At 42.0% G+C, this 144,179-nt stretch overlaps 4 protein-coding genes across 8 annotated transcripts; 2 read left to right on the plus strand and 2 right to left on the minus strand.

The window, feature by feature from the left end:
* Positions 1-7,885: 7,885 nt before the first annotated feature.
* UFL1 (UFM1 specific ligase 1) lies at positions 7,886-35,589 on the plus strand. The gene is made up of 19 exons (XM_083497660.1): positions 7,886-8,132; positions 10,383-10,528; positions 12,281-12,309; positions 13,310-13,407; positions 14,378-14,492; positions 16,592-16,722; positions 17,496-17,554; positions 18,206-18,352; positions 19,290-19,465; positions 21,338-21,517; positions 22,380-22,500; positions 24,173-24,295; positions 25,196-25,316; positions 26,275-26,441; positions 27,332-27,462; positions 28,496-28,576; positions 30,115-30,200; positions 32,158-32,338; positions 33,091-35,589. Exons 1-19 carry the CDS (start codon positions 7,915-7,917, stop codon positions 33,304-33,306), a joined length of 2,526 nt encoding a protein of 841 aa, XP_083353786.1. The 5' UTR covers positions 7,886-7,914; the 3' UTR covers positions 33,307-35,589.
* A 2,544-nt stretch (positions 35,590-38,133) lies between these two features.
* On the plus strand, positions 38,134-68,465 carry FHL5 (four and a half LIM domains 5). 2 transcript variants are annotated; one of them, XM_083493863.1, is made up of 7 exons: positions 38,155-38,405; positions 42,726-42,929; positions 50,935-51,114; positions 54,990-55,164; positions 58,890-59,059; positions 60,643-60,829; positions 64,284-64,668. In XM_083493863.1, the coding sequence occupies exons 2-7, from the start codon at positions 42,909-42,911 to the stop codon at positions 64,433-64,435; spliced, it is 885 nt and encodes a 294-aa protein (XP_083349989.1). In that variant the 5' UTR covers positions 38,155-38,405; positions 42,726-42,908; the 3' UTR covers positions 64,436-64,668. The 2 variants fall into 2 exon arrangements, with proteins under 2 accessions (XP_083349990.1, XP_083349989.1); XM_083493864.1 differs by lacking the exon at positions 42,726-42,929 and having other exon boundaries at positions 38,134-38,405; positions 64,284-68,465.
* On the minus strand, positions 67,627-117,737 carry GPR63 (G protein-coupled receptor 63). Of its 3 annotated transcripts, XM_083493862.1 has the most exons (7): positions 117,291-117,737; positions 99,815-100,214; positions 87,162-87,213; positions 84,107-84,245; positions 81,425-81,487; positions 80,410-80,495; positions 67,627-67,812 (listed from the first exon to the last, which is right to left on the minus strand). In XM_083493862.1, exons 2-6 carry the CDS (start codon positions 100,055-100,057, stop codon positions 80,441-80,443), a joined length of 552 nt encoding a protein of 183 aa, XP_083349988.1. In that variant the 5' UTR covers positions 100,058-100,214; positions 117,291-117,737; the 3' UTR covers positions 67,627-67,812; positions 80,410-80,440. The 3 variants fall into 3 exon arrangements, with proteins under 3 accessions (XP_083349988.1, XP_083349986.1, XP_083349987.1); XM_083493860.1 differs by lacking the exons at positions 67,627-67,812; positions 80,410-80,495; positions 81,425-81,487; positions 84,107-84,245; positions 87,162-87,213 and having other exon boundaries at positions 96,012-100,214; XM_083493861.1 differs by lacking the exons at positions 67,627-67,812; positions 80,410-80,495; positions 81,425-81,487; ... (1 more) ...; positions 87,162-87,213; positions 117,291-117,737 and adding an exon at positions 104,776-104,827 and having other exon boundaries at positions 96,012-100,214.
* Positions 117,738-133,604: 15,867 nt separating this feature from the next.
* Positions 133,605-138,784, minus strand: NDUFAF4 (NADH:ubiquinone oxidoreductase complex assembly factor 4). Of its 2 annotated transcripts, none has more exons than XM_083495999.1 (3): positions 138,629-138,784; positions 137,257-137,354; positions 133,605-134,659 (listed from the first exon to the last, which is right to left on the minus strand). In XM_083495999.1, exons 1-3 carry the CDS (start codon positions 138,744-138,746, stop codon positions 134,366-134,368), a joined length of 510 nt encoding a protein of 169 aa, XP_083352125.1. In that variant the 5' UTR covers positions 138,747-138,784; the 3' UTR covers positions 133,605-134,365. The 2 variants fall into 2 exon arrangements, with proteins under 2 accessions (XP_083352125.1, XP_083352124.1); XM_083495998.1 differs by having other exon boundaries at positions 137,257-137,363.
* Between the last annotated feature and the right edge of the window lie 5,395 nt (positions 138,785-144,179).

Below are 144,179 nucleotides of genomic sequence, written 5' to 3' on the forward strand. Positions count from 1 at the left end.
TGCTTCACCCTGAGCACAAGGCATAGAGGGTGCAGCTTCGATCAGAAAGGGGTAGGGGTTGCCATATGTCTGGAATTTCCCAGACATAGCCGGGATTCATTTGTCAGGAAAATCCGGACGTATGACAGCCCATGTCAGAAGTGTAGATTTTGGTGAGTTAAATTAAAAATAGCTCAGAAACTCCTAGAAAGGGGAGACCAAGACTGGAAAATGTGCTCTTCTTTTGTAGAGCAAATATTGAAGAAGCAGGGGAGGGCAGATTTCTAAACTCAATCTTCCAAACTGGAGCTTCAGTTTTTTCCTGGATGGCGGCTTAAGCCAGAATCAAATACAAAAGATAAGTAACTCTTCAACACTGAACCCATGGATTACAGTGATCCTGAATGCTGACCCATGCATTATGCTTATATGTTCATGATTATTACAATTTATTACGCATCCTTTACCCCAAGGTCCTGCATGGGGGTGTTACAACAATTAAACCCCAGCATTAAATATTACTTAGCATTGTTGCTTAATTTGCAATATAGTTATGATAATTTGGTCTGTGTTACTGGGTTGTATGAGCAGGACTGCGTTCAAAAAGCACAGTGTTATGGTGGTGATGTGGTGTTGTTGTTTTAAAAAGAATTTTCATTGGATTTTCAGTTGCATAGATAACAAACATAAAATATAATGTCAATCCCCCCTCCCTGCATTAACAAAACAGGAGAGCAAGAGCATTAGCACCATATACAGTGGCGTAGCGTGGGGGTGCGGGGGGGGGGCGGCCGCACCGGGCGCAACATCTGGGGTGGCGCTCGCACCTGCAGCTCTCTGCCCCTGCTAAAATCCATGGGTTAGGGGGCGCAAATTACTTGCCTTGCCCCGGATGCTGACAACCCACGCTACGCCACTGACCGTATATAAAGATGGTGATTATCCTTCCTGAAAGAAGAGAAACTCATGACGGTTATGTGACTCTCTAAACCCTCATCTTTCTGCAGAAGAGGGTGGATTCCAAAAATGAAAGTACCACAGTCCTTAATTCAGAGCAGGTCACCGTCATATTTATCTAAAGAAGGGATTGCCAAGCATTGAGCAATGTACTACTAGTGGACTACATGGATCCAATACTGGAAAAGGATCTTCTTTGGAGGTTTTCAAGCAGAGGTTGAGTGGCCATCTGTCATGGATGCTTTAGTCGAGATTCCTGCATTGCAGGCGGTTGGCCTAGATGACATTTGGGATCCCTTCCAACTCTACAGTTCTATGATTCTATTAATCATATTAGCCAGGCTGGACTTGCTCTACACCTCAACATTAGATATTTAAGGAAAGGAAGAAGGAGAGAAAGAAGAAGTGGCGATATTACCATCTGGTGCCTGCTTTGCCCGAGGTCTTATGAGACATTGTGTCCCATATGTCAGTGTTCACACTGCCAGCCTGATGAAGATCCAAAATGGCAAGAGCAATAACGGCTCTTTAGCTGTTCCTCGTGGCACTTTTTTTTTTTAAGTGTATGCAAAGAGAGATGTAAATACACACGGTAAAGCAGTTGTCAATAAATATATGTCTAATAGGAAAATACTATTTCTGTGACCATGCTGGCTGGGACAGGTGGAAGTTGAAAGTTCAGCAGTCTCTGGAGGGCTCTAGGCTCCTGAACGTATGTATGTATGTATGTATGTATGTAAATAATAAAGAAATAAATAGGAAAGAACAGAAATATTATCTATCCCAGCACATTACTGACCAACTTCCTCCCTCAGAGATCTGAGTAATTATGAAAGCCTACAGTAGAAAACTGGCTCCCTAACAGGTCTGGAAGCCACTAATCTATCAGGTTCCAAATGCTTAATTAGAATTTTACTGGGCTTTGGCCTCAGAAGACCTGGAACCCAGAGTTAATTTCAAGCTCCCACTTCTGGAGGTGTATCTGAAGAAGTGTGCATGCACACGAAAGCTCATACCAAGAACTAACTTAGTTGGTCTTTAAGGTGCTACTGGAAGGAATTTTTTTAATAAAAAGATAACAGAGTGTCTCTGGGCACATGCAGAGCACACTTTCTGTTTCTATTCCTGTTCCACATTAAGAGCTTCCATGTCATGAGCTGAAAGTTTCAGGTAGTTGTGCTCTTCCACCATTAATCTCCACACTTAACAGGGCTGGCCCTACCATTAGACGGCGTGAGGTGGTTGCTTCAGGCATTTGATGTAGGGCACTATAAAAGTGCACCAAACTGTTAGTTGCAAAATGTATTATTATTGAATTGGAAGTGCCAGAAAAGGGAGAGGGTGGTTACAAGGCGCCTCCTTCCACCCGTTTTGTGTCACCTCAAAGTACTGTGTGTCTCTGCTTGCCTTTTTCTATTTTTAAACTAGTATGTAAGGCAATACCCGTATTTCCAGAGTAAAATTACAAATGTGAAAAACATGTTCAATTTAATAAGGAATTAAAATGACTATAAATCCCAAAAACTGACACCCCAAATCCCCTAACTCACAGCATGATTCGTTCTAGAAAGGAGGAGGCTGGAAACATAAATTCTCAAGTTAATTCTTATTTTGTTTCCCTAATCCTCATATCAAACTCCAGCAGCAGCTTCTCCCCAGCTTTTAAATTAGTCCAATACAGCATTAAAAAGAAAAGTTAATAATCTTAACACCAGTCTCACCATGAAACATGCAACACTGCATAATGAAAGCCAAGAATAAAAGGAAGATCAAATTGTCTACAGTTCAGATTACATGATTTTCAGTGGGAAACGTTATTGTTTCTTCTCCTTCCACAAGATCTTATTGGGGGCAGATTTCCTCTGGTCCGGAAAACAGCATGCACAGTGGTGAGTTGTGTGCCCACTGCAGCAGTCACGGCTAATGAGGATGCTGACTAGGAACCAGAATGGGGCAATAATTAATAATAATAATAATAATAATAATAATAATAATAATAATAATAATAATAATAACTTATTTGTACCCCGCCCTCCCCTGCCAGAGCCAGGCTCAGAGCGGCTAACATCATATACGTAAATAAGAGGTAGCATCATTACCATCAGAAAGTATGCTTTGAAGGTGCAACAATGCCAACACTTTGCTGAATTAAGCAGGTCTGGGTCTGAGATCTCTTGGGAATCACATCCATGTTACTCACTTACACACTACTGGCCAATCTTCAAGATCACAGCAGGGCATAAATGAGGAGCCTGAATCCACTAAGCCAATTTGACCCTTTTTGCAGTGTGGGTCTGGCCCAAGACAGCTTGCTACCTGCCTGAAGCAGAGCCCAAATGGGTGCCCCCGTCCATCAGAAGTAGAGTAATCTGAGATTGATATCAGTGCTGCTCAGACAGAATCCTTATTACCAGAGGTCCTATTTGATGTTTAGCATTTATAAATCTCCCTCTCAAAGTGACTTTTGAACACACAATTGATGCACAAACTGAGAGTATTCAGAGGCCGATTTAAAAGCGATGCTTATTTTAATTTGGTATGATTTTGCGACTTCCATTCATATCCAGGAGCATGGCAAATATTCCACCAATTTAATTATTCCACCATTTAAACAGATGTGGTTGATATATTCTATCTGGTTAATATTTTACGGCCTTTTAAACGTGTTTATGGGAGAAGAGTTATTATTTTGTTTTTTGTTTTAACTATTTATTTTGTGGACGACCCTGAGATCTTCGGATAATGAGCGGTATATAAATTTAATAAATAAGAACAAGAAAAAGAATAATAGTTATTTTTACACTTTTTGTCCCTTTTCTGTGTCTTCTTTATTCTGAACCTCTGTACTCTGTAAAGGATACTGTATATGTTGTATTGCTTGCTACTGAATTTAAAAAGAATGCAAATTAGACAGTTTTGCCTTTAAATGTGAACTGGGACAATTTCTTCCTCCATTCCTAGATATGCAGGAGGCAGCAGGACCAGCCAGACAGCAGGACTGCTGGCCTTGGTTACAAATGCCAGGTGTAAGTATAAATTAGTATCTTTCCCCCTCAGGTCCAATAACAAATGTTTGAAAGCTCATTTAGTCTTCTTCAGCAGTGTGAGTTTTATGCAGTGTCTCACGGTCAAGGGTTTCTTTCCTGAGAGCAATGGGTGAGATATCCTAACTCTTACAGAGGAGCACCTGTGACCTACTTCGTGTCTGGACTTTGTTCCCTTCACTTTTGGTTTCAAGCACTGAACCAACTGTAGTATTAACACGGCTCCCTGTTCTTATCAACTGGCCACTGATCCTTTTGCTAACTCGCCCTGTTCTCTGTTGTAGCTGAAATAAACTTCTGAGGTCCATTTGTTAGTCATCATCCTACTAGGAAGAAGCCATTGGGGGTACATGCAGCTCTATAAAACCCTTCCTTGGAAGTTAACTTTGAGGCACAATTCAATGCTGGCAAAAGTAGTTAGGTAACCCAAGGCTAATAGCAAAACTGTGGCAGATTTAACTTTTCTAACAAATAATGAGGTCTCAGGGAAGAAAAAATTTCCCGGAGACACTTGGCCGACTTACTGAAAATCTGAAGTATCAAATCACTGCTTTTAGGATTTTCTTTTTTAATCTTCTTGCTATTTAAATAAGCAGTATGCATACACAAACACACACACACACACACACACACACTCCTCAGCTGGCAAAGGTGCCGTACAGTGGTCTTGGTTCCTGCTTGGGCATAGGTGGATATACTGAGGGTGTTAAAGGAAGACACAGCCACAAGTACAGACTGCTCCAGTTCTTGTAATTGTGTGGAGGTAAGGTACTAGAAGTGGGGCAAGTTCTAACATTGGTTAGAACTTACACATAATGCTGTTCCTCCCCACCTTCTGATGAAGATGCATTAGTTGCCCCACACATTCCCACTTCCAGTATGGTGTAGTGGTTAAGAGCGGTAGTCACGTAATCTGGGAAACCGGGTTCGCGTCGCCGCTCCTCCACATGCAGCTGCTGGGTGACCTTGGGCCAGTCACACTTCTCTGAAGTCTCTCAGCCCCACTCACCTCACAGAGTGTTTGTTGTGGGGGAGGAAGGGAAAGGAGAATGTTAGCCGCTTTGAGACTCCTGAAGGGGAGTGAAAGGCGGGATATCAAATCCAAACTCCTCCTCCTCTTCTTCTTCTTCTTCTTCTTCTTCTTCTTCTTCTTCTTCTTCTTCCCCTTCCTGTGTTCAAACTGGGTGCCTAGAGAAAGCTGGTCCCATCTCACTCTGAGTCCTGCGGGGCCTAGTCCCTGTTCTCTGTCTGGCCCATTTTCATCTAGGCTGAGAGGGCAAAGCCATCACCAAGGCCAGCTATAAAGGCTGCTTCTGCCGCTCAAGGAGCCTGAAAACCATCATGGTGGGGGATTGTTTAGTGGTTGTTGGTGAAGATCAAAATTTGTTTTTGGAGATGCATTGTTTTTGCTATTATGTGGATTGTTTTAACATTTTATTATCAGATGTTATTTATTATAAGTTATCAGTGAATCATTTGATATTTTTTTTCATCAATATGAGATATTTCCATTACTCCATCATTTATATGATTATTTACCTTTTGTTGAACCTTGGAATAGTTAGTGACTTATCTTGTGTAAACTCTTCAATGTGAACCACTTTGAGCATGGCTTACCATGGAAAAGGGGCATACAAAAATTATGATGCTATGCTAACTGCGGTGTTGTTTCTGCTTGCATAAAAATGTGGTCCTCTGTATAGCTGCATCCTTCCACAATGGCCAGTTGTTCCACAAATGGCAGCTTCTCAAGCTTCTTCATTCAAGTCTTTAGCTGCACGATGACAAGCAGGTGGCTAATCCAGCTTTAATATTTTTCAACCTATCCTACTAATACGACAATAAATTTGATTTCAAGCTGTGCAAAAGCCTGAGAGCATTAAAACTGTATCTGTCCTCCACTGAAAAGATGTTGCCTGGTATTCAACAGACGAGGTAAAATAAATAGTCTCAATAAACCCCTGTGTTTCATTTCAACACTTTCCTGAAACAAGATCAAAGGCAATTTGGCACAACGTTAGAGTGTGGAAATGTATTCGGTGAAATGGTTTAGTACAGTTGGCTTTCGTTCCCACCCGAATAAAGAAATCAGAATTTGCAGGGCAAACCTGTACACATCTACTCAGAAGTAAGTCGCATTGAGATCAATGAGGCATACTGCCAGGTGTAGTTGGTGAAATGTTTTGGTTCACATGTGGGTGCAGGAAGTGCCCATTAGGTGGGTTTGCATTCAAATGGAAAGTACATTTATTTCTCACCATTCCTATCAGGGAGTGGAGTTTGTCCTTCCATGCTACTGGCCATGCCACCTTCAAAGGTGTCTTGAGTCTGACACAGTAGGGCACCACCTTTCTTTTTAGTGCCCTGTCCATGCAAAAGAAACCAAATAAAAATGTGGGCAAAACAAAAGTCTAAACTATTCTCAAAACTATCAAATATTTATGTGTTGCTGTATACCGTCCTCAGTCTCAAGAATCTCAGAGAAGCCCTTAGTAACTCTGAACAGAAGTTATAGGACTGGCATAATATTCCATTAACTCACACGTGGTTAATCAATGTGGTTTGTTCCTATGTGAATGATCAGTGATGGCAAACACCTATGGGTATATTAATATTTTGTAACATAGTTTGTCACACTTACAGCATTGATTCATTTTGACAACATTAATACCTTGGCATTTTCCTTTATTGTTTCTAATTAGGGTAGGCAAATGGCTTTCCCCAGAGTGAATCAATATGATACAGTTGGTGAAATGTAAAATGTATGTTAAACCTGAATTCATTGTAATTTTTTTGCAAATGGCCATCAATCAGTGTTAAAATATTGGCACAGCAATTAAAAAAAAATCAATCCAGTGTCTGCCATTGTTCACCCTCAAATGAATCTGTACAAAGAGACAAAATTGTTTTTGTGATCTTTTCTTGCCAGCAAAGCTGAAAAAGTCACTTGAAAATGTAAGAGGAACACGATAAACAATTGGTTTGCATTGCTTGTTGTAGTCTGTCATATTTGAAGGGCCTCCTCCACCATGTCTCCTCTACCTATTGAGTTGTTCTCAGAAAAAGTGTGTGAAAGAAGATGCTGCCCATTGGCACCAGCCCAGTTTTAATTCCAAGACTCCGGGTATCCCAAGTGTGCAGACTGCGGCTGCAGGCCCTTCTCCCCTCTGGTGGCTTGACCCCCGTGGTGCCAGGCCACCTGCCCCGCATGTCTGCAGCTTCAATGTGCCTTAAGTGTGCAGTGGCAACCGCAGGGAATTGCAAGAGTCCCGCATGCCAGGAAGGCATTAGAAAACGCAAGTTTTTAGGCTGCCCCATCTATTTGTTGGGTGGTGTGTGGGAACTACTGGAATGGGCGGATCCTGACAGCGCACATATTAAATATCCCAACTTGGTAAGGTGATATTTTCCTGTGGAACGAACCTACGGAGAAGGCTGCGCCTCCCTCGGAAGATCGGGTACCATGTTCTGCGCAGGATAGAAGAACCTGATCCACGTGTGCCTCGCGGGCTCCTTCCGACGTGACCGGCGCTCACAAACCCACAGCAATTAATTACCTCATTATGCTTTGTTTTCTATAATGTTTCAAGCACATTTAGATCATTTTAGATCACGCATTTGTCCTGCTAGTTCACAACGGTTGCGGTCCTATTGATTTATTTTAGGAAGCGTTGGGGAAGAGACACTAGAGGCGGAATTTGATGTTTCCGGAAACGCCAAGAGCCAGGAAGGGGGGGGGCATCAGTGCACGTTGCAATTTAATGATTTCCTAAAATGTATTTTGACTGCACGCGGATCCCCCTGCAGACGGTGAGAGGGAGGAGGGTGTGGGTATGTGTTCCTCATTCCCCTGCGCACCGTCAGTGGCAGCTGTCTTCCTGCAGGTGGCGCTGCCGCGGCAGCCAGATCGCGTTCTGCCCGGAACGGCAGAGGAATGTCCGCCGCCGCGCTCCGTCCGCGGAACGTTCTTGAGCTGACGTGTGAGTGCCAGAGGCCTCGCCGTTCCCACTCCGCCGCCACCGCCTTCTCCTCCTCCCCCCCCTTTCCCCGCCCCCTCCTCGGACGCGGGGCAACCATGGCGGCTACCTGGGAAGAGATCCTGAAGTTGTCCCAGCAGTTCCAATCCGCCCAGTTCGCCCAGGCGACTCAGAGGTGAGGGGGGGGAGGGGAGAAGGGGAGGAGCCACCCGCGAGCCCCCCTCGCGCGGACGAATCTCGCTCCTTCCACGGTATCTCGCGCGACGAGCCCGAGGCTCCTTCATTCCCTGCTCAGCAGCAGTCGCTTCAACGGCGTCCCTCTGGGCCACGACCCGTAATGCTCCTAGAAGCGGCGCAGCCCTTCAGCAGGGAAGGGGTCTCTGCTCACCTTAGTGCCGTAATGCTCTTAAGTAGGGTTGTCTGTTGTTGTTTTCATCCCCGCACCACGTGCTCTGCTTTTGACAACCTTGGCATCCAGAAATGCAGTACAGCGGGGCTAGAGCTTTTCCTGGCCTAGAGAAAAATGTCACCCGGATAATGCTCATTTGCTAAAGGTGCTGCTGCCAAAGGCATAGGAGCCAGTGAAGCAGCAGCAGCGATCCTGTCCGCCCTGGGAATCCGTGCTTTGCTGCTGCTGCCGCCCTTTCCCACGCATCCTGCAAACGTGTCAACAGTTCCCCCGTGCATTTAACATTTGAACAAGCGCCCGAGGCCAGTACGTTTCCGAGCACAATTCAAAGTGTTGGTGCTGACATTTAAAGCCCTAAACGGCCTCGGTCCAGTATACCTGAAGGAGCGTCTCCACCTCCATCGTTCTGCCCGGACACTGAGGTCCAGCGCCGAGGGCCTTTTGGCGGTTCCCTCACTGCCAGAAGCCAGGTTACAGGGAACCAGGCAGGGGGCCTTCGTGGTAGCGGCACCCGCCCTGTGGAACGCCCTCCCATCAGATGTCAAAGAGAAAAATAACTACCAAACTTTTAGAAGACATCTAAAGGCAGCCCTCTTTAGGGAAGCTTTTACTGTTTAATAGGTTATTGTATTTTAGTGTTTTGTTGGAAGCCACCCAGAGTGGCTGGCGGGACCCAGCCAGATGGACGGGGTATAAATAATAAATTATTATAATTATTATTATTTCCTGGTATATCGATCTCCTGTGTCTGCCTGCTTTGCAGCAGAAGCACTTAAAAGGGTCTTGTAGCTCCTGACGTATCTGTTTGGGGAATAAGCTTTCGGCTTGCTCCTCATGAAGTGGACTCTTTAGTCCATGGAAGTTGCATCCCAGTACTATAATACGTTTGTGGGTCTTTTAAGATGCATGTACTGTAAAGCTAAAGGGCTGCACCAGCTCACTAAAATGCAACTTGCAATGTTGCTGTGAAAGCACAAAAAGGGTAACTCTTGGGCCACCTGAAAATCATTTCTGGCAGTTTCGTCAAAGTGCTTATTTTAGCAGGCTTTGCCGTTGAAAGAATTGTACTGGACCTTTGATTACTGTGATGACGGTTGAATATGACTGTGTGTGTGTGTGTGTGTGCGCAGTATATGAGAACAGAACTAAGAAAGTATGACTTGACATACATGTTTGGACATTTTCAGAATATGTATTACTGCATACTGTTTTGTATTGTTTTTTAATATAATAATATAAAACTGAAAAGCCCATGGCAGTCCACAAGGTCTAATATTTAGCAGACAGTGTTTTTGTGAGCTTGTGATAAGGGCTGGCAATTGCTTTCGTTTGTGGAATGGCCATATAATACAATACAAACTTCTGTTCCATTTATCTGCAAAAAAAGATCCATTGATATCCATTACTCATAATTAGTGTCAGTGCATTTAGAATGGTAACCAATATTATCCAAAAACACAATGCGATGTTACATTTCAAGTTCTGATATAATCTGCTGAAGATAAAAAATCTGCAGTAATTCTGTGAAAACGGCATTGGGCATCCATTGTCGAATGTACCTACAAGTTGCTATCCTGGTATTTGGGAAATGCCTTGGAATCTAAGGTGTGGGAAGAAAGCTGTTGGAAATCAGTATATATGAAGCTCCACAAAGTTTGATCAGCCCCAATAAACAACTTTCTTGCCCGTTTTGCACCAGTTAATCTGGAGTACAGACCCCTAGTAACGTTCCCAGTTTTATTAATATTGATAAGAATCCCTGCTTAACCTGTAAGCATGGTGTGGTGGTAGTGAAACTCACCTTTCTGCTTTCTGTTTGCAGTAAGACAGAGCGTTAAGGGATAATTTGATTGTATTGTCAATCTATCAGAAACACTTGTCTTAACTGAAAATTTCTGTGGCATAAATAGATTGCTAAAGCTTCTCCAGATTGTCTTAGAAATGAAGTAGCACTTGTTTAAAATCAAGTTGTCAGGATCTCATGCAAGATGTTTTGCTGTTCTTTTATGTATGCAGACTGTCGGAACGTAATTGCATAGAGATTGTTTCTAAGTTGATTGCTGAAAAACAGCTGGAAGTGGTGCATACTCTTGATGGAAAAGAGTATATTACTCCTGCGCAGATTAGCAGAGAGATCCGTGATGAACTTCATGTTCATGGTGGTAAGTGTGTAAAAAATATTATTTCTAAATATGTTTACAAGTTCAACTATAGAGAAAGAAACTTTAAAGGTAATTTGCTTTGGGAAAATAAAAATACATAGAAACATGTATCTTTGCCATCGAGACATTTAAGGGTCATGATTCTAACACTATTTCATAGTGTGAATGGACTCGCCAAAGTAAAATAACCATTAGAAAGATACTCCTGTTGACATATCTTCAAGATCAGCTAGGGGTGGGGTGAAAAACAAAAGCAGCAATTCCGATGGTCCAAACTGCTAGTGGCAGAATCCTAGCTTGGAAGGAACCCAGGGCTCATCTAATAATGGTAATGTTAGGTAACTTTACATTGCAGTCCCATACATGTCTACTCAACACTATGTTCCATTGAGTTCAATAGGCTTCACTCCCAGGTACGTGGGTATAGGACTGCAGCCTCTATGGCATTCCACTTACCTCTCAAGCTGCTGCTGAATTTGGAATACTTGGTGTTCATTTATCATTTAAAAGGAAGTGCCAAGAAGTATGTAGGATATTTTTATGTGGAATTGCAAGCACAGTTTAGCACTATTCTGGTGTTACATACATTGTCTGCACTGAATGGGAAAGTTGTAAAAAACAGTGTAAAAAGTTAAGTGAAACTGGAGACAGGATTGTAACAGAGAATTCAGTTGTATTTACAAAGCTGTCTAGTCTTATCTGAAAGGTGAGTAAGAGCCAAACTGTCATTAGCTATTCCATCCCTTGCATTTTTCATAAAAAGCACCCATGAGAGGCATGGGTTTGAATCAGAAGAAGGGTTTCTTACCCCCCACCCCACCCTGGCACAATTTTCTTTTTTAAAAAATGAACTCTTTCCCCATTTTGGAAGTTGCTAGTTGCCTCACTCAAGATTGGATTTGAACAGTAGCTGTGCCACTGCTGGTAACAATTAAACTCCTAGGGTATGAGGAAAAGAATAATTGAGGGAGCTTTCTTCCTGGCAAGTATCAGTTGATATCTGAAGTTGTAGCATCCCTTTCATGCTGAGTACAGGAATAAAGGCAAAGGCCTTTTGGGTTTTCATGCCATTGTTTGTTTAGTTTAAGAACAAAGCATTAGCTAGCAGCAGGCTTCATCAACAAAAATCTTATTCTTTATGCAGATTAACAGACTTATTTCAGTGGAGTTTACCATAGTGCAAATGATACAAACTCTTGTGCACTTTAATGAGCACACAACTCTTTTCACAAGCTCTTCCAATTTCATTTCAAAGTGGGGGCACTTTCATGTATAGATCTTTTTTGAAAGCTTTCCCTCCACTGATGTAAGTTGCGGTACTAGCGTGCATGGAAGATCTGGAGCGTGCCTGCAAAATACTCTTTGCTATTCCAGATGTTGCTGCTGCCACCACCTTTATAGTTAACACCATGCTGGTCCAGGTATGTGTAAAGATTTCTACACAAGTGGCATGACTTTCTTCCATGTGTAGATGCCTTTACATGTAATTGGACAAATATGCAAGAAACTTAGAGGCAGTTGCAACTATGCTGGAAAAATTATGTATAAAGGAAGTCCTATTCACACTTCATGGTAGTAAATTCCATTTAGCAAGCAGGGTTAATTCCCAGACAACATGCATTAAACCATGTTTGAAGTTTCAAATCAAAATATAAAGAGTAATAAAACAGTTCATTATAATGTACTTCATCTATGACTTTCTGTATTATGCATTAAAATCTATTTGTTAATATATTCTTTCTTTTGTTACAGGTCGTGTAAACATTGTTGATTTGCAACAGGTAACTTGCTTTAAGCATAAATACTTTTTATTTCTTTTTATCTGTGCTTAATTGGGCCAATTTGAAATACACATTTGTTTTGAATGGTTTTGTACCCAGAAATAAGTCTCATTGTGTTCAGTGAGGCTTACTCCTAGGTAAGTGGGTAGCGTATGGAAACCTAAATACTTACTGAATAGTGTATGGGAGGGTGTCCCCCCCCTTCCCTTTTAAGTCCCCAGTCTTGTAATCTTGCAATTAGCTGACGGGGGGGAGATTAAATCCTACCTCTAGGTTACACAGTCCTGTTACCTGTTGGGAACAGGATCGCACAGTCATTGCAGCATTAAACCCTGTCCACCCACCCACCAGTAATGTCAGCTGGGTGGGCATGGTTTTGGGGGAAAGACCTAGCAGGCCAAATTGTCCGGTGTCCTGGAGATTCCCCACCTCTGGAGTAAAGTATAAACACTTAGCTGCTAACCTATATTTCATTTTTACAAACTGTGGTGTCTCTGTAGGTTCCATTATGTTGCTCACATTCTCTGTAATTTTATATATTATTATAAAATCACAGAGAATGGGAGCAACATAATCGCACTGTTCATCAACATAAGCACCCCATCACACTTGTTTTAATTTTTGAAGCCTGTTTTAGCCTATCAAGGAAGTTGGGCTTTTTAAATGTCACAGTATGCACAAATAACAATGACTGATTGCTGAGACAGGGAATTAATATTTCATTTCTGCTAACCTTTTTCCATCTGAAAAGCTTCAGCTAAATTGAAGCTTTTCATAATAATTAGAGATTTTATTACCTTGTGTGTTAACTTGTCTTGATTGCTATTTTCTTTTCCAATATCACATTTTCTTTTTCAGTTAAGATACACCTGTATCTGAATTATTGAAAAGTAGCTAGAGTGTAATGGTTTGTGAATGTGAAAGTGTACCATTTTAACAGTAGATGATGGCTTTGAATTCTAGATGCTAACCTGTTTCTCCCCCCCCCCCCCCTTTGCAGGTAGTAAATGTAGATCTGCTCCATATTGAAAACCGAGCTAATGACCTTGTCAAATCAGACCGAACAGTTCAACTAGTATTGGGGCAGCTTATAGATGAGTGAGTTCTTTCAAGAGTGATTAAATACAGTGTAAATGTGTAATGGGCTTTTAGATGTGATTAATCCAGAATGAGGAAATGGAAGCCAATAATTATGCATTGTGACTGAGAATGTACTCCACTGCTTTTGTACAAGCTGAGCAGTTGAAGTCATACAAACATTTGAGAACCACTTTATTGTTTTATGCTCGCTAATGCAAAGGAAGGCATTTAAACTTTCCTCATTACTGTTGAGACAAAGACAGAAAAAGCTCTGGAAATTAAAAGGTGGGGGGGGGGGCTTTGTGTCCCTTTTATGGCCAGTGTGTGTAGAGGAGATGGATGAGACTCCTTAGCATCAGTAGCAAGTAGTTTGCCCTCTTGGGTCGTTTGAAAGAGAGACACAGTGTGCAAGGAACTCTTACTACTTAGTGTAATGTGTATCACCTTTAAGAATCGGGTGCTGGAAAGAACAAATGGAGAGTACACAGGTCCTGCTTGCAGGCTTCCCATATGAATCTGGTTGCCAGCTGTGAGAATTAGGATGCTGGATTAAATGGGCCTTGGGCAAATTACCTATATATAATGACAGCCTGATTAAATCGCAGTTTATATCTAGTATATATGCAGCGTTCTATTGCTGACATGGACCATATGTTTGCTGTGATATTAGATATGGGTGCCGCTCAGTTTAAACTCCAATATCAGCCTACAATCTTTAAGTTTTAGAAATGAGCTTCATAGGAGATATATCAAGCAACAGAACACTATGAAGAATTACATTTGCTTTATCAGTTTTGTAAAACATGAAAGCTAATGGTAACTTCTGTTTGAGGGAGAATGATCACATCTTTTACAAAGTTTGTAGTAAACGCAACACACACTTAATGTTTTCATATAGTACTACCGGTATATAGGATTACTAAAAGCAAATAATGTTACAGCTCACAAGGCAAATTTGGAATTTTATACTCCTTTTTTTCTATATTAGGAATTACCTAGATCAGATAGCAGAAGAAACAAATGACAAGTTACAGGAATCTGGGCAAGTGAAAATATCTGATTTGTGCAAGGCATATGACCTTCCTGGAGATTTCTTGAAGCAGGTAATTAATATGAAAATGGCCAACTTTTCACTAAAGCATGTGATATTTCACCTCTCGTAACTATTATGATAATAAGTTCCAGTATCAAATGCACTAGCTAGTGATTTAAGTTTGACAACGCCTTTTCTTATGGTACTTAAAAGTCTATCATGGTTTTAATTTGCGTATTGTTTCTAAATACTGTGACTGCAGTATTGAATCTAATTTCCTGGCAGCCACTATGTCTAATAATAGGGAAGTGAAGCAGTCCTGATCTACTACTTCAGTAAGATTCTCTGAAAAGGCAAAAAAAATTCTTAAGATCCGTAGTCATTGGTTAGCACAGACCATTGGGCTGTAGAAACTGGAAGCGTTTGTTGATTCCCCAGTGTGTTGGTTTGCAGCCAGATGAGCAAAAATGCATTTCCCTAAATTAACATACGAGGAAAATAAGGATGGTATCCATAGTACCAGGAGCAAAACTAGGCTTTATTTCACCTAGGTTAAAAACTTAGTTGGGCACACCAACCCATGCATTGGCGCAAACAAACACACACACACAGAGGCTGGGAGCCTCAATGGTGCCCCTCTGGAGGCTTCACCTGGGGCAAAAAACCAACTACGCCCCCCCCCCCATAGCTACAACACGGCATAGCACTTGCAATTCTTCCCTCCCCCTGTGTTCATCCCATTTTTTTTCTGGGGTCCCCCAACTCCAGAGTTTATTTTGAGGGCATGCAGAGGGCTACAGGCAAAAGAGGAATGAGGAAAGTTCTGTTCTGCAAACCCAAGTCTCTTGCACTAGCAGAATGGGAACACTGGATAGGGCCTCAACTTAGGAAGTAAAATGGGCTACATTATGTCTTATTTACACATGAGAACCTGTTTACGTCAGGTTATGCAAAGTACCAAGTAATGTAATTGCGTGTGATCTAATACTGGTACAACGTCAGGTATTCTGTCACTGAAGTTCATATTGTTTTGCACAAGAGTTCTTAGGATCTTGATGCAAGAACCTTAATTATACTTCAAAATTGGTCAGAGATCCGCCACATGACATGTTTTTTCTCAGTACTAACATGGATTTCTATGTAAGAATGATAGGTGTCGATTCCTGCCTTCTGGACATCATGTTGTTGTTGTTGTTGTTTGCTTTGAAAAACAAGAACAACACAGCAGGATTCTACTTCACAGCTTCATCGATAAGGCAGCAGCAGTTCAAGGTTTTCTCCCTGTTTGGCCCCCAATCTTCCATTCATTCAACATTCCCTCCTGCAAGACTCTGATATGAGGAGGTGGCTCTGAAATAACATTAGAGCGTTTGGCTTGGGGGTACCATTCATTCATTCATTCATAACATTTGTTTTAAAACATGCTACCTTTTATGTTAGATTTCAAGGTTGCATACAAGGCTTATTAAGATTTTTAACTGAGTCATCTTGGCTGTCTCCAATAATCTCTGAAATGTATCTGATTGGGGCCCTGGAACTATGCCCAAGTTTGGAAAGCCCGCCTTTCTACCTCTTAAATGGCGTTTTGCCAGAAAGACCTTCATTTTTAAGCACAGAAATATTTTAGAATAAATAAGATGAAATCCAAATAAAAGAATGCAGACCAAAGGTTTTAGAAATCTGCTGCCATTGACAGATGGGAAACAGAGCACAGCCAAAGTTTCAGGCAGAAGGATAATTCCAAGTTGCACAAATTTTTGAAACACTTATCGCTCTTGAATCCATTGAGTATTGTTCAGAATGTACCAGTAGGACTACAGATGGTGGAGGCATCCATCAACTGCAAAAACTTAACCTTAGTGCTATAATGTGTTCCATATTTCAGAGCTTCCTTACTATCAAGTCCCATGATAGTAAGCAGGAATGTAAGGCTCTCTACGTTGGCTTAATTGTCTTCTTGAGCATTCAAGTTCTGAAGAGGGATCTCTTATCTGTACCTAGAAGCAGTGGTGGATTAATGGTTGGTTGTAGTCTAACATCAAATCCTGTCTCAAGGCTGAATCCACATGCATGTATTAAAAGCCTGCTAAAAGCAGCATAAAGTCAAAATGTAAAAACAGTGCAACGTCAAATAGCTTCTCCAGTTAATTGCTGTGTTTATGTTCTCAGGCATTTTCCATCCGCCTGGGCAAAATTATCCATGGGAAAATTGATCAGGACAACCGAGGAGTGATTTTCACAGATGCATTTGTCACACGGCATCGGGCCCGGATCCGTGGTCTGTTCACTGCCATTACCAGGTAAATTGAAAGACACGTTTCTGTTTTGGGATAAACAGCTCTGATTATCTGCTCCTTGTGTGAGATATGCAGACACGTCCTGCATAAAAGCAAGATTAAATTTTCCAGAGCAAACGTAACTGTTTTTAATTACAATAGCAATGGCAACTGCATCACTTTGGCTCTGGCTTTTCATCAAAGAATCTGCTCCCATAAATAGACAAAAGTTGGACATTCTCCAACTTTTCCAATAAAAAATTCCAAATCTTTACGCAGCTACTGAAGTCCCAACCTTAAACGTTTCCTCCCTGCAAAATCTCCAAAAATTTCTTGCCTTTAGCAGTGAAAAAAACTAGAAACAAAAGGCATTAGTGGTTGCATAACATATTCTAACAGTATTCTGTTTATGAAGTAGAAAATAGGAATTTATTTTATTCCAGTATTCACAAACTTGGTGCTCGATGTGGAATAAATAAAGATAAATTTAAGGAGAGATTCACTGTTGTGCTAAGGCGATGGTTCCATGAGGACAAACATTTTGGCTTGCCATGTGGAAGGACCCCCATGTGCTTTTATGGGGGCTCTCCCAGCCCCCCAAAACCGATTTTGGTTGTGCATAGGGAAAGGGGGGGGGGAGTCCCATTGCACACATGGAAGTCCTTCCACAGGGCTTTTGTTGATGGGCAAATTGATCGGGACAACCGAGGGGTGATTTTCACAGGTGCTGAATCCTGCCCAAAGTGTTTATGTATGAGCGTCCTGGTTTCTTATATATATATCACTTTTCTCTTTAGACCTACGCCAATAATTAACCTAATAACTCGGCATGGATTTCAGGAGCATCTGCTTTACTGTGAGTTTTATTCAGACTTATTTAATGCTGATGTTTTTTGTAATTAATATCAGAAAGTGTTAAGTAAGAGGCAATTAAGGTTTGAAGCTTGCGTACCTTTTTCTTCTTTCGAAAGCAAAGTGAAACTGACCCATTAAAATGCATCTTTCATGTTTGTTTGTTTGTTTGTTTGTTTTGTTTTGGGGGACCAGCACAGGAGGTGTGGTCTGTGCTGAGCTAGTTTCAGTTAAACAGTTCTGGCATTGCATGACATGCCTTATAGGGATAAGCCTGCCTCATTGCCAAAAGACTTCTGCAGTCCTTAGCATGCACTACCTAAACTATTCCAGCTCCTGCTTACTACACATCATTATTGTTTGCCCCTCCTGTTCACTATCATTTAATGTAGTTTGCATTTATTTTGGCCTGTGACACTTCCCCACCTAATATATAATGTACTGTATTACAGGAAGCAGGTGAGAGGAGAACAGTTTAATATCTATCTATCTATCTATCTATCTAGGTGTGTCTGTGTGTTCAAATTAATTAACTTGCCCAGAAAAAAATATAGGCCTGCATACATCCCTCTGAGTTGTGGTTGTAATCCCTGTATTTTTAATCACATATTCATAAATATTTCTAATGCTGTGGCTGCTTTGTTTCTTTTCCCAGCTATGCTAGAAGAACTTGTTAGTACTGGACGTTTGAAAGGCACAGTGGTTGGTGGAAGGCAAGATAAGGCTGTGTTTATCCCTGACATTTACTCCAGAACACAGAGCAACTGGGTAGATTCATTTTTCAAGCAAAATGGTTATTTAGGTAACTTACCCCTTTTGAATGAACTTTTCTTTCTGATAATTACTGGTCAAGAGAAGCATATTTCTTAGAGATCTCCCCCTCCCTCCGACCCTCATGTATCCCATTTTTCCTCATCAGTAATGGTTGGTGCCCATTGAGACTGGTAGGGCAGGAAGGTTAGCAGTAGGCAGAGCCACTAACAGACAGAGCCAATTCTGATTTTGTTCCCATCCTCCTCCCTCCTGAGTTCTACAAGGGCATCACTAAAACTAAGGAGGAGAAAGCTGACGGACAGTGCCAGCCTCTGTGCTGGCTGGGAGTAAGAAGACAACTAGCTGGGGTCTGACTAAGTTTTGTGGGGCAGCACCCTCCTCCCCTTAATAACCAGCCTCCACCTCTCATCACCTGTGCAGGAGATAATGCAATGCAGAACATCGCCTTCCCCTGCTCACTAGTATAGTTCCTGGGTTGGAAGAAGGACAAATTCCTGAGCTCCTCCTTGGTCCTGGATGAAGCTGTAAGCTTTGGTAATAGAGGGCAGGTTTGGAAGAGCAGACCTAGTCCCACTCTTGAATCCACACATGGCAATCCACACATGATGGGACAGCAAGGAATGGACAAGGCCATCCCAACTCTTTATTATTCCATTCAGTGAAGCTATTGCTGTTGTATTGGGGAAAATGGAGGCTAGATAGCTTCTCCTATTGGGGAGTGATATAGTGAGCAGACTTGTGGAAGGCACCCTCCCTTGCCCACCTGACAAGTTTTACCAAGTTAACATACAAACACCAGTTCCTGGGTTCCCTACTGCTTCAGAGTGAGCAAGAAACAAAAGCCACAGAGAGGCTGCGAAGAGGGTAGTTAGTGTCCACCGAGAGATGTCTAGCCCATTGTCCCCAGTTTTGTTTTGTTTCGGTTTAGTTTTCTTCAAAGTCAAGGACTTTCTGTAATTTTGTAGAATTTGATGCATTGTCCAGACTTGGCATCCCAGACCCTGTGAACTACATAAAGAAAAGGTACAAGTCCTTGCAGCTCTTGTTTCTGAAATCATCTTGTGTTGGTCAGGAAATTGTGGATCAAGTGGAGGCCTCCGTGGATGAAGCCATCAGCTCTGGAACGTGGGTGGATATAGCGGTATGCTCTTTGCTTTTCATTTTTTTCTGCTGGCTTTATTTTTCAAAAGGGGTCACAGCACAGGTCATGACTGAACTTCTTGCACCAGCGCAAGTAGATTTCCCCCCTCGTGCACACTATGTGTCATCCCCAAATCTCCTGAGAGTTGAGCAAACTTCAAGGTTGTTTGGAGTAAGAGACTTCAGAATGTTCCGTCAATCAAGGGAAATCCTTGCACTGCCAAACATTCACCACAGTGCTACATTACAACCGTTTGCCTCCAGAAGGACCCAGGTCCAATCCTTGGCATTTCCTGGTGGGGTCATGGGGGATAGATACCCTGTTTGAGGTCCTGTAGAACCACTGCCAGTCACTGCCAGCAGCACAGAACCAAATGGACCAATTATCTGTCTATATGCAGTTACACAGAGGAAAATTATACACCACAGATTTAAGGCAGTGATTACTGTAATTTGCAAGGACATGGCAGTTGAAAGGTCATCACTTGCTAGTCTCGCTTGTTCCAGCTTGAGAAGCATTAAGCCCTAATTTCAAAGCATAATTTCTGCCAAATCAATATTGAGCAAGAGCTTAGGGTTGATGTGGCAGAATCTAATACTCCTTGAGATGCTATTTTTGTAGATGGGACTTCAGTTCTTAAACAAAAAAAGATTTGCTATCAAGCTTTATGTCTCAATAGACAGTACGTATTCCTGTATTCCATTTATCCAAAAGCGGCTTTTAGCTTGGTGATAGAAACTGTTCCTTATCGGGTGTGGCGGGGGGAGCTATAGAGCTTTGAAGACTGAAAGCATACTTACTCCTCCGAATAGGTGCCACATGCATTTTTTAATTTACCAAAGGTAGTGTGAAAAATTGGAAGTGGAAATAAATTATGGCCCAGGCAGCACTGATAGAGAGTGATAAAGCCACTAACTGAATTCACAGGTTAACTCTAATACACTTGTGTGTTTTACAACATTCTGTAATTCCAGCTTAAAATTCTTCACACCACTTGCCTGTAGGTTTGTGGACATATTTAGCTCACAGTTGCTTCACTGCAATAGATAGAAACCAGTTTTGTACAAAGTGGCAGTAATAATTTTCCCAACAAGCTCCCTAGAAACAGGGAATTACATGTTTATCTGTCATCATCCAGGCAGAGGGCACAGACTCCTGTTATCAAATACTGCAGGTTATAAAATGCCTTTTGAATTGGCTTTATATTCTACCTGGCTTTATATTCTACCTGGAGTTTTTAATTTGTACATTATTTTAATGCAAACATGGCAAGTAGCTTGAAACGGCTTTGACACTTTACAAAAAGCTGTAAAGATTTATTTTGTCAAAAAGCTTTTGATTTCCCAACCTCCCGTCTCTCAATGTCATCTTTACATTTTCAGTTTTTCTGGTTTAAAAAAATCCTCTTTATTAAAGTACATTCATCCACCTATTCACCTATTCATCTCTCTAACACAAGACAAAGATTAAATGAGTAGACAGGCAGGATTTTGCATCAAGGTAACCTAAATTCTGCACCTTATTAAAGCTGATTTCTGCAGTGAGTATCAACTCTGCAGATTGAGTCAATGCAGAGAGATGTGCATAATTTATTTTCTGCTGCAGAAAGTTATTCAGGGTAGTCAATACCCACCTCACCTCATACTTTTGAGATTTCACCTGGCATCGTTCAGACACATTTCAAACCTTTTCTTGCAGCTGTAAAAACTAGCAGTATTAAAAAAATAATCTCAGGACTGCTAAATTCTGTGCCAGGATATGAATATCATGCATGGTAGTTATACAAACAACTCTGTATATATTGTAGCCAGTTGGTTGAACAATAAATAACAATGCGGTGGTTTTTGTTTGGCTTTGCTTCTTTGCTCCTAGCCTCTTCTTCCAAGTTCATTCTCTGTAGAAGATGCCAGCATGTTGCTCCAGCAAGTGATGAGATCCTTCAGTAAACAACCTTCAACTCTGGTCTTTGGTGACACTAATGTAGTCAGTGAGAAATTTATCAACAGCTGTGCTGATTTGTTTAGTGATCTGATGCACCAGAAAGCTGAAAAGGTTTGTTTCTGGGCACATTGTTTTAGAAAAGGGCTGCATGAGTTACAGCCGACCAAACTCAGTTCCGCTCACCAGTAATGCAGTGTGGCCTATCAGGTGCTCTCTCCTTCCCCAGCTGTCTTTGCAGTTAATAGAACAATCTCTGGCTGGCGGGCTGCATTCAGCTTGATAAGTCACATGTTGTGCAAGCCTGGCTTTAGCACATAGTAATGATGTTTTTATGTCTTTGAGCTGAACTACCTACCCATGGAATCAGCATTGTCCATCATTGTGTTTTACATTTAATTTTGCTTATAGTTAAAAATGACACCTTTGTTTTGTAAGTGTTGTGCAACACATTTTGGGAGAATATTGGGATGCCATCACATTTGGCTCATATTCCTTGAATTTGTACATCCATATTCCATATCTCAAGCCAGTCACTGTCAGATTCTTGGCTTTCCTACTGTGATAATCAAGAACAAAACAGCAGGTGGCAAGGAAAGGTTGTCTAGTGATTATTTCTAGGTGAGAGTACAACAAAGAAAACTGAGATATGTTGCTGCATTTCAGAGTAAAATAGGAAAAAATGGGATTATTCTGTTTCTATTTCTTGCATATCTTCTTCCTATCAAAACCAGCACAGCTCAGTGGATGGTGTCTAAGTTTAAGGTAATAGTGTTCTGCTAGGACCTGACAAATGGGATACCTCATGCAGATATTAGCTGAGTATGTGTCTTTCATGTGTTGCACTCTCTTATGAGTGTCTGGGACATTACATCCATGCTAAACAGGAGGGGAGATAGTATCAGAAACCTTAAGGATTTGCAGTATGTTCCAGTGCATCTCACATGAACAGGTGCATGTATGATCTTCATTTTAGGAGATGAAAAATAACCCTGTGCACCTAATCACAGAAGAGGACCTGAAGCAGTCTGCATTTGTAGAAAATGCTTCTTCAAGTAAAAAAGACAAGAAAGATGAAAGAAGAAAGAAAGCAGCAGGTAAGAAAATGGAGGCATAAGTTACTTGGTTACTGATTCCATAGTTTCTTCTTGTTAGTTTGGCAGCTGTCCTGTTGGCATGACAAGGACTTCTCCCTCATTACAGCATTGACAATAGTGACGCAGGTTTTGGGAAGAAAGAGTACTGCTTCTCTTCTTTGCTGACTATTGTCAAGTTTTCACAGCTCAAGGAAATGCAAAGAAAAAGATTGTTGGAGGGAGCAGGGTAACTCTGCCATTATACTCTGTAGCTGGACATGTGAAGCAGAACAGCTCCTCTCATCATCACCATCACCACTCGCAACTTATTTATGTAGTCTTGGCCACCGTAAGACACTTGACTCAATGAGAAACATTGGTTAGTTGTTTGTGAGGAAGAATATTAACATGTACAGTAAGAACTCAGTATTGAGTTTGCAAGAAATCCATATTGATGGGGAAAGCTCCCAAGAGAACAGAGTTTTCTAGGGCATGGTGGCTATAGAAGCTCTCTAGACAGCACTATATAAGGCAGACTCTAAAGCTGTAATTAGATGGAAGGAATTTATACCAGTGTTGTCTTTATAGCCATTTCTCTTATTTATTAGCATTCCCCACCCCAAACGTGTAATTAATGCAAATGTCAAGTCACACGTTTATATACATAATGTTACCATTGCTTAGTCTGTTTATCAAACCATAAGGCTTTGGTCAGGATGTTAATGATTGTGTTCTGATAGCACGATATGATGCATGTTTACTCAGAAGTAAGCTCGTCTCTATTCAATGGGGCTCAGGGGAAGCTGTGCATAGGATTGTAGTCTAAAGTAAGGAATATTCATTTAATTGAGTAATTTCATTTTACAAATGAGAGGATGAAAAGCATTTGCTAGAGTTTAGAAACTATATACACTGAATTTTTCAAATAGCTTGAATGTGATCAACCAGAGTTGTGATTGTATAGTGGCATTTATGCTGAGTGGCTCTTAACAAACTTTATCAAAGTTTGATATAATGCTTTTCTTCCAAAACAGAGTACCCATTGTATGCCAAAATAAAAACTACACTTGAATTTTACATTATTGTTTTAACATGTGGCATTGGGACACTCACAAATTGCAATTATAGAATTGTCTTCTACTCAGAAATGAGACCCATTGATTTCATTGGGGCTTACTCCCAGCAAAGTGAGCATAGGGTTGTAGCCCAAGTGTTACAATTAGTTGGTTTAGGGTCATTTGAAATAAAATGTGCAGATGATAGTTCTGTTCAAAAGGCAAACAGTAATCATGAATATTTTCTGTTCAGCATTGCTTGAACTGTGTTAATTTCATTGTCAGTCAGCTTAAATGCATTTCCTTTCATCTTGATTTGGAACTTGCTGTGGACATTGCTTTCTTTCATTTTACCGTTATCTTTTATTTGACTTAAGTCTGAGTCACATTTTCATAAGGATCAGTTTACTTTATTGATGAAGTAGAAATTAGAACAAATATTGAAATACTATACTCTTAGCTCTGTCTTTCTTTGATTATGCATCCAGGTATAGTAACTCCTGTTTCCTTTCATAGTATAGTCAGGGTTAGTATTTTCTCTGTTTTTATAAGGATTTTGGTTTCATTTCATTATATTTGCCAAAGCATCACTTGACTTAGTAATACTTGTAATGCTAATCAAGTAGTTTTTCCACCAGAGGGCACTGGAAGTGTGAAAAGTAGCGGTGGAGGAAACGCCAGAGAATTTAAGATCAAGAAAGCCAAGAAGAAGGGCAGAAAAGATGCTGACAGTGATGAGGAATCACAAACAAGCAGCTCAAGTTTGTAGTTTATTCTACTATAGTAACCTAATCCTTGTAGTTTTGTGAATGCAGTACTGAGTTTGTAATGAAATATTCTCCTATAAGGTATCCAGATATATTAGTATGATTATCTTTTTCGCTAAGATAATTATTTGAATTGTGACATGAATCCTTTTAATGATAACACAGAAATTCTACTTCAAGCAAAAATCAAGGTCAAGCACAGAACTAAAAAAAAAATATGATGAAGAGAATTTAGTGAGCTGTTTTAATATGGGGCTGCAAGTGTGAGGAGGAACGTGCTAGCACTCTGGTAGTGCAAAGTTCCATTACCTGGTTTCAGGTGATTTACATGTACTGTAGCCCAGCACGTCATAGCTGCAACGTTTGGCAGGTCCCCCCAGCCCTCTGGAGAAGTTCTTCAGGGATGTACAGGGAGCTACAGGAAGGGAAAGGAAGATCAGTTGCATTATCTGTCTTACACTTGCACCGTGTTGGATGCAGCCCAGGATAAACCTTTTTTTTTTTTACCTGAATGCTTTAAATCGTATAACCTTTTCACATTAGAGCATCATTTCTGATATGTGTCTGGTAACATTACTTACTGCAAATGGCAACAGTGTATCCATATAATTTTAACAGCAATTTTTGGGGGGAAAGCCCATTTTACCATGATATTTCCAAATGACTCCTGAATTAATCCAATCACAAAAGCAAATAAGGGGAGGGAAAAAATCTAGGGCTCTGTCATAAACATACAGTAGCAATTTTGAATAATGTGAATATCAGTAGTCGGCACATGCTTATTTTTTGTGACCTGTGGGAGTCCTGGTACTAAGAGGAATGTATTTTGTGTTCTTACACGGTAGATTTCAAGTAAATTGAAGATACTAATTATGTTTCTCATGATCATTGCAGATAAGAGCAAGCACCTCGAGATCCCTTTTCTGTCACCAGAAGAGATTGAGGATGTTTTAAGAAAACATGTAAGGGACTGTCCTGAAGAGCTTATAACAGAACTTGCTGACCATCTAATAAGGTAATTTCAATTATTTATCTCAGTTTTGACTTAAACAGTGCCTAACACATCCTATAGCGGAATGAAAAATCAAAATTCCGGTGTTCCATCTTGCAAGGCCTTCATTCATTCATTCACAGCATTTATATCCCACTCTTCAGCCAGAAGGGCTCCCCAAGTCACTTACGTGTCAATAAAAAAAATGCAGTAACTATCAACGACTACAATCTAAAAAATTTACAACCCGTAAAAAATGGAAGGGAAGATGAAATCAAGCAAACTTATGTTACCAGGTTCCCATATTAACCAAGTGTGATGAAAGCAGACAGCTCAAAGCCAGTGTGGTGTAGTGGTTAAGAGCGATAGACTTGTAATCTGGGGAACTGGGTTCGCGTCTCCACTCTGCCGCATGCAGCTGTTGGGTGAACTTGGGCCAGTCACACTTCTCTGAAGTCTCTCAGCTCCACTCACCTCACAGAGTGTTTGTTGTGGGGGAGAAAGGGAAAGGAGAATGTTAGCTGCTTTGAGACTCTTTTGAGTAGTGATAAAGCGGGATATCAAATCCAAACTCTTCTTCTCTTCTCAAAGTTCAAAAGACAGGCCTTGTTGGGCCCTTGAGAAATAGCCTGCTGACCCTCCGTTCTCTGATGTGTCTGCAGCAGAAAGTTGTTGATCTCACAAAAAGCAGCTCCAAGCCAGCAAAAGAAATCATTTTTAAAGCAGTCACACAGGCCTCCTTTGTTGCCAACTGCCATTGTTAACTACTGCAGCTGCAGGCTATGTGAGTGGCCTGTGTAGTGCTATTCTAGCCATTGTGTTGTGTACAAAAAAAGTTGCATCTGATGTTTTTAAAATGCCTTTGGCTTTAAATGTTCAACTTCTGATAGGAAAGCATGTTATTTTGTTGTGTTGAGGTTCTGTAGTATTTGGAGAAATACTAGTCTCTTGCTAATGTATCCCCCCCGCCCCGGTTCTTTAGGCCCTTGACCAAGAGTTACCAGGAAGTTGTGCGTTCTGTATTTATGTCCTCCACTTCCACTTACTCTGGAGCTAGCAGGAAAAAGACCATCAAGGACTTGCAGGAAGAGGTGTCCACCCTGTATAATAATATCCGATTATTTGAAAAAGGAGCAAAGCATTTTACAGGTACAGCTTGGATTGTATCTAAGGTAGTGCTAGGTAAATAGTTCCAGTAGCACTAGATTTCTGCTTGAGCAACAGAACTTCCTCCCCTCTCTCCATGCATACCTTAAATTTGTTCTGAGGGTTTCCTCAACCCACTAGAGCAAATATCTTTAAGCTTTTTAAACCCAACCTTCCCATTCAAACATGCATTTGGGGATCTGCTTCTCAATCTTTTACCATATATTTCCATGGTGGTAGTGCTCCTCTTACAGTCCCCCTTAGAGAAGGCTGTGACCCACCAGTGTGTCCCGGCCCACCCATTAAAGCACCAGTGCTCTGGAGCAGATTTGGGGAGCGCACAGGGCGCATGTGGAGGGAGGAAAGGGAAGTTCCATTGCTCAGTACTGTATCCTTGCAGTAATGGATGCCACACACTTATCTTCAGAATGTATTTCTGGTTTAACACACTGTTGCTGGGCAGTTTCTGATTTCAAAAAGAACTCTAAAACTAGACTAGAGTCTGTGATGATACTGCCCATCCATTTACTTAAACTTGTTCTTTTTTTACATCTTGTGTTTCTATTCTTCTCCCCCTGTCTACCACAGATATTTTTGTGTGGATGTTCATTGAATTCTACCATTTGTGATCTGCACAGAATTGCCCGTAGGAGTCAGTTTAATATTTGCTTTCTCTGCTTGAAGCAAAAGATGGCCTAGTTTGAAACATCTTGTCTGACCTTTCCAATAACATTTGCAGGTCTTTCATGCATTGTGATGCCACAGACATTTTAACACCTGTAAAAGCAGCAGGAAGCAGAGCGTAAGATGCTTTGTGGCTGGAAAAAAGGCTGAGGCCTCTCTAGATTGGCTAATGTAATATGCAAATATTTACAAATTGTCTTGTTTTGCAGATGAGACGCAAAGTAACATTGCCAAGCACATGCTGAAGACGTTTTGCACTGACATCACTAACCTCATCTTCAACTGCCTAGCTGCTGATCAAATGATGGCAGCAGAAGACTACACTGCCATTACCACCGAGGTACTTTGATACTATTTCCTATTATCTTCACAGATTCTTAAAGCAATTAGTTCATTCCCCCCCCCCTCATTGTAGAGCTGGACGGGGAGAGGGGGGACCTGTGCTTCTTCAGGTGTTATTGATGAACTCCAATTCCTATCAGCCCCGGCCAGCATGGCCAGTGGTCAGGGATGATGGGAGTTGTAGTCCAACAACATTTGGCTGTCTATTGGTTCCTAGACCCTGTTGTAGGACATGGGTTCCTGTGCTTATAAGATAGCTTAGATCTCCACAACCCCTACAGACCTTTTTCCTATGGCTGCTCCCTGTCTGTAGGTCTCCGGCACAGTGCCTGCAGAGACCTTCTCTGCTGACCATAGGGTCCTGCCTCCACGTGCCTCCCCCTGCTGAAATTAGGCTTAGAAGAAAACTTCAATTGTAGCTGATTTATTTCAAAGCAAATTGCATTTTGGGGGGCATGCTGGTACAATAAACTCAGCCCACGGTTGTGACCCTCCATACTGACCTCACCGTACACACACAATTAAATTTCACAGAGCCCTTCTATTTGCAACAATACAAGGCTTCTTTAAAGTCTAATTGATGTGAAGAAGGGGTGATTCTGAGTTAGTGGGGGGTTGCAGCTGGGGCTTTTCCTTTCTCTTATGCGTCCCCCTCAAAATTGCTCCCTGCCTAACTGCAACAGAAGGCTTTTCTCGAGCCTAATTGTTATGGGGGTGATCTTCAAGGACACTATAGGTGTGGGGAGAAAATTGGCTCTTGTCAGGAAGGTGACAAACACCCCATTGTCTGGGGGCAGTGCAACAAAATCACTTTTTTCAAGCCTAAATGTGGTTTGTGCAGTGTGCAAGGTGCCCATGACCATTCCTCTGGTTTGCAAATATGTCACAAGGCCCAATAAGGTTGACCCCTGCCATAGAAGATTAGTGTTTCTAAGACTACTTTCTTATTTTCATTTAAGTTTATTGACCAAAACATGTTGTTCATTGGAATCTAAAATTACCTTCATTGATTTGCACACTTCTTCAAATAGATGAGGAAAAAGATTTTGAGTACTTTATCTGAAGAGACAAGAGGTCCTTTAACAAAACTCCACATTTCTCTGAATGGCAAGGTAAGTTTCAGGCATCCAGTCTGCACCCACTCTCCTAAAGAAGTGTAGCTTTATTTGGTTTGTCATTCTTAATTTAGTAACGGATTTTGTTCTTCACTTTTCCCTTAATAGTCAATTTCAGAGTAGGCAAACTGTAAGCAAAATAAACTGAGAGTGAGCATTTTATTCATAGGTGTGAAAAAAGCAAGAGGGATGGGGGAAACAGTGGAGGTCACAATATAGGCAAAATATCAGATACCTCTGTGTGTAGAAGGAAGTCATGAAACTCCACATTAGGTGAGCTTCTCTCAACCTGTGGAAAACCTCACACTGAATTTAAAGGAGATAATAATAATGGTTCCTCTTCATCCTGGAAAAGAGTGACTAGTGGGGTGCCACAGGGTTCTGTCTTGGGCCCGGTCTTATTCAACATCTTTATCAACGACTTGGATGATGAACTCAAGGGCATCCTGATCAAATTTGCAGATGACACCAAACTGGGAGGGGTGGGGTGGCTAACACCCCAGAGGACAGGATCACACTTCAAAACGACCTTGACAGATTAGAGAACTGGGCAAAAACAAACAAGATGAATTTTAACAGGGAGAAATGTAAAGTATTGCACCTGGGCAAAAAAAATGAGAGGCACAAATACAAGATGGGGGACACCTGGCTTGAGAGCAGTACATGTGAAAAGGATCTAGGAGTCTTGGTTGACCACAAACTTGACATGAGCCAACAGTGTGACGCGGCAGCTAAAAAAGCCAATGCAATTCTGGGCTGCATCTAGATCAAGGGAAGTAATAGTGCCACTGTATTCTGCTCTGGTCAGACCTCACCTGGAGTACTGTGTCCAGTTCTGGGCACCACAGTTCAAGAAGGACACTGACAAACTGGAACGTGTCCAGAGGAGGGCAACCAAAATGGTCAAAGGCCTGGAAACGATGCCTTATGAGGAACGGCTAAGGGAGCTGGGCATGTTTAGCCTGGAGAAGAGGAGGTTAAGGGGTGATATGATAGCCATGTTCAAATATCATAGAATCATAGAGTTGGAAGAGACCACAAGGGCCATCGAGTCCAACCCCCTGCCAAGCAGGAAACACCATCAGAGCACTCCTGACATATGGTTGTCAAGCCTCTGCTTAAAGACCTCCAAAGAAGGAGACTCCACCACACTCCTTGGCAGCAAATTCCACTGTCGAAATATATAAAAGGATGTCATATAGAGGAGGGAGAAAGGTTGTTTTCTGCTGCTCCAGAGAAGCGGACACGGAGCAATGGAGCCAAACTACAAGAAAGAAGATTCCACCTAAACATTAGGAAGAACTTCCTGACAGTAAGAGCTGTTCGACAGTGGAATTTGCTGCCAAGGAGTGTGGTGGAGTCTCCTTCTTTGGAGGTCTTTAAGCAGAGGCTTGACAACCATATGTCAGGAGTGCTCTGATGGTGTTTCCTGCTTGGCAGGGGGTTGGACTCGATGGCCCTTGTGGTCTATTCCAACTCTATGATTCTATGATTCTAATAGCTTTGCTATTCTTTTTGTTCTGCTTCTTTTGAAGAGTTTGGAAGAATTTGTTTCCTGTCTTGATGCTGCTGCAGAAGCTTGTGATATTATGGTGAAAAAGGGTGATAAGAAGAAAGAAAGGTAATATTTTTGCAATACATAGTTTCCCTCCGTAGGCTTCTACAGGTGATCACTTTTTCAGAATGATAGGTGCAAACGTCGTTGCTTTGTCACTGGCAAACTAGTCTTTCTACTCGAAGGAATAGGGTGATAAATATGCTTTAATGTAAGTTGATTTTCCAGAAATGATACTTTCCAGCTTTTTGCTTATGACCTAAGCTTTCTTGGTGGTATCTAGCCATGCCTTCCCCACCCCCACCCCATGCTCATTTAAGATCCTTCACAGTTAGGAAGGAGAAAACTTAAATTCAAGTCTCTTGACGAGTTACACATCTTCATTCTGTGGCTGTTTAAAATCCTTTTATATTAAGAATACATATACCTACTGACAGTGCTTTTTTCTGGGGGCGGATGTAGGAGTACGGATACCCCTAAACATCTTGTGAATCTAAGTTTGGCCTCATTGAGGGGCAGTATTTCAATATGAGTAAGAAAATGAGAGTACCCCTAAACATTTTTTAAGGAAAAAAACCACTGCCTACTTACCTTGTAATCCATCTCATTGAACGCAATGGGTTCTATTTCTTAATAGACTTGTATATATATTGACCACATAAAAACTTGCAGCTTATGAGTCCTAAATTTGACATTAAATGCTTTCAACTTTATTAAACTGGAATTGGAAACAGCATCCTTTAAAAAATACAGAAAGATACTTCAACAGTGTGTTTACACATATTTGTCCTCATTAAAGGTAGTTGGTTTTACTACCACGTGGCTACCAATGGGGAGGTGCTTTAACATTAAGGCCACTTAAGAGAAAAGACACATTGACCAGTTGGTGGAATCATAGCTAACTAGCTAGAAATAGCAGTATTCATAATTTATTATCATCATAGAAGCCCTTTATCATTCTGCAAGCAGTAGCAATTAATGTTCTTGTACTGTAGTCTTGGTTTCCTAAATCTGTCCAGTAGAGTCGCTTAACCTCATGGCACTTCCAACAGCGTTTGGAGAAATATATGGGATGGTAATAATGCATGACCTGAAGTTCACAGGACTCTTGCAGAATCTAAGCCAAGTCTGGTCAGAACCTGGGTAGGAGACTGCCTGGTACCAGAAGAGTATAATGAGTGGATTTGGTGGCATCTATACCTCTTGGTGGGACGCGGGTAACGCTGTGGGTAAAACCTCAGCGCCTAGGACTTGCCGATCGCATGGTCGGCGGTTCGAATCCCCGTGGCGGGGTGCGCTCCCGTTGCTCGGTCCCAGTGCCTGCCAACCTAGCAGTTTGAAAGCACCCCCGGGTGCAAGTAGATAAATAGGGACCGCTTACCAGCGGGAAGGTAAACGGTGTTTCCGTGTGCGGCTCTGGCTTGCCAGAGTAGCTTCGTCACGCTGGCCATGTGACCCGGAAGTGTCTGCGGACAGCACTGTCTCCCAGCCTCTACAGTGAGATGAGCGCACAACCCTAGAGTCTGTCAAGACTGGCCCGTACAGGCAGGGGTACCTTTGCCCTTACCCATACCTCTTGGTAATATTATGCACCAGTAAATTCCTTTTTTTCATTCCTGTTAATGGGTAGAATAGTATTCAGCTTTTTAAAGTATTTGTGAAGTTGCCGTCATTTTCCTTGTACTAGTAGTATTATTACTAAGTTTATTTGTTTCCTTTTTGCCACAGGCAACCAAAACAATAGTAGTACATCTATTAAAAGTGGGAATGGGGAGAGAGAAAACATTAAAAACATGCCACCCACTCTAAAAGGCCTTAGATCATACAAATGGGAAGGTGGAGTTTATGGTTATGGCCTCCCAGAAGAGGACAGTGGAACTATAGTTTTGAACTGTGGTCCAAGTCCAAAATTTTTGTTTTCAAGGAACATTGTCTTACAGATTAATTCACCATTATCCAAAATCTGCAAGTAATTAAATAGGTAAAAGCCTTTTTTCATCATACATCCTGTTTCTTGTCTCAGGCAAATCCTGTTCCAACACAGACAAGCTCTGATTGAGCAGCTGAAAGTCACAGAAGATCCAGCTCTCGTTCTTCACCTGACATCAGTCTTGCTGTTCCAGTTCTCAACACACTGCATGCTTCATGCACCCGGAAGATGTGTGCCACAGATCATTACTTTCTTAAGTACAAAGATCCCAGAGGTACTTACAGTGGAAAAACCAAGAAGTGTTGTAATTTCCTCTTTTCAAAAGTTGAGAAAATGCTGGCATTCACAGAAACCACTTTATTTATTTATTTTTATTGACTTAGGCTGAAATCCTGTACACACTTTCTAGGAGTAAATTGTATGGAAATCAGTAAAAGTAAATATGTATAGGATTATATACATGTATGCAGAGGGATGAAAGTGGACATTTCTGCGACTGGTTCAGTAATTAATTTCCACAACATAGAATTCTCATTAAGCACATACAGTGAACTATGTGTGTGAACTATATATAACAAGGGAGAAAATTAGGTATGTGCTCTACTGAATTTAAGGGAAGCAGCTACTGTGCAATATTACAGTGCAGTGGTCTTCCAGGGAAAGCTGTAAATACGGGATGCAATATTTAAAATAGATTTTTTTATGATCTGCCCATTAATATTAGACAAAAATAAGATCACTCATTTGTATTTTGAAGAAATGTTAAGGTTATCTTTTTTGAAGGTGATTTTAATCTTGGTATATATTTTATGTGAACAGATTAGAGGTTTTGATGACTAAGCGGTGTGTAAATCATGTTAAAACAGATCTCATTTGGTTTGATTCTTTGAGATGTGATCATAATTATGCTTGAAGGAAGTTGCTTTTCTCACTGCGGGTTCTTCTTTAAGAACTAACGCAACCACCATTTGATTTTAAGTTGCTCATATTGCCTTCTTAGTAGCCACATTTTGTTTCATTTTTCAGGATCAGCATTCTCTTCTTGTCAAATACCAGGGGTTAGTAGTGAAACAGCTGATAAGTCAAAATAAGAAGATTGGGCAAGGGGACGACGACTCAGTGGATAACAACCTGAATGCAGAAGAAAGCATAGAGGCAATCCGGAAAGAACTCCAGGAGCTGGCTGGCTCTGTCAAAGACCTTGTTCTCAGGCCCAGAAAATCTTCTGTAACAGAGGAATGATAATCTTAATAAAACTCATTCAGGATGTTCAAAGAGTTGGGATGTTTTCTTTGAGGAAAACTGTGATAATGCTTGAAATAGCCTTGGCTTTTAGGAGCTGTGTTTGTAATAATTATACTACAGTCCTAAACACAACAACCATGTGGTTGGCAAAAAGAACTGATCTGCTTGTTGAAAATGCAAGGCAGCATAACCAAAGGGATAATTTGTCTTTAAAAATATTTTTGTAATATCTGGCAACTGAACAAAGCATTTATTTAGCTTTCATAGAGTTAAGAATTCTCAGTTTTGTAGGCCACAGAAACAGTGTTGGTCTCAAAGGATGGAAGACGTTGAGCATATTTTTTTTAAACTGTTGAATTGGAACTTGGTGTAGGACTATGCAAGTTTTTGTGTTTCATAGAATTCTGTCTGATGAGTTCTTTAAAATCTCAAAGCCTACATATTCACCAAATATGTTCTCGCACAATGCTTGTGTTTTCCTTACATAAAGAGATGCCATTTATTCAAAAGGTTGTTGCTTATATGCAAATGGAAGGTGTCCTTACATTTCTGTTAACTGGACATTCTCACAGATAGAAGGGGAGAAAACAACCCCCTCCCCCGAGCAGCCCTTGCATTTCTCCGTCCTTTGCTACAGAGACCCTGCCAACTCTCCAGCGTTGATTTCTATGAGGTATAGGGCACTTCAGAGAGAAGAAAGAATTGGCTAAATTTTCACCTGTAAGAGTTCTACTACTCAGGACTCAGAAGTCAACCATATATCTCTGGATTCTGTATTTTTCCTTTACAAATTACTAACCACTTAAAAATGAAATGTCACTAGAGCCTTTTTGCAGACAAATTAATTGTGTGTTTGTGTATCAGGAATACACAGTGCTCTGTGTCATTTTAACATTATGGAGAGAAATTGTTGTGGTTAAAAAAGTTAGCATCCCCAAATTATTTTAGTCCTAATATTAGCATATATAACCAGTTTGTTGGGGGGGGGGAGGGTGTCAGAGACACAATTTAAGATCATTGCTAGAGGACAAATGTTGACAAATGCCCATTAAAGTGATCTCTTAAACACACTCTGTGGTGTCCCATTGCTAGATACATGTGACGTTTAATAGTATTTCACTCTGGTGTTTATAACTTTGTAATACCTTTATTATGAGACACAATATTTAATCCATTTAAAGAAGAAAAGGCTAGGAAAAGGTTATCATTAGTTCCTATGTCAGGTCTTTGTACATGTCTTGGTTTTATTGAGCAAATCATTCTCCCGAACTGCCATTCATTAAGATTTTTGTTATTGTTTGTGCCAGTCGTAACTCTTTTCATTGCTGTTCCTGCTGTTTGCTGTAATTTAGATGCATTTATACCTCTTAGGGGTATAAGTGAAATCATACTTTCTTTTTTGTATGGAACATTTGGTTTAACAACAACAAAAAAGCATTGCTGTTTCCCATTGTATTAAGTTACTTTGCAGCAACTTTGGGTTTCTTTTGCGGATACTTGACTGCGAACAAGTTTTGATGCCAAGTTCTGCCTGCCCTTAAGCCAGCTTTCTCTGCATTCGTGATGTAACTCGTGCAGATTGGCTCCAAGCCAGACAAAAGAAAGGGAGCTATGGCAAGGCAGCTGTGTCTGAAGTGGAAGCAAACTTGGATTCCTTTAAAATGTGATTGGTTTGAAATCATGGCAGGAATATCTGCCCCACTAGAAGAAGTTTTAGTCTTTCCCTCGTTCCCTTTGTCATTTGCATCCCCACAGAATTTTCCATGCTGGTTCCCATTCTTAATATTTATTCGTTGTTCACCTTGTATTACTCCCATCTCTTCCTGTTCATTTTTTTTCTTTCCTTCAAGTTCTCTTACATAAGCTCTCCTTGCTCAGTGCTTCTGCTTTTTTCCATGAAGCCCTTCTACCTTTCGTGCTTCTCCTGTTACTACTGTTATTGTAAAATGGAAAATGATTTTGAACGTTTGCAATGGAAATATGGGGGCAGTAAGATTGAAGATTATGTTACTCCTCTCAAAAGAATCACATTGTTTTTCTCTCCTCACGTGAATTTTTGATGCACACAAAAATTCAAACACCTTCATCAGGGTGCCCAGTTCAATTGGAATGATAAAAAAATATCTCTACAATGATGTCTACGACCAAAGGGGACCATACTTCAACCAAATGTGTACAGGAACGTGTAGTCCATCTGAAATAAGTTGTGTGGTGTGGTTTTTTTTATTTAAAAAATGTAGCTGTTGTTACATGAACTCATTAAATGACTATATTAACCTACAGGACCTCCTTTTACTTTACACCGTGTAATTGTACAAATCACGATCCATTCTGAAGCAGACTTCCTACATCAGAAACTGGAGAGCAATAGATGACTGAGAATCACAAATCAGTTGTTTTAGAACCACATGGAAGCTGCAAGCAAGCTAAGAAGCAGGCGTCTGAAGTCTCCAGTATGCCCTGTGTCACCACCATGACCTACAATATTCAGCCTATATGGAATTCTAAACTGGGAGTGGCAGCAGGTTAACCAGTGACCCACAATGGCTTTCCAAATCTACTACATCCTGAGTTGCCAATGTATGCTAAGGATACGCCTCTATCCTGGCATTTGGCACCTGGGATTGGTGTTTTCAGGACACATACCTGTTTTTAATATTGAATTTTAAATTGTTGTAGCCTGCCCTGGGACCTGCCGGTCAACGGCAGATAATAAATTTAATAGTAATGATAATAGTGAGAATGATAGTGGCTAGAGTTGGGAGTCCAACAACAGATTTCCCACTGCTGTCCCTCACTGAGCCTCCAATTGCAGCTTTGGTTCAGCAGATAAAGCAAATGATGAAAGCAGGTTTTTGTTAACTTTTGGACTATGGCCACAGCCTTAAAAAGTTGCATGCCTGCCAGAGTGGGTAGGGAGAACAGGGAGTACTTGGCAGAGAGAAGCAGATATACTTGGTCCGGAGGTTCAAGTTTAGAAGTGAATCCATTGTAGATTGATAAGGCAAGGCAAGAGATCAGAGACAGAATGTCAGCATAATCCTGTGTGTTTACCTCTGCATTAGAGCATATTGCAAATTTACCCAGGTATGAGCCTAGTGAGGCTTCCACCAGTTGGCGAGCCAACATGATACACCAGGGATGGGCAACTTCAGTCCCTGAGGCCAAATGTGGCTCTCGGGGACTCTACCCGGGTTTCAAAATCTCAGGTCAGGAGCCCTAGAAGAAGAGAACAAGAAGAAGAGTTTGGATTTGATATCCCGCCTTTCACTCCCTTTAAGGAGTCTCAAAGTGGCTAACATTCTCCTTTCCCTTCCTCCCCCACAACAAACACTCTGTGAGGTGAGTGAGGCTGAGAGATTTCAGAGAAGTGTGACTGGCCCAAGGTCACCCAGCAGCTGCATGTGGAGGAACCGGGAAGCAAACCCGGTTCACCAGGTTACAAGTCTACCACTCTTAACCACTACACCACACTGGCTCTCTCTACACTGCAACCTCCTTGAGGGTTACTTTGCCTAGCTTGAATTTATCCTTAACTCTCATTGCTCTTTTTGCTTGCCTGAATGGAGGATCAAGAGAGCATGTAGAAAGAAGCCTGTTGTGCAAAGGTATCTTTAGCATCCTTTCACTTTAGCCCCCCCCCCAACTTGGCTGGTGTGTGGCCTGCAGGAACTGAAAAGGGGCCTATTCCCCCCCCCCCCATATGTGGACCTGCACTTCAGGTGCAACAGAAGCAAATATTACCTATACTTTCCCACTACTATCCCAATATACCAAGCTATAATCTAATCCCAAGGCTGTGGAACCTATCGTATATCTGCTTAGAATGCTTCCTCTTGATGGTTGCTGCTTCAGAGACGAGTCCCAAGGACGCTCTATGGAGTGTGGGACATTATTGCAGTCAAATGAACAATCCAGATAGGCACGTGAAGGGCCTGAGGCTCACAGAGCTGTAAAAATTTACTACAGAGAACTCTGTGAGATCACATCCTTTGTATTAGCAGGAAGCTGGCCCTAACACTACATACTTTCTGCCTAGGCATTTCTCTCTTCTTCATGCTTCCAAGCTGACTTCACCAGGCATGTCAGCTCTGCAGCTCAGAAACCATTTTTGAATGTACATTTTGTACTTTCGTAACTTAGTAGTTAGGGACACAGGTGATGCTGTGGTCTAAACCACAGAGCCTAGGGCATGCCGATCAGAAGGTCGGCAATTCAAATCCCCGCAACGGGATGAGCTCCCGTTGTTTGGTCCCTGCTCCTGCCAACCTAGCAGTTCGAAAGCACATCAAAGTACAAGTAGATAAATAGGTACCACTCTGGCGGGAAAGTAAACGGTGTTTCCATGCACTGCTCTGGTTCGCCAGAAGCAGCTTAGTCATGCTGGCCACATGACCCGAAAGCTGTCTGCCGACAAACGCCGGCTCCCTCGGCCTATAGAGCGAGATGAGTGCGCAACCCCAGAGTTGTCTGCAACTGGACCTAACGGTCAGAGGTACCTTTACCTTAGTAGTTATTAATCTGCCTTCATTTTGCTACCATAATTGCTGCTTCAAGACCTAGATTATGTAAGTAAAGGCTACTTTTAGTTCTTCACAAAACAATGTTTTATCGTTTTTAAGCCAGCATTAAAGCATCCTGGATTATTGCTTCTAGAAGATTAAAGAAGCCTTGTCAGCTTCCAAGTTTAAGCTACAAAGGATGGTACTCTGCTGATGTGCAGCTGTCATAACATGGCAAGCGCAGTTAGGGGCGGGGCTGTTCTTGTCTGCCATTTGTGACTGTTAATATTTTCAGATTTTGAAACATCTCCTCCTCCTTTCTGAAATATAAGAGCCCTTCATGGTCCTCCTACATGCTGTGTGTTTAACTCCCAACACAGACAGTATATGACAAAACAGCAAGAGACCCAGCTGTTTGAGGTCTAAAGGAAACAGAGTAATCTTCTTGGCTGCCTACTGCAGAACCAAGGAATCCCATAGGAGACAAAACAGATCTGGCAGGCTATGCTTGTTTCTCTTGGATCCCTTTCTCTGAAAATCTACAATCTTTTCTCATCCTGTCCAAGCATCAGAAGAGGCAACTGGTAGAAAAATGTGAGTATCTGAGTAACTTACATTTCTAGCTCTCTAATATATGAAACTTGATTATTTAAAAAGTTGTTCACAGCAATATCAAAGATATTCTCACTCACAGCTGCCATAATGAGAGAACATAATGGAGAATTTCAGGTTCCTCTCCTCCCTACAGTTCTGTATGTACCGTATGAAAGTTAAGATTTCGCTATACGGCCAAAGAAAGGAACTCACATGGGGAATAAAGAATGGATGAACATTTTAAACTTGGGAGAACTAACCGGTATTAAGATTTGCTGAGAGATTATGTGGGTGGTAGTAGTTCTAACAGAAGTTGCAGTTTGCCTACTTGCTATCAGGTCATATGTTGTCAATGTTGTGAAATTTGGGTTACCTAAAAATTATGAATCATTCCTATTATTAAATGTTCTATGTTGCCTGTGTGTGTGTGTGTGTGTGTGTGTGATTTTTCAAAAAAGTCTCCATATACTATTTTGTGCTGCCAATATGACGGCAAAATTAACGAAGCAAATTCAAGCAAACTCAGTTACTTGTACCAAAAAAGAAAAAAACTGAAACAGTTGTTTGGAGGGGTGGTGTGTCTGCTAAATGGTATAATTCTTAGAAACAATTTGTGGTTAAAGTAATTATATTTACAGTTCACCTGCCATTTTCTCCCGCCTACCCTTCCATTCAACATATCTGCTATGCAAAGAAATATTATGACGTTTTTCTCAGATTCAAGTCCTCCATGCATGCGCTCTATGGGGCTTAGTGTCACATAAATGTGCATAATAATGCGGCCTCCTAGGCTATTGTCAGTGAAAACACATAATAAAGCTACAGTCCTAAATACACTATCTGGAAGAAACTTCCATTCAAATGGAATGGTACAAATCAATGTGTATAATCAGATTTATAAGGCATGTTTCATTCCTTGTAGAATTGTGCAGTTTGTTTGTTACTCAGCTCTTTTCTGTTGCACTTTCCACCCTTACTTTTTCTGGCCGCATGAGCCTTTAAATCAGTGCTGGCCATCCATAGTATTTTGATCTTTTTTGATCAGTTTGTGCTCATGACTGTGGATGTGCTAGTGGAGAGAGAGAGGTCTGACACAGGAGCCTCGCCTCCATCCCATACAGTGGCAAGCTCAGCCACCATCACTATTCCTAATACCCTTATTTCCCCAACATTACCCCATCCCGAATCAGCAAATCCCCTCACATTAGAATCAATGGGGAAGGGGGAAATGGTTCATTCCAACCTGGTTGCAATGAGTCAGCAGGGCATTCAATGTGGAAATTTCTTCACCATGTATGTGTTCTCATTCTCATTGCCCCTCTCATGTATGTGTGTGTGTGTGTGTGTGTGTGTGTGATATGTATATATACAGTGGTACCTCGGGTTACATACGCTTCAGGTTACAGACTCCGCTAACCTAGAAATACTGCTTCAGGTTAAGAACTTTGCTTCAGGATGAGAACAGAACTTGTGCTTCGGCGGCGCGGCAGCAGCAGGAGGCCCCATTAGCTAAAGTGGTGCTTCAGGTTAAGAACAGTTTCAGGTTAAGTACAGACCTCCAGAATGAATTAAGTACTTAACCCGAGGTACCACTATATATATATATATGTGTGTGTGTGTGTGTGTGTGTGTGTATACATACACACACACACACACACACACACACACACAAACACAATTGCTATGCCCATCTTGTATCAGTAAACATATAAAGGAAACTTTCCTATAACTGAAGGTCATTTTATACAGTACTATTTAATATCCCATACTCATTTTGCATTAGGAATCTGTTTAAAACTATCGATTAGGATGGTGAGGCATTTGAACTGATGCCCTGTAATATTTTTTTTCAGTCTTCCTTGTTTTAACAACATACCCCCCCCCCAGCTGTTCACATGCTTTCACTGAGAAGACCATTTTCTCACATCTGGTCTGTTCCTATCTGATGTTTGTTCTCGTATTTTTTTTCATATCATACAATTGCTTGACATTTCTTAACATATCCCTCCCCCTGAGCTGGCTGGAACAAATCTATCCATAAATCTGTTACCACATTGCTAAGAATTTCATTTTGCTGCCATCCAGGTCACTAGGATTGAGGCTGCGTAATCTGTAGAAATCTAAAGAAAATGTTTGCTTTGTGACATTGACCTTAGGAAAAAGCAAGCTTGTTTGAAGATGGCTCTGATCATCAGTGACCTATGCAATACTCAGTCTCCCAATTTTAGGGTCCCAACTGCTCTCTGTGTTTTGTGTGTGTGCACAGAACTCTTGAGCACCCAAGCATTCCCATTCACTTAACTGGGAAGGGACAGTTCTATGAATGCATCATTTTGCCAGCAAGAGACTCTGCCTCTCACACTGAAGTGACTGGGGAAATCCTGGTTGCTCTATAGGCTTCAGAGCCTCTATGCTTGTATACAATATTCCTGTGATATGCAGACTTTTATTGTATGATTCTTCAAGGTTCTTCTATCAAGACTAAACTCATGGGGGTAGACAACAACATGAAAAAGCAAAGATGCCAGCGTAGTTAGCAGTCAGCTATCAGCTATTAGAGGCAAGAAGCCTGCCAGATGAGAAGAACAGCATCTAGCTGAGAGTTCTCAGAGAACTCAAATGTGAAATTGCTGGTCTTCTAGCAAAAATATGTAATGCTACTCAGGTCACTCTCCATCTCTGATGACTGAAAAGTAACCAATGTAACACCAATTTTTAAAAAAGTATCCAAGGGGGTTCCTGGAAGTTACAGGCTGGTGGAATATAATATTAAAAATAAAATATGCAAGCGTATAAGTATTTATTTATTTAGATGCCACCTATCTGACTGAATTACCCCAGCTACTCTGGATGGCTTCCAACCATTATAAAACCACAGTAAAACATATATAAAATATATAGAAGAACAAGCCTTGCTGAAGCAAAGCCAGGATGGTTTCTTCAAGGGTAATTCTTTCTCATGAACCTATTAGAGGTCTTTGAGAGTGTCAACAAGCATATAGATATTGGTGATCTGGTTGACGTGTAACTGGACTTTCAAAAATCTAGGGTTCTGTTTTTCTTTGCAAAACTAGGTCAAGTATTAATAGAGTGGGAAAGAAGACCACCAAGCAACCTTTTAAGGGCTTTACACTATTTGGTATATTATGCTCTATTTTTGTAAGGTTTTATTAGGTCACCCAAAATGATTGGTTCATCTCAAAAATAATTTTTAAAAGCAGCAGTCTATTTTTAACAATTTGTAAGGTAAAGGTAAAGGGCCCCCTGACCATTAGGTCCAGTTGTGACCGACTCTGGGGTTGCGGCGCTCATCTCGCTTTATTGGCCGAGGGAGCAGGCGTATAGCTTCCGGGTCATGTGGCCAGCATGACTAAGCCGCTTCTGGCAAACCAGAGCAGCGGACGGAAACGCCGTTTACCTTCCCGCTGGAGTGGTACCTATTTATCTACTTACACTTTGACATGCTTTCAAACTGCTAGGTTGGCACGACCAGGGACCGAGCAACGGGAGCTCACCCCGTCGCGGGGATTCGAACTGCCGACCTTCTGATACGCAAGCCCTAGGCTCTGTGCTTTAGACCACAGCACCACCCACATCCCTTTTAACAATTTGTAAGTTTTGTTAAAATGGGGTTATTAGGCTTTAAAGATCAAAGGCATGAAAGAGAACAGACACTTGGAAATGGATTAGAATTGTCACAGAGCAGGAAGGATCAAGGATGCTCGACACAGGCACCTTAATGCTGCAGCATCCTTTGGATTTGGAACATCTAGATCATGGCAGCAGATGCTAGGAGGGGGCTGCATTCTAGTAGGTTGCTTTGTTAACATGGCAATTCTAGATTTGATATAAAATGTTAGAAAGCCTGAGAACAATTGATCAGATGGGCTACTGACCCAGAATAATATTTATAGCCACTGGTTCTACACATGTGTAAGCAACAATTCAGTGACTCACTGTATGTTCGCTGTGTTTGGAAATAAGGCAGACAATGAAAGAACCAGACAACCTTTGTAGTCCAGTAATGTGCGTAGCGCCAGGTCTTTGGAGTCTTTCTTTATCTGATTTACTCAAACACAAAATATAGCTTCCAGCAAAATTAAAGTTAACATGTTTCTCTAGAGATTAAGATCAAAGCAGTGGAAAAGATTCTATTTCAACAGCATGATGTTCGCTCCCTTATCTATAAACTGGGGGTTGGGGGGTCAGAAGACAGCAAGTGTAGGAAGACGTCTGTTAATCATTTTGATGTGTTGTCTTAGAGAATGTCCACACTTCCACTTGTTTTGTTTTTTCTTCCGCTTGTTCCATGCTTTTTAGGCACAGGTCGGAGAGGTTTTTCATTTGCCCCACCACTTTCCCCAAGGAAACCCACTGTTTACCTCTAAATCGGAACAAACGTCAATCCGAAAACTGATACTTGCGACAATTCGGCAGGAAGCAGATGGTTTTCTCAGGAAAAGCTTCAGGGCAAACAAAAGCTCACACCTGTGTCTAGAAAGCATGGGAAAAGCAGAAGTGTTGGTGAGTCCTTCGAGTCCTATACCACAGAGCCTTGAATAGACCTTTAATGAGCCACTCACTACTCCCTGTTTTCTCTTGAGTCTCACAAAGGTTCAGGGAAAGGTACAAGACTGGACCACTCCGCAGGGGTGCCATTTTAGATTACAGTAAGAGAGTGGACAGAGCTGCAGCAGGGCACTCCATACAGGGCAGACACAACCAGCATTCTGTGTTTCCCATTGCTTATGTAGTCAAAACAGCCTCACACACTCAAGGGTGCGGGGAGGTATTCATCAGACCTAAGAGAGAGCCTTTAGGTTTGCATCAAAACAAACAAAAACTAGGGAGGAAAAAATCAGGGGAAAATTCACCACCACCAAAGTATACTTGGTGGTGTGCTCCTAGTTGTAAACCTTACAACAAATTTGTAAGTGAAGTCTTCCAGAGAGGAGGACTGGGGTTGAAAGGAAGTGGCTTTCCTAGCTAGCCAGTGAGTCCATGGAAGAGACAAGATTGGAACTGAGGAGCTCCTGGTTCATAACACAGCCTCTTAGCCAGTATGCTCCATCAATTTCATATGACCTACTTTCTTCCCTTTTCTTTTTTAAAACCAGGACCATTAGTTCTCCTCACTCGGTATTGTCTATGCTGATTGACAAGGGCCTCAGTTAGCAGTTTTTCCAAGCCCTTGCTGCAAATGCTGGGGATTGAAGCAAAGATCTTATGCACACATTACCTAACAGTGTAAACTCTTAAGATGGTCTTCCTCAGGGGTAATAGTTTAATATTCCACCACTTTGGTCCCTTTGTGTTCCCCATTCAAACATCTCTCTACCTGCTTTTGTTTGACTTAAAAGCAAATAGGCAATAGTTTTGAGCATAAGATGCTCGCTCATTTCTGGGATTGCTTTGATGGATTGTATTGTCGGTCATTTTAGATAGCAGGCCATTTGACACAGTCGTAGACACAGCAAATCACTTTGACACGAAGTTTTGTAGTATGCAGAGACAAGGAATTTTCCACTGCTTGTGCCAAATAAAGTAGTCACTATTTTTGGTCTGAGATCAGCATTCCATCTTCCTCCTCTTCTTATACTCCTCCTCTCTGACATTCCACAAACCCTGAGGGAATACAATTAAAAACTCAAGAGTTCTCAGCCATCCACTCATTTTTAGCAGGAGAGTCTAATATATTAGTTACATGTTCTCATATCTGTGTGTGTGAACTGAGGGCTAGATAATAGTTGGTATTTCATAAACCATTCTATTCCCAAACCAGCTCAACACAGGAAAAGTGGGTGGAATAATCCAAGCATTATATAATTCAGAAGTTTTTCTCAGCATTAAAAATCATTTGCAAACCCATACTGGTACATATTGATTTTGCCCATAGCATTCCAACTTCCACCGCCCACCAAAAGGCTCTTTTGCATATGCCCTACTGAAATGAGTGGGCTCTCCAATGAGGCAGCCTTCGCCCAGCTTGTGCCTTCTGGATGTTTTGGACTCCCATCAGCCACAGCTGTTGGGAAATGGAGTCCAAAACATCCAGAAGGCATCAGGACAGTGAAGGCTAAAATAAGATATGTGGGGGGAAGGAATCCTAGTGGATTGTGCGAGGTGGGTCAGATTTATCTTGGCTACGGCTCTGCTCATTTTGCTCCTTCAAGGTTTTCTTCTCATGAATTACTCTGATTTATTTGATCAGTGGACTGGAAAGGGTTGTGTGCAGGATTAAAAAACAAAAACAGCAGCTTCTGGGAGCCAGACATCATGAAGGGTAATCCTTGAAGGAGGGGTTCCCTTGGCAAATGGTCACCAATCACCTATTGGTAGAAAATCCTCACCTCCTTTTTCCAAAGCACCAACCACTTGTCTGCTGCATCCAGAGTGTTGCTAATGTATAGCACCATGTCCCCAGATTGATGCTATGTGTGAGGGTATGTGAATCATAGCAGCTGTAGCTATGTGGGAGTCAGTGTGGTGTAGTGGTTAAGAGTGGTAGACTCATAATCTGGTGAACCGGGTTCGTGTTTCTGCTCCTCCACATGCAGCTGCTGGGTGACCTTGGGCCAGTCACACTTCTTTGAAGTTTCTCAGCCCCACTCACCTCACAGAGTGTTTGTTGTGGGGGAGGAAGGGAAAGGAGAATGTTAGCCACTTTGAGACTCCTTAGGGATATCAAATCCAAACTCTTATTCTTCTTCTGTAGCTACATGGTTGTGCTTGGAAGAAGGGATGCATCCACATGGTGACAAGATAGTACACTAGTGCCATATCTAGGACAGAGTGAGGCAGTCACCTCAAGCAGGTGACTTGGGGGTGTCATGAACAGGCAGCAAATCGTTAGGTTTTAATTTGTTGTCGCATTTTTACTGCCAGGGACAGGCCTATGGGTGCCAGCATCGCTTGAACGGACCTGGGCACATTGATTTGTAGGGGACCAGAGGTGGCCCAAGACATTTTGCTGCCTGAGGTGGAACAGAAAATGATGTCCACCTCTCCAGTCTAAGTCAAAGTACATGGTTCCCAAGACTCTCACTCCTCTTTGGAAGTAAAACATACTGTAACTAAAAGCTAAGTCATGGACACATTGCTGCCCTTCATGATACCGAAAATTAGTCATCTGCCTCTGCCTAACTGTAGAGTCAGTCCTGTTGGGGAGATGTGATTTGAGATTCCATCTGAGGAAGCAAATTATCTTGGATTGGCCCTCTTCCTTTCCATTTTGTTCTATACTGGTCAGCACTGATTTCTTGTTTTCTAGTACCCCACAAAGGGGCTCATTTTTTAAGTATACAAGCTACTTTACACACATTTTATCCTAACTCTGTTCATCCCTATATTTTCTTACTCTTCAGCCAGTCTCACACCTGGGGCAGCATGCATAGAGTCCTTTCAAAGTGTGGTATTCAGCTCAGAGTAGAGCCACTGAAATTACCATATTTTTCGCTCTATAACACGCACCCGACCATAACACGCACGTAGTTTCTAGAGAAGGAAAATCCGTAGGCATGCCACCCGTAGGCATTCCCTCCATAACACGCACAGACATTTCCCCTTACTTTTTAGGAGGAAAAAAGTGAGTGTTATGGTGCAAAAAATACGGTAATTTAGTCATATTCATTCATTCCAGTGGTACTTCTCTGGGTAAAACTGAGTTGAATTCCCATCAATGTGATTAAAATTCTGCCAAGCACTCATTTAGGACTAGGGAGCTGAATTCAGTTCCCTTTCCTTCTTTCCAACCAAACACCTGATCAGCAAATTTAAAAATAAAAATCTATGCATGTTGCTTTGGAGCCACCATTGTGGCTCAGGACCAGATCTGAGGAATTGGAGAGCTCTGATTCTGAAGTCTCTTTCCACCATTTGGGGAAGGAAATCTCATGAAGCAGGAATTCTCTAAAAACCAGTTGGTGGGAATCATGTGGAGAGACTACTGTTGCACTAAGATCTGCTTTCAGACTTTCCATGATCACCTGGCTGGACTAGATTGGTCTCCAGCTTGATCCAGCAGGGGTCTTCTTAAGCTCTTTCATTATGCTGTGTTGTTTTTTAAAAACACAAACAAAACAAAATGTTAACAAGGCACTGAAAAATGAACTTGACCATCATGAAAGGCACTGCAGAAAGTATTTGGCAGAAATATAGTTCTGCTGTGAAAGGGAAACAGTCGGGTAAAGCAGAAAGTTCAGGTTGTACACTATCATCAACCATGTCAAATATTGCATCCTCACCACAGGTGGGACAATAGCACTACAGTCCATACCTGAGAGAATTGTGCTGCACTTGTGGATACTTTCTCGGAACCGGAAATAAATTGGCATCTTGCTAATTGAATCTTGCTGGCATTTTCCTTGCTGAATGGAAACAAAGTATTTAAATTGCAGGCAACAGGAATGATAATGGAATGTAACACTTTAAAAATAATTCGCTGGATGGAGTAAATGGATGAATTGTATTATCAGATTTAAAAGCTAAGTTTGAATAGTATATTTTCTTTCTTTCTTTCTTTCTTTCTTTCTTTCTTTCTTTCTTTCTTTCTTTCTTTCTTTCCCACACATGAAAAGCTTTTCATTCTATTTTGTCTAATTTCAAATACCATGATAAGATACCATGAGTGCAATGGCAAGTTGGTAAAATTAGATGTAAGATACTGGATTTGGGAACTGTAAGGTTTACCTGGATTGTTGTTGTTTTTAGTTGTTTTTAGTATTCCTTTATTTTTAAGACAAAATCAATGAGAGAGATATATACATACGGGAAAAGAGGCTGAATTAACCCGACAGATACCTTCTTTGTATGTAAAGTAGATCTATCTTATCCTGACACTTACCGGTAATAAAATGTTTTTCGGGTGGTAAAAAATGTTGAAACACACAGAGGATTTCTCTGCAGTATTTCTAGTCATTGGGTATGTTTCACCAATATTTTTACACTTATCTGGTGAATGTGCCATTAGGTGAGGACTTGCATATGTGAAAGAAATCAGCCCCCACAGAGCACTGCTTTCTGTTACCTGACATCCCTTGCACAAAATGTTGTGCCCACCTCCCACTGAGGCAGTTAACTGGTTCAGCTGAAGGACACAGAGGTTTGCGTGAGCCAGTAATGAGATGTCAAGTAGTGCTGGTGCCTGAGTGAATCAGCCCTGAACTAATGCCCTTTATATTTTTACACACAGCAGCACATACACGCTCATGCTCTTTATAAACAAGACTGAAATGGTTGGGTTGAACTATTTAAAGGTCAGACCATTACAGAAAACCAACTGGCCAAGTGGTCAGGCTTTCCACCATGGAATTGTTCAGTCTGAGTTGATGGAAACCTGGTGATATTTTATTTCTTGCTGCAGATTCTAGTCTACTTGAAAAAGCCTTTGATCTCAAGTAAGGTTTCCTGGCATTTACTTGGCCAACCTGGTGGTGGGTTGGTTGTCTGAACTCATCCAAACCCACCCTCAGTTTCTGATTATGCCGCCTCCTATGATTCTTGGCACCAAACCCATTACTTGCAGCTAAATAAACAGTAGCAGATGTCAAAAGCACTCAAGGCTGGTATTTTTCTCCTACATAAGTGCTAGTCGCTTAGTGTTATAAATGACATATTGACTCATTGCTTTGGCCAGAATGACATCTCAAAGCAAAACTGGGCATGGGATTGCTTTGGTCAACAGAACTCGAGTTATTTTTGAATTCCCTCCTTCCAAACAGTGGTCAATCATGTTGCTTATAAATGGACCAGGGGTTTAATCACTAATAATTACCCACTATTTACTTGCCATCTTTACATGAACATCAGGACACCTGCAAACTATGTGACAAAAAAATTAAGTTGTTATTGGTCATTTTCCCCTTCATGATGCATAGGTTAAAATGATAAAGGTGTCTCCACATGTTAACAGTGTAAGCTACTGCATAATGAAAATCACTTTGTTTGACATTATATTCTACCCCATTTCTTTAAACTATAGATGTAGCTTATCCCAGCTATCAGTAGGTTAGGTACCATATTTTTCGCTCTATAAGACGCACCAGACCACAAGACGCACCTAGTTTTTTGGAGGAGGAAAACAAGGGGGAAAAAATTCTGAATCTCAGAAGCCAGAACAGCAAGAGGGATCGCTGTGCAGTGAAAGCAGCAATCCCCCTTGCTGTTCTGGCTTCTATGATAGTTGCGCAGCCTGCATTTGCTCCATAAGACGCACACAAATCTCCCCTTACTTTTTAGGAGGGGAAAAGTGAGTCTTATAGAGCAAAAAATACGTAGTTGTTAATGGAGTTAACTTGGGGGAGGGGGGCATGGTGGGGTATCCCTTACCACAACCCTGTGAGGAAATATTCTGAGAGTGATTGACTGCTCCAAGGTAAGCAAATGAGCTTTTTGGATGAGTGAGTCAGAAGACCTGGTTTTCCTGCATCCAAATGCAACACTCTAACCACCACACCACACTGGTCTCCTTTTCTTCAGATTTGGGAGCTAACTATTTGGGGAATAGCCATAGCTTGCATATGCAGTACATTCAGAAGGTTCCAGGTTTAATCCCTGACATCTTCAGGTAGTGCTTGGGTACGGCTGAGAGAGACTCCTGCCTGAAACCCTGGAGAGAACTGCCAGTCATTGTAAACAGTACTAAGAAACCTGGACCAGTGGTCTGACTTGGTATAAGGCAGCTTCTTACGTTTCTGTGTTGAGAAGCAGACACTACTTCACAATACTTACTTTGCCACACAGATATTGGGAGGGAAATCACCACACAGTGGCTCTTCCAGCTGAAAAATCAGTGTTGTGTGTTTCTACTTCTATAACACAGACATTGTCTCAACCAGTGAAGCTTGTTTCTATATCTTTATCTATATCTATATCTGCATGCAAAGAGAAACCAGACTTATTTACCTTGGGACATGATTTTTCACTTGGGGCAAGAAAGAAGCTGACCAAATTCCCAGACCAGTCCATGGCCCTGAGGAAAGAGACACCAAACCTTGTAGGGAAGAGGTCATAGCTCAGTGGGAGAACACATGACCTGCATGCTTGGGGTCCAGAGTTCAATCCACCATATCTTCACTTACAGGATCTTAAATGGGCAGATATCTGTTTTTCCTAAGCTTGAAGAACACTGTTAATCAGAGCCGACAAACTGGAATTGGATGGACCAGTCATCTGATTCACACTATAAGGCAGCCATGTATGTTGAGACAAAATAATACGCCACATTATGGCCTGTGATTTAGCATATGGAGCTGAATATAGGAATTGGGAGCTGTGCGTAGCATAAAAAATTAACCAATACTTTTAATACTCTGGGTTACCCTTCTCATTTAGTTACTGTATGCTGAGACGTATATGCTAGGAAAGTGTTACTGTTGTACCAATGATATATAATTTTCTTTTCAAAAACAGCTTGAAGGATTGCCCCACGCCTCCATAGTTCTTCTCCGAGTCCATAATAAACCATGCACTCTTGACATGAGCTGCACAATAACATGAATAGAGAGAGAATTCAATGAATCCAGCAGATGTTTAATGGTCAACTTCACTGGGAACTCTTTGGCTTCTGATCTCCCTGATTCTCAGGAACCGTGTCCTAATTTTAGTAAAGTCCTTCTGGGTCCAATGGGCATATAACAAACCAAAATAGCTTGCCTACAAACCTGAGAAGATTTTTCTGCTGTATCCTGAACTTTGAGTATTTATTCAAATGAGTTTTCCAAGAACAGAAGGATGAGCAGAATCAGGTTTCAGGCTTGTGGGATTTGCTTTGTTTTTTTCTAGAATCCTAGGATTCACCAACTGGAGCCAGGTACAAAAGACATACTCTTTGGCTGTGTACACATTACTGGTGTTTGCTGTGGCTCTGGAGCACTCCTACCCCTGGCTTTTGAGTCCGTGTACACATGGTGTTACCCACGATGCAGAGCTATCCTGCAGTTTCTTGAGAAATATTGCTGTTTGGTTTGTTTCCACCCAAACCAGCTTTGATCTGAAAGAAAAAATAAGCCACATTTACTTGACAGTTAAGCTGAGGCGTGTACACTTGAGACAGCCATTACACATGCCAGAGGTGCCAACTTGCACCAGAGATTGAGGGGCCGAGCGAGGTGTGCTTGTGATGACACATGTGTGATGCCATGTCATTGGGAGGAGGCTGAGCATGGCTTCAGTGGCTGGTGGCTCCTCTCTCAGGTTTGGCCTCCTTCCATGATAGGAGGAGGAGCTGGCTACTGAAGCCATGCCACACTCAGCTCCGCACTCAGCTTACTCTGCCCCTCCCAAAAGATATTGGGGGCCCCAAGACAGCTCCACCCCATGATTTGACGTAATGCATACTCTGTTGGTGTAGATTTGAATAGCACTTTTAAAAAATATAATCTGCATATGATTAGGTGCTGGATTGACTGACTTTTACTCTTAGCTCATAGGAGATTATTCACAAAGACCTTTTAATGCAAGGATGTGGAAGTTCTGGAGAGTCATGTGTGCTGCAGTTCCAAAGATTCATTATAGACAAATTTCTCCCTAGAAACATCAAGAAGAATTGAAAATGGCAAGTGATCAGTCTGCTTGCTATCACTGCATGGCCTCCCTTTGTGGAAAGAGATACGCCACGAAAGAAGACAGTGCTTACTGTGTGAAGTGCTACGACAGCCTGTTTGCTAACATCTGTGAAGAATGCAAGAAGCCCATTGAATGTGACTTCAAGGTAAGTGTTGATTTGTTTCAGAAGCAAAACTGTTCCAGTGTTATTCCAAGCTTTGTGGAAATAGTACATATAGAGATCATAGGGGCACATGTGTTGCCCTGCCTTCAATGTCCCAGTCGGTTCTCTCCGTCCCAATGCATGAAAGCCTGAAAGATATTTCTAAGAGCAATCAGCTGAATGTTCTTAGAAACTTTCCTGCAATTGGGAAGGCTGCAGTGATTGTGAGGGTAGGATCATAGGCATGTTCAGCTGAATGCTGAAAGAACGCTGTACAGATCTTCCCACAGCCAGACACCTCTGGCCCAGTTGGGGCCTTCAAATACCTAAATAGAGCTACACTTTCCACATGAAGCAGAGTTCTGGGTGTTTGCTGAATGCTCAAAATCAGCAGTTAACTATAGAAACAGTTAAAAAAATTATTTCATTTTATTTATTTACTATTAGGATTATTAACTACTACTATGTAGTTACTAGGAAGCAGTCAGGTCCAGGGGTCTGCTACCTTGAAAACTTCAGGATTATTCCTCCTAGCAAACTTCATTAGCTCATGCCTGCCATGTTGGAAGTGGCAGGAAAGAAGAAAAGGGGCTCCTCATTTATTGAAAACCACCCACAGGCTTTAAAAAAATGTTTTCATTCAACTCAGACATGAATCTACCATGATCAACAACTAATGATTGTGAGCCATGAACCTATGCTCCTTTTCTGACATAAGTGTGGGGCAGCAGATGAAGTAGAGACTTTGTTTGGAGGGGTTCTGACTGCTTGTGACTCACCGCTGCCCAAGATATAGCACTAGTATTCATTCTTGTTAGATCGGAGATGAGGTTTGAATGGTGAACTGACTGAAGTGCTTGTCTACAGAATAAGGCTGAGGCATTGATATGTACACCAGATTACCTGCAAACAAACATACCCACCCAAATCCATAGATCGGTATAATGCATCCATAGATACAGACAGGAAGGAACAAAAAAGAGAGAGTATATTATTAGTTGGGTGGAGGGGTAGGTTGTATGTCTGAGCCTCCTTCTAATTCCTGGACCCAGCACTGCTTCAATTCCTGGCATAGCCAGGTTAGCTTCCTGGTAAAGTACTGGCCCACTAATTATGGGCCATAAGCTAACAAATAAAGGTAAAGGTCCAGTCCATTAGGTCCAGTCGCGGACGACTCTGGGGTTGCAGCGCTCATCTCGCTTTATTGGCCGAGGGAGCTGGCATACAGCTTCCAGGTCATGTGACCAGCATGACTAAGCCGCTTCTGGCGAACCAGAGCAGTGCATGAAAACACCGTTTACCTTCCCGCCAGAGTGGTACCTATTTATCTACTTGCACTTTGACGTGCTTTCAAACTGCTAGGTTGGCAGGAGCTGGGACCGAGCAATGGGAGCTCACCCCGTCATGGGGATTTGAACCACCAACCTTCTGATCGGCAAGTCCTAGGCTCTGTCGTTTAGTCAACAGAGTGGCAAATGGGGGGGGGGCTCTCTCAACTCGCTGGTATGTAGAAAGACAAAGGCCAGAGGTGAGACTTGATTTTTGTGAGCTAGAAGCTAGAAGCAAGGCTGCAGACTGGGCAGCTTGGAGACAGAACCATGCCTGCTGGAATCCAAGACAGTGGCTATGGGAGAAGCAAGACCCCCTTGGGTTTTTAATGCTGTGAACCCCTCTGTGTAGGCTCAGGTGGTATATATGTATAAATAAAGCACATATCATAAAATAACACCACAGTCTTCACTGTCCCTCATTCCAAAGGAAACACAAACCCTGGGTAAGTGCCTGGAACCCCTGGGATTTTGCACTGCTCAGAGTATGGGGTGGTGCACAACAATATAACCTGTGACATTAAACTTCTATAGATAAATGCAGGTTTTTAATAGTTTGCAGGCTCCCTACAGACCCAATGGGATGGGTTCCATCCATCATTTGAATTCAGCAGCTTAATATAGAGATTTTAAACTGCATTAACCCTCAGAGTAATGTCTTCGCTTCTTTAATATCTGGGTTTAAAAAGTGGGGGGGCAGTAAGTTGTATTATTTTAACAATTCATTCCAGAGAGATTTCCTTTTCTAGCCTGGGCTTAATTCAACTGATAAGATCGAGGGAAACCTTAAAATAAATTCCACTGACAAATAACCAGTGAAAAATGACTTCCCCTTGGTCTGTATTACAGACAGCCTCCCCTGTAACTGCTAAGATTCGCAGGGAAATAAATGGCATTCATCATTTTTATGTAATAACACTGTCTCCGCAAGCAAGATATCTCAAGAAAAGATGTGTTTGGATTAAAATATTTTATTCGCCAAATGACAACTTCATTTTGTTGTTTATCTCCTAATGCCTCCTCACTCATCACAGAAATAGCATCTTAGTGGCAAATGGGGATGAAAGGAAACAAAACTTCATGTCTTTGGGCTTCATCTTTTCTCTCAGAACTCAGGCAGAACTTTTCATGAAAACTATGCACACCACAGTGGGATGTGTGTATAGAGATTTGTTCCTCCTTTAATTCCTCATAAAGCACAACTCTGTATAGGAAAAAATAAGAGTATATTAAATGTATTGTACACAAAATAACACAATATAACATGTACTAATACTCTGATTGGTATGAGATCTCTCTCTCTACACACACACACACACACACACACACACACACACACACACACACACAGAGTCTCTGGTCAATCTTTAAGTGATATATATAATCCTACAAATTACGGTACTATTCAATGTCTCCGCATCCGAAAGTTCAACTATATTGTACTGAAGTCCAGAGTGTAGATTCTCTGTGTTAAATCTTGTAGTTGAAAAACTGCTTATGAGGAGGACTCCAATAACGAAATATCCAGGTAAAATCCTGTCACCCTTCATCAAGTCAGTCTAAGTACATTGCTAAATGATACATGACATGCTGTAAATGACTCATATAATACAATCGTATATGCAAAAAAAACCCCACCTAATATGATCCAAAATATTCAAGTGTTTCACTTACATATGCAGGCAACTTAATGCTCAACAATTAGGTCAGCTCCCACCTTGCGAGGGCACCCAGCTCCTGGTGAAATGCTGACTCGGATACTAATTCTCCTGGGGTGGAGATTTAAAGGGACCATAGCATTCCATCACACTCTGGGATAGCATACAGTAAAAATCACAGGAACAACTCACAAGAAACTACTCCAATCCAGACTGAGATTTAGACCTTTGGGGATGACTGTATTCAGATGGAAAATCCATCTGGCTTCCAATTGCAACAGAACATTTCTTACATCTGGTCTGCTGTATGGGTGTGGTTTATACACTTATATACATACGTACATGGGTATGACACTCCGTTCTATACAAATCAGGATTTTAGAAGATATGTCCAGAATTAGACACAAAAATTTGGAGGCACCTATGGTACAAAGCCACATACGACATAGCCACACTGGTGAGGAGATATGCTTTTGTGGTTCTACAAGACAATACTGTACACCAAATTACAGCCCATTTCCCTAGCACAAATAGAAGAGGCAGTTTTCCCTTTCTTACTCCATTGACCTGAGAGTGACTCCCACTGAATTCAATTTTGCAGAGACGTGGTTCAGATTGCAGGCTTTTCCAAACAGTCCCTTTCATCCTGTGCTAGCTCAGATAAAGTATGCAGCTTGAGGGTAGACAAGGAAGAAAAGCTCAGAAAACTTCCTCCGATGTGGTTAAACTACAGAATATTCTGTCGCCCTGCAGGTCATTTTTGACAATTATTCCGAAACCAATGGCTCATAGCGCCTTCTGATTTGATTGTATCCAACTGGTGGTTTTTTGGGGGGCGGTGTTTAAAGGAAGCACCTGCTTTTTATTAACATGCATTCATTGTCTCTCAAAGGATCTTGCTTACAAAGGCTGCCACTGGCATGAAGCGTGCTTCAAGTGTGCCAAGTGCCATCAGTCTTTGGTAGAAAAGCCTTTCGCTGCCAAAGATGAGCTCCTGCTGTGTACAGAGTGTTATTCTAATGAGTATTCATCAAAGTGCTTCCACTGCAAGAGGACCATTATGCCTGGTAAGATAGCAAGGAGCTTTTGCTAACGAAATAAATAGGGTCGCATGGCAGTTTTAATTAATTTTGAACACTGGTCTAGTGGAGCTCAATAGGCAGAAGTACGATTAAGGTGAAACTCTCTTCTTCAATCCAAGGGCCTTTTCAGATGAATGCTTCATTTTACAGGTGTTGCACATTCCTTATTTGCTATTTACTGTCCAATTCACCCACCTGTTGCCATTTCACCTTTTGCCATTTTACCTCCCCTTTCTTCTTTTAGCTTTTAGGAATGTCATTCGGTGAGTTTTATGGAGAGCTACTTATGCAGATCCACATCGTTTTGTATGTCTTTTTCCTGAAAGATTTGTTTCAAAATGAAAGCTACTTTCCCAGGAGCTGAGGACTCCCCATTTTACCACTCCAGTGGGATCCTAAATATTCTTAAATTTAAAAAGGAAATAAACCTTTTTTTCTCCAAAAAATGCTTTTGGGTGTTGTCCTATTCCACTTGTGACACAAATAGACATTGGGATCCCATAGCCTGGCTGCTTCCTGTGGCAAGGTTTCCTTATTCGGAATCACAAAACCTTCATTGTGCCTCCAAATCTTTTTTTTTTTTTTTTTACCTTAAATTCTGGGTATGCCTTTCAGTCACAAAATGGAGTCCCAGGGAACCACTGGCCGGTGGATTCTTTCTCAACTTTTCTTTTTTTGAGCAGCATTTTCAATTACCTCATGGAGGTCAGTTGAGCCACCCATCTCACACATGGCTTGCCGCTCTATTTTATAAGACTGATGCATTCCCCATTGCACTTCCTCCAGAAGAAAAGTTGCGGGGGCTCTTGATCCTATCCGCCAGCTCTGACAATTGTGAGTAACAGGTGCTCTGCCACAGTTCTTTATTCAGCCAGAGCATAGGCAGCAATCAGCAATTCCTGCTATGCAGAGTGGGAGTACGTATTCAGGCTTGCATCTGAGACTGAAATGTTGTCACTGAATAATTCAGACCCATTCAAAGCCAGGGTTCTGGCCAGGTGTCCAAAATGGAAATGGAAATTTTAATTATGTACGTACTAAATTGCCAGATTTGCATCAAATTTTGCCTATACAAAAAATATTCGACAGATGCCCTAGTGCAGGGGTAGCCAAAGTGGGGCCCTCTAGAATGGTTGGTTGCTTATAAGTCACTTTGGGTTGCCGAGGGCAAGATAAAGCAACTAACAAATTTAATTAACAACCGCAAAACAATAGATGTTGTGAACAACTCCTGTCATCAAAGACCACTTGCCATGTTGCTGTGGCTGATGGGATTTGTAGTCCAAAAACATCTGGCGATACCATTGACTGTCCCACAGTAGTAGAGCATTCTATGATAATTATTTGTATCATGTCCCAAAATAGCCATTTCTGTGTTACATAACTATTTTGTGGTGGTTCTACAAAGTTGCAACTGGAGAGAGTGAATGTTTTCTAGCAGATGGGCACTGAAACATTCTGCTACATATAAGCTATTATCCAAACAACTGGCCCTAATTTCTGATTATTTTGTCTAATAACATGCCAAGTTATATGTTCAAGATATTGATTATCTATAGAACAATTTAGAAATCCGATTCGCAAATCAATCCACCTTACCAAAATTAATAAATAAATGTTAACACATTTGGCAAGATTTCCTCAGCATGGGAAACAAGTGTGACAGATCCAGTATTTTAAATTTTAATATGCTGGACACTAGTAGCAGTCACACAATTAAATTAGACTACTTAATGTTAAATCTGTCTAAGCTGTACTTATGGTCCCTTCTGAATAAATTGGAAGACCAATGTGACTGTGGTGGAATCTATGCACATATTTTTAAAAAACACTGTGAAAATGTTTTTTTTTTTTAAGTGTTTTGAAAAATATATTGTATTTGCCATAAGCTCACCATCACCATCTAACGTCACATTGGTATAATGCACTTAAAACACACCTAAGACATTATATTTGCAGCTGTATAGCTGAGTCCTGTGAGCTGATTTAGGAATGGGATTTGGCAGCTGAATTTAGAAAACTATGGTTGAAGGTATGAAGCACTGATAGTGATAGGTAGCTAGTTTCTTTTAATTCATGCAGCCTAGTCAGATGCAATCAGAAGGGTCACAGAGACAGTGGGCAGTGCAGAGATGTGAGAGCCAAACTACATGTGATACCATAAAGTCTGGCATAGAACCATCACTGGATTTCACAACTTTTCAAAATTTTATTGAGGTACCCATACATCCCCACCATGAGCCCAGTACCAGCCTCAGGGGAACATTTAGGTTGGGGGAGCGGTGTAGGCACAAAGGACTAAGACCCTCCATCTACCCTGTGCCACTTCTCCAGTAAACCCCAGAGAACCCCCACATTCTTTGTTGCTTGGTTCTGATACAGAGATGTGATGGCACCCTTATTTTTGGCTGCTTGTTTCACAGCAAAGTTTTATTTCAGATTATCGCATATATATGGCAATTTTCCTCTACTACTTATAATCAACTAAAAAGAAAAGAAAAGGAGGATAATAGGCTTGCTAAAAATCGTTTACTGGTACAGGTAAAGTGCTGTAATGAAATAATTTGCAGACCCAACATGAAGCTAAAATGAAATAATGCAGTGTTGACACTTTCCAGCATAAGATACGAGAGTCTTGAAAAGGTGCTCAATTCACACAAGCACTGGCTATAGGAGTTTAATGCTTTCCAGGACTTGGAGCTAATTAGAACCTCATTGTTTTCATTATACTTACCCTATATTCAATTACCACTTGTACAAAACAGCTATTTTCCTGAACTGCCTTCCTCCTCTCTGTGTAAAGCTTCCCCTGTGCTGCAATTTCAAACCATGCTATTTCAAGTCCTTGAAGAGGAGGTGTTGGAAAGTCTTGGTTAACTAATGTCTTTGCATTTAATTTCAATAGTCAATTGAAAATATTTTCCATTAAGTGTTATAGTATTCCATTTATGCTAAACTTAGAAAACAGCTCAGGATTAGAAAAACTAGCTGCAAAATGTTGCTGATTTACTTAAGCTCCTGATTTTTACCTAAAACATTGCTTTACAGACCAGAAGGGGGACAGGGATGTCTACACCCAAGGTCCATTTCTTGATTTGCTTCCCTGCAACGAACTCCAATTCACTGAAGCTGTCATCTGTGTGTCTGCTCTCATCTACACACGCATCATCATTCGCACATGTGCAATGGCTGTCTCAAATGTACACACCTCAGTTTAACCAGGGCTTCTGCGGAAATTGATTTGAAGTAAAGCACATCACACCAGAGTATTTTTCAAGATGCTGCAAGATACCTATGGACTGTGACTGACGTCAAGTTTCCTCAGCTTCAAACACCTGTGGTGGGTGTATGCTTGAGGCAGAATAAAGTAGTAATGCGTACATAGACTTAGAAGAAAATTTGTTGAAACAAATATGGCAAACTGCAGAGACCTCCACATGTATTATTATGTCTTTCCCTATCGGACATATTAATACCTTACCTCCCTATATCTTATTTTTATGTCCTTTGATTAGTTTTGAGATGGCCATTTCACTTTGACATTAAAACTTGAATTTAACCATGAGTTTCTGTGCTTGGCTGAACTGGGGCTGTTGTGCTATAATTGATAATGAAGAAATAATGTCCTAACCATACTGTTTTAGCACAGTTCTTAATACAGCATCCCCAGCCGGCCAATAATCTGTCAGGTTTCATGATTGGTTTTGCAGGTTCTCGCAAAATGGAGTTTAAAGGAAGTTGTTGGCACGAAGCTTGCTTTGTCTGCCAACACTGTCGGCAGCCGCTAGGGACAAAGCCTTTGATTACCAAGGACAACGACAATTATTGTGTGCCTTGTTTTGAGAAGCAATTTGCTCAGTGTTGTTACTCCTGCAAAAAGGTAATGAAGCAAATGAAAAATACTGGGGCAGTGGGGGTGGAGAGATAGGTGATCACAATGAACTTCACTGTCCATTCCACAAACGGGGGGTTGTCATTTGTCCACAAAGGAGAAGAAGACACTCTTGGTGACAGAAGCCACCCTCTGGAATGCACTCCTTCAGATAATTCATGAGACCATAATTACCTTTAAACCCCTCTTCATATTAAGCAGTATAACGTTTGTTAACAAACCAAAAAATATTCTTTCTTACAATGACCCTGATGCAAACATCCTCAGGTTTGATAGAATTCACTGCCAAGAGATGGGAGGAAGCAGATACTCTGAATCTGTTTCCATTGTCAAAATTACACAAGGTGAATGCTAATAGCACCAACAATGCATTCAATAGTGCATTTTACATTTCAGGAGCACCATATGGGATACAAGATGGGTGCCCCCCCCAAATCATCATTCAGTGCAGCATTTCCCAACTTTGGGTCCCAACATCAGACCCAGCCATCAGACCCAGTGGTGAGGGATGATGGAAGTTGTAGTCAACAACATTGGAGGACACAAGGCTGGGAAAGCCTAATCTAGGAGGCACAGATGTGTCATTATTGGGAATAAGTCCCATTTGACACGATTAGACTTCTTAATGGACAACGCGGGTGGCGCTGTGGGTAAAACCTCAGCGCCTAGGACTTGCCGATCGCATGGTCGGTGGTTCGAATCCCCGCGGCGGGGTGAGCTCCCGTCGTTCGGTCCCAGCTCCTGCCCACCTAGCTGTTCGAAAGCACCCCCAGGTGCAAGTAGATAAATAGGGACCACTTTATAGCAGGAAGGTAAACGGCGTTTCCGTGTGCTGCTTTGCTGCCAGTTCGCCAGAGCAGCTTCGTCACGCTGGCCACGTGACCCGGAAGTGTCTGTGGACAGCGCTGGCCCCCGGCCTCTTAAGTGAGATGAGCGCACAACCCTAGAGTCTGTCAAGACTGGCCCGTACGGGCAGGGGTACCTTTACCTTTTACCTTTAATGGACATATATGAGATTGTACTGTTAGAGAGATAATCATATGAAGGCTTCAGTCCTAAGACCACTTATTAGCAAGTGAACTCCATTGGACACAGTGGGACTTCTGATTGGCATACATTGGATGGTCTTGAAAGTATGCTTCAGCTGTCCATCCACCCATGCAATTCCACAATATAACACCAAGCCAGAGCCCTTCTGTTTAAGTATACCGTACTTCTCAAAATCTCAATGCTGCATTTCCTGTTGGCAGTCCAGCAGCCCCTTATCCATTTCCCCTTTACAACCAGCAGCTGTTTCTGTAGGAATAGTCTCAGAGCCAACCCTGTTGGACATTAGTAATAAAAAAGAAAATAATTCTTCTGAGCATGTGTAGCGTGCCTTTTCCCCTTGCTACAGAGACCCGGAGTGACATTTTCCTTGATCGTGGGGTGACTCCCAAGTACGCTGGATATTCAGCATCCCTCTCTTTTTATAAATTAACCAGGGAAGTGTGGTGCTTATTAACCTTTGGTTTTGTACTTAATGCCCAAGTTCAGCATCTGGCTACAAATGCTCCTTTATCATCCAATAGGTGATAACTGCTGGCGGTGTGACCTATCATGACCAGCCTTGGCACAAAGAATGCTTTCTGTGTACCGGATGTGAGAAGCAGCTGGCAGGGCAGCGGTTCATTTCCAAAGATGAACACCCCTACTGCCTTGAGTGCTTCAGCAGGCGCTACGCAAAGAAGTGTGTGGCCTGCACCAAGTCTATTACAGGTAACTGTTGACTATCCAACTGACAAAATACAGTCCATATTTTGATGGTCATTATGGCAGAAGCAAGCCTCCTATATAATCATTGGCAGCATTTGTGCTCCTTATTGCTGACGGATGAGCACAGGGTGCTAAAATTATTTATGGTGAATTGGAGAGCAGTACTATTACCGCAGGACATTTATATGATCATGAGAAAGTGGCCCTGTTGCCACAATTCTTGAGCTGTAATGAGATTCAGGCTCAAACGAAATGTTACGGTACATAACAAAATATTGGCCACATCCCTAGTTCCCTCTTTCGTCTCTGTAAGATCTTGCATAATTTATTTGCTATCACAGCACCCTGGTTCATATCCAATGCTGCTGTTCTCTGGTGCATGTAGCAGAATTTCCCCCCTTCTGCCCTTTCCCCTGCAGCGCCCTGAATACTCCCAAAATCTGTCCCATGAGATTAGAGGACCCTTTGGAGCAGATTTTGAAGGTGCTTAGAAGAGAAGGAGCAGAAGTCCCATTACACAGGCATAACTCCACGCAAGCAGTGCTGAATACACTATTCTATGTTTAGTGACTCTACCAGTGGTAGTCAACAATTGGCAGCTGGAATGGGAAAATACAGGATTTTGCAACATGGATACATTGGACTACATTTTAGGGAGGGGAGGGGGAAGAAGAAGCTATACAGTTGCTGCTCATAGCTGTCAACTTTTCCCTTTTCTTGCGAGGAATCCTATTCGGAATAAGGAAATTTCCCTTAAAAAAGGGGGAAAGTTGACAGCTATGTTGCTGCTGTCAGCCATTGGTGTCTGCATGTTGTATGAACTACAGTGGTACCTCGAGTTACAAACGCTTCAGGTTACAAACTCCACTAACCTGGAGGAATTATCTCGAGTTGAGAACCTTGTCCCAGGACTTTCGCCCTTTTAGTTTTGTTCTGATTGTATTCGCTTTAACTGCAAATAGATAGATGATAGATAGATGATAGATAGATAGATAGATAGATAGATAGATAGATAGATAGATAGATAGATACTAGTGAAAAAACGATTAATTCACCCCGGGCCTTTGGGAACTGAATGGCCAGGGACCCACCAATTGTAAATATTAGATTGTAATTTTAGTACACTAGTTGATGGTTTTAGATTTTTTTTTATGGCACTGTGAAGCATTTAGTGATGATGAGATGATTTTAATTATATTTCATGCTGCTCTGGGCTCCCAGTTGAGAGAAGGAGTAATATAAAAATCAAATGAATAAACAAACTAAAAATAAACTCACAAGATGGTTATGGAGGATAAAAATGAAGAGGAAACTGCCTATGTTACTCTGAACATCTTGGGGAAAGGTCAGATCCAAGATGAATTCTTTAGGAGAAGGGCCCAAGTTCAGTGGTCAGGGATCTGTCTTACATGCAGAAGGTCCAAGGTTCAATCCCAAGCATCTCCAGACAGGGCTTGGAAGGACACCTTGCCTAAAACTCTGGCGAGCCAATCACTGTAGACAATATTGAACCAGGTGGACCAATGGCCTGATTCAGTGTAAGGCAGCTCCCTGAGTTTCCATTTTCCTGTGAGAATAGCAACACCAATGCAGTTACCATGGTAAGTAAGTGGCGACTCCGAACATGGCCTTGTTTACATCCACATTTTGGGTCAAAGAGTATGAGTGCAAGAGGAAAGGCATCTATTCCCAGCCTCTGAAAATCAAAATAACCAACAAAATACACAACTGTTTCAAGCAAAGCAAAATCTCAATGAGTCGTCCTCCCCTTTCCAATTTCTAGTACACACAAACACATTAAGCAGCAGCTGGAATTGTTTTTAAGGGTGCCATGGTAAGAGTTCACCCACTTCCTGAGCATGTGATCTGGGGAATCCTAGCATTGCCAAGCATCCTATGAAACTCTGGCTGGCAGGTGTGTCTGTTATTCTCTCTGCAGTGAAAGACGTAGAAGGCATTTTCTGTGTGTCATGCTTGAATCATTTAGCCTCACCTTCATATTCCCAGAATTGAAGAACAGATATTGCCAGAAATAGAACACTGCTTTCAAGATTTGTGCTTAAATGGCTTATAATTAAATGTTTGGCAAACACACAGAGGCTATTTAAAAGTACTCTAAGACCATTAGCTGGATCCTTTTAAAAACAAATTGAATGACCTCTTGTCCCAGTTCTGAGGGGTAACACTGCCAATTAATTACTGATCCCGTCATTCAAAGAAAGAAACAAAACTGATGGGAAATTCAATCAGCCATAACCTTTCTCTCCATTGCGTATGTGAGTTCACACACAGCAGACCCTGGAATTTCTTCTACAGGCATAATTAATTGCAAGCAATTAAGCACCACCTTTCCACAGCTCCATAAAAATGTGCTTTTTAGGCCAATTTACTTTTATGTGTTAGATTTATAATTCACAGTATCCAACAAATATGGTGAACTGTTAAATCCATAGTAGGATAAAGCTATGAGTATTGAACTAGGTGGGCCTTAGGTCTGATCCAGTAGGACTCTTCTTATCTTCTTACGTATACAAAGCAGTGTGTACCTGTGGATATGCATCCTGAATTAAAACGGACAAGGCAGCTCAGGGAAGCTGGCTTAAATGTGCACATTGTTGGTCCCATAGTGGCCAATTCTGAATCTCAGAAATATATACCATATTGGCCCGAATATAAGCCTCACTTTTTCCCCTGAATTCCGACCATGAAAAGTTAAAGCGTGGCTTAAATTCGTGGCCTTACAAAAATTGGCTATTATGATATCGCTGCTGAAACAGTGGTAAAATGGAATGGGTATGAGTGCCTGCGGAATTTTAAGGGAGCAGCTCATATTTGGGCCAATACGGCAGCTATGTCAGCATCTATTGTTGTAGTGCATGTCAAAACATGGACCCTTCAGTGAATTGAGGGTGGCCCTAGACACTTTGCTGCCTGAGGTGGAATTGCAAATGGTGTTCCTACAACCAGGCCAAGGTGCATATTTCCAAAGACCCATCAAATTATTTTGGCGCCATGAGACAGAGACTCCCAAAAGCATTGTCTCCATACCTGGTAGTAAAGAATACAACAAGAATATTACGTATCTGATGTTTTGCTGTGTTTTCATCACAGCATTTCACCTCACTCTACCTAATGGTAGGACTGGCCCTGAATGAATCACATGTGTTCATTGATCCAATTTTTCTCCAGTTTCCATATATTAGGATAACTGAGAGTTTTATTTAATCTGGGAGCCCTCAGTGGACATGACATAATAAGTGGTGAGAGAGTCCTATATAGATTTTTAGATGGAACTAATTTGCCTCAGTGTGTGGCAGCTTCACTTCATTTAGCTCAGGTTTTGACATTAAAGGAAGAAGGAAGGGACTTTGCTTATTAGAGCATAAGTTACTGCCTTTGTGATCTGCTAAAAGGCACTCACAGCCCCACTTTTCATCTCCATGTTTTCTCTTCATAGCTCTCGGCGAAGCCAAATTTATCTCATTTGAGGATCGCCAGTGGCACAGTGACTGCTTTAAGTGTGGGAAATGTTCCAGCTCACTGGTGGGGAAAGGATTCCTAACCCAGCAGGATGAGATCCTCTGCTGCAAGTGTGGAAGCACCGCATAGCTCACAAGACCTGAAAGCAAGCCTTGTTAATTTCCGTGTGCTTTAAGTATCACATGCATAATTGCTCAGTGGTCAAAAATCTGTCTAACAAGTATAATTATTGTTCAGTTGTGCAAATTGCTTCCTGACAGCATTTCTGACACAGCTGGCAGACGTCCCTTTCATCCTGTATAACCACTTTAAATAACGGGGTTTCTGCTAGGAAACAGTTATAAAGATATATTAACCTGAAAGCATGTTTGGTTGTTTAACTGATTGGTTGGATGGTTCCTTGTAGTAGAGTGCACTCTGCTGTTGGGAGTGCAAGAGTGTGCAAGCTTGCAACACAAACCAATACTGTGCTCAAATTCTAATAAAAAGAACATACATGACAGCTCTGTTTAAGAAACACCAAAATGAGATTTTTCCGACAGCACAGTGTTTATCACTGTCTGCGACCCTTTCTATGCATATGTAGGTCAGCAACGAAGGGTGCTGTCAAACAGTAACAAAGTTGTGTGAGGAAAGTAATGGGGATGTTCTGTTTTATTTTGCTGCTCCTAGAGGTGCTTTTCCATCTTATATTACAAAAATGCCGCACTAAACATGACATTGGAGCTCCTGGTGTTTTTGAATTTGTGTTCAAAAAGTCACATTGGCTGCCTTGATTTGGATGAGAAATATATGGAGATTTAACCATTCTCCCCATGCTGATTCCTTAACACAGATCTTGTAGGTACCCATATGGAGTACAGGAATTTTGCTGTCAGAGGCAAAGAACAAGATGGTACCTCTCTTCCCATTCCATGTGCAGAAATCACCTAATTGGTCTAGCTCATAAATCTTACTTCAACACTGCTGACATGATAATGACCACCAGCATCAGCCTAGTTTAGGGGAACCAGAACATACACAGCTCTGTCCTGTGTCCTGAGAAGAATAGCAGTCTAGGAAGGACAACCAAGTGGATGTCACAGCTGCTCCCATGTACCCTTGCCTAAGAGTAGGGCCGGCCCTGGCAGTTGAAGTAGAAGCAGGTCTCTCTACATGTTTCTCAGTGTGAAGCACAGGAAAGGTCTCTGCTTTCCATAAATGGCAACACATTTGACATGTGGGTTTGAAGGGAAGGGAGTTGGAGAAAGCATTATAGTACTGTACCTTCCTATGCAGAGCCCGATTCACAGCCTACTCTCCGCATGCTGAAGGGCTGGGTTGTATGCCCTTTCTACAACAGGTGGAAGCATCCTAGGTCTTTTGCTGCAGTTAGTATTGTAGATATTGATACTGTGCAGCATGAAGCAACTGGATGCATAAAAACTGATTCCTTTTGGAATAAAACATTGTCCAGACCCATGAGATATTATCCAAAGCTTTACTTGCAGAACTCCTTCAAGCGGGCTGTGCCTGCAAGGTTTGTTTGTGCCAGCATTGGCATCCTGGTGTCCCTGGAGGTGGAGGTGATGCCAGTTCTAGTTCAGCTCCCAATTTACTCTCCGATGCCTCCCCCTGGCCGGAAGAGGCAGCTCCCCAGCACCAGGTGTTGGGGTGACAAGGGGTGCTGGATATCACTGGGGCGGCAGACTCCACTGCCAACCCAGTTTGCCCCACCCCTGAATCAAGCTCTCTAGTCCTGGGCTTGGACATTTCTTGGGGGTCCCAATTTCACCTTCCCCATCCTGATAGGACCTTCCTCAGGATCATCTCCCTCCAGCTCCCTAAGCTCCTCCCATTGCTCCTCAGGATCCAACCATCCCTTCTATGACATCTCCATAGGCCTCATGCCAGTCACTGCCAACCAGTATTGACAACACTGAGCTGGATAGACCAATAATATGACTCAGTATAACCCTGCTTTCAATGTTCCTGTGTTCCTAACTGAGAGCATGATGTGCTGCCATCAAAAGGTCAGGGTTGCTCAGCCCACTCATATGACCAGCATTATTTTTCTTAGCTGTATGTAGCAGAATTCCAGCTCCATCAGTAGTGCTGCTTCTTCCCCTTTGTCGCTTCCAAAGCCACTCATCTCTGTATTCTCCCCCACTTGACTTCTCCTGCCTGCTTTTCATTTCTCTTACATTCCGCACCTTCCTCTTTACAAGGCTAAAGTTGTCAAAAATAGAACTAGGTTGCGAGGCCTAAAAATAAAAATCCCAAATAGAGGCGCATATGTGCAAGGATTTTTCAGAAATGAATGCTCCGTTAAATGCCAGGTGGTTTGAACTATCTTAAAATAAAAATTAGAGCTAATCTGAAGTGCTTGTTTTGTATCACTTCTCACCTAAACTTCTGGGAGAGTGAAAAGCAGACTTGTAGAACATCTATGAAAGTGAAGCCAATTTGATATGTATTTCTCAGATTCTTAAGGAAGTTCTAGTTAAGTACCAAAACCATGCATCTCTGTTCTAGGTGACAAAATATAGAGGGAAGGCATAAGCTTGCGCATTCTGGATCAGAGATTTTGATTTTGACAAGTGCTAGTAGATATATTTATGTATAATTGAACTGATTCTGGTGTGCATCTGTAATCCTGCCCACGGGCACAATTTCAAGGTGGGTGGTGTGGTGGCGGCAGCGGTGGCATGATGGGGGTGAGTGTCCTGGATAGAAAAAGTTGGAGCATCTGGGAATAGCCTCTTCTTTTCCTATTATTTCATCTGTTGAGTTGCATAAAATGTAAATAATAGGTGGCATTATCACTTAGTTTCTTTTTGGAAACCTAGCTTATTTTTCAAAGATTTATAAGCCACCTGACACAATGGGTGTCATCAGGATAGGACTTTGAGGCAGGCGCCCAGGGTCCTACTCAGCAGAAGGAGCCGGTGAGCTTCCAAATGCGGCAGGGCCACCTTTCCAAATGTTGAAGGAAGCCAAGTGAATGCACGTTATCTTTTAAACTGGGGAGAGGAGTCCTAAGGCTGTTACACCCAGAATTCAAAATTGCCCAACTGCAACACTGACCCTACAACAATAGTTCTCTGGTCAGCATATAGGATCAAGCACCGGCAAGGCCCATTGCTGAATGATAGGGCATCTGTTTTGCATGCATAAGGTCTCAAGCACAATCTCTCTCTCTCTCTCTCTCTCTCTCTCTCTCTCTCTCTCTCTCTCTCTCTCTTTCTCCAGTGGCTTCCCACTGGAGTAGGGATAGCACAAGCCCTGTGAGAGCCCAGGGACCAGCAGAAGGGGCAGAGAGAACAGGCCCTTAATAAATCTGTTCTTTAATGCGTTTTAATGCCATTGCAACAAATGGACTGCGGTATACATAACTGGACACAGAAGTGCACTCTTCAGATTCTGCCTTTCAGCCACTAGGTGGCGCAACATCGCTGCTGTCCAGGCCTGGAGAGTCCTTAATACAGTACAGTATCTGATTTCATCAGTGTTGTATCAGAAGAAAGCTGATAGGAGAAAGGAAACAAAAAAAGAAAATTAACTTCATAGAGGAATAAACAGGCATAGTGTTGACTTCAGCACTGCTAATATTGATTTATGCCAGCCGTGCGACTGGCCTGATGACGTTATTTGGAAAAAAATCCAACCCGCGTGTTTCAATATTATGCAATTTATCACATGGATTGAAGAGCATCCCTCATAATTCATCTGCTGCTAATACAGCGTGACTGGGTACTATGGAAACTGATACACAAAACTCTTGAAAGTGTACCTGATTCTATCAGGGATCATACTGTCATCTCGGCAGGTATTTAAAATGGATGCACAGCTCTTATCTGTTTTCCGCACCCATGGCAGGAGACATTCAGGTGGAAAGTATTGGTGTGATCTGGGGAGCCTCATTCACACAACAAACAGGGAGCACCCAACAAGCAGAGAAGGGGTGATTGGCAGCTCAGTGGCAGACCCACCTTCCTCCAAGGGTCTCCATGCATTCAACTAAAAAATCTGTACAGGATTGACAAATATAAGCTTTGTATTCATGATCAGGGTGATTGAGAAAGATCCTACATCTGGTCAAGTTGTATGTGCAGAATCTCTTGCAAATCTTGGTGTGAATGTGCAGAGGTCACACGCAACATCATTTAAATAAAACAAATGAAATCCAAAGAGAAAAGAAACTGATAATTCACTAGTTAAAGTTAACAAAAAACATCACATAATATGACAATATATAAGCAGAGGGCTTCTGTCTGTGCTGGTCCAGGGGGGGAGGTTACCGTGGGGCGAGGTCCAGGACCTGAGTTGAGGGTCGCCAGACAGTCCTCCTCGGGCAAAGCAGAGTCCACAGCGAGAAGCCAGGCAAGGACAGGAACAGGACTGGATGCTGGCCAAAACAGCTCATCAACGACGTTGCTCCCGCAACCTGGGACCGGGCTGACTGGCCTTTATCTTCTCTGAGGCCAGGGGTGGTCCCAGCCCCCAGGAGACCCGCCTCTCCTGGCCTTAAGGCGAGCACTCCTCCTGGGAGAAACCAGTTCCCTTCGCCTCTCTGCCCTGAGCCTCTGCAGCTCAGGAGAGGCTGGAGGGTTACTGGACCCAGGGGGAGACTCACCTGTAGGCACTGAGTCCTCAACCACCTCCGGAGCCAGAGTGGATTCACCTGGTGCCTGCTCCTGAGGATCCGGCACAGGTGCAGGCGCTTCAGAATCAAGGCCCTGCCCCAGTTCAGCCAGCCCTGGAGGCGGGGACTCCTGTGCAGGCTGGGATTCCTCCGGTTCAGCCTCTGAATCGGATTCCCAGGCCATCACACTGTCTTTCCTTCAGGCCGTCTTAATTGCAAGAAGACATTCAGCAACTAAGCAAACCAGGAAAAACACCCTCGGAACTAAACAGCCAGCCAGAACTCATTGCCTCAGCAAGGATCATGCCAATCTGACAGGTTGCCAGGCAGCAACACCATCATCTTCTTGTTGGATGTCAACAGAATTAACCCTTAAGTTACCTAACTGAATGATTCCTGCTGTTGTGCTTCCAAATGACCCTCCTACCACAACCCTTTCCCCACGCATTCCATGTACCATAGGGTAGAACTGCCAATGCAAAGTTGGAACAAAGTGGGAGCAAAGCAAATGCTTTCCTGGTTCAGACCAATAGTCCACTAGGAATAACAACCTGTTTCCAGTTGTGGCTGGCTGCTTCTGATGAGGCTTGAATTTAGGGACCAACAGTTCCCTAAACCAATTCAAAAACTGGAAAACAGCAATGCAATTCCTTTGAACAACAAATATGCTTGATAGTTTGACAGCACACAAGAAGAACCACAGTTAACAGAAGCTAGATGAAATCAATATCAACAAATTTTTGCAATGTGGGTTTCCCACAGCACTCACGGGCCTTGAACTCGTTTATTCTTAAGCATTTGTATATGGTAGAGGTACTATTTACATGCCCTAATTAGTTGAGGAAGAAAATGTTTAAGGCAGTCCTTCCTCCTAGAAAATGAAGCTTTTGTTTTGCAATCGCAAGCACCTTAAACTTCAGAAACAATCTCTTTCCTTCAGAGTCCTCAAAAAGGCCTTTTCGTGGAGGTTATGCAGTAAGTGAATATATGGGCTCATATTTCTTCAATTTAAAACTTTAAGCAATTGTCAGAACTAGATGTTTATTTCTTCACTTTGAGAATCCTGAAGGATAACTATGCTTTCCCCTGGGGGGTGTGTGTGTGTGTGTGTGTGTGTGTGTGTGTGTGTGTTTAAAGGAATCCTGCCAATGGTTTCCTCCCCACATCTTAAAACACAGTCACTCCAAATGTCCTTGGCCTAATTTGATCTCCCTTACCTGTTATGCTTTGTAACAGAAGTATGATTATGCATCATAGGGATGTCAGCATTTCAGCATCACTAGGCTCTAGTATTAATAAATATGTTCATATTATGACAGAAAAAGGTGATATAAAATCTAAACAGCTTTATTGTATGTTCAATTTCTATAACAAAAGAAATAAAAACAACAGCTTTTTGCACTTCCAGAGAAGTATGTACGTTGTTACACATTTTGTAAGATGTTACAAAAATATGTAAGATGTTAGACATTTTGTCAGAAAGATCTCTTTTAAAAAGTGGATAAACATCACATTAAAATATTTTGATTCAGAGTCAGTGATGATGTCAGGAGGGTAAAATGCTCCTATTACTCCCATCTCTATCTCTCCCATTAAATATTTGTTTTTGATTTTTCTTTTGTCAAGAAAAATTCCCTCTTCGACAGATATCTCTCCCCTTCCCCCCTCCTTTCCTTTCCTTTTTGTCGCATGTTTTTCTTTCCCCTCACAAAGTTAATCAGGTATGTGTTTTCTTCCAGAACTGCATTCAAGCACCTACTTATCTTATTGAAAATATTTACATATTGGTCCCTTCAACAAAGCTGCATGCGACTGTTACCTAATTTTGGGATAACTGGGCAGGACTTGGCTTTGGATAAAGGGCAAAGGGATTCAAGATGATGATGAGGAGGAGTTTGTTGCTAGGAATTGGGGGGGGAGGGGAGGTTGGTTTGCATTTAGTATGTAACTCCCTAATTCTCACTTCCTGAAACAATACACAAACCGAAAGACAGCTGTCCTTTGAATAGTGTTTTTCTCTGAATTTTGTGTTGCAGTTCTCCCATCCAATAATATGCAAAGAAACCTTATAAAAATGTGCACTAAAATGCATGCATTGGTGAAAATAGCATTCAAAAATACATTATATCATGAGAAATTGCTTGCAAAAATGTGCATATTGGGGGAAAACATACATAAAAATGAGAGAGAGAGAGAGAGAGAGAGAGAGAGAGAGAGAGAGAGAGAGACTTTATTTGCATTAGCCAATGGCCATAGCAACAGTAAAACATTACAGTACACGCAGAAAAGAAAATTTGATATAAAAGCACAATTTAAAGTCCTGAATCAGCAGTCACTTAGTGGCCCTTATTCTGATTGCCCCTGCTATGAACCTAGCAACCTTTGCTTCTATATGCTCATTTTGATCTGATAGAAGAAAGGACATTGTGGCAGTGGTTTAGTGCCCTGGGATGGTTAGTACGAGTGGGGTGATGATCTCGTTCCTCAGGTCTTTGTAGAGAGTACAGGACAGGAGGATGTGTGCCGCTGTTTTGGTGCTACCATCTCCACAGAGACAAAGACATTTTTCAGGCTGGATCTTTTGGAATCGACCCTCAAGTACCACACATGGCAAAACATCCAGTCTTGTAAGTGTAAAAGCACGTCTGTATTTTGGGATAATAAGTTTGTGCAGATATGGGGCCAGAGAATCAAAATGGAGAGGTGGAAACTAAACATACCAAGGGCAGAATTTCCCTGCGGTGGCCAGTTTGTTCTGATGCTCAATGTCTTTTAGATGTTGACCAGTTAGACTGTTTGCTTTAGTGGGGCCCATATTGAGTAGGTGTTGTGGGGATAGGCCACAAGAGCGAAGTTTTTTATAGATGGTTTTAAGCCAGACACTTTCATGGGAGTCTTGAAGTATTAGGGGTAGTAAACTGGGGGGATTTGTGTTTAGGCGGCCCCAGAAGTTAAGAGTTCTTTATATCAAGAGAAATTTGCACTAAAATGCTGGCGAATTTTCATGAGGACTGATGTGGAAATTTGGAGAACTGACCTTAAAACTGAAAAAACAAGAAAAGAAGAAATACTGAAATGGGCAATCTGTTCATCCCTAGTTGTTTCCTTGTATTTCTTTCTGCTCTATTTGTGCCTCAAGTGAGGCTACCACATTATTACCACAGTACTTTCTCTCTATACTCCATTGCTCCTTCCAAGATTGGCTGCTAATTCTCACCTTCTTTTAATAGATGGTGAATTAAGATTGGCAGGTAGCTTTTGAAACAATTACTGCTGATTTAGACTGTTACATCATTCTATGAGTCAAAGAAGGCTTACTCAGCCTCACAATAATTTACTGACGCATCACTTCTTCCTGTTCTGTTGAGGGCAACCAAGCAGCCTGTTCATACCCACTGAAAAAGGATGCTTGAACTGGATGGGATGTGGTGCAAAAGGACTAGCTTTTGCTTTGTATTGGTGAAGTCAAAAGGTGGTCCTGCCGTCCATTTGCACAGGAATGTGGCATAAGAAGGAACCGAGAGTCTATCTTAAAATAATAGCCTGTTGTCAACACAGAACTCCTAAGATATATACAAGTCAAGCATATCAGGGCTAATGCTTCCATAGGAAAAATGGAAGAAAATTGCCTTATGTGGATTAATGCCCCTGCTCATTTGCCTTACCAGAGAGATCACTCACCAGGTGTTTCCCCAAGCCTCACTCTGAGGAAGTGGGTGTTCAGAGTGATGCAATCTCTTCAAAATATGATTTCATGGCATCTTTTTCCTGTTTCCTTCATTGCACAAAGTAACTTAGGTGTGTTTTTTATACCTATTTATATATTTTTGATTTTTTAAAAATTGTATTCATTTCATTTACCTGACTTTTTCATTTTGCTTTTACCTTGTCAAGAGCTCCTTATTGCTGAACATATATTATTTTGTGGTTGTTTTTCTCCTTTTGTGTATTTTCTCTTTTTGTTGTTTAATACGATAAAAGAGTGACACAGTCTGGCTGAAGTGCAATGGGAGTGTGCCTGTGCTGCCACCACAGATAGAAATACTATTTTTACATTTAGTTAAAAAGGAAGTTAAAATAACTTTTAGCTAATTTTCAAAGAAGATTTCTAGCTGCTGCCATGGAAAAGTGTTAATGCCCTCTGGCATCAAAATTTTAGCATCAAAGAATGCAAATGGCCCATCCGAGTGTCCCTACAACTTGCTCTTTCAACCTGTGGGGTTATCATACAGCAATTTTATAATCTAAGGAACTCCTTCGTGGTTGGGAGAATTTATTCGGCGCAGAAATGGAAGAAACTACAGGACTTAAACCTCTGGAAACATATATTTAGGATAGTATTCAATATAAGCCCTATTCGGAGTAAGGTAAAGGACTCCTGGCCATTAGGTCCAGTTGTGACCGACTCTGGGGTTGCGGTGCTCATCTCGCTTTATTGACCGAGGGAGCCAGTGTACAGCTTCTGGGTCATGTGGCCAGCATGACTAAGCCGCTTCTGGCGAACCAGAGCAGCGCACGGAAACGTCGTTAACCTTCCCACTGGAGTGGTACCTATTTATCTACTTGCACTTTGACGTGCTTTCAAACTGCTAGGTTGGCAGGAGCAGGGACCGAGCAACAGGAGCTCACCCCGTCACAGGGATTCGAACTGTGGACCTTCTGATTGGCAAGTCCTAGGCTCTGTGGTTTAACCCAAAGCACCACCCGTATCCCCTATTCAGAGTAGATCCATTGAAATTAATAGACATGAGTAACTTATTTCTATTAATTTCTATGGGAGTACTCTGCATAAGATTTAGTTGGACACAACCCCATATTTCTTCTCATGTACAACAGAATCAGTGAGAATAGAGTTAAAGAATGTACCCATCGGTGATGGATTTTCTTTCTTTCTTTCTTTCTTTCTTTCTTTCTTTCTTTCTTTCTTTCTTTCTTTCTTTATTCCTTTCCTTATACAGTATTATTCAATGATTCTTCCTCCATTTATATCCTTTTCTACAATACAATCTAAAGGTCTCAGAAGATTTAGTTTTCCAAGCAGTTTGCCATTTTTGTATTCCCTGTAGGAAGCAGTGAATGTAACCATCTGATTTAGCCATCTGTAAAATGATTTAATGACATTGGATGGCTGAATGAGATATTTAAGCTCTCTTGTTTGAAGGGAAAGAAAGCAAGGCTCATCTGTGGGCTATCTGAAGGGTTGTTTGGAGATATTTTTATCTTCTACAGAGATGACCACGGCACCTCACTGACTAGTCCAGGATCCAAAAGTGGCACAACAGGAGAGCTTCCATGTTCACAGGGGGCTATGCCATCCATTTTTTTCCTTTTAAACACATCTCCTTGAATGGTATTGATTGCTGCTCTGGAGGGTTCTTCGAAAAGAGCCATTCAGGATGTTCAAAAGGCTGCAGCAAAGGGGTGTGGGCACCTAGAGCTCTAAGTACACACAACCATCGTATTTAATGACTGTGGGGACATTTCAGTTAAAAATAACACTTTTAAAGGTGTCAGTGGTCCAGATTACAAGAGCACAGTGCATTTCACGTACTGCAGCACCGAAGTGAGAGGAAACTGGAATCTATTTCTATATTCACACTGCATTTAATCTGCATCTGTGCCTGACTATAGCAAAATCACATTTCCTCCCCAGTCATTTTCAGTGTTAGGAACATAACAATATAAGAAGAAGAGCCCTGCTGGGTCAGACCAAAGACCTCACTAGTAACAACATTCTGTTTTCGCTCTGCCTCGCCATATGCCTTGCTTCAGAGGATGCATATGGACAAACCAAGTTTACAGCAAAGTGAGAAACATTCAGTTCTCATTTCATTAGGTTTAAGTTAGGCTGTGAGCTAGAAACTCTTGCAAATCATCCAGAGACGTACCAATACATCATGAGGTGTCTTCTGCCCTAAACCATATTTTAAAGTAGGGGTAGTCAACAGATCGCCCTTCTGAATTACAGTTTTCATCATCATCGATGGTTGGCCATGATGGTTGGCTAGGGCTGATGGAAATGGGAATTCAGCAACACCTGGAGGGCAAATGGGCTACCCCTGAATGTAGCATTATGTGCACAAGCCTACTCCTCCCTTCCTTCTCATCCTGTTCATGTGAGTGGGAGCATGTTTCCTTTTCCAACTAACCACAGTTTATCATTTCATCCAAACCAGGAACTGTGGTTAGTTTTAACTATGACTTATCTGAACAAAGCCAAAATCAGAAATCATAATTTGATCTTAGCTTATTTAGACAAACTAAGTTCTCCCACTCTGGGAAAAACAGCAAACTGCAGTTAGTTGAAAAGGGAAATAAATGTTTCTGATGTCCTCACAGGTGCACTTGAGGAGAGGGAAGGGAAGCTCATGAGCCCAAGGGTCTTTTTTGTAGCCCTAAGCTACGGCTTAATGTTACATCTCAACACACTGCCTATGTGACATTATAGATTGTCTCCAGGAGTAAAACATTAGCAAAATGGATTTTTATCTACTGTCTAGAATGCTGAGAGGCAGACAGAGAACTGCTTTTAAATGCAAAATAATGTCTATATTCCACTTTGCGAGCCACAATAAACCGTGTTAATATTGATTGTACAGCAACAACTACTGTGACAAGCTCCCACCATGAAACACCTGTGGTCAAAAATTAGATTTAATGTTGTGAAAGGCAAGGTTGCCAGACTGTAATAGAGAAGCACTCTGGAGCTACAGCACTGCTTTATTTCAAACAATGCCATTTTTCTTGGGCTCTCTGTGTTCTTACTGCTGACAGCCGAACGACAGGTAACATGAAGTTGCACCTGTTAAATTTCTACATTTTATGCAGCTGTTAGTCATAATCATAGTCCTGGTCAATTTATTTATATGGCACATTTTCCACAAAGGCACCTGTGCTCAAAGCAATTCACATTAAAATAAGTCTTTAATATTGGTACAATAACAGCACAGAATGAAAAAGCATACTGTCACTAAAACTCAACACTAAAATACTAAAAGAAATCAACAATTAACCATTCATTTAGCATACATCAACATTCAAATGAGAATAAATCTAAGGGCAAGAGAGTAGAGTACTGCTTGATGGTGCAAATGCAGCTGGTGCTGCCATTGCTAAACTGCAAGCCCCACATGAAAATAATGTGCTCTACTGCCATTCCCAGTCCTTGATAGGAAGTCATGATAATATTTTCAAAAGTCTACCTTCTTGGGTACATTTCAAATGTCATGGGCCTCATAATCTCTGGATCAAGATGAAATGACATAGAATCTTATATCAGCCCTATCAGCTAGCTTTCAACTGACTGCATGATTTAGGGCTGAGTGAGAGAGTGTCCAAGCTTTGAACTGCATACACATTTCAGCATAAATCTTTATCATCTTGTGTAAGGTGAAGACAGGGGTCATTTCCAGGGGGGCAGCGGTAGTAAGTATGGCCACCACTCACTACGTGGGGAGACCTTGATGTTAGTCAACGAACTGGAGGCATGCACACAAGAGTCAAACCCAGGCAGCAGAAAACATCAGTGAAAGAAAACTGCAAAGAAATCAGGGTAGAAGAAAGCAAAAGACATGAAAGCAAATACATTTCCATTTTCAGTTAACTTCCTTTATTCTTCCCCCAGGTTAAGCTGCCAATTCTTTTTACAGAACCCTGCTCTTGTGCATTTAAGAGTAGCTTAAATGACAAAGAATTAGCTAGTGATCATATTTATCTCCATGCCATGAAACACTTCAAACTATGATTCTGGGGTCCCTTGGGCAAACCGCTCATCGCTCCTCCTCCTCTGCCTCATCATTGCTGCCACCTGATTGCTTGCCGGACAGAACCAATCAGTAAGCAGTCAGCGGCAGCTGCTCTTCCTCCTCCTCGCTGCCAATGTTCCTTGCTTGCTCACCTTCTCTTGGCCAGAGCCAGAGGCAAAGGACCAATCCGGTTGCAGCTGTGAAAGGGAGGAAGAGATCCAGGACTCTCTTGACAGTACGCTCCCCCATGCTGGTCCTTGATGCTTCACCTGCTGCTCAAGTGGCTTTTAAAGGCACAAGAGAATGACAGGGTCCAGGTTCGTTTTTCTTTTCTTAGGCCACTGTCAACCCTATGCAATCTCTATCTGGAAATTCTAATGTCTATCTTCAATATCTACTTTTGTTCTGTTTCTTTTATGATGCTTCCTAAATTGAATATGACATTCCCATTACCAGAATCACACCAGTAACTTTGGTACAGAAAGTTTTGTCGCACCTTCCGTTTTTGCTGAACAGGGATTTACAAAGAATTTTAATAGGCCTATTTGTTGCCACCGTGGGTGTGAATATTCTCACCGCTGCAGATGTTGAGATGTGACCTGTAAACTAATTAATTCAGAGCGATAGCACAGTTGCTAAATCCACCTTGCTTTTAGCAGCCAAACCTGGACTACAAATACTTTTAAAGTACATGAAAGAAATGTATATAACATTTTACCTTTTTCGTTCTTGTTTAAGCAGAATAAACAAGCTGGACCTCCAAGAATATATTGTAGGATACCTCCAGCCCCTAAAAGTAGAGCAGTGCTCTTAAGGGGTTTTGAGGGAAGGGCACAGGAGGAGGGTATAAGGGGGTCACAGCACTTCTAGGGCTCACCACTAGGACTTCTTCCACTTTGCTATGTAGTTATAGAGTTATGTATGTTTCCATGTCTGTGGAATCCCAAGCTAGAAACTGCTCCTTTATTTTGAGGCGGCCCCATTTTCACTTCCAAATTGAGCTGAATCAGACCAAAGACCTAGTAGCCCAAAAACCTGTTTTCACTGCGGCCAGCCAGATACCTAGGGGAAGCTCACAAGCAGCACCCAGGTGTCACAACACTCTCCACACTTGCAAATCCCAGCAATACTTATTCAGAGGCCTACTGCCTCTAGCACGGGAGGTAGAACATAATCCTCATAGACCAGGGTTGGATTCTCCTCGCAGCTATGAAGCTCACTGGGTGAGCTCACTCGTCTCTCAGCCTAACTTACCGTATTTTTCGCTCCATAGGACGCCTCCTAAAAACTAAGGGGAAAAGTCTATGCATCCTATGGAGCGAATGCAGGGGAGTGGCAGGCAGGAAATGCCCCCAAGAGGCTTCGCGCGGCTCTTGCGGGCTTTTCCCCAGGAGGGAGAAGGGACTGACGCAGCCCGTCAGTCCCTTCTCCCTCCTTGTGGGCTTTTGCAAGAGGTGGGGGAATTGCCATAGTCTGCTGCGGGAGAGGCTGCGCAAGACTAAAGAAGCCAAGGCAGCAAGCGCGATCCTTCCCACTCGCTGCCTTGGCTTCCTCTTTAGCCTTGCGCAGCCTCTCCCACGCTTCTTTAGCCACGCTTCTTTAGCCGCGCTGGGGAGGTTTAGCTCCCAGCTGGAGAGGTTGCACGGCTATGGTAGAAGCCAAGACAGCCAGCGGGATGGATCCTGCTTGCTGTCTTGGCTTCCTTGCTCTTTGGGGCTGGGGGGGGGACCCGGGCTTCCCCCGCAGCCCCGAGAAGCTGTGGGAGAAGCTTTGCTCTTTGGGGCTTGGGGGGGGAAATAATATTTTTTTCTTGATTTCCCCCTCTAAAAACTAGGTGCATCTTGTGGTCCGGTGCGTCCTATAGAGCGAAAAATATGGTACTTTACAGGGTTATTGTGAGGATAAGATGGGGAGGTGAACCATCTGCACCACCTTGAGGAAGGAAATAAATTAACTGAATAAATAGTCTCCATGAATTTGTCTATTCTGCTTTTAAACTGTTAAGATGCTCAGTCACTCGAATTCACCATGAGAGGAATGACATGCTTGTTGGCACTGCATAAAGGTGTGCTGATGTGGACACCTATGAAGATATGATCGCCCTGTTTGGCATGACTTCACCCACATTGATATGATGGGTTGCAACTGTGCCAATTTGGATGCCTTTTGAGATATTGCCAACCAACTTGGTATATGGGTTCCCAAGGTAGAGGAGGTGATTTTTACCTACATTTGGATGCCGGTGGATGCATTGAGCATCAGCATGCATGTGTATGGGAGAACACATCCTCAAAACTCACAAATTACACTATCCATTAAAAAAACACACAATATTTTTGGTTTCTTAGAATTCCCAGGCAGCACTGGGCACTTTTCAGTTTTATGAATATTTTCGCTGTGTCTTTGTTTTTAATCACTGGTAGGAAGACATTCGATTAGGTAAAGAAAAGGTGGGGTAAGAAGCAGCTTGGCAGGTGGGGTGGAACTTGCAGTAGCCCCACTTCTGTTTCTATGTATGTTACATTTATCAGTGAGAACTAGGATAACCAACATGTTGCCCTCCAGGTGTTCTTGAGCCCAAATTCCCACCAGTCCCTCTGTCCCAGCCAGGACAGCCAGTGATCGAGGTTATGGGGAGTGATGGGAGTTGTAGTCCAACAACTTCCAGAGGACAATGTATGGGCTACCACTGTTCCCTCACAGACAGCATCCACTCAACAAGGTAAAAGTTTTGGGGTCTTTGTATGTTTACAAGGATCCCAAACAGAGGAAGGGAAGGTTGTCTCCATTCCTTTGACTCTGATACAATTCAGCACTATAATAATGCAAAGCTCTTTTGGGGGGAGGGGTGATGAAATCTCTTCCATCTATATGACTAGTTTCCTAGGGAACTGACGAGACAAGCAATGTTTGGGAGGCCATGTGTATGGGAATGCACCCCCCCTCCAAACTCTCTCTCTGTCACACACAACATAGCCCCACAACTGATGAGTACTTAAAACACCGTCACTACAGGATGGTATGTGATCCAACTGGAAAAGCAAAGTTAATGCTGGTCCTTATTCTGCCTAATTAAAGTAAATTAGTTACAGCAACTTGCTGTCAGATTAACACAGGTTCAGGCAGACGGCTGGAATTTATTTAAAGAGTTACTTTTTGTTGTTTATTTAAAATATACATTAGTTTGCACAAAGTCTTTGCTGCATCTGACAGCTTACAGCCTTGTTCCCATAAGAAGTGTCTTTATTAGCGGGGGGTGGGGGTCCAGTTTGTTCTTCTTATTATTATGCTGCAATTGATGGAAATTCTTGTCAGTTTATAAAAGCCTATTTGATCCCAACTTTCTGAGACACTCCAGGTACTTGACAACAGATCCATAAACAATCCTTCCCAAAATGCATACAGAATCAAACATAAAATAAAATGTAGTTCACCTGAAGGAGGAAAATAAGCATCAAACAGAATTTTATCCTTTGCTTTAAAAACAGTTGCCATAAAATATTTGGTTAAATGTTTACTTCTGAAGTTTACTATCTGTAATGACTCCCATTCATCCTATTTTCTCTTTTTACAGAAGTTATTCATTTGAATGATGCTAACGGGGAAAGGTTTTTCTTTTTTTAGTAGACAGAAGCCCAGACTTGTGTTTGGCCCCAGTGTTCAATACTGTAAGTTGCTTGTGGATAGAGCTGGGAGAGAAATTTGATTTTGTTTGCATTTAAAAGCAAACCTACCTAATTCACATTTTCTGAAGCAATACAAGAGTCAAAACAGAGACATCCTTTGCCGTATCCACTTCTTCAAGTTCTGGAGTGTAGTTCTGCAGCCACATGTACAAAAATGCATATACTAAATTAAAGTGTGCATAGAAATGCATTTATTAGTGACAATAACATTCCAAAATGCATTGTATTGGAGGAGAAATGCATATATTAGGGAAATTGTATACAAACATTTCTGAGAAATGTTCAGAAAAATGTTGATGAATTTTCATGAGGACTTCTTTTGTGAAAAAGGGTGGGACTGATGTGGAAATGAAAACTGAATGAAAGTTTGTAAAAATGAGAAACAAAGGGAAATCCAAATTGACAGATTTCCCCATCCTAGCTGTAGATCAAAGATCAGGTGCAGTGACTGCCATACTGTTGTACAGCAGGCTGAATTTCAGAAGATGCAGTTTGTCATACATGTGTATGACAAGTTGGACATATTCTGATTTCTTCTTCCCCAGAGCTTCTAAAGACAGGGGAGCGCTTTGCTTGTTATCATCTTATGAAGTATAAAGCTAACATGATAAAGATTTAATATGAGAGGCAAAGGATCCATAAACATACCAATATTTTATATAAATATGAGAATGCACAGCAGTTATCAACATGCATATAATGCTTATAATGCTTATAATGTAGGAGTTACATGGGACTGCCTTGGTTCTGCCTTGGCTCTGCACAACCATATCATCACCTGGGTTGTGGCCCATGGCCAAAAAAGCCTAGCTCTGCTCCAAACCAAAATTCTGTTAACGACGTCTTACAAACTGGAATGGTAGGCACATCACAGCTTCAAAGTACATCTTGCATCCTTACACATATTCTTCTCTTGAGTTTATTTCCAAACATCTAGTAGAATGCTTTCTGGCTTCCTACAAAAGCTTTGTTCATGTAGCCTGAGCACTATCTTGAAAAGCGTAATGAACAAAATGACAGCTGATTGTTCTGCAGAAAAGTAATTTTGTAAAAGAATGCTTACCTCAGAGGACTGTTCACACCTACCACACAGTGTAGGTCAGAAATAGCCAGATGAATAAAGCTGCTGCAAAAAGAAAAAATTAATCAAAGCAACATTATTTACTCCTCCTTTCAAAGAACAACTTTTAAATTGCTTAGGAACCAGTTTTCAAGCTAAATAATTGGAAATGGCCAGTTTTTCAATTCTGCCTTTCTCAGTGCTATTGCATAGCTAGCATTTTACTTTATCTGAATTTTTAATCCTTTAATCTTTACCATTTTATGCTTGCTTGCTCATGAGATAGTTGAATTCACCATAACCATTTCAGTATGGTGAACTCACAGGGGCGAAGAGCTCATTCATCTTACATTTTTGCAGATCTGTATCTACATTGTAAACACCCATTCTTCATTTGCAGCATCTTCCCTGACTCTGACATAGTACAGAAAACTTTTTTGTTTAATCAGTGCCCCTGAAAAAAATCACCAACACAAAAAGTGTTGGGTTCAGTAAAGTACATATTTGTGTGCATTTGTGGTTCCCTCACTCATCTTTCTGTTGCCATCCTTTGCGCGAGCATCAAGGTAATTTTTTTCAGGAGCCTTGCTATGAAGCTATGAGCCAGAGGGAGGCAATGGAGTTGGCTCACAGAATTTCAGCAAGCACACAGGGATGTAGTCACACCAATCCTCCTTGCAAGCATTTGACCAGCTTTGTAAGCATGTTTGATTGAATGCTCATGACATCCCTAAGGCATGCAGAAAATAAGAATCTACAGCTGTGAGCTTCATTTTATAACTGGCAACATATTACATGAACTTTAAGACAGAGCTGCCCCTGTCACCCATATCAAGTTGCATGCAAGGTGCTCTGGGAACTTTATTGGCTAAAGAGCAGGACTAGAAATCCAGCACATAGCCATAGTTTCCCATTATGTGCAACCCTGGAAACTATGGTCAATGGCTTCAAAACAAACCAAGGATATTGCTCCATGGTCCAAAGTTAGCATGTTTGGAAGCCATTAGTTGCAGTTTCTGGGTTCACAAATGGGGAGCTGTGCTTAAGTGTTTGCTCAGTCACATGCGCAAAGGGGGGACCGAAACGGCTGCAAAGGCACTCCATGAACCTGCTTGATATCCTGGCTTGATAAATTAGCATTTGTGGCTTGGTACAGATGTGGCCTGTGTCTATTTCCCCTTGCAATTTTGCTGGTGACTACTATGCAAGCAGTGGATGCTAGACTTAGCTTTCTTCTCTTCAGGCACGTCACTCTGTGAATCACCATGGCATTAACCTGCACCTAGATTGCTACAGCAACCAGAAGCGTGGTACAAATCAGGCTGCTCTACTTTCATCATGGTTTCATAACTGTGCCTTGGGAAATCTTTGTAAAGATGCTGAGCTGTGTGACAGACTAGACCAGAGAAAGTCTTCTGGAAAATCATAAGCAGAGCCGCATGGATGTCTTCATCATGTCTAGATGCCATACCCTAGCCAGAGCTGGAAGAGACTGGGAAATTTGTATTGGTCCTGAGGAGCCAGAACCAAATGTCTTTGTTCCCTAGCTTGGCTGGACTGGAGCAGACAAAGCTTGGCTGGAGTGGAGTGGACAATGAGAGCAAGAGGACAGCTCCCATTGGTCACTGAATGGGCTAATTGTGAGTAGGGTAGAGGGAATGATCAAATGGCTAAGCAACAAAATGAGTTACTTGTTACCAAGCTGTATGAGCCAGAATGCATCATAGGGATTCAACAGATGAAATATTTTAACGTAGAAATCCAGAGCAGTCATTTTAAGGCTTGGCCAATGGTGGTATGTCTGATGAAGTCTTCAAGGTCAATTCTGCAAATAACGTATTTCTACAAACAAAATATTTTTTTAGTGCAAATAAAACTTTAATAATTATAGTTTAATAAGTAAGAAGGTCCTCTGTCCAAGATGGTATAGCCTGGTTTTATTAGGCCTTCTATGCAACTTTATCTTGTATCTTTTTTTAAAAAAAAATGCATTGAAATACAGTGCAATAAAAGTAGGATATAAATCAATACAAAATAATGAGAAGGTACCAAAGATTTCAAAAGCATATCAAAGAACAAATACAGGTAATATGGTGTTATTGTTGTTGTTAAAAAGCTCATACTGGTTTAAAATTGACTTTAACAAATGTTAAGATCTTGAAAGTCTGATATTCATATAGCCACTAAGTAGATATCAAGAGATTCCAAATGTCATAAGGAAAATGATGCTTACATGCCTGAAAACTGAGTGGGAGAACTGTACAAATAAAAGCTAAGTATGTAATTAAAGTCTTAGCAACAATTTTCTCCTCAGCAGGTGGAAGCTGTATATTCATGTAAAGCTAACAATTCTGTAGTGTTTGTCACTGGCAAGCTTGGCTGGTGAAATGGTTAGCTGTTCTTGGGCCATGATCCTAAGCACATCACTGTATTGAAATCAATGGGCCTTCCTTCATAAGTAAATGTGTTCAGGACTTTCAGTTACAAACAGGAATCCTAGCCTGTTGCTGTTTTTGTTTCTTCAGTATGAAGTGTTGGATTTGATCTGCAAGTCCCATGCGCAGGTTGGTTGAACTGGTTAATTTAAGTACAATGCAAAACATCCCTTAAAAGGCCTTGGTTCAAAGAAAGTCTCCTGCAAAGCTACAATATGCTATCAATTACCACAAACATTTTGCACAATACCTGCTCTCTCTTTGATAGCTTCCTCTCCCTCCTGCAGCAAGTGGTGTAGCAAAGTTGCATGAGTCATCTAGCCCTATTAAGTTGTTCAGTGCCTCCCGTTTACCTGCTGTCTGTTTTGGGTATACTGTGGTCTGGAAAGCTCACAAAGGAGACAAGGAGGGAGAGTTGTCTTTTGCTGGACTCAGTGGGGTTTGGTTCTTCAGCTCTAAAATGAGATGGGGTTTCTGACCCCCTGAAATGTCATACTATGAGAAAGCACAGGTATTTTTTATGAGAAAGCACACATGCTCAAAGGTAAGCCACTGGTTCCCTGGGCCAGAAATTGGCACATCACATATCATATTAGTGACACCATTTTCTTTAAAAAACTAATTCCACAGTGGAAATTGCTGGATTTGCAGCCCTCAACACGTCCTTTGGTCCATTTGTCCCTTTCAGTTCCTTCCTTCCCATTCTTTTTCTTCCTTCTCTCATGCTTGGATGATCACTCCAAATGTCCTCGGTATCCTCATTTTCCTTTCCTCCCCTCCAACTTTGTATACTATAGCACCACTCTTGTCTCTTTCCCTCTCTAACCACCTCCCACTCTCATGGGTGCTCATGCACTGCACATTCATGGCTCTACTGCTGCTGACAAAAGTATGACCAGAAGGTGAACTGTAGCACCCGTGGTCCCCAGCCCACAATATAAGAACCACCACTTTAGAGAATGCTTCATTCATTTATGCTGTTAGTTCAATTTAAAAACCTGCTATTCATCATACAGATCACAGGGTTAGAGCAGATACCCATCATTTGCAGCAGGGGTTTGGAATATCAGGCCTGGGGGTCAAGTGTGACCCTTCAGGCCTTTCATGTCTGGCCCTTGGGACTATCCCTAGGCCACGCCCCCTCTATAGCCATACCCTCTCTCTTCAGGCCACACCCCTAACAACACCTGCTTTGCTGCCTCCTTGAGTATGTTTGCCTGTTTGGAATGTGGTCCTTGAACGTGGTGCCTCTCAGCTAGATGTGGTGCCTCTCAGAGACGTGTGTGAATGTATGTAAAAACTTGCCTACTGTACAAAGGTATGGTTCACTGATCCACCCACTGGTATATGGCCCCAGTGTTATGGACTAGCTATGTCTTCAAGAGTACCCCATGTAGAGCATGTTACAGTTATCCAATCAGGATGTTAGCATGGATCATTTGGCAAGGCTTTCTTCATCCAAAAACAGTAATAGCCAGTAATAGCCAGTGCTTTCCAGTGAAGCCACTTGAACTTCCAGTGACAAAGATTGCTCCAGGAGCTCTCCCAAACTGCAAGCCTGCTATTTCAAGGGAGGTGCAACACCATCCAAGACAGACCATCTACCTAATTCCCAGGCTCAAGAACCACCAATGCACAGCCTTTCCATCTTAGCCGGACTCATCTTCACTTTATTGGCTTATATCGAACTAAGCAATGGTCCAACACCCATACAACCTCTTCTGTTTCAGGAAGAAATAGTGTTTCATGTGCATATTGATAACACTATTTTTCAGACCTCTTGATGACCTCTCCTACCAGTGACTTCATAAACAGGGAGTGGTGGGGACATCATTAAACACAAAATCTTTTTGTCACATTTAGCCCCTTCTGGACATGTACAGCAAATTGTGGATGAACTGTCTGTCTGTAATGTTTTATTGTACCTTTCATGCCAGACTTGCACAGAATGTGCTGCTGATGTCCTGAGCACTCTGTAATATGCTTGACTATTCCTAGTAAGCCAAGGCTTTTGCCTGCTGCTCCTATGTATTATCCTCTGGTTCTTTGCTCCCATGCCTTACATAGGAAGAACTGCATGGTAACAAACATTGTGCACTGCAGCACAGATAGCTGGACAATCAAACCAGTCTAAAGACTTGGCAGGATTTGGGGTGGGGAAAATGGATGTGTATTTGATATTGTTTCCATACAAGAACCCTAGGGCTGTGTGCATGTTGCCAGCTTAAAATGTGGGTTCATTTTATCAATTCATATTGAAGCTTGTCTGGGGAAAACACATCAAAATGCTGTCTTTCATAAGAAACAACAGGGTAGGTACAAGATAGTTATGGATTGTGGCTAATGCCATGTGTATACCGCTTCCCAAACCAGCATTGGGAACGCACTAGATGCAGAGCAAGCAGAAGTGTTTACACAGACCATGTAGATATGCCCTGAAGCAAGTTTAATACACATATCGGAAGGCACACTGCCCATGCAACTTTTGACTTTTATATTCTGAAAGGCAGCAGTCCAGCTCAGGAAGGCAGAAAGGAAAAGATGCTGACTGAGTTTAGCAATCAACCTTTTATATATTTCACAGTTGCTTCTCCTATTACAAAAGCAAATTCTGTTGATGTGTGTCAAATAATCTCTTAGCTAAAAACCATTCTGCCCTCCCAACCCTAGTCAGAATTTCATTGTGGATTTCAATAACGCCAGAATAAGATTCTGAGAGTTCAACCATTACACCATTTTTGCCAGACACAAACACATTTGTTTTTCATTTGAACTTTTAAAAAATATCACTTTATGATTTCAAATATTTACCATGGGGCAGGAAATCAGAAATTAACATATTTAATTTACCATCTGTTTAAAATTTTTCTGCCTACGCAATTGTCAACTATCCAATCTACTCCCCCCCCCCCTTTCCTTTTCCTTCCCAGGTTTTTATTTTTGCTGGCTCGCTCAGTAAATACATAGCACGCCACTACAAGTGCAATTGTTGGGAGAAATATACCATGTAAACAGTTGGTCAGGTAATTCTACTACTGATAGGTCCCCGGTAGAGCCATTACTAGCATCTTGTTTCATCCCTGGTCATTTCCCCAGTCATCAGTTAACAAGACAGGGAAAATATACTTTGGTCGACCAGCTACTTCCAGGATGGCAAGCACATCTCAGAGTTGCTAGGTAACCTGCAAAGGCTCCTTCCAACTTCCACCAAACAGGTCAAAATGGTTGCTGGTGGCAGAACAATTAACTCCAAAGTAGGTTTAAAATATTACAGATATTCACATTCAAAAGTTAGCCATACTCACCAAGGTTCAAATGGAGTTTGCATGTCTTGAAAACTGGGGGGAAACAACAACCCTAGAATAAGGCAGTTGGGTTATGTGTGTGAAAAACATGTTTGTGAAGAAACCTAGTTTCACAAAGATTTCTACAACAACAAGCTCAGTTACATTATTTCTCATATTATTTACATTACATGATGTGAATCTATAGGAAATTATGTAAGTTTCATAAATATTTAATGTCACCAGGAAAGACAGTACAGCTGTTTTAAACTAAAGCAATTATGTGTTTTACGTAATATGATCCTAACTGAAATGCTTGTTTAAAAATTTCCATGTCTGAACATGTATATTAGAAGACTTTGTTTCAATAAGGCAAAAGGAAGCAGCAGAATTTAGTTTATTTTTAGGTAAAGGTATATGCTTTTGTTTACCCAGACATGTAAAGCTGACATGTTTTAGTGCATATTTTAAGCTGTTGGTTTTATTTCTATTTTGATTTTTTAATATAAACCCAACTTGTTTTAGCCTTGGCCTTTATCAACTATTTTAATACACATTATCTATCTTTTGTAAACCACTTAGAGGTTTTATTTACAATCAAATAAATAATATGCAAAATACATTAAAGAAAATGAAATATAGATGACACAATGCTATTGTACAGCTTCTTATGCTTATTGCAACTGGATGCAAGGAGAAGTGGTCAGCTATCATTATGCTGCAATCAGGTTGTCAAATTTTTCCCACTTTGCACTGATTGGGATCCTAATTAAATAGGCACAAGCGGCTGCCAGGAAAGATAAATGTCCTTCATCTGCTTCTGTAGCGAGAGTCCAGCACACATTTTTCCCAAAAAGGCTGAAAGAAGACAGGACATACCTTGGGAATGCTGACTCTAATCCCCAGTTTGTATGTTTTGCTTGGTGTATTTTACTTCCCATCTAGGACTTTGATTCTCCTATCTGGCAGCACTGGAAGTGAAAAGCTATAAACCCCAGGAGCAAGTAACCCTGGTGTTGTGAACTATTAGCAAGAAGGAAGTAGATGGGCATAGGTAAGGGAAGTTGAGAAGGTTGTGAGTGCTCTGTAGTGAGCACTGGAAAAGAGGTATGAATCTGGACAAAGCCTTCTGCCTGTTAAATAGGACTAACTGTGACTCGTCAGAGCACTAAGCTACAGACACAAGCAAAGACCGTCTGACAGCATCCTGGATCATTGTACATCAGGAATTGAGACCATCTGTCTTTCTGATGCTGTTGTATTCTAGTTCCCATCAGTCCCAGCCATCAGGGCCAATGGTAAGGGATGAAGGGAGCTGGAGCCAGACAGCGTCTAAAGAACCACAGGTTCCTCATCCCTGAACTACATGGCTCTAGTATCTTGTTGACTATCAGTAAGCATATATTCAGGAAAATCAAACGCAATTTCTCCCCTTGCCTTAAGAGAATTGGTAAATGACTTCTCAAACGACATTTGTCAGTGTGGGCTCTTGCCTTTGCTAGAGTAGAGCATGCCACTGTTTGACCTGGCACAGAAAATGATGACTTCTAGGGCTGAGCTTTCACATCCATTAAAATCCGAGTTGTTTAAGCTTAGCCAGCTTTTCAGTTCGGCATGTTCCCATTTTCCTGAAGAGTTAATTGTGTTTCCCCTGTAGTTCTGGCAGTGCAACCAGGTATTCTGTGGGAATGTTAAGTTTTGACTTACTTTCAAAACTGGCACAGAACACCTGGAGGAGGCAGTAGATGTAAAGCCAGTCAAAGTCCTTGCAGTCTCCACACCAACACCTTTGTTTTAACTGGTGCTCTAGAGCTAGCTGGGTTGCTGAGTGTTCAGCTCAAATAAATCCGCCTGTTGAGACTGTCAATTAGTGCCAGTTTTGATGACAGCTTGTTACATTTTCCAAAAGGTCACCTAGATATTCATCTTTTCTGGCACTCTGTCGGAATCAGCTAGATATAAATAATACTTCGCTGGGATTTGTCAGCAGTGCTTTCACTTTATTTAGCACAGTGCTGGGTACAAATAGCTCCAGATTTCAAAATATTTCAAACTCAGGGTGTTCTTTAGCATAGACTATATTTAGTGTCCTTATGTGCAATGGCTGATTGCAGAAGGTTCATTCATCTAATCAACAGATTTTAGCAGCATTTTTCTCCATGGTTGTTTGCTGAGTTGAAAGGGAACCTTTCCTGTGCCAGAAAAAGACCTAATAATCTACTTGAAGATTACCTTACCAATCAAGATTATCTTAAAAATAAAGATATTGGGTTGTATCCTGTGCTGTCATGCAGATAGATATGACTTTGATTCATCTTCCTTTCCTCCCCTCCGCAGGCCCCATGTACCCACAAAATCTGCTTTCCCACGGACATCTGGCTGGCCAGAACAGGATTCTGAACTAGATGGGAGAAAAGCAAGAAGACCCATTGCACCAGTGAAGTCTACTCACACAGTGTTGGGTTCTGTGCATCGTAAATTAACAATGTAAATGTTTCAGTGTCAATCTGCCAATTACATTTTGGAAATTAGACTCCTCTTCTGTTCTTCTCAACAAGTACACTCATTCATTGATCCCATGTGAAGTCTCTCTAACCCTTTGTCGCTTCCACTGCACCTCCCATCAAGTTAGTTCTTCTCGGCTATCTGCTTATTAGTGCTTTCCCTTTCCCTTTCACCTGGGCCGATGGCTCCATGACCTCCTTGTCTCCCCAGGTTCTTCTGATTTAGAAATTTCTGCTCAAGTACAACTTACCTTCCTGCTTGGCTTACTTATATTCCAAAGGCTACTTGTCGTTTTGTGAAATTTGCATTGCATTGTGTTTTGTTTGATAGTGCGGTTTCATGTTGTTGTTGCAATTTTAATTGTAGTAAACTTATGGATTCCAACCTGTCATTGGCTAGGAGTGCTTATGCCCAGCATAGGCTAGTTAGTCAGATGTAGCCATTCCTGGCAGTGATAGCCTGACCTCAGCTGTCCATGCTCTAGTGACCTCCTGATTGTACTACTGTAATGCGTTCTACATGGGGCTGCCCCTGAAAGTGGTCTGGAGGCTGCAGCAAGTGCAAAATGGGACTGCTAGGATGGCAACTGGGGCAACCTGATGGGACCATGTGACACAGTTCCTGAAAGCACTGCAGTGGCTTGGGACCCAAGTATTATTATTATTATTATTATTATTATTATTATTATTACTATTAATTTTACCCCACCCACCTGGCTGGGTTTCCCCAGCCACTCTGGACAGCTCCCCACAGAAAATTAAAAACACGATAAACATCAAACGTTAAAAACTTCCCTAAACAGGGCTGCTTTCAGATGTCTTCTAAAAGTCAGATAGTTCTGTATCTCCTTGACATCTGATGGGAGGGCATTCCACAGGGTGGGTGCCACTACCGAGAAGGCCCTCTGCCTGGTCCCCTGTAACCTCACTTCTCACACTGAGGGAACAGCCAGAAGGCACTTGGAGCTGGGCCTCAGTGTCTGGGCTGAACAATGGGGGTGAAGATGCTCCTTCAGGTATACTGAAGGTATATGCCTTCCCCAATACCAGCCATATTGGACCCTATGATAGGCAGGTGAGGCCTTGTTGATGTCGCTGCCATTGGATGAAAGGTTTTCTAACTGTAACTACTTTCAGATGTTTTAAATTGTAATTGTTTTTATAATGTTTTAACTGTTTTATAATGTTTTTGCTTTGTTCTTGTTTTTAAATTGTGTATCTGATGACCACCTTGGGCTCATTGGGGAGAAAAGATGTGCTATAAAGTCAATAGATAGTAGTAATTTGTTGTAATAATTTGTTGACTAGTTTTCCCCATTTAGCATAATATTCATGACTATTCCCATGACATCACATTAACTCAACCAATGACAATTTCTGAGACAATAATAAGATTGTTTATTTTTTTAAGTGACATTTTCACTGGCATGCTTATCATTTGTAGTGGTTTTAGAGCCCTGTAGGATGATTTATCCCCCCTTACTAGAGCAGCCCTAGTGCCACTTAATGGACTCTTTAACTATGATTCACATCATATAGGCACTGTAGCCTTTGCCCTCAAGAGGCACCAAACAGAATCTGTTGCTTAGCGATGGCGGCCTTCGTGGAAATTAGTTTGAACTTCAAAAGCACATTAGGCATGGGTTTCAAAATAATGAATTCCTCAGAGAGTGCTTATTAGGATCAGTGTAGAATCAACCTGCCATGAGCACCAGCAACAAGAAAGGTCTTCAGCTCCACATTAGGAGGAAATTGACTATAACTTCCTCTCTTTGTAATGTTATGTCACTAAAATGTGCCAAGCAAACCTAAAATATGCGGTGAGAAATAAGCTGCACCAATCAGTAAACTGCGGAAGTAAACCACATGGTTTTGAAATGATTTATTAAAAAGAAAGAGTAATCTGGTAAAGAGGTGGAGCAACAGTAATCAAAGAAATTAGTTAAGCATGAAATGAGACAGAACTAACATCCATGGAGAAATTAAGATACACCCCACTTACTTAAAAAGGGGGGGTTACTAGGTTCATATTTTATATAGCAGTGACATGACCAAGTTTGCTAAAGACATTTAATACGTGATTCAGTGCAAGCAAATGCAAAGTGATGTACTTTGGAACAAAAATCCCTAATACACTGGATTTCATTAATGGCATCTGAATTGGCAGTGACTGAGCACTGCTGATAGTTCAATGAAGACGTCAATCTAGTGTGCAGCAGCTGTGAAAAAGGTGATTCCATAATGTGAATCATTAGGAAAGGGTCCATTTTCAAACTGTGAATATAATAATTTACACAAATGTTTTGTGTGATCACACCTTGAATATTGCGTACAATTCTGGTTGCCGTATCTCACAAAGGATATTTGTAAAGCTGTAAAAGTGCAACCAAAATGATCAAGGGGTAGTAGAACAACTCTCTCATGAGGAAAAGTTGCAACACTTGGGACTTTTTAGGAAAAAGGAAAAGAAAGGGAAACATGCTGAAATTATGGGGAAAGTGGATAAAGAGAGGTTCCGTCTTTGTCTCTTTTATAATACTAGAACCCAAGGTTATCCAACAAAGCTAAACAGTGGGAGATTCACAATCAAAGGAAGTGATTCTTCATGCAGTGTATATATTTAAACTATAAAATTCACTGTAAGATATAGTGCTAACCAGAAACTTGGAAGGAGTTTAGATGCATCCCTGGAGGATAAGGCGATCAATGACTGTGTGTTGCCTCTAGTACCAGACACTGTGTGTCTACAAATGCCAGTTGCTAGAAATCACAAGTGGAGAGTGCAGCTGTACTTATGCCCTGCTAGTAGGCTTCTCACAGGCATCTGGTTGATCACAGAGAATCAGATGCTGGACTAGATCTTATCTTATCTATCTTATCTATCTGACTCTTCTTTTGTTCTTACATTTTACAAATGGTTGTTTAATCCCAGTGGAATCTTGGCTACCTCCCATTACAGAACAGCTCTTATCTTTTCTGATATTCAGGAGAAGAAAGTAGCACAAACAGAAAGTTGAGTGAGTCATAAAGGTCATTGTTTTGTGTAGAAAATGAATCATACAACATGATACAAATGCCTCTGGCACACATTCTGTTTACTTTGAACAATTTTTAATTACTCAGCTACAGCTAGCTGAATGGCAAGCTCTAAAATCTTCCAGAGACTGTGGACATGGAGCCACTTGGAATTGTTATTGAAACGCTGTGACCATGATGAAAGATACAAATTCCTGTTAAGTCTTCTGGTTGATGCACAATCAATTATCCGCTTTAAGGAGGAATCCTGCATCCTTTTCTACAATGGTTATAAGCAGCAGTGCTGAGACCATTTATAAAAATGTTTGTCCTGGTTTATTAATCATTTCCTTTTATGCTACGGCATCAGCCAAGATGCTCTGTAAAGATCCCAGGTTCAGTCCCCAGTATCTCCAGGTAAAAGGTGGTGGTAATGGGAAAAACCTTTGCCTGACATCTGGGTGAACTTCTGCCCACAGGCAAAACTCAGCTAGATCACCAATAGTGTGATCTGATGTAAGGAAACTTCCTATGTTTATTTAACCCAGCCAGATGGGCGGGGTATAAATTATTATTATTATTATTATTATTATTATTATTATTATTATTATTATTACTATTTATTAATTATTCCAGTGTATGAAGTAGCCCATTGAGCTCAACACCACCTGGAACTGCCCGTTCTTTTCAGCACCTAGGACAACTCCACTGTGTGGCAAAAAGATTCTCTAGTCTTCAAAAGGCTCTAAAACCATGCCTCTGATTTTTCTAACAAAACACAAAAACTGAATTGTTATGAAAACGTTTTTAATAGGTCAGCATTTCAAGAATAGACATGATTGGTTAACATTAGCAGGCTCCTCCTGGACTGCTAGACAAAGTTCATTTCCCCCCTTTGTTTTCCTGTTATTTCCAAGGAAAATATATGTACATCATACACACTTCACCTTTAGTTTAGAACTCTACATCTGAGGTGTCCCTATCCATACTGGCTTTGTGAAGAAGAAAAAGGAAAGAAAAGTCAAACCATTTCATTTCATTGACAACCAATATCAGTTCTAAAAAGTAACAGATTTTTAGAAATTCATAACTTTTTCACCTGCAACAAGTGCATAATATTGGCTTGGTTGCCATATAGCAAAAATAAACTAATACATCTTTCTGTGAGGACAGTGTTTCATGAACTGTAGGTGGTAAATATATGAAAGAATATCAAACTCGGGCAGCTACTTATGCATAAATTCGTTTTTAAAAATATATAAAAATACCGAACAGAAGGGGAGGAGAAGAAACACCACTGTTATTCTCTGTACAAACAAAATAGGTTACACAAAGTAGTAGATCCCCTCAAGGCATGTACAATGTCCCTCAATAATTTGCAGTGAAAACCCCCTTTAGCAACAGGTTTGTACAACCATGACAGTTTTGACAAGTAGTTTAGATAACTATAAATATATATATTTAAAAATCACATTCAGTTTGATCTTCCTACTGCAATCTCCTCCCTTTTTTGTTTCCCCATTATAAAAAGGAGGAACTTCAAGCAAATATGTATTTGAAAAATAAACAAAGGGTAGAAGTCCTTACCCAAAATTTATTAATGGCATGATTTACATCATTTTTATTTATTTTTTGGAGAGCGGGGAATCTCTACTTCACTGCTGCCTTCTGAAATGCATACAAAATGACTTCTGTAAACACGGGTGTAAACTTTAGAGAAGTGTAAATGTATGCATGTGTGCAGCTGATTACCAGTAGGAGTGAAAGCTTCTCAAGTGTAAGAGGATATAGAAATTCATCCCAAAATAACAAGGCACTGTTCTAAAACAGCATGTGAAAAGCAACAGAGCCAATGGTGCTATATCACAATATCACATTTTAAAATCACACATGCTCACGTTTCCCTTTAGCACACAGTATCCTGTTAATAGCTTTCCTAGCATACAAAGATCTTTTTAATATTTACCTATTCCAAGTGCAGCACAATTTAAAAATCCAGAGAACAAAGACCAGAAGAGCAGGTGAAAGGGGAGAGAGAGAGAGAGAATGAGGGAGAGACATTTTGTCTAGTCACCTCTTACTTCCAACCTTTTTGTTGAAACAGGATTTTTTTTTCTTCACTTCTAAGCCACTAAAAAAAGTCAGGCTGTCATATACTGCATCAGATACCAAATTCTGTTGCAAAGTAAATTCACAGTTGTACAGCATAAGCATAGCCATACCCTCTCCATCTAGTGCAGCAAGACATGCAGGCTGAAGACAGCATCTGCAATCCTAGGCGCATAACCTGGGAGCAAGACCCATTGCATGTTGTGAGACTTGCTTCCAAGTCAACACAACAGGCTCATGCTTCAAGAATGCTTGTTGTTTACAGAATCATCCTGTATACAAAGGAAAGCCTTATCATCATAGGAAAGCTATTTTCTGAATGCAAAAGTTTTAAGGAGAAATATTTCCTGCAAATGTCAAGGTCTAAACCTTTCAGCATTTTTTTGTGTGCACTGTAGTCAATTAGTGAAGTTTGGTATGTGTTATTTGGTCAAATTTAAATCCATTCTACTTTTACTTTTCCAGTCACAGGAACAGAAGTACTAATTTACACCCGAGAATACCTTACACTGCCATTTAATGTAAGAACCACCCCACAATTTCAAAGGACGAGATGCCCAAACTGTCTCACGATGTATGAAGATATGCTGGCTGTGTTGAACTCTAACCTGCACCCATAAAGAAAGTAAGACAGAAAAGTAAGGCCAGTGTTTATCTCTGTAGGTAATACAATGCACATGGTTGCATTACATAGGGAGGTGCAAGACCTGATCCCTCAGGCACTGTAAAGAGTATATATTCTGATACAACTAAAAAAATAAATTAATGCACTACTAGAAGGAAGATTTCCCCCCCGCATATAACTTGCTGCTAGAACTTCAGGAACATTTTGCTCTCCAGAAATACATGGGGGGAAAATGTCCTACAAATTCCAATATCTCTCCCCTCTCTATTTTGGAGCTTTATATTTTATTGCATTTATAGCCCCCATTCAAATGTTAATAACATGAAGATGGCCAACCGATTACAGGACTCCCACAGTATGCGGTTCTCTACACTACGCATGGATGTCCAAGCTAGGGAAGCCTGTGTTTTTAGTTCTGTGTGAACAGGTTTCCAGCTTCTATGGAAGCTTTTAGGCGCAGATGTCTACGTGTTGTAGAATCATAGAATCATAGAGTTGGAATAGACCACAAGGGCCATCGAGTCCAACCCCCTGCCAAGCAGGAAACACCATCAGAGCACTCCTGACATATGGTTGTCAAGCCTCTGCTTAAAGACCTCCAAAGAAGGAGACTTGTAGAGCTTGCCCAGCTCAGATATCCAAGGTCAATTTATAGATATTAAGAAGCATGATCAGTAGCACATCCTTGCTGCCCCTTTTAAGGTGAGGATCCCTTTCAGTTACCACATAAAGGCGGGTTATGTTGCTTTCCTTTGGAAGACAGAACAATGGCACTGGTTATTGACAGCATTGACAAGTTCCTTTGTTAGAGAGTGATAACATTTAGTAATAGATTTAATGGGAGGCAATGAATTCTCCCTGCAGTAAAAATAAGTTAGGTAAAGTAGCAGCAACAGCAAACACACCTCAGTCTATGAAATGTTCTTCCATAACACAACTTTAAAAAATATATATACTTAATTTTCAGAGGAACAGCATTGCTTCTTCCTATTTGACCAAGTAGTGGTTTTCAGTTATGTCATTTGCTGCCACTGAAGAAATCAATTAGGTTAAAAAGAACCCCAGCAAAAACATATCTAGCCCTCTTGTAAACTACAGTAGAACTGATGATAGATTTAATATATTGGCATCTTTAAGTTCATTTAACAGATTGCACGCAAGTATTCTCGAGTAATTCCTAACATAATTTTCCATACTTTTTTTTTCATATTTTCCCAAATAGGACCTGGTGTTTGTAGGGCTAACATCAAGACAAGTAAAGCTGGTAACTGATGCAACCCTACAAAATGACTTGACTAAAGAAAGAGGGAGAAGAATTAAATCTGGTTGATAATGCAAGTAAGATAACTTATTAATGCCTGTGGAAGTATGAAACCCCTGCTTACTCTTACTTTCTAAAGCTTTTTAAAAGAATTCCCTCCTCCAAAAACCTCTCATACAGAAGAAATCAGTGCATTAATAATAGCTCCAATATATTAACAGTTTTTATTTGTACCTTGTGGAGATCTGGTCCCTCTATGAATAAAAGTTAGTACTGTTTCCTTTTTGATCCAAAAGACCATACAATTAGTTCCACAGGCACAAAGGAGAGTTGTTCTAACGTTTCTCAAGCAACTGCACCACTATTCCAGGTGACAAATCTCTCTTGAAACTAAGGGCAGTTTCAGAAACAGTTTGTGACATGGACTTAGAGGCTTGGCATTCCAAAGGAATAATGGTAGTTTCCACTGGGTATATACATAAAGTAGCTCTTTGGATCCTGAAATTTGTATACAGTCATACCTCGGGTTACAGACACTTCGGTTTGCACACCGCGCCAAACCTGGAAGTACCAGAACGGGTTACAGTACTTCTAGGTTTCGGCACTTGAGCATGCGCAGAAGCGCTAAATTGCTCTTCACGCATGTGCAGAAGCGCCGAATCGCAGACACATAAGTCACGAACACTGCGGGTTGCGGACGTGCCTCCTGCACGGATCACGTTTGCAACCCAAGCGTCCACTGTACTTTAAAAAATGCAATATGGCATCAATTGTTTTTGGTCAGGGCTCAACCTATGACACAGAATAGGTAAAATTCATAGAAATGTAAGATGCTTATATCCCACTGAAATCAATAGGACCCCAAACAAAATCCCATGTGCTTCAGCAACTAAAATTCATAGATTTTAATGTTATGGTTTCAATGAGACCTAAGCATGTTTAACTTCTGCTGGACCACAATGAATGTATTTATGTATAGCCTCAGTTAGAGCGACATGCACTGAGCTTCTGAGATTCACATAAACTCAGTGTTTGCAGATCTATCCTTCTGAAAACAATGTTTGTTAAAAGATTGTTTACTGAAACACTACAAAAGTTGGATAAAAAACTAAACCCTTGCAGGAAGAAACAAAACACACAAAAACAAAACACCCCTATACAGTTCTTTTTAAAGTGCACAAAGATAAGTAGAATCTATTTTGAATATCACTACAACTCTTGGAAATGTTAAATTAAATAGAGACCTTTTGGCTCTGCTATGGTCCCATCTGCACTATACATTTAAAGCAGTATCAAACCACTTTAAAGAGCCATAGCTTCCTTCAATGAACCCTGGGGATTATAGTTGGTTAAGGGTGCAGTGAGTTGTTAGGAGATCCCTATTTCCCTCAAAGAGATACAATTCCCAGAGTGGTTTAACAATCAATCCTTCTTCCCTGGGAGCTGTGGGAATTGTAACTCTGTGAAAGGAATAGGGATCTCTTAACAACTCTCAGCACCCCTAACAAACTACAGTTCCCAGGATTATTTGGAGGAAGCCATGACTGTTTAAGGTGGTATGATACTGTTCTAAATACATAGTGGATATGCGGCCTTTTATGTTGGCATAAAACAGTAACATCTTTTTTTTTTTTAAGTAAGTATTCAGCCCAATGTACCATAAAATAGCAGCATTAAAAACATCTACAATTAAGTGGACCTGCAGTCATTGAGCATCAAACTTGAGAAATAATTCAAATAAGTCTTCCTCTCCACTGCAGAAAGCTGTAGGTAGTGGCCACAATCCACAGAAAGCTACACGTGTGCAAGGGGGGAAACTGCACATAGCAGGAGTTTTCTTTGAAGTTGTATCTGCTGAAGGAGGAACCTAAACTGCAGCAGTGGAAGCTGCTGTGGCAAACAGAAATCTCTGTCTGCATTATTCTTCCCTTGTGCACATGGAGCTTTTTGGGTTTGTAGCCAATATCTTTGTTTAGTCATATACTCCAGTAGCAAAGTCCAAATATGATCTCTCTCTTGAAATTGCACATGGTAGCTGGAATACGTACTAAAGTTACAAACATGGCAGCTAAAGAAGCCATTGTATTTCAATCCACCAAAATTTACGTACATCAGAAAAAGAACAAGTGTCCCTTTGCTGCAAGTTTCACACAACTGACCGGTGCTCCCCACACACATATACTGCACTAGGCCGGATACGTCTTCTGGTGTGACCAGGTAGCTGTGGCAAAAACTTGAAGTACTTCGGCATCAAGTCTAAGCATGCATCGTGAAATTTCTTGATCCTCCAGTAGTAAATCAATGGGTTTAGGGCAGACTTGAGGTAGCAGAGCCAAAGGAGCCAAGCGCTTATCTCAAAGAAGTTGTGCTTCTGATCGAAGTGGCTGTTGAATGTAGCAATAAGGCTGTAGGTGGTGAAGGGCGCCAAGCAGATTATGAAGACAATGAACAAAATCAATATGGTGGTGAAGGCACGAGTTTTAAAGCTCATATCAATGTTCATCTGAAAGGGTCTCTGAAGGCTCATGAGACCAAGTTTGCTAGCTTGGCTGAGGCATATGCTATCTGGGTGGCTGTGGATGCGAACTGCGTTGTGCCGTACAGTGTTGAGGATGCCCATAAAAGAATACAACATTACCAAGAACGGGATGAAAAATGAAATCAGTACCACCAGTATCACATAGGCACGGTAGCCAGGGCTTGTTGTGTAGCCAAACACACACTGAGGTGCTCTGGAAGGTAGGAGGTTGGGGTTTCCCAAAGAAAGCGGGAAAGCCACTACGAAGGCTGCAGCCCATGAGACAGCAATGAGGAACTTTGCCCGGTATGGATTCAGCTTATCCTGCCTCTGAACTATTATAAGAAACCTGTCAATGCTAATGATAAGCAGAATGGCCACCCCTTCGATGACAAATAGCCAGAAAAACATGGCCGAGACTCTGCAGAAGATATTCCCAAAAACCCACCGGGTTGTGATGACAGTTATCAGAGCAAAAGGCATGTTCAGCACAGCAAGCAACATGTCTGCAAAAGCCAGGCTAGCTAGGAGAATGTTAATAGCCGATCGCATTGCAGTCTTCTGATAGACCATTAGGCAGACAACAAGGTTGCCAAGGAAAGAAACGAGGAGTATAAATATCATGGCAGCAGAAAGAATTACCTGGAGCGGCAGGCTTAAGCTCTTGGAGCCCGATTGCAGTGGGTGGGCAGTTGTAGTGTTGGTTGTCAGAGTAGTTACCTCAGTAATAACCATGGCACCCAAGTGATATTTCAGTGGCTGCGTTGTGCCACTACGAACCAAGAAGGAGGGGGTGGTGATATTTGCGTACATATTTTCATAGACAATAAAAGTTGCATTGAATGTCCCAGAATGAGCAGACGTCAGCATTGCAGAAAAAAACATCACTTCCCACAGAGCAGAATGCAAGGGAGAGATAAAGAGGCTTCAAGGCATTTTAGCATATAAGGGTGGTGTCATGATCCATGGCCATGCCCCAAATCGTAGTTAGAGATCCAGCAGGGAGAAAGTAAAGCTTCACCCTTCATGGCAGTGCTTTGGTCTGAAAAATCAAGCAGGAATTAGAAGGTTAGACGCGAGTATAATGTTGTTGCTTTTGCTTAGCGTTAATGCATACTGAAGACAAAGTTGGGGGTGGGGAAGCATCTACTACAGAAATCAAGGGAGGATGCAGTGCTGCATATGGCTATGATCAGAAGAGCTGCACAAGTAAACCCTAGAGTACCAAAAAAAAGTACATAGTAGCCTCTCTTTCCTATTGCATTGTCCTGTGAGATTCTGTTTTTGAGAACCTTACAAAGGCACATTCAGACATAATTTAGGAGCAGGGACCCCTTTGCACCACAACTTCCTTCAGACAAGTTTCTGCTGCGAGTAGGAGACCTTTAGGAAGTCTGTGTGAGTATTAATTCATTTTAGTCTATTCTATTGTGATTTTAACTTTGTAAGTTTTAAATTACAGTTGTAAATTTTTAGTGATAATTTTATTATCCTTCTTGTAAACTGCTTTGAGGGTTTTTTCCAATAATCAAGTGGTATATAAATGTTATAAATAAATAAATTAAGTAAGTAAGTAAGTAAGTAAGTAAGTAAGTCAACAAAATTTTGGCAAGTCAATTTAAGTCCAATAGTCATCTCTTTCTCTAGTAACAGGCTATACTCTTTGCAGATGTTCACTGGAGTACTAGAGAAGAGTAACAAATGTGTTCATGCTTCCATTAAGAAGACTTTTGTGTGGGTTTTGTTTTTGACAGATTCTCTATGTGCAGATATACTGACAGAAGGACAACAAATGTATACCCCACTGTAGGGAATCCACTTGATTGTCACCCCTGCTCCTCCCTAGATAAGCAGGTAGTGTTGTAGAGTAGAAACAAGGTAGGCTCTTGTGTATTGTGGGGAAAACCGATACTACTGTCAGATATACTTTCATTTAGTTGTCATGTAAATGTTAGTAGTAGTCTAATGGGAACATACAAACCACATGAAGGGTAGCTAATTTAATGGTCTACAGCAGGACTGGGGACTTGGCTTGATGTCACAGTGATGTCAACCCCCATGGGTCTTTAGATGCCCCTTTCAAAAGTGCTTCCTTGCCCAGAACTTTGCAGGCATCACCAACAGTGCCTGCATACCCACTTTACAGCTAGATTGAAGTAAAACCCATTTCCAAAGCAGCAGCTACAAACGACTATGAGCTGCAATTAACCACTTTCCCATATACACACCTTTCTTTCCCATTTCACCCAGCTTTGATATTGATGCTGATGGAGTATGTCCTAATGCTAATAATTAACTGGGGCATAAACACGAGGACAATGGCAAGACGTTTCAAAACTTTACTGAGATTTAGCAAACCATTTTAGGTATATTTCAACCAAGACTATCCTTTTCTTTCTCCACTCCCACCCCCCGAAAAAAAGCTTAAATATGCAATCTACAATAGCAAGAGAAAAAGAGAAATGAAATTTGGGCTATTTTTAGTTGCGATGAGTTGCATAAAAAATCTCTGGCAACAAAGCCCATAAAGGCCTATGACTCAAATAATACAGCAAGAAGCAAGGAAAGACTAACAGCAGTAGCCCACGGGGGAGTGATGTAAAAGGTAGCATGACAGGAACAAATAATTCAGGTGAAGAATAAAAGATAACAAAAAACAGGGGAAGCCGTTTCTGCTTATGTGCTTCAGTTCTTTGTAACATATATTGGGCAAGTCAGTAAAAATAACCAGCAGGTTAAGTGAAGAAACTAGAGACTTGGCATATATTGCTGAGATTATTCTCAAGGATGTCCCAGTTCAGGGTAGTGTTTGATTTTTGAAGCATAGGTGGTCTGTAAGCTCAACTGAACTAAAGTTCATGTGAATTAATGTAATAGCACCAGGAGAGGGAGAAGGTCTAGAAATTCACCTCACTCCTGGAGAATGAAGAATCAGTTAGGCCAGGGGTTTCCAAACTGTGTTCCATATACAGCATCTAGTACAGTTCATTACAATTGCTACAAGAGGCAGAAAAATTATTAAGTGGTCCTCCAAGACACTCAGCAAATTCCAAGTGGTCCAAGGGGGAAATCGTTTGGGAACCAATGACTTTCTTAAGCCATCTTTGTGTGCCTGCTTGAGATCTGCTGTGGTGATGTCTCATAGAGCAGCGGAAATGTTTGTGTGCACATGTTTGTAAGTGCAGCAGTACGGAAGAGGGACTTTTTGTCACAACTACCGCTTTTGCGGTAAAAGCCACAATGTGCAAGCATAGCCTTAAAAATGTAGGACCTATTTCAGCAATGGTACAATGTCCCATAACACATGAATCTGCAGTAAATATAAAAGTAAAATCTTTAACAAAATCTTCAGTAAAGATGAAGTTGAGTTACAGCACAATCCTAACCATGTTTACTCAGAAGTAGGTCCTACTGTATTCTGTGGGACTTACTCCCAGGTAAGCAGGGTCAGGATTGCAGTCTAAGTGGCAGTCCAAAGACCACCAAGTTGCAAGTATCTAATGCATTCCCACACATTTCCCCCTATATAATGGCTGAACTTCATTATTAGATTCAGATAAAATGAAGGAAGTGATAGTAACTTGTTTCAACCTGTCATCTTAAAACAATTTGTATGTTCTTTTATACTTCATGAACAAGATACTGTTTACCTGGGATAAAAATGTTAATCTGGTGCTGGTTTTTAAAAATTGAGTCGATGGATTGTAAAAGCAGTCAGTTGCACCCTATACCAAGCCTTTCACTGCTATTGTTTATGTAACCATAAAAACAAAATTAATTTGGGTACTTAGGAAGGCTCTTATTCCCTTCAAAGGGATATAATAGCTCAAAGGGGTCATGAAGCCATCTTAGAAGTTTTCTCCCCCAGTTCTGTGACCTAAGTAAATGACATTATTACGTACATCCAATTTATGAAGGAAGAGATTATAAAAGAACAATAAAATTTTAATGGGGGGGAAACTGCATTCTCAAGGAGATAATCACCATTTGATTTTCTCTTTCAAAAACTTATCAGCCTAGGCAGCTCTTTCATTTGTTTCAGCATTAATTCAATAACTGACAGACTAATGCTTGTGGCTCAAATGAAGTCAAAGATTGTTGGACAGATGACATCCTGTAATTACCAATAAAGATTTATCATTGCTGTTCTGCTGAACAAAGGTAAGTAAATATCAGCAATAAATTGCAATAGTATCTCACAGACTAGTCCAATATGCCAGTTGTATGAAACATGACTGCTAGCAAGCATTCAGCACTGCCAGAACTTAAGATGAGCTTCCCCTGCAGCCAACATCTTCAGTAATTCCCGAAGAAGTTGCTTCAATCTATTCTAGTAAGAGCTGTTATCATAAAAAGTCCATCCCCACTGGCTGTTCTTCCAACCCAGATGCTTATGGACAATGTCATGAAGGAAGATACTGATCACTATGCTGGTGAAAAAGACCCTAGCATGTGAAAGGGGCTTATGCACTGCTCTAAAGCATTGCCTGCAATCATAGAGGCTAAAAGTTAATAAAACGTCAAGACAGCATGTCATATAGTTTCTGTACTAGATTCAAACAATTATTCCTATCAGTAGTCCTGGAAATACAGTGGTACCTCGGGTTAAGAACTTAATTCGTTCTGGAGGTCTGTTCTTAATCTGAGGTACCACTCTAGTTAATGGGGCCTCCCGCTGCCACCGCGCCGCTGCCACACAATTTTTGTTCTCGTCTTGAAGCAAAGTTCTTAACACAAAGTACTATTTCTGGGTTAGCAGAGTCTGTAACCTGAAGCGTCTGTAACCCAAGGTACCACTGTATATAATTCACTACTTGTCTCTAAACATCACAGTTTAACATACAATGTACATCTTCACAAGGCGTTAAGAACCAGAAGTTAAATGGGTCTTACTGTCAGGTAAGCTATTAAAGGACTGCAGTCTTAGTTGATTCTTTATAGGCAGAACAAATCAAAGCAAGCCCGGCCCCAACAGTCAACCAAATCAGGCATTAGCCAAAAGCCCGGACCTGAATGCTGGTTGGACAGCACTGGTGTCTATATCCTATCCATGGTGGCAACAATTATATGTAGCTACACTGTCTTGGCCTATAGATCTGTGAAATTTACAGTCCAGGTCCTAGTGGGACTATAAATATATAAAATGTATAGATTTTACAGATCTATAGTATGGAACAGTGCAGTTTGGTGAGCATTCTCAAAACTGCTGGATTCATACCTGGCAATTCAGCATCAGCATAATGCGGCTATGATCCACAGCCCATTTACTCCAGAGCAGCCCCTCTAGATTCAAATGGGCTTTATGCCCGCACACAGCCCAGCATCCAACAATAACTCTGTCTGGAAACACAGAAATTCCACCCACACACTGCAGCCTGCATGAGAGTAGGCAAAGTAGATAACCATTTATTATGAAGAATGCAATCAGAAAAGGCATAATAGGACACCCAAAATGGTTTTCACTTCACATTGAAATCAAGGCCTCATAACTTTTGTTTGCATTACATGAACTACTGTTCTTTTTTACTGCCAACATTCTCCCACCAAACTGAGGAAACAAAAAAAAATGGGCTCCACACAATAGAGCTAAAGCCTATGCTCACCTATCAACTCCTCAGAAATCCATGCCAAATAGGTTCACAGGAAACACCTGCTTGACATGAATAAAAATACAATCCTCAGAACATATGCTTGGTAGTAAATTCCACAGAATAATGATTTTCAGTCTATGAAAATTCCAGATAAGCAAAAATGGAGGGGGGAGGGGAATGGTAGCAGTGTCAATACTAAGCAATGGGGGGAGGGGAAGACCTAAGCCCCGAAACCCAACAAAGAAAAAAACAGCTTTGGTGCAGTTGAAAATACAGGGAGCGTGATTCACCTAGCCAACCCCATTAGCAAGAACTTCCACCTTACATGACAGGGCTTTCCCCGCTCTCCTCCCCCCATGCGCCCTGCAATAGGTTCAGCTGGGGGTGGGCAGAAATACCCCCAGAACAGAGTGCAGAGGGAAGCAGCAACCCTCACGCAGATGGAATGACTGGAAGAGCGTGGGGCTGAATTCCACCTCGTGTTAATACCAAAAGCATTTCCCAAATGATTTTAAAATAAATAAATAAAGTTAGCTCTTGAGCAGAATAGAAGTTAACATAAAAAAATCAAACTGTAACAAAAAGCCAGGCTCCCTTCCTGGTGTGCAACTTCCCTGCTTGAAGGCCTTCTTCAACTATATTCCCCAAAGAGGCACTGAGTCGTTTTGCTTTGCCCCTGTATATACAAGGAATCATCTGAGAAGGAAGGAACACCTTTTGAATAGCAAAGGTAGACATGTTGGCTTACAGGAAAGATTCCCATAAGCCACATTGGCCCAAACTCAAACCCTTGCACACTGTTTGGGGGGGGGGGGTTGCCTGATAACCAACCCAAAATGACACAAAATAATGTGCGAGTTTTTGAGCTCCAGAACATTTCATCAAGCTTGGTGGTAAACCAAGCAAGGGAGAAAAATGTCAGTTGACATTGAACTCACGTAATCTGCATTTAGTCAATCTACAGATGGAATTTGGGAGAAAGTAGTAGAAATGCATATTAGGCTCTCTTAGGTGCTAAACAGGTTTCAGATTGCATCTAAGACTGCTGGGAGCAAAAAAAATGTGCAATGGTTGATCCCTCATTTTTTAAAAATGTATAATTTAGCTGTTACCCATCATCTGGCAAGAAGAAGAAGAAGAAGAGTTTGGATTTGATATCCCGCCTTTCACTCCCCTTTCAGGAGTCTCAAAGCGGCTAACATTCTCCTTTCCCTTCCTCCCCCACAACAAACACTCTGTGAGGTGAGTGGGGCTGAGAGACTTCAAAGAAGTGTGACTGGCCCAAGGTCACCCAGCAGCTGCATGTGGAGGAGAGGAGACGCGAACCCGGTTCAACAGATTACAAGACTACCGCTCTTAACCACTACACCACACTGTAAGTTTCCTTGAGCAAGTCACCATCTTACAACGTTGCTAAACAGATCCAAACGTCACTTGTATTTTCAAGATGAATTAAATTCTGTTAACATTCTGACTATCACTGCTCTTCAACTCAACACTCAAGTCCTGAGAAACGTGTAACTGGGACCCGTATCACTGTTTAAGTTAAGCAGGTGATGGACCACATCTGTACCTAGATGAGGCCAACCACTGGAGTGCCCTTTAAACTGCTATAGACTTCTCACTTTTTGTGATACAGGGAAAGCATGTAGAGTTCTTTGTATACATTAATGAGCAATAAAAATTAACATGGTGTTTTCAAAAAGTCAGGAAATTAATATTTCATACTTCTGTTTTATCTATCTGCATGAACCTAAAATACCAGTTCCAAACAGCATGATGTTCTGTGGACAGTCTGCTGCCACTTCATTTCCAAGTCTGTTTCCTTAGCAACACTTTAATCCATCTGGCTACAGGCTTCTAAATTTTACAACCATGTTCCTATCTACACCAGAAATAGACTACAAAGGAATTTATACTACCACTCATGCAAAGTCACTAACGTAATTAATCACGCTAATAAAACAAATAGTGTGGCTAGCTGTAAATAATTGGGGAGAGAGCCTGGATTATTATATATAAAATGCTTATTATGATCAGCCCACAACTGAAACATCAAATAGCTACCAGTTTAGGTTTGCTCAAAGTATTTTGAACACCCGTCTCTGCCAGACACGCACACTAGGCACCAGACACAGTAAACAGCAAAAGATTTTGAGGTTTCTGCCCTCAGTTTGATGTAGAATGAAGGTTACAATAATGTAATTTAACAAAGCAAAACTTTTGAAGCTCCTTCCCACTTGTTTCAATGATTGGGCTACGATTGGACAAGTTGCTCGTCAAATGAGGAATAAGTGCATTACACAGAACAAATGCTCTCTAGATCATACTTGGGATAAAATGGACTAATTAGGCTTACACAAGGGTCTGTTTTCTTTGAACAGACATGTCATAACCAGCTTTTGAAACTCCCTCAGTTTCAAAAGAGGTTGGCCATGTAGTACGGAGGCTGCCACGTAAAGTAAAAGTAGTCTGAAATCTCTTGGTCTCAGAGTCTTAGTTTCACTGTTATTTCAGATTTGGATCTGTACAGCTCTCCCACACACCTTCCCACTTTCCATGTGTGTTTATCTGCTTTCAGCTCCTTCGTCCCTCTCCACCATTCCTCATTTATGCCATCTGTAGCTGTGCTTGGCACAGTCAAGACTGATACTGCTATCAGCCACACACACAAAATGCCCAACCCGGCCATTATACCCATCTCTGAATCCACTTGCTTTTGCAGGCTCTTCTCCTTTTCTATGCTATCTTCTGTCACTTTCCTTGCCCTGGCCCAGAGACAGGGAACATGTGGTCCTTGGTTTTCATGCAGACTTGGGTGGGAAGAGCACCCAGAGGGAAGGATGGGAAAACCAGGAGGACAAGCGAGCAAAATCAGATGGAGGGGTGCAGGGAGGCGGAGAGTCAACACAAGTGATCAGTTCAGATTTCTGGCAACAATAATCTGTTCCCAATGAAACTAAGAAGGAAAGTAAAAAGGGGCTGGCAGAGAGGGTTAAAGAATCCTTCCCTTTGGTGGCATGCAACCCCTGAATAATAATTTCCCCCTAGCAAATCCAGCCCTTGACAGGAAAGAGCTCCCTGGCTCTCCCCAGAACACCTTCACTTTTTAATTACATCTATTGTCTACTTCCTTTAAGTTCATATAACCAAATGCACTTCCTTTTCACCTGCTTCATTCCAGACCAGACTAGGTATTGAAATCCATCACTCCTGTGCTCATTTGTGGTGGTGATCATGGTATTAATAGATCTTACGCTTTCCACCTCCACTACCTTCTAAATTCTGTGATAATCTGGCACAGTACATTTTCCCTAGGGTATCCCATTTTTATTGTGTTCATGTGGGTAGAGCTTTGACTGACATCATATGTCCTGGCTGGTGTAGGTGTCAGAAGGTCTGACTATCAAGCTTTTATTTTTCAATGGTTGTGATTGAAAATACAATGCAAATAAATCCCTCACCTGCACTTTACTGCATTCCAAGCGCTAGACTTTGCCTTTACATTTCAGTGTGGATTTCTTTCTCCTTTTCTTTTAGTGACATTTCTGTCACTGGAAAATTGTCATTCCACATCCAGTACTAGTTACGGTTACACAAGCCGTAGAAGCAGAACGTGGATATGGACATTGAAACACATTTTCAAACACTCATGCTGAAAGCAATTTAGTTGGTAGCAGGACGCAAATACGTTTGCATCTGAGTGTCCTTACTTAATCTGCATTGGTCATTGCAGCCTATTCCCAATTCTTATCTTAAGACAAGAAAAACCAGTGTAAGTACCCATTCAGCATTTTAGATGACATCCAACATTTTTGCTTCATGAAAGTGCTTCTACTCACAGAAGCACCCTGTTTGTGAACCTAACCCTCATTCAGTGGAAGGAAGCTACCTCCATTCAGGAAGGAGAAATCCTAGATGTCACCTAACACTTAGAAATCACACCACAATTCAGTGGTACCTCAGGTTACACATGCTTCAGGTTACATACGTTTCAGGTTACAGACTCCGCTAACCCAGAAATATTACCTCGGGTTAAGAACTTTGCTTCAGGATGAGAACAGAAATCGGCGGTGCGGCAGCAGCAGGAGGCCCCATTAGCTAAACTGGTGCTTCAGGTTAAGAACAGTTTCAGGTTAAGTACAGACCTTTGGAACGAATTAAGTACTTAACCCAAGGTACCACTGTAATCTTAATGCAACTTTAAATAAAATATAGAAAGCTCTGTACAATATATATATGGAGGCAGGAAGGAGAACAATAAACTGGGAGATGGTGCTTAAAAAAATATGGAAGCAAATTTAGAAAACTATTTGGCAATGTAAGGAGTCGTCATTGGCTAGGACTATTCAGAGCCTCTGGGCGGGGGGGGGGGGGAGAAAGTCCTACACCATCACCACAGATTCAGGGTGGTGTGGGAGCTTGCTCTATAGCACATACTGTGAGTCAGCTGCAGAAAATTATAACTAAACATGCCAGTCAGTGTTCCAAACTAACAGCAGTGATTGGAAAATCCATACTGGCTCTTGTTTAGGACATCTGTAAGTGAGCCCACACCATCTTTCATGATAAGATAAGTGTGTGTTTGTGTGATCTGATCATCATCCTATGGATGCAGGTGGATGCAGGTGCATGGTCTCATCTTCAGATGGTTTAAGCAAGCATGAGAGAAGGTACAACTCACCTGTGCTCCTTTCTAACACTTCTTTTGACTGCCTGAAGCTACTCAGAGTGCATTTTGGGGCAGTAAATCTTATAGCATAAAACATGTTAGCAAAGCTAACCAGAATATTCTGCATACGGATGCTAAAATAGCATTTGGGTAGAGCTGGTGATAAGCCTTTGTTCCACAAAAAGCTGGAGCTAACCTACTTTTGATTGTGCCATTTTTGTAAAACACACAAAACCTAAAATTGGCTAAAGATAATTTCATGGAAGAGTAGCTCAGAACTTATTTGTTCTTGCAGAAGTATTTTAAACTATTCAGCTACATTAGGGATTTAGTACCATTTAGGATAATTTACAATTTATTTCAATTATAAGTTACTGAGACACTCTCCAGACAAAAAAGCTCATTGCATAGTAAAACTGCTCCTATACTGTACCATTGGAGGCTGCAGATGGTGGCTGTATGATTAGACACACCTCAAAAACATAAAAATAAATGTCCTATGCACACTAGAATGGTTATTTTACTAACGTTATTATCATGGAATCACAGAATTGTAGAGCTGGGAGTGACCCCAAGCGTCATCTAGTCTAACCTCCTGCAATGCAGGAATCTCAACTTAAGCATCAATAGCAGGTGATCATCCAACCTCTGCTTCGAAACCTCCAAGGAAGGAGAGTCCACCACCTTCTGAAGGCATCTGTTCCACTGTCAAACAAGCTCTTAGAATCATAAAGTCATTCCTGATGTTTTGTCAGAATCTCCTTCCTTATAACTTGAAGCCATTGGTTCAGGTCCTTACCCTCCAGTGCAGGAGAAAACAAGCTTGCTCTAAGAGGCAAAAATGAAGCATCTGGAATCTAGTTCCACACATAGCACTTTTGTGGCTGAATTACTAAGCTCCATGCTAAAAGCACTAGTAATATTGTATCTTCACAGCATGGTATCCATTTCAAAAGCCAAAAGGAATCAGTGAAGTCTTTTCCTACTGAGTCAGTATTAGATTTCCTACTCCTTCAGAAGCAACTCTCATCCCTCCTGCCCCACCAGAAAAAAATTACTCCTGCAGCTGTATAGTTCTCAAACCCAGCATAGGAACAAAGTCTATTCCTTCTTTCCAGGTTCAGCCATCCCATACTTGAACCGATGCATCAAAAAACCACACAGATTCTTAGGCAGCACAAACTTCTGGAACACAACTGGAGAGCAGAGATGAATTAAGCATTAAACCAAAAAGGTTGCATTAATAAGGTCTTAGAGGTGAATCAATGATTCACATAAGCATATGGTACAGTCCTCTGCTCTACTATGTAACATCAGAATCCAAGTGCTATAAATAACCTATTTTTAAAAAATAAAAAGCGCCCACACTTCCAAATCTAAAATGTCAAGGAGAAGGCATTTTAATTTGTTGGCCCACAATTTATGACTAGAGTCCTATACAGTGGTACCTTGGGTTACAGACGCTTCAGGTTACAGACTCCGCTAACCCAGAAATAGAACCTCGGGTTAAGAACTTTGCTTCAGGATGAAAACAGAAATCGTGCTCCGGTGGCACGGCGGCAGCGGGAGGCCCCATTAGCTAAAATGGTACCTCAGGTTAAGAACAGTTTCAGGTTAAGAACAGACCTGCAAAACGAATTAAGTTCTTAACCTGAGTTACCACTGTATTCTGTTATGTGTAAACCCTGCTGATTCCAGTATAATCTAATATACATATAATGAGATTCAGACTTGCAGCCCAAGTGTGCTTTGTCTTTAAGACTTCTGGATGGTTGATTACTCTGCATTTCACAAATCAAGCTGCCAGCTATACAGTCCATAACAGGAAGTCTGGAAAGGTTATAAACTTTATTAACTTAAAAGACCTGAGGGCCTCTTAAGCCATTAAGAGTTTCACTTTAATGCCATAGACTAAAAGACAACTAGCCTGTTTAAAAAAACATTTATCCATTGATGAATGCTAAAGTTTGGCTACTGTGCAAAATAAGCAGGTTAATGGACACAAGTTTGAATACTCATGGTACTCAACACTTGAATCTCTGAATATGCACTTGTTAACAGCCAAAGTACTGGCAAAGAGTGCAGTCGTCCAGGAAGTTCTCCTGCACAAGCTAAATAAACTCAAAAGAAATGAGTGTTGCACAAGGGTCTCCTTTTTGAGGATGAAAGTGAATGTTTGGCCCATACACAGAAGCTACTAAGACAAGCAGCGGGGATGTTTCCAAGATAAAAGGTTGTGGTGAAAATTTGGTAGTTTTGAAAAAAATCTGCATATTACTGTCCAACCAGAAAACTGCTGAGTTGAATACTCAGCATATTGCTTTTAGATGTTAGCGCCTAAGGCTATTGGACTCCAACTCCAACAATGCCAGCCCACTTGGCAAAAAGTCAGGGTGATGCAAGTTAGAGTCCAAGAATGCCAGGAGGCCACAGGTTCCCATTTCTGGTTTAAATATTGCCTGAAATGTTTTTGTGCATCTCCTGTGTGTGTAAGCTTCCTCTTTTTTGGTATTGGGAACCCAAGAGTTTATTATTATTTTATTGCAGCGACACAGCCCCAAAGTGGGGGCAACATTATGACTACATACAGCTATACAAGGTGACGGATCCTATAATTTTCAGGAGAAAATAGTGATAAAAAGCAAATAGCTTGGTAACACTAGCAAGGAGCATACTCTGAGACTCGGAGCCAGACTTATTGTAGGAATGTTTGCACTTCTTTACTGAAGTATAAACTCTCATGGAAAAGAGATCCCTAGAAAATTACAGAACTCATTTATTATAGATCTATATCTCTTTCGTGTTCTGCGCTGACTCCCACCCAAACCACTGACCAGCACAGATTTGCTTAAGTTTAATTTTGTGACAGTGCCATAAGTCCCCAGGCCATTATTTGAATGCTAACTCTGGACAGACTACAGATTGATGTGGAGAATGGCTGATTTCTGAAAAGCCACTGATTTGGTCATACCCATACATCACAACATTGATATAGTGCAGCTCATTTGAACCTCAACTGCATTCTTTTGATCAGCAGAGAGGCTAAAGGGGAGCATTAACAAAGACAAGACTTAAGCAACAACAGTTCTTCTACTTCTCTGAACAGGACAATGAACGATGGAAAACCTGGGATATTTATATCCATGTTATATACAGTAATGACAAATCATTTACTGCAGTAAAGGTATATGGATTGAAATCTTAGCCACAGTTTTTAGTTTAAGATTGCTAGTTCATGGGATCTTTACCTAAGGCTACTCTAATAGCACAGGAACACAGACTGGGATCATGCTAGCTAGCCCTGTCCTTCCACCAGTTAAAATTAACCGTTTTAATACTACACCATCAAGTCAGAAACAACTCACTGAACAACCTACAATGAAGTCATGGCAACTTAGACAAGCATTCAGGTGAATTAGATCTTCATATCCCAATCCTAAACACCTCACATGAGAGTAAGGTCCCACTTAAGATTTAGAACTCTTGCTCACATTGCTAAAATAACCATGATTATATAAAAGTATCAAAAATGCTACTGAATGATTTAAAGAAGTAAAATTTCCAAATTTAACAATGTTCTACTGGCACTTATACATAGGATGAAATGCTGTCATACACTTTAGTAACTTGCCCATCTCTCCAGTGGTGGAGGAACCGCCCGGTGACGCACGTGAGACGTCTGTACGGGCTGCCGTGCATGCGCACTCCATACAGAAAGCCACACCTGCGCAGTCCGTATGGGATGCTGCACATGCACACTCCATATGGACTCCCGCTTGCACGGTGAGACCAGCCCATACAGACACCGCACAAGCAGCGCCCATACTGACTGCACGCACCCTCGGCATCTCTACAGCTGGGGGGAAGCAGGGCTATCTTGTCACACACACCCCCAGAGTGGCACCCGGGGCAACCCACCCCCTCCGCCCCACACTTAGTACGCCCCTGCATCTCTCAAAGCAATAAGCATTACTTGGAATATGTGCAACAGGGAAAGTTATGTACTGTAGGCACACTGGATGGCTTTTCAAATTAACATTGGAAATATCTATCTCACTTATTAAAGAGAGATCCAGACACAGCCTATCCAATCTATGGGGGGAAAGGCTGTAATTCCGTAGTTACTTGTTTGGAAGTAATCCCATCCAGAGAGCACTTCAAAAGTGGTTTTAATGCAGCAATCTACACTATATCAGTGCCTTATTCTCTCTTTACTACACAGTTTGTCATGAACTCTGCAGCCTGGAAACTTAATAAAACGTAATATATAAAAAGAGTTAAAGAGAATAACTTTTCCACATTCCTCTTGGGAATGCACACTGCAGTCTTCATGACAAAGCAGGAGTGAGCTGTTCTGACATGCCTGTACCACTTGCAACCCACAAGGCCTAATGCAGCCTAGCAGCCACATAGGCATCCTACCACGTGCTTGATAAAACCCACCAAGTTTTGTTGCCTCCCTGAGGTCACATGGCTGGCAAGCTGCACCTGATGTGGTGAGTTAGAAACTCTGGAGGGATGCTTTAAATTAAAACACAGTTCTGCAAAAAGTAATATTGTTGCTTTCACAAGTTGCCTTTTATTTATCTCCATGAAGTATCTCATGCGATATGGGATTGGGGGGGCAACTCCCATCTCTTGCGGGGGCGCAATTAGTGCCAGCACCGTCTGTTAAGAGTTTGGGTGTAATCTTCGACGCCTCCCTTTCCATGGAGGCGCAGATTGCAGCTATAACAAAGGCGGCATTTTTCCATCCCCGCCAAGCTAAGCAGTTGGCTCCTTACCTCGCTCGCCCTGACCTGGCCACTGTGATCCATGCGACGGTCACCTCCAGATTGGATTATTGTAACTCGCTCTACGTGGGGCTGCCCTTGAGACTGACCCAGAAACTCCAGCGGGTGCAGAATGCCGCGGCGAGACTCCTTATGGGGTCTTCGCTGCGAGATCACATTCATCCGGTGCTACACCAGCTGCACTGGCTCCCGGTGGAGTACAGGATCAGATTTAAGGTGCTGGTTTTAACCTTTAAAGCCCTATACGGCCTAGGACCCTCGTACCTACGGGACCGCCTCTCCTGGTATGCCCCACAGAGAAACTTACGGTCTTCAAATAAAAACATCTTGAAGGTCCCAGGCCACAGAGAAGTTAGGCTGGCCTCAACTAGAGCCAGGGCTTTTTCGGCTGTGGCTCCGATCTGGTGGAACACTCTGTCACAAGAGACCAGGGCCCTGCGGGACTTGACATCTTTCCGCAGGGCCTGCAAGACAGAGTTGTTCCGCCAGGCCTTTGGCCAGGGCACAGCCTGACTCCCTCCCTCGGCAATCTTCGCGGAGCTCTGGCCCAATGGTTGCCAGTGGCCTGAATTAATTAATTTTACAATGAATGATTTTAGAGTGTTGTTTATGTTATACTTTTATACTGTTTTATTGTTGTTAGCCGCCCTGAGCCCGGCTTCGGCTGGGGAGGGCGGGATATAAATAAAATTTATTATTATTATTATTATTACAAAGAATGCGAGTAAACTCTTTTCCTAAAAGTTATTACCCATACCAAAATATTAAGGCAGAAAAGGTATACTACACAGAAGCATATGCTCACTAGTTTGCCTAATCAAAGAGCCTACCTGTTATACGTGGCCTTAGTCATTGCACAATTTACAGCTTTAGCAAGCTGCAGTAGAATTTCAACTCTCTAAGGATGAATTCAGGCAGCAACACACTCTAAGAAATAACTAACTTACAGGTGGTGATATGCAAGTAGTGTACACTTGAACTGCATTCATTCTGGCATCACAAACCACTCTGTCACCAGAAAAAAAGCTTTGCAATAAGGAAATACAGAACCATTCAAATGTTCTAATATTACATACAGTAGCATGCACTGTATAGAGTTACACTGCAATACATACTTGCAGGAAACATACATCCCATGGGTCTAAATAGGGCTCCCAAATTACCATTCACAGGGTTAGATTGAAGCACATCAAATTGCAAATTTCAGCTGAAGTACCCTGGTTCTGAAGTTACCAGCAAATCAACCATTTACATTTTAGCTGTGAATTTACTTTCCCTTACAAGATGGCAGGGAGCCTTCACCACCTACCTGAATTACAGCCCTCCTAAAATATACATATTTCACCCTATAAGCAGTTGCCAAACCCCCCCCCCTCACATTTACCGACAAATGACTACAAAAACAGTCCCCTTTCAATACTCAGAATGCATGGCTATAAAGTCAACCCAGATTTACCTGTCAGAAACTGAAAGGGAGAAAAACAAGATTAACTTAACACATACTAAGGAAATAAATTAGTGCTTTACATTACATGTCCATACATGCATAAGCTCAGTGAGACCTACTCCCAGGTTACACACTTACACTGGAGTAAGTCCCACTGAACACTGTCCAGTGAAAAAAACTGCTCCTTATTTATTGTAGCTGCCCAGAGAACTTCATGTTATGGAGCAACATACAGATGTTTTATGTGTGTGTGTGTATTTTATTTATATATATAAAATATAAAACTGTTCTGTTATAGCTCTTTTTAACAGCTTTTAAAAATGTGGTTAAGGGACCTCATATATTCAGAAGTGAAGGACTTCCTCTCCTTTTAACCAGGATTCAATATTTCACCACTTCAGGAAAGGCAGCATAAGTATGTGAAGTTTGAAAGCCCTTATTAACCCACCACATAACAGTAAGTTTGTACATACAGTAATATCATTTCACTTCTAAATACCATCCCTTGGTTCTGTAGTCAGAATACCAACATGGAGGACACACGGGGGCGGGGGGAATGTGGTTTAAATCTGAATCATGCAATTCCCTACCACTCTGGTTCTAATAACTCTGATTGTAGCAACAGAGGATAGTGAAAGTGTATTAAGGAATAACTAATGTGCCCGAATGACTTAAACACACCAATTCTTTAATCACTGCCAAGGATGCTGCAGTTGCCCTTGGTGTTTTAGACAAAGTTTAATTTGAGACAGGGAGGGTTTAGCAGGAATTAATTAATTAAAGGCCAAAGCCGAAGTCTGAGGCGTCAGTCCTCAATACATCTAGGACTTACTGCAGACCTCTGATTTTATAAATTAAGGCAATGGAATCCACCTGGTCCTAATTTGGGTTCCTGTTTTTCAAAAAGTACTCTGGCACCTTGCAAAACAACACACTTCCATCCATATAGCACCACCATACATATATATATATATAAATACCATCCCTTGGTTCTGTAGTCAGAATACATAGGAGCCAACTCCTAAGGGCTGAGAGGTCTTCGCCCCCCCCCCAATAAAATATTAGAGGGAGCCACCACCACCCCAAGTTGAAGGGCATTGCCATTCAAACGGGTCTTGTGATTGATTATGCAGGGCAGGGCTTACCTCCCCCCCCCCCCAATATTTTGTTCAAGTTGGCACCCTGTCTGTGTCTGTGTGGATGTATATGTATAAATATATGTGCGCACACACTGGTAAATCCAACGCTCCCTTCATTTCACACTCACCATCACCAACGTGCATCCCCATCTCTACTTCCCCCCCCCCCCGCCCCAAGAATGCATTGAAAGAGCTGCGGGGAGAGATCTACCCTTTAAGGTGATGAAGGAGTATCTAGATCACATCCAACCTCCCCTCCCCTACCCCCTAGCAGCATGTGCTCTAAGATATGAAGTCGGGAGCGAGGAGGGGGAGGAGGACAGGATCCCAAGTCCAGCATCTCCGAATCGCGGCGAGGTTTCGCTCGAGCCCCTCGCCCTCGCTCCGTTCGCAGCCCCGCTCCATCTAGCCACACGCGGCTCCATCTGCTCCTGCCCATCCAACCTCCTCCTCTTCCCCCTGAGATTTAATCTCACCTCAAAACAACAATAACAAGCCCCGGTCCTGGGCAGGCGGACGCGCGAGTCGAGGGCTGCTGCCTCCGGGAACTTTCCTGGCGGACAAGAGACCCGGGAAGCCGAGGCTTCGGCGGCGGCGGCGGCTGCAGCACTTCGCCTCTGCCCCAAAGTGGAGAGAAGAACAAAAGCTTCCAAGCCGGGGGGAGGAGGAGACGGCCAAGGCAGCAAGTGAGGAGCATCGCCTGCGAGCTGGAGCGGGGTCTCTCTCTCTCTCTCTGGCTGGATTTACCCCTCAGCCCAGCCCGCCTTTCCCCCCACTCCCATCCACCCACGCAGCCGCCGACCCCTCCTCAGCGCAGCCGCCCATTCGCTCCGCGAGCCTATCCGGGCGAGACAGCTGCTCGCGGAAGGCAGAAGGAACCTGCCCGCTCCCCCTCCCGCCCCAGCCTCGCTCCTGGGCGAGATGAACGAGTCGCCGGCGTCGCCAGCTCCCGGGGCGGAGCCAAGGGGCCCGGGTGGGCGGAGGCTGGCAGGGCGCCCGAGTGTCGCGCGCAAGCGAGCCGGCGCGCTCTCTACCTCTCTCTCCGTCTTCCCTGGACGGCGCGAGGCTCCTTCCGAGGCGCGCGGGCCTCTTCTTGCCGCAGCTGTAAACGCTGCCTTCGGCGCAGAAGAGCGGCCGGCTCGGTGTCGTGAGAAGCGGAGCCGGAGCCTCGCTGGCTTTTTCTGCCATGGAGGGGAGGGGGAAGGTGCCCAAGAGAAGAAAGGACGACGGGTCTCTTGCCTGTCGCCAGCCAGAGAAAGCCCAGGCGTTGTGGTGGCTTAGCGAACAAAACAAAACAAAAAAATCAGCCAGTGTTTTTGGAAGTACATAAACTTTTTTTTTTAGTTGTTAATTGCAATTTTCACGCTCAGAAGAACGGGCCATATGGTCATAGCTTTGCCCACTAACCCAATAGCGATGTGGCCAAAAGCGATCTCAATATCTCAGTTGTGAGGTAAAATTAGGGTGTGGTAGCAGGAGTGCCAACTTGGCCCTTTGACCGCAGGTGCTCAGGGCCATGGGTGCCATGCAGCGTGCATGGCCCAGGCACCAAAATTTGTGGATGCCCGGCCCCTTTATGAGGAATTTTGTGGGTGCTCCTAGGGAGTTGGCATCTATGCATGGTAGTAAAGGGACACACAACCCAGACAGGGCCGCAGAATCACAGAAGCATAGAATTGGAATGTTGGAAGCAGGGGTGCCAACTTGAATAAAATATTGATCACAAGATGCTGCACCCACCTACCATTTGAATGGCAGTGCTTATCAATTTGGGGTGGGCGGGCTGGCTCCCTCAAATATTTTATTGGGAGGCGAAGGGACATTGGCCCCTAGAAGTTGGCTCCTTTGGTTGGAAGGAGATCATCAAATCCAACTGGCTGCAATGCAGGAATCTTTTGCCCAACATAGGGCTCAAACCCATGACCCATTAGATTAAGAGTCTCATGCTCTACCAACTATGCTACTCTGATGGCTTTCAGATAGCCTTTCATATACTGACTGGTGTTAAAATAATGCAGTGTGTTCTGCTCAGTAGCCCTAGTCTCTGCTTGATGTGCAATATAGATTTAATTCCACTTCTCCAGCCACTTCTCTTCAAAGCAGTGGTTCTACAACTCTGCTTTGTTGCACATGGACATTTATAGATCTGGGCCATTCATTTTTAGTTTTTCCCTGTTCCCTGAACATAATGTATTAATACAAGGTTGCACTTATTGTGCCATAAAACAACTGCCCAATGATATTGTTGCATTCTACAACAGTATTAGGAAGAGCTTGCCAGCAGACAGGGTAGTCCAACACATGTTTAGCTTCTTCTCTTCTTTAGTGATCACTCGTAGCCAAATAAGATCGTCTTCCATGAACATGGTCTTAGTGAGTCCATAAGTAACTGTGTGGCCAATTCTGAATCCACATGTCTTTCCACAGTGGGGACATAGGTTGATCACAGTGAGGGTTTGCCAAACGTGCTTTCCTCTTAGCACGTTTCTCGATTTTGTCCTGAGTTCGAGTGTCTTCAGAGTCCATGACACCTTTGCTAAAGACTGTTCTCCAATTGGAGCACTTGCAGGCCAGTGTTTCCCAGTTGTCGGTGTTTATACTACATTTTTTTTTTTTTTTTTAGATTTTCAGGTTGCCTTTTGTTGACCACCATCATTACGCTTTCCATTTTTAAGTTTGGAATATATTAGTTGCTTTGGAAGACGATAATCAGGCATCTGAACAACATGACTAGTCCAACAAAGTTGATGTTGAAGAATCATTGCTTTGACAGTGGTAATCTTTGCTTCTTCCAGTACACTGGCATTAGTTTGCCTGTCTCCCCAAGTGATGTGTAAAAAATTTCGGAGACATCGTTGATGGAATCCTTCAAGGAGTTGGAGATGGCTTTTATAAGTGGCCCATGTTTCACAAGCATGCAGTAAGGTTGGTAGTACAATAGCTTTGTAAACAAGCATTTTGGATTCCCTGTGAATGTCCTGGTCCTGAAACACTCTGCACTTCAATCGGGAGAAAGCTGCACTCGCAGAGCTCAGGTGATGCTGGATTTCAACATCATTGTCAGCCCTTGTGGAAAGATAACTGCCCAGGTAGGAGAAGTGATCGACACTTTCCAACAGTACACCATTGAGTTGGATTTGTGGTGCTGCAGAGAGGTTGTTTTATACTTGTTTTTTGGGTGTTGTGTGATAGGCCAAGCTTTTTGTAAACTTCTGCGAAGATACTTAGGATGGTTTGGAGGTCATCCTCTGAGTGTTCGCACACTACGTGCTTTCCATCTGTTCAATATATACTTTCTACTCTGGTGGGGAGTTCCCTTTTGACAAAGTGTAGGATCATGGGTGACCCTGCTGGGAGTATGAGACTCTTGATGGCTTTGCTCACAAGGATCATAGGAATGTGCAAGCCCACTCACCATGACAAAGTGATGATTCATCATCAACCTGTTGATTAGCATATAGCAGTTATATGAGCAAGGCTCCTGTTGGGCCAACCTATTATCACTGAAATCTACTCAAGACCTTGCCTGCTTTCAATTTATAATACTAGAATACTAGTATAATACTAGAAAGCCTTTCTAAACAGAGCCTTTCACAAATAGGAAGGGCATTTTCTCAAGTTGTTATTACACTCAGCTAAATAATAAGAAGCAGATAAGAGGAACTTCCCTACAATGTAGGTTGTTATGATGTACACACAGCAGCAAATCTGTTGTTATTCCCAAAGTACTCTAAACGCATGAAGAGTACTTGCAAGTCTAAAAAGAGTAGTTAAATTCTGCCCTGTTTATCCTAAAGCATTTCATAGTTAACGTTTCAGAAAAATCAGCTGTGATCTTCTCACTACTGAAGAATCCAATGACAAACAAATATCTAAAAACATGACCTTGAATGAAAGAAGAATTACACAGCACTTTGTATGCTGAAGTGTGCAAAAGACATTCTAAAATAATAATGGTTACGCATTTTATAATGTGTTGCCATGCCCTGCATTTGCTTTGTCTAGATGGCATCTAATCAGAGATTAGAAAACAAAGAAAACAAAAGCCAACCTTACCCTGCGATAAAGGAAATCCCCTCAGAAACACCCCTTAAGGTTTCACTTGAAACATTACAAATATTGGCATAAAGACATGTAGTTGAACAAACATCTTTTTCTGTGTAAGTAAATTACAGGATATACATTATTGGAAACAAAGTAGTGCAACCTCCCCAAAACACTTGCAGGTACCAAGAGTATTGAAGATACCCTGATAGCAGGAAGAGTGCAAATCATCATGAATGTGCACTAAAAAGGATGACTGCAAAGACCCACAGTGCTGCTTGAGAAAGAGGGAGATAGCCATTCTTTCTGGCATGCATAGAAAATTAGAGGAAAGGGAGACGTTGGTCTTATTTCACTCCAGGTTTGGGACAATCTTAGAAATTAACAGAAGTGTTTATGGATGCCGCCAAACATTACCAAAGGTGTGCATGAAGTAAGTGACTGACCTCTCCCAACTCCAGAGAGTACTCAAGACAGAGGGAAGCGAATGTGATCACAAATAATGACTAGCAACAGTCCAGAACAAAATATGTGAACTGCGATTGATGACAGTTAGTATAGCATAGAGAAGTGATCCATCTATCATACCACCTTCAACTATCTGAGATATCTTTATCTGCCTTTTTTCCCTTTTATTTTTATTTATAAAATTAGGGTAGGCAGGTTTGATTTGCTCTAGACTTACAGATAAGGCATCATTGATTCTATTGCAGGTGTCAACTTTTCCTAAAAGGCTTTATAATATGTAGGCAGCTGCCTCACAATGCACCGTACTAGTTGTTCACCTTTCTTCTTATGAGTTACACTTGAGTTACCTGGATATGCCAGGGATTGAGCTTGAGACCTTCTACAGATGCTTTGCCACTGTCCCACAGCACATTCACACATCCCAAAATATATTGCAGATGTAGTGACAATTTTCAGATGGCAACAGGAAGATTCTTGAGATGATAAAAATTTGTGCAACTGCTTTCTTATAATAGTTTGAATGCATTCCAGTAAATCAAGCAAGTAGTTTGCTGTCAGGAAGAGTTCAACTGACTGCTCTGTGAATCAGAAAATTTAAACTGCAGACCAGAATGCTCCTTACCAACACTGGGCAGAAATGTCGATGGAAGAGCAGTGCACATTGGAACAAATCCTCAAATTAGATTAATTTAGCAAGGCTGTGTGAATTAAATGGAATTGCCGTGCTAGAATCAAACATGGTACCCTGGGAATTAGGCACTTGCTTTCATTACGGCCAGGAAGCCTGAGTACAAACACTTTGCAGTGTCCTCACAGAAAAAGACCTATTAATCAACTTCTGACAACTCGGCCTCTTTTTCCCAAGGAAGTTTTGTTGGTTTCTGCCCTTAAAAAGTTAGGCACCATAGCAACAGCAGAAACCAGGCCAAGTGTATGTCGATGCAAATGTAGGTAGCAAGAAAGAGAACAGCAGGCCAAGGAGGAGCACAAAAGCGCACAAATCCCTTCCACAGTATCCTGCGGGGGCCATCCACCACCAAATCCGCTTTGATGCTTTGAGTTGTGAATAGACATGCTTCAGTACTGTACTGTGCAGAGGGCATGTTGAAGTTAATGTTATAAGGTTAGCCTGGTTTTTTTCTCCCACTTTCCTGGTGAGGGTTCTGAATTCAGGAAGCTCCACTTCCAAAATAGACAGCAACTGTGGCCAAAGGTGGCAGCTCCCTTTCCATGCCTGAGGTCAGTGGTGTGCAGTGAAATTATTTGTTGGGGAAGTTAGGCCCAGAGATGCCAGCTTGCGAGGACGATTGGGGGAGGGGGGAGTCACATGTGTGACATCTGGGCATCCTGATGTTGCGTGCTAGAGCATCACACCTCCCTAAGTTGGGCAGAAGTTTCACAGGCTTTAGGAAGGAGGGTTCAGGGCTCTGACAGAATGCTGGAGCCCTCTAGCCTCCTTCCCAAAGCTGGGCATGGGATCATGGAACTATAACTCCCATGATCCCACTGGCAGGCTTTGTGAAGGTGGGGGGGGTGGGCTCTTAGATCTGTCCAAGCATCACATCTCCCTCACTAAGCCAGGCAGAAGCTTCCCGGGCCTTGGGAAGCGTGCTCCAGGGGAACTTTTATGGGGCTATCCTAGTCCACTGACCACATGCCACTGCTTGAGCCAGTGCATGTCTACCTGGTAACCTCTGAGAGATTCTACATCAGATTTTCCCAATCCTGGTGCCCTCCAGGTGCTGACGGACTATAACTCCCATGACCTCATGCTGATTGGGCTGGTTGTAGTCCAGCAGCATCTTCAGGCCATTCAGTTTGGACGAAGCTGTTCCTGTGTATTGCAGAGGACTATTGCTTTCCAGCCTTTCTCAACCTGTGGGTCCCCAGATGTTGTTGAACTACAACTCCCATCACCCCTAGCTAGCAAGGCCAGAGCTCAGGGATGATGGGAGTTGTACTCCAACAACATCTGGGGACCCACAGGTTGAGAACTGCTGCAAGCCATAAGCGGGGTGCTCTTTTCTTTATAATGTTTTCAGGCTGAGGGAGGAATGCTAGCATATCAGAGGGAAAGTGTTTTAGCAAACCCACCCGCTTCAGATGCCTAGTTCCATTACATATGTAGAACTTTTTAGCACTTGGAATCTTCCCCCGGCAGTCTGAAGTTGCACAGTTCAGAATCCTACCATTTCCATTTGGTACCTCATTTCCTGTAGTCTGTAGGGTTGTCCCTGCAGGAGGCTAACCAAGTGTGCTTTGCCTTGCCTACTCCTGTGTGAAAATCATAGAGAAAAGCCACTGGTCCCCTGGGCACCTGTTTGTACCTTTTGAAGAAGCTCTGCCTAATAGAGAGAACCAGAAGCCTTGGGAAAGATCTAAATGCTAGCCCTTTCAAAATAAACTACAGTGGGCATCCAAGGTGAGATAATTCTTTCACACTGTTGTTTGGTGCGCCTCTAGAAGTAACCTACAGGCAACCAAGGTGAGAAGAAAATGCCTTTGCTATGGCCAAGATAATATTTATTTCCCTCTCTCCCAGAGAGAAAAATACATCTCTTAAACTACTGTGTAGCAATATTCTGCCAGTGCCTCCAGTCACAATGAAAAGGACGATGCCCTAGATATAGCCAAAGTTCTTAGAATGATGCCTAGCTTTAAAGGTGCTTGTTGCCCATTTTTAAAATCTTAACCGTGTTTGCATTGCTTTTATTGTGCATTTCTTCACATTGTGGTTTTTCATGATTTCACGTGTGTGCATGCAGTTCTCTTGTATTGAAGGGTTTCCTCATTGCTTTTAGAGCAAGGACCAAGATATAGGGATGTTTCCCTTGCAAATTTGTATTGGATTCTTTCAATGGAAAAGCTGTGTGCATTATTTCCACAGTCCACAATCTACCAAACTGGGTGGGAGTGGGGGGGAAGCAGTGTGAAGATGGTTTTGTATGATATGGGGCTTTGTGAAACAGTCCAAGCTACCTGATATTTCTAGGTGCTGTGTCAGCCATACCCCATGCCTGCATATTGATTCTTTGGATTGCAACCATAATGCTTTACAATTTACTACTTTGGGAATCATTCTAAGCATCTGCAATATGCTTAGAAGAGGTTTAACCTGTTACCGGTTATCTTGGTCCTAAGCACCAGCATTATCTCAGCACTGACAACAATTGTTGTGAAGGGTGAAAACACTGCACTGCACCAGCTAGTGTGAATACTGGATAGCTTTGTTACTAACTGAAATGGAAACCGGCCTTTTAAATGTAAATTTGCTACAGTTTTGACCTGGAGCTAATGGAAGTTTCGTGCAATTTTGTCTCGCCTGTGAGCCAATTGCAGCCTATTGCTGATTAGGAGATATTGTTGAGCTCTCACTCTGAAATACGCATCCCATCAGCTTTCAGAGGGAGTCAAAACCTGTAATTTTCTAAAGCTTCAGCTCCTAATAGTCAGCCATCCTTCATAAAGGAATCTTTGTGACAGCATTTATTTTTTGCATTCAGGATTGCGGGAGAAGAAGGGAGGGAATTAAGTTTGTGTTGTTGTTGTTTGAAAAAGTAGAAAATTCAAGCAAGTCATGGCAATGTTTCTATATGTAACAGAGACTGCAATCCTGTGTGGATGGATGGTTGCAGGGTGGGGGGAGAGATGGGGGAGATTGTGAAGCCTAAAGTGTTTTAAGTAGTGAATATAAAATTAAGCTTAATTGTTTCCTTTCTGAGCAGCACTGTGTCTGCATGGAAACCATGGTAACTGGGACAGCATATGCTGGTACCTATTTCCTGAGTGATAACAGTGAATGTAGAGTAGGCACAGCTCTGAACAACAAAGCCTTGCCAGTTAGAGTTCAAAGACAGCATTCTCTGCACCCAAGGCAGCTGCCTTTCTTGTCCCATGCCACAAAAGTACGCTTCTTATTTAAGAGAAGCAGCATCTTTCATAAAGAACCTTCTAAATAGACAGGGATTCGAAATGATAATTTTGTACAGAGCTTGCTATAATATAAAGCTTTGATCTCAACCCCCACCCCCACCCCCACAAGAGAGATTTGGAACTTTATGATGCATTCCCACATAGCATGCTGGATGTTCACTTTGATTCAGATTGGAACAGGCTGGGCGTGTGTATATCCCATAATTCTGTGGCATGTTGAAAAGGAGCAGGATGTGCTCCTAGGCATGAGACCCAACTTTTCAAGGACCTCCACTTTCCACCTCTTATATTAATGAAGCTCTGATATCTTAGAAGCATGGAGGCAAATCCATATTTGAACTCTTTGGTGGATACCAACTGAACCAACTTATTTGCTCAGTTTTAATTTGTAAGTAGTGAGTATAACTTACCATAATATCTTGTCACCACTAGGGCTGCCATACGTCTGGAATTTCATGGACATAGCTGGGATTCGGCCGTTGGAAATAGCGCCTGGGCGGAAACCACTCTATGTCCAGGGAAATCAGGACGTATGGCAACAAAGGTGGGAAGTGTAGATTTTGGCAAATTTACTTAAGATTTTAGTGAATGCTATCCTCCTTCAGTTTTTCTTAGCTTTGTCAAAGGGATGACTAACTGTGAGAGTGAATCATTTATACCATTTTGATTAAATGAGAGATTCTACAGGAATATGTGTTTTACTTTAACTATAAATAGCAGCATGTTTATAATAATGTGCTAAAATAGCTTGCATTAACACTAAGGTCATGGAGAAGATATCACATGCATTAAAATCCATTCCAACAGTCAAAACACTTAGCTGCATTCACCCCTGGGAATGTAAAAAGGAGGACTAGATTACCTGGCAGCAGTAACTGAATCCATTAAATAAGCATATGTATTTCTAGGCAGAGCAACTCAGTATCCTTAGTTGCATTGTGAATTAATTATCACAATAGTGCCTCAAAGGCAGACTTCTCTGTTTAAACTATTAAGATGGAAGTGTATGCAAGTCTGCGCCATCCATTGAAAAAGAATGCAGAAACATTTGCCAAAAAGCATGAACGCCAAATGTAGGCAGTCCTACCAAGAGCACATTGAACGGTGCTTAGTTGAGCACTGAGCCAGCTAATGGCACAAAATGAATGAATGAGGATCAGATCGCAGTCTTCTAGCTAGGTGGGCTTTTAGATATCATTGGAATCTTGTGTCAAAAGCAAAGAAAAACGTTCCATTGTAGCCACTTGGTTATATAAATAAATAACTTTTTATTTATTTGTTTTATTCCTTTATTTGGGGATTTTTATCTTGCCCTTCATAAAACACCACCCAGTTCACACCTTCAGGAAATCTATTTTTATGTATGTAAACACACTTGGTTGAAACATATTGTGTTGAAGGTCGTGTGAAATGAAATGAAAAACCTATTCTTGGGCGTTTCTTCTATAAGGGCTTGTTTATGCATGCAAGTCACTGCTGGTCATCAAGTGATGAACATGTATTTGTGAACCAATCCTTAAGAACACAGAATTTTCAGGAATTGACACAAATGTTTTGTCTGGTTTTCTTCATTCAGTGACTACCTGTTACAGAGGTATAAATTTATCCTTTGCCTCTCATCGCAATTGTATTCCAGAAATTTGGGGTTTTGAAGGTTAAAGAAGTATTTATGTGGAGTCCGCAATTTTGATCATCTTGAAAGATGATATAAATCCTGTCACTAGTGCAATATCAGAAATTGTGTAATTAAAGTTTTTGCCCCCATGTACTTCCAATAAGCAGGGACGCGGGTGGCGCTGTGGGTAAAACCTCAGCGCCTAGGACTTGCCGATCGCATGGTCGGCGGTTCAAATCCCCGCGGCGGGGTGAGCTCCTGTCGTTCGGTCCCAGCTCCTGCCCACCTAGCAGTTCGAAAGCACCCTTAAGTGCAAGTAGATAAATAGGTACTGCTTTATAGCGGGAAGGTAAATGGCGTTTCCGTGTGCTGCTCTGGTGCCGGTTCGCCAGAGCAGCTTCGTCACGCTGGCCACATGACCCGGAAGTGTCTGTGGACAGCACTGGCTCCCAGCCTCTAGAGTGAGATGAGCGCACAACCCTAGAGTCTGTCAAGACTGGCCCGTACGGGCAGGGGTACCTTTACCTTTTACTTCCAATAAGCAGACCTTCATTTTGACAGCATCAAAATGGTCTCTGTGCCCTCACCCTACCAACAGCCACTGCTGATCTCAAGATAGGGTGAGATTCTAAAATCACTTCCTTGCCTTCTTCTTTTCACTTTGGCTGAACTGCTGATCCAAGCACATATTGCCCTGATGCAGTTTGAACAGGAGGAGCTTCAAGATGCTTCTGATCTTCACTGGTGGGTGATTTGAACCAGTTTCTGAGGTAGCAGCATGTGTGCACCAATTAGTTAGATAACACGTGCAGCAAAAGAGAAGGTGGAAGAGGAAAGGTTTGCATGCCGATTCCTTAATTTTCATTGTAAAAATGAGCAGAATAAATATACAACAACAATCCCTTTGAAGCAAGAACCATTATCCACTCTCTTAAGGCACTGTCATGTGCTTTGTTCTTATTTATTACCTTTCAATGAACTTCCTACTCACGTACTGTACATTATTTTCATCCAAACTTGAGCTGCACAATAAATCAACCTTCCTACCTTTGTTCGCAACCCATAAAACGTCTATAAAATAGTATTTAAAAAGCTGGCAGATGGCACACACTTGTACAACTGCAAAGCAAGATAAATACCATTCTGTTTGTTTTGGAGCATGGTAGACTGTTGGGGACTTATTGTCTCCATGGAAATAATGGCTTATAATAATGGTATGATAAGTAACATTTCAAAAGAGGAAATGCATTATCTCCGATTCTCAAAAACAGAGAGTTAATACTTGCTTTTTTAATGCAACTAGCAAATGTTTGGTTATCTACTATAGTGTATGTATTGTACAACACTGCATATAAAAGCTACCAACATATTTTTGACAAAGAGTGGTGTATCTATTTGTTGTAAAACTGCTTTCTTTTCCTTTCTGCTTTGATAGCACAGGGTGAATTCCACCCCTGTTGTTAGGGCTGATCTATAGTACGAACTGCACATAAACAGAAATAGATTGCAAACCAGCTTCAGCCAGCACACTAGCATGGATCCCTGCATGATTAGTGGTGGTGAACAGAGAACTCAGCTGCACTGGTTTATTTAAGTGTCATTTTCTTCAGTTAAGGAAAGTCCTACATCAATTAGTCACTCTAATGTCACATAAATACTTGCAGAATGGAGCAGTACGTCCTATTTCTCATATATTTTTCCACTACTTCTTAACACATCGCCAGAGCAGTATTCAGGTGCTGTTGGCTCCAGAATTTAGCATCTTCAGTGTCTATTTAAAATAGAGCAATTTTCTAGCCCTTAAAGATGTAAACTAGGTTCAAAAGTATGTGGGCAAAGCTTCAGAAGCCCGAAGGAGGACTGAGCAGTGTTTCTGACAGTTGTGACTTCTGGGTTTCCTATAGCTGTGATTTAATTTCAGCTGTTGTATTTTATTTGAAAAAAATGCAGCATCTAGGCAGATTTGAACTTAACTGCTGGTGTCACGATGCAACAAAATACACCTATGTGTGCTATTTTCCTTTGTGCAGCTCTTCCTCGCCCCACAAAATGTGACACTGAATTGCTTTTAACAAGAACACATGCTTCCAAAAGCAACCTGCTGAGAAGAGCTTTGATTTGGGAAAGCTTCTCTATGTAATACTGTGGGTTATGAAATCTGATAGATGGCAACAATCTACTTGGATTAGGACAGGATTTCATCCCTATCCTACCTCAAAAGGTTTTTGGATAGCCCCCCTCTCTCTGCTACTTTTCAGTACTTCAGGGACAGACAGATCCATTGGTAATATCCTATAGTCTTGTGTTCCCCATGCTCCCAAATGCAAACTATCCCCAGCATATTCAGAAGGCTGCATCTTCCAGGTCAGCATCATTGCTTTCAAGCCAAAACCCAGACCCCCAGCACATGCTTCCTAGCAATCAGCCACATGGTAGGATGGCGTGGACATCATGCTTCTGTAGTCTATGAGTGGCTGGGTAGTAGTAGTAGTAGTAGTAGTAGTAGTAGTAGTAATTGTCCTGTCTGGGTTGCTTGATTAAGGGCGAAATCATCACCATACTAGCATGCAAACTTGCCATTGATATTGTATCTGTATGTTTAAAAACAACATTAAAGTTAGGCAATTGAAAGCCATTTCAAAAATCTCTGATGCAAGCACAAGTTTGGATTTGGTTAGGTGTCATTTCAGAAAAAATATATTAAGTATTAAATGTGAAAGGGCTTTTGGAAATCACAGAATGATCCTCCTTTCTTAACGCACCTGAATCAGTGTGTGTCTCTCTCCAGCGCTCACAACACCCACATGGCTTCCCATGCCAGAGAAAAGGGGGCCAGTCAGGTCTCCTGGAGGATCAGAGCTTTCCCCAGTTTCCCAACTCCCCCCCTCCAGCTGCCTCTTGACTGCATGGTATTAATCTGAGGGCTGCAGTTTTTCCACTCTGTGCTAGAGCATTGAACAAGAAAAAAGGAAACCAAGCCAATTATGTTCTTTTGCTTAAATACGAAGCATAGGGACTGATATAACTTACTCAGTGAACTCTTGTGGAACAGGGCTAGCATCTATTTTCATTTTGCTTATAGTTTTCCCCCTATGACCTATAACAGGCATAGGCAAACTCGGTCCTCCAGATGTTTTGGGACTACAACTCCCATCATCCCTGACCACTGGTCCTGTTAGCTAGGGATGATGGGAGTTGTAGTCCCAAAACATTTGGAGGGCCGAGTTTGCCTATGCCTGACCCATAACAAGTAGCCCACACCAATTTTTAAGATACTTGAATATTGTGCTCATTTATCCAAAATCTGGAAATGGAAAGTACTCCAGATGCTTTGGGCTCCTTTGGGAAGGATTGGGTGTAAATTTAATAAATAAATGAAGTCCAGATGGATCCCTGTCAGAATAGACTGTTCTCCTTTCGTCCCCCTCCAGTCAGAGGCAAGGGGAATGGTGCCAAAGCTACATCAGTCAAGAAATATTTTGTAGCAGAACTTGATTGCTCACACATTATTGCTTCCTCAGATAAATGTAAGGACAGCTTGCATGTGGACCCCAACAAGCATTTGGCCCATTCAGCTACGAAAGGAGATTAGCATGGAGACAAAAGGGACTGTAGCTTTTGCCTTCCATCATCATAGATCTTCACTTTCTTGACTTTCAGAAAATGCAGCTGTCCTTGAATGCATTAGCAGAATGCATTATCTACATAACCCACGTCTGAAACATGGTGTTAACATTCATCCTGAGAAAAGTGTATTCAGTTTCAGACCTCATAGGCAGCAAACACTGTATGTAAATACAACCACAGATATCATTTCAGCAATACTGTGGTTATTCTATCTATAGACTTCATAGGGCTTGGGAATTAAGAGGTGTTCAATTGCTACCCAACCTTCTTAAACAAACAAACAAACTGCACAATCTTGCTAGGCCTGTGCTGAAGGGCAAATTAGTCCTCTCTCCTGTAACACAATTCTTTGTGTGATTAATTTGATATTAAGGGATGGTGCCGTGGCTCGGTGGGATAGAACCTGGTTTCCATGCAGAAAATCCCAGGCTCAGTTCCTGGTATCTCCAGGTACAGCTGGGAGAGACATTTTCCTGAAACCCTGGAGAACTGCTGCCCATCACTGTAGACAATATTGTGCTAAATGGACCAAAGTATGACTCCATATAAGACAGCTTCCTGTGCAATCACCTTATTTTTTAGGAAAAGCAATGTATGGTTTGAGTAATATTCATTCAGTTTCACAGCCTTGGCTTTATCACTTCAGTTCAGACACCTATGGCACACTCAGAAGCAACACAGCATTATATTCCATGGGTTTTACTCCCAGGTAAACATGTATTGGATCAGAGCCCTGGCATCAAACCTTTGTTTTTAAAAAAGCAGCTCTTTATCTTCTCTGGAGTGTGGCCTGAATTATGTGTGAGCAGATTCCAGCTGCTACCGCTTTCTTTCTCACAATGCCAATTATAGAAGCAGTTCACAGGGAAGGTGTCTAGCTATCGCCAACACAATTTGCAGCTCGCTGCAGCTTCTGGAGTCTCTTTTCCGCTCTACCAAGGGGAGAAAAAACAGGACCGCTTTCTTTCTCACATTGTTTAGCTCTGCAAATTTCAGATCTCACCTCAAAGCCAACAGTCTCTTTGGAGACGCTAATTTTAGAGCTGGATCTATAAGGTGCTGAACGTTTTCCGTTTCCAAAGAGAGGCAAGAAACTATTTTGGCAGTGAAAAACAGCCTGGTCCGTATAGTGACGGTTGTAGACGTTTTGCTATGAGTCAGAAAATCCAAGAAGCAATACCCCCCAGCTCCCAATAGAAAATAAATAATTCTAGCCTTGCGAATTTTGTCAGCCAATATCTGCTGCCTGGAGGCAGCCATCTTAGGGCTTCTTTTAAACTAAACCTTTGTGACGCTTCAAGTTGCTGAAGCCTTTGCTTCTTGCCCATGTCACAAAAGTCATGTGGGAGAAGCCCACAGTGCAACCAAACTGTGTGAAGGAGCTGTGTTGGGACTCTCCCACATAACTTGAGGGCTTTAACATTACCCGTGCAAGCCCACCTTCTTGAGAAACTCCCTCAGCCCAAACTCCAGGGATAGGGAACTTGGTAGCTCTTCCACATGTTACTGGACAAGTTCCATCATACCTGACCATTAGCTGTGCCAGCTTCTTCTAAAGGACAATGGGTTCCCCACTCTTCTTATAGGCTAACGGTCACATTTCAAAATACCCTGCAGTTGGCCAGTAGGATTCTGGGCTTCTTTCTCCCCTTACCTATTTCACTGTCTTTTAATCTACCTCTTCAGTTCTTACCATATTGCAACAGCTGCTGTTCCACTCTAACACCCATTCCTTTCCCCTGACCCATTTTATAGTTGCCTTTATTCCTGTCTCCTCTGAAGCATAAATCTCCTTTCCTCCTCAACAGCCTGGATACTCTCAATATGAGTGGTACCTCAGGTTACAGACTCCGCTAACCCAGAAATAGTACCTCGGGTTAAGAACTTTGCTTCAGGATGAGAACAGAAATCGTGCTCCACCAGTACAGCAGCAGCAGGAGGCCCCATTAGCTAAAGTGGTGCATCAGGTTAAGAACAGTTTCAAGTTAAGAACGGACCTCCAGAACGAATTAAGTACTTAACCCAAGGTACCACTGTATCGTTGAGACACATTCATAGAATCATAGAATCAGAGAGTTGGAAGAGACCACAAGGCCCATCGAGTCCAAGCCCCTGCCAGGCAGGAAACACCATCAGAGCACTCCTGACATATGGTTGTCAAGCCTCCAAAGAAGGAGACTCCACCACACTCCTTGGCAGCAAATTCCACTGTCGAACAGCTCTTACTGTCAGGAAGTTCTTCCTAATGTTTAGGTGGAATCTTCTTTCTTGTAGTTTGGATCCATTGCTCCGTGTCCGCTTCTCTGGAGCAGCAGAAAACAACCTTTCTCCCTCCTCTATATGACATCCTTTTATATATTTGAACATGGCTATCATATCACCCCTAAACCTCCTCTTCTCCAGGCTAAACATGCCCAGCTCCCTTAGCCGTTCCTCATAAGGCATCGTTTCCAGGCCTTTGACCATTTTGGTTGCCCTCCTCTGGACACGTTCCAGTTTGTCAGTGTCCTTCTTGAACTGTGGTGCCCAGAACTGGACACAGTACTCCAGGTGAGGTCTGACCAGAGCAGAATACAGTGGCACTATTACTTCCCTTGATCTTGATGCTATACTCCTATTGATGCAGCCCAGAATTGCATTGGCTTTTTTAGCTGCCGCGTCACACTGTTGGCTCATGTCAAGTTTGTGGTCAACCAAGACTCCTAGATCCTTTTCACATGTACTGCTCTCAAGCCAGGTGTCCCCCATCTTGTATTTGTGCCTCTCATTTGGTAAAACCAATGAAAATGCCCAGGCTGGGAACCACGATGTTTACTTACAGGTAAACGCTATATAAAACACAGACTTCCTCTACCTTTAATACCTTTGCAGAAGAGGGGCCTTCCCAAGATGCAGCTGTTGGTATTGCTTTTACGTTTTTTATAAGGCCACTGTGAAAAGGTCCAGAGGGCATGTCATTTTTTTAGCATAGAAAGGAAAATTATGCACAGGGAAGGCTGCTGGTCATTTTAGGGCCAATTTTCTGGTACATATTAAATATACATAGTAACCCACAGCCAAACAAAGGAAATAGAGCCAGGCAACAAAACAGGAACTAATGCAATTCCATCTGAAACAATATAGATTTCCAGTAAAGCATAGAACAAGATACAGAAGTTCAGACAATACAGCTCTTCATGGGTATGTGGCCGATAATGAAAAGGCATGAATTCAAAGACAAAAAGGCAGCAGCAGCAGCTATCAAGGGCTTCCATACAAAGAATTACAGCCAGTAAGCCAGTAACACATAGCAGAATTGTTTTTGGTTCCAAAACCATTTGTTTCTAACTTCCGTAATTACGCCAAAATTAAAAGAATGCCTACCCTAACTCAATTTCCCCCATTTGCTCTTTTGCCCCTCCCCCTTTGACCAGACACAGGAACTAGACACACACTCATTTCTCAGAAGATAAACACATTGTAACTCTGGCTTGCTTTAATTATAACTATTTACAGAATGCGATGAAGGCAAGATATTCTGCAGAGATCAGACCAAAGAAGATCAGATCCAGATAAAATGCATTTTTGTTGTCTGGGGTCTGCGTAACAGACAACTGCTTCAGAACAGATGACCTCCCACGCAGCCAACACTTTCCGATTTTTTTTAATTCTTAGGGTGTGTTTGCAGATTTTGTTGAGATTTTGCCTCCTACTTCACAACGGCATGCCCTGGATGGTTGATGAACGCAACAGTGAGAGAAAAGGCAGATACCGTTTAAATAAGACACAGTTTATAGGTGTGTGTGCGTGTATGTGTGGAGAGGGAATCAGATGTGAAGTATTAAGAAGACACCAGCTTGGTCAGTCAAGATTTGGCAGACATTCTTATCTAGGCTTTAGCTGCTTTTTGTCTTGAGGAGGAAAGATCTCCACCGCAAACGGGATGAAGAATGCTAAGAGATCAGTCACATCCTTCAATTCTAATGAGTATTCCTTTGCTATTTTCTCTGCAGTCCAGGTTTCCGGAGAGTAGAGATGATTATGGAGAAGGGTCAAGACTTCAACTATGGCGACTTTGCCTCTAGGAACAGACTGAATATCCAGGGGACCAAGATTGCCTACTTTTGTAAGTCTGCGTTCCTCTCGCTTAGAAGGAAGGCTTTCTCCTTTGTTTTTCACCTAGAGCGGGGGAAATTATATAAAAAATAGTTTGGTTTTAGTGTACAAGCTACAAATGCACCATCCGTTAAGGCAGGGGTAGGTAACATGGGAACTTCAAGACGGTGTTGGACTACAACTCCCATCATCCCTGGCCACTGGCAATGCTGGCTGGGGCTGATGAGAGTTGCAGTCCATATCTGGAAGGCCCCACATGGCCTACCCCTGCCTTTTAACACTCCCCCTTTCAACAGAATGTAACTAAAACATTCTAAACCCATTTCTTTTCTGAAAGCAGGACTTAATTGTGCAATTAACCTTCTCTATTTGGCTTGCCTGGTGCCTGATTTGATGACTTTCATGGGCCAGGCAGAAAGGAGTTTTCTTCAGATTTTAATAGCTTTAAATGGCTGCTCAGGATTCTGTTAGCTCATAGGAGACGTTTTGCTCTAGGAGGCTTAGTTTGGCCAGAATCGAGGATACACTTCCAGAGTTAATGCTAAATAACATTACTCCTGGTAAATGAGGGCCATGAAAATTTGTGTCCTGGGCTTTTTAGACTCGGCTACCCATGTACTATCTGAAACCCAAGGGGTGCATTGGTTGCCAGATGTGAAATATATCTGCATTATTTTCAGCTCTCCTACCCCACTACACTGCTATGAAAAAATGCTGTGACAGAGGATATGGTTTTTACTGATTATCCCGGGTAGAATGGCAGAGACTGGGAATGAGTTCTGCCTGAAACCCTGCAGAGTGGTTTCCTGTCAGTCTCAACCAGGGGTGGCTAACCAATCTGTTGCCCAATAACATCTGGAGAGACCACAATTGTCATAATTCCTGACCATTGCCCATGCTGGCTTGGATTTATGGAACTGGAGCCCACCAACTTTGGAGGTCACTCTTTCCCTATCTTCACTACAGATCCTGAAAAATTATTATTCCCACTGAGCACACTACAGTATTAAAATAAGCCTAAAAGCATGTGCTTCCTTCCTCCACACAATTTCTCATTTGACATGCAAGCCCCAGCCTTCCAACCAATACACCCTTGGGTCAGTAAGCCCTACTGAACACAGAATGACTTGCCGCTGAATAAACATGTACAGGATTGTGATACTCACCCATTACCTAAACATGCTCACTTGCAATTAAGTCCTTCCTATTAAGTATGTTTGGGATTGCAGCCTGAGAAATCTCAGACAGATTCATCTAGGAACTATGGCATATTGACAGTGCCATCTTATGCATATTAAATAAAAAATAAGGCCCATTAAACTCAATTGGTATTGTATCATTAAGTGTATCATTGCAAACCAGAAAATCCAGAACCAGAGTACCTTCTTCCCATGGAAATCGCACAGGATTCTACTCTATCTTTCTATTCTAAAATACACCACAGAATATTAAATAATATCTGGTTTATACCTGGGCTTAGCATATAAGATTTTTTTTTTTAAGGAACACCAAAATGAATGGCAAAGGGAACTGTAAAACACAAGTAATAGCGAATTAAGTAAAATAGGGAGCTATTTGGGAGGCCCGTGGAATATATCTGGATCAGGGGTCAGCAACCTAAGGCCCATGGGCCGGAAGCCACCTGTGGAGGTCATTTGACCGGCGCACGAGCTACCCCCAAACCGAACTGCCCACTTGTGCACTGCTCTAAATTGGCGCAGCGCGGCATGGGGACTCGCTTCCACAGTGCCAAAAATCATGTCTGCGCATGCGCACACTGAAAATCACGGGTGGGCGCGCAATCCTGCCCATGGAGAAATCTCCGTGGGACCGATACGGCCCAGGCAAGATAAACCTTGCTGACCCCTGATTTAACGGTAAAGGGACCCCTGACCATTAGGTCCAGTCATGACCGACTCTGGGGTTGCGGCGCTCATCTCGCTTTATTGGCCGAGGGAGCCAGCGTACAGCTTCCGGGTCATGTGGCCAGCATGACTAAGCCGCTTCTGGCGAACCAGAGCAGCACACGGAAACGCCGTTTACCTTCCTGCCGGAGTGGTACCTATTTATTTACTTGCACTTTGATGTGCTTTCAAACTGCTAGGTTGGCAGGAGCTGGGACAGAGCAATGGGAGCTCACCCTGTCACAGGGATTCAAACCGCCGACCTTCTGATCGGCAAGTCCTAGGCTCTGTGGTGTAACCCCACAGTGCCACCCACGTCCTTTGATTTAGATAGATGCAAATGTGATTCCTGCATTTATATAATAACTATAATTTGTTTGCATTGATAATGAGTTTAAAATATGTACACACACAATCCAAGAGAGCAAATGAGACCTAACTTTACATGGACAAAAACTATGACTATGCTTAAAATAAAAAATTCCTTCCAGTAGCACCTTAAAGACCAACTAAGTTAGTTCTTGGTATGAGCTTTCGTGTGCATGCACACTTCTTCAGATACACAGAGTGTGCATGCACACGAAAGCTCATACCAAGAACTAACTTAGTTGGTCTTTAAGGTGCTACTGGAAGGAATTTTTTATTTTGACTATGGCAGACCAACACGGCTACCTATCTGTAACTATGACTATGCTTGTCACTGGTGTGTTAAAGTGCTTAACTGGCACCTGCATATTCCAAGATAACCTGACTCACATGCATAACTGGATCTTTGGACTCAACGTAGACTTCCTTTAATAATGTGTCAAGGTGGTCATCTTTTCTCTTAATCTCTTCTTGGAATCTGTCGGTGCCTAAGGAGTCTAAGGAGAGATTACAGAACACATCCTAAAGTTATATATTTCAATTCCCCTCCACCCTAGCTTAAGCAAAATATTACAACCCTCAGGAGAATAGTTCATAATGCATGTAAGGATACTCCTGAATTAATACACTCCTACTTTCACAACACACATGTATATATTCCTGTACACTTCAGGAAAAATGCTTTGGCACTAGCTTTGAAGCTCCCTTTTCTCTCTCCCCCCGTTTCCTCACTAACGTGCACGATTATTAATAGTTCATCCAGACCAGTGTTCTATTGTCTACAGTAAGAGTGAGGAACGTGTGATCATAATCTCTGGACATTGGCCACACTGAATAATAAGCCAACAGCATCTGAAGAACCATATATTCATGCTAGGTGGGGGTATGAACCTGGATTTTCCCAGTCTGACACTCTATCCACTATCCCACACTGGCAAATAGGGAGGCATCCTCTGCAATCACAATTCACTGTTTTAAGGGGCTCTCAGGAAGAGGGCATGTATCCTGGCTAAGTAAGCTAGTACCCACGGATACTCTCATAGACACTAAGAGTTTGCCGTGTTAGAAATGGAATAAAATAAATATCTGATAGCGGACCAGAAATTCCTTCCTTCCCTATCTTAACAGGATTCATTGCAAAACTGGCAAATATCTGATCTGCACCCCCGTTGTTTTAATTTAAGTTCATGATGAACAGAAATCAGGAGGGAGTGGGCAAAGCTTAGAATAACAGATGGTTAAGAAACACAGCAAAACACTTGACAGATGTCGACATTGGCGTTCCCAGTTGCCTTGCTTACTGCCTGGGCAGGGAACATGCGGCTGGGCCGACGTTCATGCACTAACAGCTCCCATCACTCCCCCATCGCTGGCCGTGGCGGCTGGGGCTGATGGGAATTGTAGGCTGGCAAACATTAAAAAAACATCCTGCTGGTTTCCTCCACCAGTCAAGGGAGACTACAGCTCCCAGCTTGCAAATCAGGCCGGTAGGCCGCGGGAATACAGCTGGGAAGAGCAAAGGACCGTGCGCGCGCGCAAGCCACTTCCAAATGTCCAGGGCGCGAGAGCCGGCGCTCCCAATGTCACCAGGGCCTTTCCTTGGGCGCTGTGTCTAAGCCGCCGCGCCTCTTGCAAGGAGGGCCCCCAGAACAGAAAACCATTCTGCTGGAGCAGCCGAGCAAAGGCGCCACAGGGCGGCTCAGGCACCCAGCCCCCTTGCTTAAGCGGAGCGGCTGTGCGCACCGCGCCTTGGCTAACTCACGGTCTGCAGGCTGCGGGTGCCGCGGGGCTGGCGCGGGCTTGGCTTTGGCGATTTCCCGGTGGGCTCGGCTCTCCAGGTTGAACTTGCTGAACACGCGGGTCACCCTGGCGCCCATCATCCCGGCGCGCGGCCGCCTCCCACTTCCGAAAGCGAGGCGGAGACACGTCCTATTCGGGCATGCGCACCGAGAAGCAGGGAGAAACAGGGCGCCCCATGGCGGGCGGGAGGCCCCGCTGGCGCCGCCGGGAGCTCTGGGTAGACCGGCAGCCGGACGCATCGATTGCAGTTTGCTTTGCACTTAGTGGAAGGTTATGTGGACATAGACTTACCCAAGGGAGGGGCAGCTGTCCCCCCTTAATCAATAAAAAAATAAAAAATATACATAGCTAAGTCAGGTTCTTCCCCAACCACAACAAAAATATATTAAAAAACAAGATATAACTATAACAGCAGTGTTAGAAACTCAGATATGAAAGCTAGGAGCTAAACGGCACCTTAAACCTAGGTTATGGACGCAACAGTGGAACATCTAGGCGTGCTTTTTTATAACAGGAATATAAAGCTGAAAATGAATGACCTGCAGCTAAAACCTTACGTCCATTTTTCACATGGTCTAGTCCTCATCTCAAGACTGCAAAAAACAAAGCCATGCATCTCCTGCCCACCCCGCTAATATTCTTAAGAGGATCTCTTCTCTGGTCTTCAAAAAGTGGCTGGAAGTGGGCAGGCAGAAAAAGGCCCTCCTTTCCTTCCACTCTGCAGTTCTAATCTGAAAGCTTAGGCACAGTACTGCATCCAGAGCTCAGAAACTGCTTGCGCTAATGAAATCCCCTGTCGCAAAATGCATCTAGAATGACGGGAGTGTCAAACATTTCCTGTGAGGTAGGTTTGGCTGAGGGAGAGTGATTGTCCCAAGGTCACCCAGCAAACTTCATGGCCCGGTGGGGATGTGAACCCTGGTCTCCCAGTTCCTAGTCTAGAACTCTAACCACTGCACCACCACTGTTTAGGCTGAGACTGACAGGTTGCCCAATAAGCTTCATGGTTGAGTCAGCTCCTAGTCCACACCTGCTCAATGAGACTTATTTTTGAGGAGGCATATATAGAATGAAAACATACGCAAATGCCCGCAAGGCAAATTGCAAATAAATGAATGAATAAATAAATAAATAAATAAATAAATGTATAGTACCGTATTGTGTAAGCGAGCCTCTTTCCCCCACAGCACCATGGTCCTGATCTGAAGGACCATTCCCCTTCAACTGCAATTAATATGAATATGATTCTTTCTATGCTGTTTTCTATCATTAAAGCAATAGACTCACTAAAGTGGAGAGTCCAGCAGCATGCCCACCCCTAATACAGATTGGGTTCTCCTAACACAGATTGTACACAGGGCTGGCAGTCTAAGACTTTCAGCTGCCAAAGGCAGTTTCCTGTAGAGAGGTTGACTGGATTGACAGCTGATTCTTTCTTCAGCCCTAGTGAAGAGAGTGTCTTCCCCTGTACCTGAGGGCAGCAGGCTAGTTTAGGGCTGCAGGTAAGGCCATGTGACACACACTGCTTTGCCCATTGATGGGAAGGAATGGTTAAGGAGTGCTCCAGGTAAATAGCACGACATCATTCTGCCCATTCAAACGGTTATGGCCATTTTGTACAGAGCCATGATCCTATGCATGTTTGCTCAGAAATAAGCCCCACACTCATTCAGTAGTTAAGTGCGCAAAGCACAGCATTCTTGATCAGTGAACTGAATAGGCAGCTAAACCCTTGCTATATACCGGTGGTTTCTATGTGCAGAGAATTTCATTATGAGTAGTTGGGCTGTGGCCAGAGACATTATTTCCAAGGTTGCTGCGCTTAACTGAATTCCCAGAAAACACAATGACTTCCGATATCACTTCATATGCAATAGGCTGCTGTTGTACTAACATATAGCCTTGAGCATCTAACTGCCATTGAGGCTGCTGAGTGCTACACACTCATTTATTATTCTCCAGCCAACTTCCCTCTTGCCACTGGAGGTTTCCCACGTGGACCATTCCTCAAAGAGAACAGTTATTTTCTTTATAGATGCATGGTTATATAACTTGGCCTTGGAATCTGCCGGAGGCCATCTGTCCCATGTGAATAGACTGACACAACAACTTATCAAAAATGACCAGCTTTCTGCTTATGTTTTACAGGCAACAAGCCAGCTACATTTTGGCATTTACCACCATGGCTTCATAAGAATACATTCAAATGCTGTAGTTTTATTCCTCTTTTACTTCAAAGGCTAGTTATATTATGCCCCATTGTGGAGATTTCAAGTACCAAGTGTCACATATCTTAGAAAGAAGAAGAAGAAGAGAAGAGTTTGGATTTGATATCCCGCCTTTCACTCCCCTTCAGGAGTCTCAAAGCGGCTAACATTCTCCTTTCCCTTCCTCCCCCACAACAAACACTCTGTGAGGTGAGTGGGGCTGAGAGACTTCACAGAAGTGTGACTGGCCCAAGGTCACCCAGCAGCTGCATGTGGAGGAGCGGAGACACGAACCCGGTTTCCCAGATTACGTGACTACCGCTCTTAACCACTACAACATACTGATCCTATTCAACTGCTTATTATTATTTAAGGAGAGACTGGGCTGCCATCTGTCAGGGATGTTTGTTGCTGGTTCCTGCATTGTAGATCCCATGTCAGGAGTGTGGATTTTAGGAAGATGTGCTGTATATACTCTTAGCTCTTAGACTCCTCAACACATATTTTTATTTCATCCCCCCCCCCGTCATTTCATTCTGTAGGAAATCATTGATCTGTAACTGCATTCAGGATCCATGGTAATCAGTGGAATGTTCTCTGATGAGACCAGAAATGATTGGATCCATCATTCCAAGTATGCTTACATGCCACGGGGACTTGCAGATCATTCCTTGTGCAGATGAACCAGCTGGGTCACAATGAAAGAAGCTATAGCTTAATTGTAGAGTTCATGCTTTGCATACAAAAACCCCTAGGTACAAGTCCAAGCTTAAGCCAGTTTAAAAGGCCCTTGTTAGCAGGGGTACAAAAGAGTATTATTATTATTGATTGATTGATTGATTGATTGATTTAATTTGTATACTGCCCTTTATCCAAAGATTACAGGGCGGTTCACAAAAATCAAAACGAGAACATGCAGTACATAATAAAACAAGAATGATAATAAACCAATAACCCTCTTCCCACAAACATTAAAAAGCCATAGAATGTTAATCAGCTAAAGGCCTAGTTATACAGAGAAACATTTTTGCCTGGGAACCTCAAAAACGTCTGCCAATCAGGTTAGAGAGACGAATGGCTTGGCATTATATAGGCAGCAGTATCATATGAATATATATGTGTGTGTTCACAATTAGAGCTATACTTCAAGAGCTTACATAAGACTAACTAGCAGTTTGAAAGCACATCAAAGTGCAAGGAGATAAATAGGTACCACTCCTGCAGGAAGGTAAACGGCATTTCCGTGCGCTGCTCTGGTTTGCTAGAAGTGGCTTAGTCATGCTGGCCACATGACCCGCATGTACGCTGTACGCTGGCTCCCTCGGCCAGTAAAGTGAGATGAGTGCTGCAACCCCAGAGTCATCTGCGACTGGACCTAACGGTCAAGGGTCCCTTTACCTTTAACAGAGAAAGAGGCGGGGGGACCCCAAAAGGATAGGGGCTATAACTCAATGGCAGAACACATGTTCTGTATGCAAGTTCTGTATGCAAGTAGCCCCAAATTCAGTATCAAGTATCTCCAGTTAAAAGAATGTGATCTTCCACAGGTAAGTCCCATGAGTTCACTGCCACATAAGTGTGCACAGAACTGCTGCCTAAGTGAGTAAAACAGAACAGTATATTGTTGCAGGAAAAAAGTCTACTCAGGCAAATGGTTTCATTGCTGAACAGACACTGATTTCTCAAAAGATACAGGAAATTCACAGAATGATTCCCTGAGGACTTCATTTCACAGGTAGATCAGAACTGCTGAAACTGATGTGCAATCCAGCACTCACAACTAACTCTCTGTTGACTTCACAGCTGATGGGACTTTAATGGTGTGCTGTTAATCTCAGCATGGAACTCAGCCTGTCACTGCAGATATGTCGACAGAGCAGAAATTTCAGGAATGAATCTTTTTGTATCAGAAGACTTCAAATGCATTTATGTAGTAGCATATCAATGATTCAGGGTGCAAATAAAACAGCACACTTTGTAGATGTGCATGAAAATCAGCTTTGAGTCTAAACACATGTGCAGAGCAGCAGAGGACAGTTCTCCCTTGACCTCCATATGGTTGCACCACTCTTGTTTACCAGAAGGCAGAGGGGGAGGGGCAAGGCGGTTGAAAGATTGGCGCAGTGCAAATTTACTGGTTTGGCTCTGCCAGTGCATTTGCACGGTGCTGCCCTCACCACTGCCTTGCCCCTCCTCTTCTACATCTTGGTAAGCAGCAGCACTGTGATTGACTGGAGACCAGTTGAATGCTGCCACCATGCCGCCTGCTACTGGCACAGAGTCCATCAATGGTCAAAGGTTTCCCCATTAAGGCAAAAAACAGCCACAGTCTGGCTGTGGTTTCATTTATTGAAATGAACATGTAAATGTATAGAATATTAGCAGCTTTCACAATAGCAAGTCATGCTGTCCCATTACTACAGCTGCTAAGGAAAAGGTAAAGGTAAAGGACCCCTGACAGTTAAGTCCAGTCGCAGACGACTCTGGGGTTGTGGTGCTCATTTTGCTTTACAGGCCAAAGGAGCCGGCGTTTGTCCGCAGACAGTTTTTCCGGGCCATGCGGCCAACATGGCTAAGCCGCTTCTGGTGCAACGGAACACCGAAACCAGAGCAGTGCACAGAAACACCATTTACCTTCTGGCTGGAGTGGTACCTATTTATCTACTTGCACTTTGGGGCATGCTAGCATTGGTATAAAGCAATTGTGGCATAAAATCTGTCAGTCCCAATGTTACCTTTATGCATGGCTCTTAAAGCAATTATTTTAATAGTGGTATCTATCTATTCATTTGCCTCAGATGCATTTTTAATAGTTCTGATGCATCTCTAAATAATGTATTATTAATTCATTTAGGAAATAAAATCTGCATATCATACATCCATACAGATATTATTATTATTATTATCAATCACATTTATTATTATCAATCACATTTTCCCACTCAGATCTGTTTTTAATTACTTAGTCTAATATAACTAATGGTACAGAAAGGAGCACACCAACTCTGTAATGAAAAATACACAAATACAGCTATTTCTGAAAACCAAAATGAACTTCACATTTTGTATTATTCATTTGCTGTTTCTAGAGCTGCAAGCTTTAACTGACTAGGTGATGTAATTCATTAAGTGCCATTTTAAGCACAAAATAGACAGCGGTGCTAGCAACAACAACAAAAACCCTCTGGGACTACTGACATTGCAGTAGAGGGGTCATGTTGATGTACAATTTCCCACCTCCTGAACTAGATTCAATCTGAAAGAAACTCCTTTCTGTTTGTATCCACAGCTTGAGGGTGAAACTGC

The sequence above is a fragment of the Podarcis liolepis genome (assembly GCF_965112155.1).
Source record: "Podarcis liolepis genome assembly, chromosome: 3".
In the NCBI taxonomy this organism is placed as follows: Eukaryota; Metazoa; Chordata; class Lepidosauria; order Squamata; family Lacertidae; genus Podarcis; species Podarcis liolepis.

What these genes read in the sequence shown, in the direction of transcription:
- GPR63 (XM_083493860.1), bottom strand. Translation starts at nt 100,057, where the DNA reads ATGTTTTTTTCTGCAATGCTGACGTCTGCTCATTCTGGGACATTCAAT.
- FHL5 (XM_083493863.1), top strand. Translation starts at nt 42,909, where the DNA reads ATGGGAAAAGCAGAAGTGTTG. An exon ending in GTTGTTACTCCTGCAAAAAG is followed by an intron (nt 59,060 to 60,642) that starts GTAATGAAGCAA and finishes ATCATCCAATAG; the next exon opens with GTGATAACTGCTGGCGGTGT. An exon ending in CTGCACCAAGTCTATTACAG is followed by an intron (nt 60,830 to 64,283) that starts GTAACTGTTGAC and finishes TTCTCTTCATAG; the next exon opens with CTCTCGGCGAAGCCAAATTT.
- NDUFAF4 (XM_083495998.1), bottom strand. Translation starts at nt 138,746, where the DNA reads ATGATGGGCGCCAGGGTGACCCGCGTGTTCAGCAAGTTCAACCTGGAG. An exon ending in GCACCCGCAGCCTGCAGACC is followed by an intron (nt 137,364 to 138,628) that starts GTGAGTTAGCCA and finishes ATCTCTCCTTAG; the next exon opens with ACTCCTTAGGCACCGACAGA. An exon ending in CCAAAGATCCAGTTATGCAT is followed by an intron (nt 134,660 to 137,256) that starts GTGAGTCAGGTT and finishes CCCCCGCTCTAG; the next exon opens with GTGAAAAACAAAGGAGAAAG.
- UFL1 (XM_083497660.1), top strand. Translation starts at nt 7,915, where the DNA reads ATGTCCGCCGCCGCGCTCCGTCCGCGGAACGTTCTTGAGCTGACGTGT. An exon ending in CTGGAGATTTCTTGAAGCAG is followed by an intron (nt 14,493 to 16,591) that starts GTAATTAATATG and finishes TTATGTTCTCAG; the next exon opens with GCATTTTCCATCCGCCTGGG. An exon ending in TAAGTACAAAGATCCCAGAG is followed by an intron (nt 32,339 to 33,090) that starts GTACTTACAGTG and finishes TTCATTTTTCAG; the next exon opens with GATCAGCATTCTCTTCTTGT.